General features: G+C 44.4%; 3 protein-coding genes and 1 non-coding gene across 5 annotated transcripts; all 4 read right to left on the bottom strand.

Moving 5' to 3' along the window:
- Positions 1 to 40,466: 40,466 nt before the first annotated feature.
- LOC131481843 (spermatogenesis-associated protein 31E1-like) lies at positions 40,467 to 58,663 on the bottom strand. The gene is made up of 5 exons (XM_058672265.1): positions 58,437 to 58,663; positions 57,016 to 57,073; positions 55,495 to 55,555; positions 53,201 to 55,194; positions 40,467 to 40,795 (listed from the first exon to the last, which is right to left on the bottom strand). The coding sequence occupies exons 1-5, from the start codon at positions 58,626 to 58,628 to the stop codon at positions 40,467 to 40,469; spliced, it is 2,634 nt and encodes an 877-aa protein (XP_058528248.1). The 5' UTR covers positions 58,629 to 58,663.
- On the bottom strand, positions 56,802 to 56,908 carry LOC131481989 (U6 spliceosomal RNA). Its single transcript, XR_009246691.1, has one exon. It is a non-coding gene; the product is annotated as a U6 spliceosomal RNA (small nuclear RNA).
- An 11,416-nt stretch (positions 58,664 to 70,079) lies between the features above and the next one.
- On the bottom strand, positions 70,080 to 116,160 carry LOC101520319 (spermatogenesis-associated protein 31E1-like). The gene is made up of 5 exons (XM_058672797.1): positions 116,057 to 116,160; positions 115,111 to 115,224; positions 74,806 to 74,863; positions 74,245 to 74,305; positions 70,080 to 73,989 (listed from the first exon to the last, which is right to left on the bottom strand). The coding sequence occupies exon 5, from the start codon at positions 73,755 to 73,757 to the stop codon at positions 70,164 to 70,166; it is 3,594 nt and encodes a 1,197-aa protein (XP_058528780.1). The 5' UTR covers positions 73,758 to 73,989; positions 74,245 to 74,305; positions 74,806 to 74,863; positions 115,111 to 115,224; positions 116,057 to 116,160; the 3' UTR covers positions 70,080 to 70,163.
- A 9,826-nt stretch (positions 116,161 to 125,986) lies between these two features.
- On the bottom strand, positions 125,987 to 133,207 carry SPATA31E1 (SPATA31 subfamily E member 1). Of its 2 annotated transcripts, XM_058672795.1 has the most exons (4): positions 132,947 to 133,207; positions 130,764 to 130,818; positions 130,147 to 130,207; positions 125,987 to 129,892 (listed from the first exon to the last, which is right to left on the bottom strand). In XM_058672795.1, exons 1-4 carry the CDS (start codon positions 133,085 to 133,087, stop codon positions 126,010 to 126,012), a joined length of 4,140 nt encoding a protein of 1,379 aa, XP_058528778.1. In that variant the 5' UTR covers positions 133,088 to 133,207; the 3' UTR covers positions 125,987 to 126,009. The 2 variants fall into 2 exon arrangements, with proteins under 2 accessions (XP_058528778.1, XP_058528779.1); XM_058672796.1 differs by lacking the exons at positions 130,147 to 130,207; positions 130,764 to 130,818; positions 132,947 to 133,207 and adding an exon at positions 129,999 to 130,049 and having other exon boundaries at positions 125,988 to 129,892.
- Between the last annotated feature and the right edge of the window lie 2,723 nt (positions 133,208 to 135,930).

Below are 135,930 nucleotides of genomic sequence, written 5' to 3'. Positions count from 1 at the left end.
TATATTTTCTAAGCAGTCTATAACATGTTGTTGTAGCAGCTTAAACTACACCAAGATGAGTGATTTGCACCATGTTGGGGTTTGTTTTCCAATACGGTAATCAAAAGCACATCACAAAAGTGATCATGTTTATCACTCTAAAGTGTAAATTATAGCACTGTTATCCAGATACACATTTTACACGATTCATGGTTTTCAGATTCCACACACACATGATATTATGCAGCGCTTCTGTCTCTGCTTGGTTTATTGCACTTAATGTGAATACCTTCAGTTGATTTCATGCTGTTGAAATTGATGGTATTTCAGTTGATTTAAAAAAAAAAATTATTTATTTGAAGGATCACACACACACACACCACACGGTGTCTCCAGCCTCTGGTTCACTTCCCAGATGGCCACCATGGCAGGACTGGGCTAGGCTGCAGCCAAGAGCCAGGAATCAGAATCCTGGTCTCCATCATGAGTAACAAGGGCTTAGGTAGCTGGACTAGCTTCCCCTCCCTTCCCAGGGGCATTTGCAGGGCAGGGCACTGGATCAGAATTGGAGCAGCCAGAACTTGAAGCAGTGTTCTGATGTGCAATGTCAGCTTCACCCCTGGCACCACAACAGTGACCTGGAGTCGATGAGTTTCTATGGCTAAGCAGTGCTCCATTGTCTTCATCAGTTGATAGACACTGAGGCTGTTCCCATGTCTTGCCTGTTGTGAAGACTACTGAAATCATCACGGAAGAGCAGTTGTCTTTTCAACAGAATGACTTCATTTTGCTTGGATATATACTCAGCAGTAGTTGATGGGTACAATGCTAGCTCTGTTTTCAGTGTTTTGAGGAAACACCATGCTGTTTCCCACAGTGGCTGTACTAATATTCATTCCCGCCAACAATGCATGCACCAGTTAGTTGCTTTCTCAAGTATTCTTTGAAAAAAAATATGTATTTGTTTATTCAAAATAGCGACACGCAGAGAGAAGGAGTGACACAAACAAAGATCTTGGCTGACTTCCCAACACTGGGTCAGGCTGAAGGCACTCCTGTTTCTATTACATAGGTGGCAGTGGTCCAAGCACTTGGCCTGTCATCTGCTGCCTTGTAAGGCACATCACAAGGGAACAGAGTAGCTGGGACTCAATGGGCACTCTGATGTGGGATGCCAGTGTCAGCCACAGCAGTGGTACCCTTGCAACTTGTTGTGTGCATCATCTGTTTTTAAACTCTCTTGAGTGTACCTAGGAGTGAAATTGCTGGGTTCCAACTAACCATAGATTTAACATTCTTGAAAAAATGCATGGCCCTTTTCAGAGCTACTGAACTCTTGTGCATTCCACTCACAGAGTAGGATGTGGACACATATTGAAGATGTCATGCATTTCATAAAACATACATCTGTAAATACCTTAGTATTGTATCCATTCAATTGAAATAATGCTCTTTACAACCAAACTTCTAGCTCACATGGTAAGAAATATGTTGATATTTGTATGTTTTTAATATTTCATTAAATAGTTTACTGTTTGGTTAAACGAAGGCACTGAGTTAACAGAGTACAATTTAAACCATGTGTCTCCAACATAGATAGCCATGTGTCCTTATATACATCCACCCCCTGTATTTTATATTCTTGTTTTTGAAAGATCTATTTATTTTTATAGGAAAGGCAGATTTACAGAGAGAAGGAGAGACAAACAGAAATATTTTCCATCTACTGGTTTACTCCCCACATGACCACAGTAGCCAGAACTGAGACAATCCAAAGCCAGGAGCATCTTTTGGGTCTCCCACACGGGTACAGGGTTCCAAAGCTTTGGGCCATCCTCTATTGCTTTCCCAGGCCACAAGCAGGGAGCTGGATGGGAAGTGGAACAGCCAGGACATGAACTGGTGCCCATATGGGATCCTGATTCCTGCAAGGTGAGGATGTAGCCACTGAAGCATTGTGCTTGGCTCTCCAATTTTTTAAGATTAGTTTTTAATTTTCTATTTTAAGGGCAGAGTTACAGAGAAAAGGAAAGGTTGGGAGGGAGGGAGAGAGAGAGAGAAATTTTCCATTTGCTGGCTTATTCCCCAAATGGCCCAATTGGCCAGGCTGAGCTGATCCAAAGCCAGGAGCCTTTTCCTTGTCTGCCATGTGGGTGCAGGTGTCCAAGACTTGAGCCCTTCTTAATGCTTTTCAATGTGGTAAATAGGGAGATAGATCAAAAGTGGATCAGCCAGGACAAGCAGACACCTATACAGGATGCTGGTGCTGCAGGTGACAAGGTTCCAGCCCCACTAACATTTGTTATTGTCTGTCTTACTGGGTGTCACCATTTAGTGCATGGTAAGTGGCTCCTAAGTGTGTTTCTGATTTGTATGCCTCTGATGACCAAAGATCTTTTCATGTTTTTATTGGCCATTTCTGTATTTTTTGTTTAAAATGTCTATTCAAATCCTTTGGCTGGGTTCAAATGATTGTTTCTATTTTTGTTACTATGATATATCTGCTTTGTATCTCCAATATGAGTAGCTATAAAACTTGCTTGGTTGTTATTATTATTATCTTTATTCTTGATATCTTTGCTTCATTTATACTTTATTTTCCTTGTTTTGAAACTACTGTATTAGAGATACCATATCTTATAAGCCAATCTTATATATTTCTTCAGTTTGTTTTTCTCCCCTTACTTCCTTTCTCTTTATTCTTTTGCTTCATAACCTTAATTTCCAGGTTGATCTTTCAGTTCAGTAGTTCATTTTAAGTCAAAGTATTATATTTCTAGATTCTCTATTCTTTTTTCTTTTTAATTGAGGCTTGGAAGGGAGGCTGGGTAATGGGTGGGTCCTTTCAAGCCAAACAATCTAGAAAGATTTCAGGTGTTTCTTAGACTATCTTTTCTATTGCAAAATCAATGTAGAAATTGTCGAAGTCTGAATGGAATTATTTGTATCAACTCTAACTAATTAAAGGAATAAATAAATAAAGCTGGAAGGTTATAAGGAAAGGATTCCTATTCTTCCATGATTGCCTAACAGTCATTCTCACAAAAAAAAACACTTGAACAATCAGAGGCTTTTATAAAAGCTGTCATCATCTTACACCAAAGGAACGTTTGCAAGGACATCTGCTCAAGCACCATTTGTTCAACCTCAGATTAATGTCACCCTCGTAGTAATCATTGTGGCCAAATGTTTTTGCTGCAAAAATGCATGAAGTCACTTCCTTTAAAGATTTTCCCTTGCCTCAATCTCTTTGCTTGGAGGTATATGGATAGTTCATGTGTGGGATGTAGATCCATAGTTTCCTATGCATTTGTATTCCCATTGTGATAGTCTGTCATTCCCAAACCAATATTGACATTCTCTGGACACTCCATCTACCTGGCTATTATTTGTGTTTGTTTTACTTGATACTACAAATGAAGTCTTTTCTCCGAATTTTCAATTGTTGCCCTTCTATGTTTAATTTTGGCTAAACTTCTGATGACAATAATCCAGTACATTGGTGTTTTTATCTTTAGTTGTGCCCGTTCACTCTGCCACACCACTGACTTAAGATTTCAGTTTAATTCATCTTCAGCTTGGTGTCACTTCATGCTATCCATTTTGTTAGTCAAACTGAATCACTTGTGCACTTTCTGACTGGTCACTGGAAAAGTGGGAGCAATGTGTTAGTGAACCAGTTAAAAGCTGTTTCTGGGTCTCTGGTCTGTCCCATCTTCACCAGACTAAGGGGTCTCCATCACTACTTGACACAAGTGGAAAGATGGTGAATTATACTTACCACCTTGTGTGCCATAACATCAGACAAAGCCCAATCCTTAGCTGTTGCTTGGTTCTGTGCTCCAGCCCCACAAACCTTCGCTTGCTTCGCGCATCATCTCATGGGCATTCTCCACGCCCGGGAGACACACCAGCTGACATTCTCACCTCTCAGCTCTCTGCTCAAAACTGGCTTTCCAGAGAGGAATCCCCTCTTGAGTTTTGTGCACTTGTTAGGACCCTACATTTTCTGGTTTCTTGTAATAAAACTCAAGCCTGTAATTGTGTTATGGGTGGATTAACATTTGCCTTCTCCACAGAACAGGGGTGGGAACTGTGACAGTATTTCTGTCTCTGTGTTCTCAAGTAATTAGTAGATAATAAGTAACCATCCAGTAAACTAATGACTGTCTTGTTGCCGATCAATGTCACCCACACTTCACTAGCTGACGTTGTATATACACAGAAATTCTTGTTAAATGTTCTCCTGAATCCTAAATATTAAAAAAAAATAACAAGACAGTGTCAGAATGTCCCAACAATAAATTCTATTTTGTTTAAATGAACATTCATTTTATGCTTGGAGAAATTTAAAAGCTTTCATTTAAGATACAACAAATGTTTTATGATACATAATGTTATTTGTTTTCCTTATTTGTTTTTAAATGTTGAATAACTGTGTCACATGTGAAGGCAAGCAAGTCCAGTTTCACATGATTAAGAAAGCCCTCCTTAAAAATGGACCAAATTGTTCAAAAAGCTAATGTATTTTAATGACCTACTCAGCTCACAGTACACATGGGTGACTCTATGATGTAATTGGTTGGGAAGTTAAATCTTCATATTAGAGGTGTTTGGGCCCAGCACGATAGTTCAATGGCTAAACCCTTACCTTACATACACAGGGATCCATAAAGGTACTTGTGCATGTCCTAGATCCTCCACTTCCCATCCAGCTCCCTGCTTGCGGCCTGGGAAAGCAGTAGAGGATGGCTCAAAATCTTGGCACCCATTTGGGGGACCCAGAAGATGCTTCTGGCTCCTGGCTTCAGATCAGCTCAGCTCCAGCTGTTGTGGCCACTTGGGGAGTGAACCAGTGGATGGGAGATCTTTCTATTCTTTCTCTTCTTCTCTTTGTAAATCTGCCTTTTCAACATAAAAAAAAATAAATCTTTAAAATATTAGAGGTGGTATTGAGAGGTATAATCTTAGATAATGGACAAACTCCTGGCTATTATTCTGCTAGGAAAGGTTAAAAGCAATGTTTTTGTATTTGGTTATTAAAAAGTGGAAACACTGTCCTATGTCATAGTTTCTTATTCATTCCTCCTATACTTGGAACCTCTGTGAACTTGGGCAAGTTGTTTAACTTGTCTGTGCCCAGTTTCTCTGAGGTCAAATAGTGTTAGGATTGTTGTGAGGACTAGGGAAGTTAGTACAAAGTGAGAACAGTGGCAAGCTCCTGGTCTGGGCTGTCTCCATGCTGTCTAGCCCAGCAGAATTTACAATCTTTAGAAATATCAGTGTTCAAATTTGAACTTGGACCCTGTCATTTAATTGGCTCTAAAACATTTGGTCAATTACTAGAACTTCTTGGGGGTATCAGTGCTCACCTGATGAAATGATTGTTAAATGAAATTCAAGGTGTGGCTGGAAGCACCTGACATACTGCATTGCTCTCCCACACATCTTCTGCATTATCTCAACCACCAAGAAGCCATTGTCCACCCACACTAAGCCAGGCCCCTGGGACTGTTGAGCAGGAAGAGCATTTGGAATCCATTCAATTCTAGTTCCATCATTTTTTCAAAGGAAGCAAGCTAGGCCTTGAGAAAGAGGGGATGAAGTGAATTATTCAGACACCTAGTTAGTTAGACAGCAAAATCCATGTTGTGAATGAAAAACAAGTATATGTCTCTATGATTTATGATAACATCTGTACAGTTGGCTGTCCAATCCAAAATATGAAAGAGAAAAGTCCATCTGTACTGAACATGTATAAGCTCTATTTTTTTCCCCTCAGAGCTTCTCCACAAAGCAGTACAACCATTTGCCTCGCATCTGCATTGTATTACATATTGCAAGTAATCTAGAGATGATTTAAAGTATAGAGGAGGATATGCCTAGGTTTTATGCAAATGTTATACATTTATAAAATAAAGTACAGCATGAATACATGTGTGAGAAAACCCCTGTTGACTCTGTTGTCTGTACTCTGTTGGTGGTGTGTTATTGCATGAAGATCAGAGACAGGCAGTGAGCTATTTTTGGAATGGCTAGTCTTTTGAGAGTACTTGAAATTTAGTGGAGCATAAAATTAAAAGATAAGTGTATTTTAGTACAAAAATTGACGTCAATGAATATTTTTTGGTGCTGTGCACTTTCCATGAACTTTTTAAAGACCCCCGTTTTTAGGCACAGATTTCAAAAGCAATGTTGGCACTAAAATGCGTTTGTCTTCCCATTCCATTTTCCACTTTGTTTTTTACATACAGCTGCTTCTTGTTTACAACTCTGTGGCCACACCAGATGCAGTAGTGAACTTAAAAAGGATCAATCCTTGGGTCTAGGTGGAAAAAGAAGTCATCTTAAAAGTGAGTTCAATGGGAAGCAAAGGTGAGGGGTACAGGAGTGTTGCAAGGGTGGATTTAATCCTGCACCCCTTATTCATCACTGAACTTGGAAACTTTTCACAACTCATCCACCTCCTGTCCTCCTTCAAACAGACAGTGGGAGAGCTCGGGCCCCATAACAACTACCTTGAATAAATGACATGGTCCTTCCGAAGTACTTAGGACCTTGCTGGCCATATGGCCATGCCATGTTCACTACACCGGGGAGAAAATCTGAATGCTAAAAGATGAAACATTTCTACAGAAAAATACCCATTTTTTTATGTTTATTTTGTGCTGGGGTCCGTGCAGTAGGTGTGGATGGCACAAAGGTGTGAAGAGAACAGCTCCCCTGCTTAGCAGGGCCCTGGGGAGCTTCCAGCTGTTTGGCAGGGCCCGGCAGATTTCTCTCTGACCACCTTGACGCAGTCTCACCACCTTTTTGCATGGACACTCAAGCACCCCACTAAGAATCCTGTAATCTTTTGAGGCATTGTTTGCCCCTGTGAGATGGCTTTTGCCACCAACGTGAGCTTGAGAGTTAATGTTATTGATAATGTCTTGGTGAGTGGGCCTTTAACTGCGCACAGGAGTACAATTAAACCCATGCCATTTCTGGACACCTTATTGTGTACCTACCCATTGTCCTGAAATCTGGCCCAGACATACAGCATGCCTTCTGGGAAATGGCGTAATAAGAATTTTACAAACTAACGGAATTGATGGGAGTATGAGTGGAAGCTGTTATGGCAAAAAATATAGTTATTGTGACTTTAAAGTTTAGCCTGTCCTTGCAACTTTTTAGAGCATAGAAAATGTGGCTGTTTTAGCCACTTTCATAATTTTTTAACTAGAGGAAATATAGGGCGATTCTATTAACATCACAGAGATAAACTTTTGATTATTGTTTGATTGTTTATGAGATTGTAGGGCCTGCAGTTATAGGGGGATTTAATATTTGAAACTTTTTGTCCTGGATCCTTATGTTTTTTTCTCTTTTGATGTATTTTTCCCATTATGTGATAGATAAGTTGTGAAAATAAAATGTGGTGGGAATGTACTACTAAGTAGCAGATAATCGCATATGCCTTGGCCTTGGAGTCCTGGCTGTGGCCCCATGGCTACTGTTGAAGAATGAATAATGGCTTGCTTTGAAGAATATGAATACAGTATTTTAAAGAATTATCTTTAGGGGTACCTGCTTAGCCTTGAAGTGCAGACGGAGTGACCAAATGTCTGTACATGCCCCCTTAGTCTTGAAGTAAAAATAGAATAATTAGTTGCTTGTGCAGAAGCTTGTGAGGTGTCTGAGTAAATAAAAAGGACAGTTTTTTCTTGGGCTGTTGTGAGAATGCACCAAGTGTCAGTGTCTGTGTCCTTCTTTATCGCTGACTCCACACACCCTTCCCGAGCTCCGAACTTGGCTGGAGCTGGACTCTGGCAATTTTGTTCCTTACTTTATATGATTTCCAACAGTTAAAATCATTTTCATTTTCTGAGTCCCTGTCATGTTTTAGGTGTAGAACTTTTACAGAACTTCTCTCAGTAACTTTTGTAACATCTTTAAAAATAGCACTAGAGAAGGTAAGTTTTGTTAGATTTAAACAAGTAGACTTGTGAAAAAAATGAAATTAAAAAATAAGGTTATTAAAGAATATTTAAATCTGTGCATCTGAGAGATCATCCAAAACCTTATGGGAAATACATATTTAAAAAACAAGAGCTGTGCGTGGGTTTAAAATGTCTTTGTGTCAAAACAGGCTTATTAAAGAAAAAGATTTATTTACTTTTACTGGAAAGGCAGATTTACAAGTGAAAGAGAAGCAGACAGTAAGATCTACTGGTTCACCCCCTAGGTGGCCACAATGGGCTGGAGCTGAGCTGATGTACAGCTAGGAGCCAGGAGCTTCTTCCAGGTCTCCCATGTGGGTGCAGGGTCTCAAGACTTTGGGCTGCCCTTGACTGCTTTCCCAGGCTACAGCAGGGAGCTGGATGGGAAGTGGACCTGCCGGGACATGAACTGGGGCCCATATGGGGTCCTGGTCCGTGCAAGATGAGTATTTAGTCACTGAGGTATCATGCCGGGCCCATAAATTTATGTTTTTAAAAGACTTTTATCTTATTTCCTGGAAAATACCCACACATGCAAAGATGGGAGTGAGAGAGAGAGAGAGAGAGAGAGAGAGAGAAAGAATATGAGATTTTTTTTTCTGTCAAATAAATTATTTGACAGAATGTCCACAATAGCCAGGGCTGGGCCAGGCTAAAGTCGTCCTAGAACTCAATCTGGGCTTTCCTCATGGTATCCACAGTCTGGGGCCATCATTTCCTGCCTCCTAGGTACACTAACAGGAACCTGGATCAGAGGTGGAGGCAGAACTCGGTCTCAGGCACTTCAGTACAGGATGTGAATAGCCCAAGTAATGATTTAATCCACTATACCACTATGTCCCTAAACTTACATTTCTATCCCATTTGTTATAAATGTTCTGAAATATCCTTTTATGTGTTTGATTGTGTATATATACACACACATACATGCAAAATATCTGTGCTCGTTTGGTTTTCTCATCTGCGTTGTGGGGGTGGAGGATCACGGAGATGAAACAATTCACAAACAGGAAGCCCCAGTGCCTGGCGGCTGCTGCTGTTGCCATTAGAGGAGCTTCAGGTTGTTGCCGACAGAAGGGCTGGGATCCCTAACCAGGCTGCCAAGGATGAGTGCAGACTGGTTCAGGGAGCAGCTCCCAGTGACCCAACAAGACCTCCAGCAGGGATGGGACCAGGCGTGTCTAGAATGGTTTCATCTGTGTTACCTGGATAGGGAAGCATTCACACCCGGTCAGAACAACAACAACAAAGTCAGTCCTGTAGCGATAAGACAAAAGCAACGCAGGATCTGCTTTTAATTTCACTTTTTCTCTTGCTCCCTCAGTGACAGCCAGTGTATAAAGGAAGGAGTTTTATAACTGGGCATGACCTACTTTAATGCGAAGAATGAATGTGTTCGTGGCTGGGCCCCACGACCCCTGTGTGCCTGATGCTCATTCCGTCAGTGTTGGCAAGTGAGTTGTCTACTTGTCAGTACACAAGGGAGGACTGACAGAGTGCTCCCTAAGTTTCCCCACCCCTCACCCACCTTCATGGCCCTCTCAGTGGCCTTGGTGTCTGTGGGTGTGGTTCAGAAGTGGCGGAAATGAACTGAATCTACCTGAGGAGACGAGATGGAGTCAGTCAATGTGTAGTAGGTAGAGGGCAATTTAAGAGTGCTGTGTGAGTTGAGCTCACAGATGGCTCAAAGAAGAGGTTGTGGGACCATGGTTTAGTGAACCTAGAGCCCAAGGAAGGCTCTAAATTCTTCACTGTCTTTGTCAACCTCTTTTTCCACTCCTTACCCAAAGTCCCACTTTGATCCCGAGTCTGGATGAGTTGGAATTAAGTAGGATTTTTAACATAAACTTCTGTCATGCTTTGTGTTTGGAACTTCAAGCACAACATGCTGTATTTCGTGCCAGAGACTGGAGGGAATGAATGCGGACTTCTTCCTTACATGTATGAGAATGCTCAATTGTGTGGCAATTTTGCTAGTCCAGAACCCAACGGTGTCTCATTTAGGTGGGAAAAAGGGAAGGAATTCAGGGAAGAATGTGTGCTATGCTGTGCTCTACTATCTCAAATATCTTGACTAGATGCACATGAAGAGCTTCGGAGGAAAAGCCTCTGGGATTCACAAGGACAACGAGTTTGACAACATCACCATCTTCTCTGCTGGATTCCCTTGAGCTGGATTTCCTAATAGCGGGTTTGCACAAGAGCAGCTAGCAGGTCACACATATCCTCATTATAACTCCGTGTTCCCCTTTCTTTCACGTAGCTAGATATCCATCTGAACTCTGATGCTTAATCTATGGACAGTAGGTGGCTCTCCCCAACGCAAACCATGGCTATGACACATAAACTCTTACGTCTCCCAGAATTCTCCAGGAAGTGAGCAAGTGATTAGAAATATGCTGACTAAAGAAAGCACCTGACTACTTTCTCATTCAGTATCAGGAAAATCAGCATGGTCACTATCATAAAAACAGTCACGAGGAAGATCGTTCATGTCTTGGCCTACTGTCATTACTATTTTATTTTATAGCTTTATTGCATGCATATGTGTTATAAAAGAACTCAAGGGATAATTAAGGCCACAGAGGTAGACACAAAAGTCCTTTTGTAGCCATACATCATTCTCACTTTCCCTCTTAGCAGAGGTATACATTTGTGATTTGGTGGGTGGTGTATTCTTTGGTCAAAGTGCTTAATCCATTTTCTGAATATTCAGTCTTTTACAAAAGCTTTAGTTTTGTCATACCAGATCTTGTAGTTTTTATTCATACATTTTAAAAATGTAATGTACAATGCTGAGAAAGACCAGACATAGTCTTCCCATAGTCATCTTGGGCAGGAGATGGACATGGATCACAAATCCCACAGGTTCAGTCAGGTCCTTAACTCTGGGGGCTGCTGCTCAAGAGCAGGGAGGAATGCTCCAAACAGGGCAGCAGAGCGGCCACAGTCAGTGGAAACGAAAGGAGACAAGCATGAGAGGGGCAGAGGGTACGACACAAGGAGAGGCAGAAGTATTTCGTGGCTTCCTTGCTGAAGAGCAAAATGTCTTGGAGACGTTTCCTTGTTAGCATTGGCATGCAAGAGCATCTGGATTACTTCCTGTCTCAGACAGAAGCTTTACATGGAGATTTTGCAAGAAATGAGTCACACCGAGAAACAGATGTTACAAGCATTGAAACGGACAGACAGACAGACACATACACACACACACACACACACAGGCCAGCAGGTCATGCAGGGTGATGCTGGATAGAGGGAGGGGTGCTTTCCTTCATTCAGGACATAGAGTATTTACTAAATACCCACTATGTGCTTGACTTAAAGTCCTGAGCATACAGAAGTGAGGGAAGCAGCCAAGCTCTGTGTCCCATAGGGGTGATATTTGTAAGTAGAGGACAGCCAGCCAAGGGATCAGGATGTGTTGCCAGTCTGGGAAGAATAAAGTGGTATTGGGGTTGATTGCTATTCCCATAGACTTTCTTAGTGTTTTTCTTTTGGTAACCCAAATCTGGGCTACAAAAAGAGGCAACTGGATATACTATAGGGAGTGGGAGAAACCAAAATCTGAGCAAGAACTTATGCATGAGCTCATTGTTTTGGGTTGTGTTGTGTCCCTCAAAATTCCAGTGTTGAGGTCCTAACTCCAGTTACCTAGGAATGTGACAGTAATTGGAGACAGGGTCTTGAAGAGTTAGTTAAATCAAAATGAGGTTGTTAGGGTGAGGCACTCACCGATCTCTTCAGTGCCATGACCAGAACAGGGAACTTGCTGGTGGGGTCTGTCTTCACAATGATGTATCATATTTGTGAAAGACAAGGAGGGCGGAGCTGGCAGGCTGTCAACACAGGAAAAGTCAGGAGATGAAAGGCTGTTTGTCTGGTTTGATTGGCTTACCCTGATGTTGATGCGTTGGAATATTGCTCCATACCGCATGGGATATATCATTGTTGCATGTTAATCAAAATTTTGATGAAAAAGGAAAACAACAATAACAAAAAAGACAAATAGACACACAGAGGGATGGACACAGGGGAGGGACACACTAAGGAGAGAGGCTGCCGAGAAAATAGCACTGCCAGCATTTCCATCTTGGGCTCTCTGCCTCTGGAGCTGTGAAGAAACACATTTCTGTTGTGGAAGTCACTCTGTCTGGGGTTATCTGCTGGCACAGTCTGAGCAAACTGACATGGCCATGAAAGCCATTTCCTTATACCACACTGCGGTGAGGTGGAACACTCAGGATAGGGTCAAACTCCTTAGCAGAAGAGACGGTGAAGTGGGCATTTAGTGTCGCAGTGAAGACACTTGCATCCCACGTCAGTGTGCCCGAGTTTAACACCTGCTTTGGGCTTCCAACTCCAGATCTCCACTAATGAAGACTGTACCCTGTGTGCTGTGGTTGGGGAAGCAGTGTTGTGCTGATGCTGAGCTAGGTTTTATCCTTGCTCTGTGCTTCTGCAGCAGATGACCTTGCTCTCAAATATTTAAGGAAAGAGGGGGCACACTGTGTGAAATTCATTTTCAAATTGTGAGGAAAAAATGTACGCATTACAGGATCCGGTGTGGTGGCCTGGTGGTTATAGTCCTGTCCTTGAATGTGCTGGGATCCCATATGGGTGCCGGTTCTAATCGCGGCAGCCCTGCTTCCCATCCAGCTCCCTGATTGTGGCCTGGAAAAGCAGTCAAGTAAGGCCCAAAGTCTTGGGATCCTGCACCCGCATGGGAGTCCTGGAAGAACTCCTGGCTCCTGGCTTCGGATCGTCGCAGCAACGGCCATTGTGGTCACTTGGGGAGTGAATCATCAGACAGAAGATCTTCCTCTCTGTCCCTTCTCTTCTCTGTATATCTGACTTTGTAATAAAAATAAAATAAATCTTTAAAAAATGTACATGTTACATATACAGGATGGAAGAGAAAATGATAACATAAATGAGATAAAATTCAGGAGTTCTCTGTACTATTCTATTTTCCACAAATTTGAAAGCATATCAAAATAAAATATTAGCAGAAGGAAATCTCTCGACAAAAGGAAAGTCAAAAAACTTCTAGCAACTTCTACTTGTCTTGTGTATACATAACACAAATACTTGTCTAATACATAATGTCTAAGTATATAAATACTTGTCTAATAATGTCATATAAGATATTTATAGGATATGTACTATATATACGATATATATATAGGATAATATATATTCTAATACATAATCTATAGTACATAATTTAATATATGTTGTCTACTTCCATGGAATATGTATGTTGAAAAAAAATGAGCTTGATGCATAAGAAAGCTCTTTAAAATTTGCAGGAATGTATATGATGAAAAAACTGTGCATGAATTTGAATACTTCTTCACCAGAACAAGATTATCACTTTTAGAAAGGGAGATTTATTTATCTTTCATTTGGAAGGCAGGGAGAGAGAGAGAAATGAAGAGTCAGCAAGGAGGAAGAGAGCAAGTCCGAGAGAGAGAGAGAGAGAGAGAGAGAGGGAGAGATTGAGATTCCATCCATTTCTTGATTTACTCCCCAAATGTCTGTAATAATTGAATTGGATGAGGCAGGGTAGAGGTAGACTGTTAAAGAATACGAAACATGCTAGAAGGCAATGAGTGTCCAGTTAATACCTATGGGCTGACTTTTTTAGGGCCTTTGAAAGAAATGGTTATAGGGAACTTTTACGAAGAAGAAACATGAGATACATTGCGATTCAGAATAGAAAATATTAAGGAGTGTTGAGATGGCTCTGGCCTCTGAAGTAAATGTTTCAGCAACTCAGCTGGAAGTAGAGGATTGTTCCCCACAGACTGCCCATAAATGGCAAAGTCCCAAATGTTGACTGAAGGTTGTACCAATGGGCTTGACATTTTCCAGAAGGAGCATAATAAAGACCATTAGCATAACACTTTATGAAGTTAAGATTTCAACCTAGTATCTTACTTTACCAAGATTTTTTTCTCTCTCAATACTATAGAGCAATAAATACTCTGTATCATGTAATATTTTGGAACACACTGTCATATTTAAACAATCGTAAGCCATTTAGAACTGAAAACCCGAAACTGCTGTCCATGCCAATTGCTAGAGGTATGCATGTTAGGTAAACAAATTTTTCCATTTTTTCTCTTCAAATATTTAAGTACAATTATAGTCCTACCTTAAAACTTCAGCTTGAGTCCCATATATTTGAAGTTGATACAATCACTGTAAGGCAAAGTATGGCATGTTGTTGAGATAGCCCTGGGGCCAGATGTGATGGTTCAGTGGCTAAGGTCTCACCTTGCATGTGCCAGGATCCCATATGGGTGCTGCTTAGTGTCTTGGCTGCTCCATTCCCATCCAGCTCCCTGCTTGTGTCCCGGGAAAGCAGAAGAGGATGGCTCACGTCCTTGGGACCCTGAACCTGCGTGGGAGATCTGGAAGAAGCTTCTGGCTTCTGGCTTTAGATCAGCTCAGCTCCATTGTGGCTGCTTGGGGAGTGAATCATCAGATGGAAGACCTTTGTCTCACCTTCTCTGTAAATCTGCCTTTCTAATAAAAATAAAATAAAATAAAAACATAGTTGTGAAAACAAAAATACTGGTGGATAGATGCATGACTCTGTCTTAAAGCGCAACTTGATATTATAGAAATTTCACATGTAATTAAGTACATGTTACTATTACAGGTAAGTTAAGGAATGCATGATGCATACTTGCAGGTGACAGCTTGAAATTTATACCCAGAATGAGACGATATTAGAAAAAAAGCCATCATTGACATGAGCAAATGTCTAACATCCTCTTGGGCTTTCTAAAACTATTGCAAATTATATTTAAGTGTGATGTTATTGGGAAAAAGAAAAATTATTTAACACACAGGAGTTAGTTCATGAATACTCATCTAATTCATTTACACACTTCCATGATAAGCATACTGTAAATTTGCTAAAACTTATTTCCTTTGTCATGTAGAATACTAACATATGTTAAGGTATGTTTTCCATTTACATACGTGAATGGAAGCCTAATTTGCCTAAATATGTATAGTTGATAAATAAAATTAGACAAAGCCTAATAAATAAATTTTAAAAATTAGGCAAAAAAATTAGGCAAAGCCTAATAAATAAATAAAATTAGGCAAAGCCTAATTTGCCTTAAATATGTATAGTTGATAAATAAAATTATTTCTTAGAAATATGACCTGAAAACAAGTTTAAATAAATTAAGAGTGAAATATATATTTTTTTCTAGCTTAGGAGACTCTTGCCCTTGCCACTCAGGTGTGCTGCTGCAGGACTTCAGTCCATCTTCCAGGGCACTTTGGGAAACAGCCTGCAACGCAGAGACTTAACAAGAAATAAGTATTACAGCTCCGATGACATTCTATAGCCACTTTAGGAACTGATCTGTTGTCCTCAAGATGAAATGGAAAATACTCAGGCAATTGAAAATTCAGCTACTGTATGGCCCCCGTAATCCCACTCCTGGGACTATATCCTAAGCTCTGATACATATATATGAGAAAGTATCTTACACTCCTGTGTTCATTGTAGCACAAACAACAATCGCAAAAACATGGAAACGACCTAGATGCTCATTGAAGGAGAAGTGGATAAAAGAAACTATGGTGCATCTACTCTATGGAATACTACTCAGTTATTAAAAAGAACGAAATGGTCCCAACTGGAGACCATTATGCTAAGTGAAATGAGCCCATCCTAAAAGGACAAATATCATATGTTCACTCTAATATAAGACAATCTCCATTAAAAAATACTAAACAAAAAACAAAGGTAAATAAACTTGAGCCTTTGATCCTTGAGTCAATCTTCTTACTAAGTTATGGGCCTATTTAAATATTTTTTCTGTTTGGAACTCAGCTGTGGTAAGTTGCATGTTTTGAGGAAGTTTTTTTTTCATCTAGGTTATCTGATTTGCTGATGCACATCTAATTGCTCACTGTACTCGAATCATTTCTCCTCTTCAAAATCATCAGTCCTGCCTTAGCTCCCATTTATTTGAATAACCTCACCCCCCTGTTTTGTTAACCTATCCAAACTTTTGCTGATCTTTGAATAATCAAATTCTGGTGTAGTTTTCTCAGATATTTTTCTAGTCTTTATCTTTGCTTAACTTCTCCTATTCTTTTCTATTATATTCAGTTTTAGGTATTTTGGAATTTGCTTAGCTTATAAATTTTACATTGTTGATTGAAATCTTTTTTTAAAATGTAAATGCAGGGCCTAGAAAGGTAGCCTTGCGGCTAAAGTCCTCGCCTTGCATGTGCTGGGATCTCATGTGGGTGCTGGTTCTAATCCCGGCAGCCCCGCTTTCCATCCAGCTCCCTGCTTGTGGCCTGGGAAAGCATCGAGGATGGCCCAAAGCCTTGGGACCCTGCACCCGTGTGGGAGACCTGGAAGAGACTCTGGCTCCTGGTTTCGGATTGGCTCAGCTCTGGTTGTTGAGGTCGCTTGGGGAGTGAATCATCAGATGGAAGATCTTCCTCTCTGCCTCTCCTCCTCTCTGTATATCTGACTTTCCAATAAAAATAAACAAAATCTTAAAAAATGTGAATGTTTGCAGATGTATAAATTTGTCAGTGCCGCTTTCACTGCATCCTGTTTGTTCTTATATAACATTTAAAATTAACATTTTCATTTTTCTTAATCTATTTTCTAATTTCTCTTGTGATTTCTTCTTTTAGAAGTCTATTAATCTCACTTGAGTGTTTTTGTTCCACATGCTATTTAGAAGTATGTTATTTAATACAGCTTTCTGGGATTTTTTTTTTTTTGTTACCAATTTTTAGCTTAATCATTTTGTGATCTGAAAACATATATTAAGTGATTATTTAAAATTTATGTATATGTGTTTATGGCTCCAGATGTGGTCTCTCTTGGTATTTTCTGTGTCCCTGAGACAGATTTTTGTTGTTGTTGGATGAGCCACTCTGATGTGAATGAAATCTAGATGACTGATGACATTACTGAATTCAGCTACGTTTTGATTGGTTGCTTGCTGGATGTGTGCATTTGTAATAGAATGGTGCTGACATTTCTAACTATGACAGCGAACTAATCTCTCCTTGTAATTCTATGGTTTTGTACCATGTATTTTGATCTTTGTTAGGTTTACACACATTAAATTGTGATGCCAGCTTGGATAACTGACCCCTTTCATTATTAAATAATCCCCTTTATCTCTGCTGACTTTCCTTGCTCTGAAGTAATTTATTTTTCTGAATTCATGTAGTTATTCTCACTTTCTTTTGGTTAATGTTAGTATGCTGTATCTTTCTTTCTACATCCCTTTATTCTATTTTTTTTTGATCAGTATTTCCTAATTTAATGTATGTTGTATGTTTTTGTGTTTAAAGTGAGTCATTTGTAGGCTACATATAGTTGAGTCTTTAAAATTTACTTCAATTAATTTATTGTTTATTTTAGTACACACACAATAATTCTACATGTTTGTGGAGTACAGTGTGATATTTTGATATCTTCATATATGCATAATAATCAAAACAGGGTGATTACTGTATCCAGCATCTCAAGCATCTACCTTTTTGTTGTTGCAAGAACACCCAAAATATTTGCTTCAGAATTTTTTTTAAATGTACATGTTGTTATCCTAGGAACTCACAAAAACACTATTGTAACATATACCTCCAAGAGTCTTTCTCTCTCTTTTCTTGTCTGAGAAAGTCTGTGTCTTCTTCACTTTTGAAAGGTTATTTTGTAGGTTACAGAATTCTATACTAATGTAATGGCTTAAGTATTTCATCCCATTCTCTCTCTCTCTCTCTCTCTCTCTCTCTCTCTCTCTCTCTCTCTCTCTCTCTGTTTTCTTGCATGGTATCTAGGGAAACATCAGTTTTAATTCTGATCTCTGCTTCTTAATAGGTAAGGTATTAATTTTCTTTCCAGATGATTGCAGGATTTTTGGCTTTATTTTCTGTGGTTTAAAAAGTTTATGTGCCAAGCTATAGGATATCGGCTGTGGCTTACATTTATCCTATTTGGCATCCTATAAACGTCCTGCGTTTGTGATTTGATATCTGACATTAGTGGGCATGAAATTCTCTGTTGTCATTGTCAAATACTTCTGTTCCTTTCTCACTTTTCCCCCTAATATTCCTATTATGTGTATGCTACACCTTTTTATCTCTAGGATATCCAGATTCTTGTTTTCACCTTTGCTTTTCAGTTTTGGGGATGGGGATGGAGAAATCCTGAAGCTCAGGAATTCGTTCCTCAACCGTCTTCGTCTTCTCAAAGCCCTGTAAAGATTTCATTTCGGCTACAAGGTTTCTGACATTTATCGTCTTCTGTTGTTTCATAAAGCAAAGCGTATGTATGATCAACATCCTCCTTTTAAGGACATGTGCATTCCTTATACATTACTTCTCCTATTATTTTGAATTAATTGTATTGAAATCAATTGTGAGAAATGTGCCACTACTTTTCTATAGAACTGAAAGTGTGTTTAATTCTATGCCACTTGATTTTAATGTGATTATTTTTCTCACTTGAGGCATCACTATGTCTGTAATTTTGGGAAAAATAGGTAACTTGCCTTTGTTTTTTATAGCCTTAATTTAGGTTATAGATTTGTCTCATCTCCTAGTTCACACACAAACAATAGACACAGGAATACTCTAGTAGACTCTAATACTCCTAAGGCACTTGATTTAGTTATAAGCTTCGTGAGCTCTTCAAAAACTGAGAGTGAATTGTTTTGCTTTGTTCTTGCCATGATATTTAGTGAAACATGTTTCAGAGCTGCATTTTTAAAAATTCAATTCAGATTAGGAAAAAAAAAACTACAGAAAATTACACACCAAAAAATCCTAAGTTTGAAATACACCAAAAGCAGGGGTGAAATATTCACTGAAATTTTCGGTAGAATTCTTCCTTCTCATTAGATTTAATTGTTTCTATCAAGCCCTATTAAGAATACGTTGATAGTGTTTCACTGGTTAATTTAAATATATTCCCCAAGTACAGATTACAACAATCCAGTATTAGACACCACAAAAAGATACCCTATACTTTTCTGCAATCATTCTTCCTGCTTGCCTACAGTGCCTGCCAATGGCTGATGTACCTTCTGTTGTCGCTATGTATCTGCCCCTTTGGAACCTTTCTTACAAATGGAAGCACCCAGTGTGTGGTGCTTGGTCTGTGTCTGGCCTCCATTAGCACGATGTCTTCAGGGTTCATCTGTGCAGCATGAATCAACACTCCATAATGTGACAACACTAATACTTGTGATTTCTTGAGAAGTCTATTTCATTTTTATCTGGATTTTGTGAAACACTTTTCTTTCTGGTGGAATGACTATATGAATATCTCCTTCTTTATTCTGTTAAGATTCACATTGCATCTCTTAGCTCCTGTATGTAGACAGAAGCTTGGATTCCTGGAAGAAATCCCACATGATCCTGGGTTGTAATTCCTTTCCCATGCTGCTGGGTTGGGGTTGTTACAGTTTACTAATGATTTTACTTTTACCTTCATGCAGAATATTGGTCTATGTTTTCTTTCCCTGTGTTTATATAGTTTTGTAATCATGGTAATAATACAAGTGCTTGCTCAGAACAAGTTGGAAAATACTGTTTTCCATTTTCTAGGAGAGTTTATGAAGGATTTATTTAATTATTGCTTAAGCTGTTGACAAAATTTGCTAGTGAAATCATCTGGCCCTCGGTTGCCCTTTATGGGAAGTTTTTTGATTAACAGTCCAATTTCCTTGTTCCACTCAGACTTTCCATATTTTTTTTGAGTCACTTTTGGCACTTGGGTCTTTCTGGGAGTGTTTCCATTTTGTTCACTTGTGTTGTATAAATATAAAATATCTTTGTTGGCATACACTTGATTTGTTTATGGTATTCCCTTATGCTATTTTTTTGTTTGTTTTGAAATAACTTTTATCTTCTCAAAGTTAATAAGTGCATTACAGGAAACTGAAAATAACAAGAAGCAAAAACCCAAGCTATCCACAATCACAAACAGTGGAGTCCAACATGTCCTTTTAGGTTCTCAGACATCAACAGTGACATGTGCGCTTTGATTTCTGAGTTTTCAGTGGTTTGAACCTCTTCTTACCTTTTTTCTTTTTGTTCATTTTAGATAGTGACTTTTTATTTTCTTGATTTTCTCTACTGTTTTTTTCCCCCATTCCAGTTCATCAATTTTTTTTTCCTTTCTCCCCTTCAACCTGCTCTGAGCTTAGTCTGCTCAGTTTCTAGTTTCTGGAACTCTAAGATACTGATTTGAAGAGCTTTCTTCTTTGTTAATATCAATCAGCAATCCTATAAATTGTCATCTAAACACTGTCTTTCCTGCGCCCCACGTTTTGTGTGTTGTTGTTGTTGTTGTTGTTTCAAAGTGTTTTCTGATTTCCATTTGATCCATGGATTGTTCAGGAGTGTGTTGCTTAATTTCCACATGTGATCAATGCTCTAGATTGCTTTCTGTTATGATTTTTTAAAATTTTATTCCATTGTAGTCATGGGCATAATTTTTGTAATTTCAGTTTTTAAAAATTCACTAAAATTTGTTTTTATTTGGGCTAAAATTGTTGTTGTCTGTGTGCACTTAACAATGCCATCTGCAGCTCTAGCGGGACTGTTCTGTGAAGATGTTGGTGGATCAGAGTGTAGTTCAAGTCAACTAACTTACTTAACTTACGGAACTTCTGCCTAGTTGTTCATTCTGTTATTGAAAGTCAGATGCTGAAATCCTCTACTATTATTATTGATTTATTTATCCCTTCAGTTCTTCAAGATTTTGCTCAAGAATCTTGGGGCTGTATTGTGGATATGCGCCATATGTTTTTGTGATATACTCTTGATGGATTGATCCCCTTTGACTTTATTGGAAAGGCAGTGAGAGAGACACTGAGAGACCTTCAATCTACCAGTTGAATTCACAGTTGCAGAAGCCAGGACCTTGTAAATCCACCCACTGCTCTCCAGGGTGCACATCAGCAGGAAGCTGGAATCAAAAGTGGAGCCACACATTGAGCGCAAGCCATTCAATATGGGACAAGGGCTTCCAAAGCCACTTTTTTTTTTTAAAGATTTATTATTATTGGAAAGTCGGATATACAGAGAGGAGGAGAGACAGAGAGGAAGATCTTCCATCCGATGATTCACTCCCCAAGTGAGCCGCAATGGGCCGGTGTGCACTGATCCAAAGCCAGGAACCTGGAACCTCTTCCAGGTCTCCCACACGGGTGCAGGGTCCCAATGCATTGGGCCGTCCTCAACTGCTTTCCCAGGCCACCAGCAGGGAGCTGGATGGGAAGTGGAGCTGCCAGGATAAGAACCGGCTTCCATGTGGGATCCCGGGGCGTTCAAGGTGAGGCCTTTAGCCGCTAAGCCACGCCGCCAGGCCCCAAAGCCACTTTTTAAATGCTGTAAAAATCCTCACCCTGGATTAGCTGTTTCATCAATCTAAAATACCTTTATCTCTAGTAGCATCTTTCTTTTTTTATCTAATATTGGTGTTCATTTCAGTTCTTTTTTACTATTTACACATTATATTCTTTCCTATCTCTTAACTTTCATCATATTTATGTCTTTGGACCTAATGTATATATTCATAGCATAAACTGGGATAATTTTTTCCATTTAGTCTCCGCTTTTTAAATGAAGAGCTTAACCCATTTTCATGTAAAATAAATCTGGATAAGACAAAATTTACCTGTTATTTTGTTGTATCATTCTTCTATACTATCATTATAATAGATTTATGTTTTTGTTTATTGTGTGTCCAGCAGCACAGATTTTAATTATTATAACTTGTCTTATTTTTTAGAAAGGATTCAGCTGAAGCCTAGAACTCCACCCATGGGTGGGGAGGTCTCCCGTGTGAATGGCAGGGATCCAAGCACTTGAAACACCTTCCACTGCTTTCCCAGGCACATTAACTGGGAGCTGAAACACAGGTATAGCAGCTATAGAATGTTGGCATTGCAGGTGGTGACCACAACACGAGCCAGAAAGATGACTTTAGAAGGATTATTTTGACAATAGTCGATTTTTAAAATAAGACAGTGAATGCGCGTGTGTGTGTGATGGAAAATTAGGATGTCCTGGAGTCAAGAAGTACTTCTTGTGATCAATAGTCTGTTCTTTGGATGTGTGAAGTCTCATACTTGGTGGTAGCTGTGGGAACTTAAAAACATAAGCATAAGAAATAGTATTAAGGTGATCTAATGGGGGGGGGGCATAGTGAGTGATGGAGAAAGGAAGATAGAGGAGCAACCGATGATCCTAATTTCTTTAATATTAATTTTTAAAAAAGTTCTTTTTGGAAGGCAATGCTACAGAGAGATAAGAAATAGATAGAACATGCTAGATCTGTTGATTCACTCCGCAGATGATCACAATGGCTGTAGTTGCGCAGATCTGAAGCCAGGAGCCATGATGGAGCAAGAGAGACTACATTTAACCTTGGCAATAAACAACAGCGCTGGATGGTAAGGTGCAAAGAAAGGGCAGTGATCCCTGGAAATCGAGAAGCAGTGAGCTCTCCATTTGCCCGGAGTGGCTGGATGAAAAAGTTTCCAGATCAAAAAGTAGGAAGTACAATTCCAGGCAGAGCCGGGTAAATACCCTAAATTGAAAGATGAGGTTGAAAGTCTGATGAGAGCATGGTAGCAAGAGTTTGTGTGAGATCACCATAGATCAGGAGAGAGCACCAGCACCCCGTGAGAGAGGTGTTCCTGAGAACCACAATCTCAAAGATCCAGCATGCGAGTGACCAGCTGTGTGTGTGAGAACACCTCCAGGGACCAGAGAGCAAACCACCTGAGTAACTTGGAGGAAATGGTGTCTGCTCCAGCCAGCCAAATCGGAAACCTCAGGGCTCTGTGGCATCCGAAGGGTTTGCCTCAACCGTGGAACATAATGAGCGCTTCCATGAGGGTAAGACCTGACAGGATCAACCCTTCCCAAGTTTCTGCATGCCTGAAACTACATAATTATTCAGCACCCCACAAGATAACATCTCCAGTGACAGGCATTCAGTTAGAAAAAAACATTTGCAAATAGGCCAAAAAATAAATACATACATAAATAAATAATAAAACCCCAGGAAAAAGTGACTAACGAGAAAAATCAATTGAAAGCTTATACAGAATCAGTTGACAAAATGGAACAGTTGTTATAATGATTCCATGTTTTCAAAAAGTGAAATACAAAGAACCAAATCAAATTTCTAGAGATAAAATTTTAACACCTAACATGAAAGGCGTGCTGGCTGTGGTGTGTGGCAGGTCAGACACTGCAGGAGAAAGCATTCGGCAGTGAAAATGATCCCAGATGAAGCAAGGGGAGAATATAGATTGAAAAAAAAACCAACAGAATATTAGTGAGCTATGGTAAAACTTCGAGTGTCCAATAACACCTGTGACTTAAGTACTGGAAAGGCCTGGAGAGAAGAGGGATGGAGAAAGGTTTGAATGAAACTATGGATTAAATGTTTCCAAATTCAATACAAGCTGTAAAGTTGGGTGCTAAGAAACTGAGCAAAGCTCAGGCACACGGAATGTGAAGAAACTACACAGTGGTACCTAGGCCATAGTGCTGGGTATCAGAAATACAAGCACGTGGAAGGGGGGCACACCTTTCGCAGGGATGGACAAACGTAGTAGGGGAAAATATTTAAACTACCAAGAGAAAATTTATGAACTTTGAATGTTGAACTCAGGAAAATGACCTTTCAAAAAATGAAGGCCACAAAAAGATATTTCCAAGCAATGTAATTGAAAAGATTTGTCTGCAATAGATTTATTATACAAGACATAGAAGTACGGCAGCAACTCCTTCAAAGAGAAGGAAAGTGATATCAGATGATGTGCTAAGGCCTAAAGAGCACTGCCATGGCAACTGGGTATATACTGCAGATCTATAAAACCATCCACCCCCATTAAAAAAATCTGTAAAATATTGTTGACTTGGGATTACCTTTGTGGCACAACATATTAGGTCACTGTTTGGGACACCCACATCCCATACTGGAGTGCTGGTTGAGTCTGACTACTTTGCTTCCAATCCAACTTTCTAATAATGCACATGGGAGGCAGCAGATGGTGACTCAAGTGGTTGGGTCTCTTGCCAACCCTGTGGGAGGCCTGGGTGAGTTCCTGGCCCAGCCTCGGGTGCTGTGGGAATTCGGAAGCAAACCAGTTAAACTATTGGGTCTGACCTACAGGTGCAGTGGGTTAAGCTGTTGGAGGAATCCCGGATCAAAGTACTGGTTCAAGTCCCAGCTGCTCTGCTTCCAGTCCATATCCTTGTTAATGCACTGGGAGGACAGAAGATGTCCCAATTCCTTGAGCTCCTACTACCCATGTAGGAGATTCAAGTGGAGTTTCGGGCTCCTGACTTCAGAGTGATCCAGCTCCAGCTGCCGCAGCCATTTGGTGAGTGAGCCAGCAGCCAGGAGATCTCTCCTCTCTCTCTGTGTCACTCTGTCTTTCAAGCAAAAACCAAATCTTTCTAAGAAACTCAACCGTCAACCAAGTTGGCCTCGTTGGTGTTTATAAACACACTACAAAGTAGTAGATTAATATACATTCTTACAAAGTGAATAAGGGATATTTATCAAGATAGAACATATTATGTTCCATAAATTTGATTTCAAAACATTTAAAAAGATTTATATCAACCAGAGTATGCTTTCTGATCTGGCTGGAAATATATTAGAAATTAAAAATAAAAACCTCTGGGAAAAAAAAGACTGGCACTAGGAAGGCACTAATAGCACACTTCTGCCTAATACAGGGGCTAAAAAGAATTCAAAAAGGAAATTAAAAAGTATTTTGAATGACGTGAAAGTGAAAGCACAGTTTTTCAAAAACACCGTGGAAATGATAAAAGCAGGATTTATGGGCAGATACAGAATCAAACATACAGTATGAGAAGAGAGAAAGGTTTTAAACAAAATACCTCAACTTTAGCTTCAAAAAAAAAAAAAAAAAGAAAAGAGCAGATATATTATAAAAACAGCAAAACGGGAACTGATGAGGATCAGAATGAAAGTTCATCAAAACAGAAAGAAGGATCGATGAAAGCTGTAGACTGATCCCCAAGGTGAGAGTGGGTGCCAGCTCCATCAACAGCGTTAGATCAGAGCTGGTGTTGTGTTGCAGGGAATAAAGCCAATGCCTGTGACTCCCAGCTGCTCCACTTCCGATCCAGCTCCCTGCTAGTGCCTCTGGGAGGGCAGTGCAGGATGGCCCACGACCTCGGGCCTCTGCACCCATGGAAGAAGCTCTTGGCTCCTGGCTCTGATTTGGGCTACCACTGGCTGTCATGGCCATTTGGGAACAAAAGATATGTTCCTCCCTTCTTCTCTGTAACTTTGCCTTCCAAAAAATTAAATAAGTCTTATATTAGGAAAGTGTGAATTCTATGAGAATTAAAAATAGAGAGTGGAAGTAGCATGAGCAACTTCATCTAATTTTATGGCTGAGATGAAATGAGCATTCCAGGGAACACTTGTCATTTTCCATAGCCCGCTCAAGAAGAAACAGCTGATTTGGTAACTAGGAATCTTGTGAAAGAAAGGGATTTTAGCAAAATACCACCTCCTACAGAGAAGTGCAGACTGAAATGGCTTTGCTCAGATTTTTCTTTCACACACGTATGGAAGGCATCCGGTAAGTCTGCTAGCAAATGAAACTGTAGGAATCTGTTGCCAGCTTATAGAATAAGATCAATCTTAACTTGAATCCAAAGCCAGACATAAGAAAAAGCAATAAAGCAATATTCTTTGTGAACTTAGGCACAGAAGTTCATCATAAAGTGCTAGATTGAGCCCATGTAGGTCAAAGTATATTGCATCATGATAAAGTGTGATGTAATTTGAGAATGTTTAACTATACCACCACCTATGATTAAACATACCAGCAACAGCGAATTTCACCTTATTAGCATGTGAGAAGAGAAAATCATGTACATTTCACAGAATGATGTGTTTATTCTTATGATTACAAGGGATCTTCCCTCACTTGATACTGGGCATCAGTGAAACTCCTGCAGCTACCGTCATAATTAGTGCCCAGACACTCAGTGCTTTCTGGTTTATTTTGTCAGGTATAATCCAAGGTGGTTTGCTTTCACCCCCCTTGCTCAACAAAATAAGGAAAATTCTAGCTGGCAAGAAAACATATGAAATATACTTAGAAAGAAGAAAAACTATTTATACACCAAACGAATACCTATGTAGAAAATTCAATGTAATATACAAAAGATGCTATTACAATTAATACATCAGCTTAGCATAGTTGCAAGATCCATAATCAATATGTACAAAAATAACTGTATTGCTTTACACCTCCAGTAGATAATTGCAAACTGGGATTGAAAAGGCAGCACCTAGAATCTTCTGATGCGTTATCAGATGCATTATCCATTGTGCCACTGGCCAGCTCAGTGTGGTAACTCAGCGGCCAAAGTCCTCGCCTTGCACGCTTCAGGATCCCGTATGGGCGCTGGTTCTGACACAGGTTCAGCCCCACTTCCCATCCAGCTCCCTGCTTGTGGTCTGAGAAAGCAGTTGAGGACAGCCCAAAGCCTTGGGACCCTGCACCCTGTGTGGGAGACCCAGAAGAGGCTCCTGGCTCCTTGCTTTGGATCAGCGCAGCTCCGGCCATTGTGGCCACTTGGGGAGTGAATCATTGGACAGAAGATCTCCTCTCTGTCTCTCTTCCTCTCTGTATATCTGACTTTGTAAAAAAATAAATTTTAAAAAGGTAGCACCATTTACATTAGCATCAACACGTTCTAAGGGAAGGATATTTGATGCAACAGTTGTGATGCTGCTTGGGAGATCTGCATCCCGTATCGCAGTGTCGGGTCCAGGCAGCCTCTGCTTCTGAGCCAGCTTCCTTGTCAGCAGACTTTAGTATACACAGTATTTCCAGCAGGTTTCTAGAGCTATCAACAAGCAGTGCTGCAAAATAACATACTCATATGCACAAATTCACGTGTGATCTTTATTTTTTGCCATCTATAAAATCAACTCAAAAGAAATCATAGGAATAAACAGGAATCTCACTCTATAAACTGTATAGAAGTGAACACAGGATACAATGGCCCTGTTCATGAGGTTGGGAAAGAATTACTAGGTGCAACACATAAGTATAACCCGTGAAAGAAAAAAAATAAAAATAAATATCAATTAAGATTGACAGCAATTTCTTTGAATGGATTGCTAGAAATAGACAAAAACCATAGACCCCAAAATATCTGAAAAGCAAATATTTGATGAAGAACTTACATCTACAGTGTACAAAGAAGAAGGAGAGGAACAATCCTTATTTCAAGAAATGGGCAAGAGATTTTAAGAGATGCTTTTCTAAAGAAGATAAGTGCATTCATATAGGCACATGAAAAGATGCTCAACTGTTCTGATATTAGGGGAAGTTAAATACAATGATCTTAAGCACCACTATACACTCATTAGTAAGAAAAGCATTGACTTGGGGCTGGTGTGATGGCGCAAGGAGCTAATCCTCCGCCTATGGCACCGGTATCCCATATGTATGTGTCCAATGGCTCCACTTCTGATCCAGCTCTCTGTTATTACCTGGGAAAGCAGCAAAGGATGGTTCAAGTCGTTGGGACCCTGCAACTGTGTGGGAGATCTGAAAGAAACTCCTGTTTCCTGGCTTATAGAATAAGAATAACTCTGACTGTTGTGGTCATTTGGGAAGTGAAACAGCAGATGGAAAATCTGTTTCTCCTTCTCTCTGTCAACTTGCCTGTGCAATAAAAATACATAAATCCTAAAAAAAAATACCTGACCGTTTCTGGTGTTCAGAGGAGGTAGCACCCTAGAACTCACCTGACAGATTCGTTACTCACACACCCACTTTGGAAAGTGGTTTGGCAGTTTCTCGAAAACGTAAACACATAGCTTTCACGGGATCCCTACCCATTGCAGTTCTAAGAATTTTTCTAAGATACATCATGGCTTGTGTTCACACGTGACAGTTTATCTGAGTTAGCCTCAGGGGCCAGATTTTGCTCTAGTGACCCAGACCTGCTGATGGTGCCCTGTTGTGTGTCAGATGGAGTAGCCGGATTCAGTGTGCAGCTCCAGCGCTTCACTCCAGCCTCTCACTCCAGGTTCTCACTAATGTAGACCCTAGGAGGCAGCAGAGATGACTCAAGCAATTTGGTCCTTAACCCCCTTCGGGGACATGTATCTTCAGTTTACAGCTCCCAATTTTAGCCCTGGTTAGGGACCACTGAGAGCGTTTGAGGAATCATTCAGTGGATAGAATATTTCTCTCTCTCTCTCTTTCTTTATCTTCTTCCTCCTCCTCTTGAATGGAAAAATAATAACATAGCTCAATCTTGGACCAAGTCAAATGCCTATTGCTGAATCAACAGATAAATTATGGGATATTCATGTACAGGGATATTACTGGCAGCATATGTAAAATAGTGACACTTGCAACAATATGATTGAATCTCAAGATAGTTATGCTAAGTAAAAGAGGTCAAGAAGAATACCCGTGAGTAGAGTGTTTCTAGGAAGTGCTAGAAAGTGCTGAAGGGACTCAGCTGAAGGGACATGAGGCAGATCAGTGGTTACTTGGGGGCTGTGTGTGTGGTGCGAGGGAGGAGGGCTTACAGTACAGCCCCGTGTTTCCTCATGAAGTTATCTATTAATGGCTTCCAGGCATATAAAGCCCTGGAGTTGCACACGTTTTTTAAAGATTTATTTATTTTTATTGGAAAGGCAGATATACAAAGAGGAGAAGAAACAGAGAGGAAGATCTTCTGTCTGATTATTCACTCCCTAAGCAGTCGCAACAGCTGGAGCTGAACCAATCCTAAGCCAGGAGCCAGGAATCAGGAGCCTCTTCTGGGTCTCCCATACCGGTGCAGGGTCTCAAAGCCTTGGGCAGTCCTCTACTGCTTTTCCAGGCCACAAGTAGGGAGCTGGATGGGAAGCTGGATGGGAAGCTGCCGGGATTACAACTGGCGCCCATATGGGATCCTGGTGCATTCAACGGGAGGACTGTAACTGTTATGGTATTGAACCGGACCCAAGTTGTACACTTTTAATAAGTGTGGTCTGCTATGCACACAAGTCAAGTACACCTTGGTAATTTTTTTTAAAAAAGTCTCAAACCAGTAGATTGAGAGTTTAGGAGCATTGCCTGTGGGGCTGGGTAGGCGTTCCCCTCTCAGAGCCCCCTGAACTGTTGTGGTTCCCCTCACTCTCAGGCCTCTGCTTTTCCTGCAGGGATGGCGCACTTTGGGTCATCGCCACTGTGTTATCCTCTGACCGCATCCCTGCCAATAGAAGGGAAATGGCTGGTACCTTCCAAGCAAGCAGGCATGCTGCCTCCTGTCCCTAACAATGCTTTGGTTTTCCTTTCGTGCCTGGCCCGCCTGAGGGATGGAAGCTTCCTCTCTCTCTGCCTGTTCCTTACTCCCCTCTCCTCCTTCAGAAGGACCTCAGAGCATGTTGCCCTGTGTCATAGTCTTGCCTCTTACGGGTAACTCTAGACTACCCACTCATTCTAAACAAGGCAGCAAGACACCTGTGTGCTCAGTAGCTGAACACACAGGGAGCCCACAGGGCAGAGGTGGAGGGATGGGCGATAAAATAAAGTACAGGGACAAGGAAAGGGGGCCAGTTCCTACGCCTTAGGAACTTGATACACCAATCAACAACACGGATCTTCCATACCAGGGGTGCTTGATGTCACCAGCTTACTCCCAGCCACTTTTTTTTTTGAAGTTGCAATTCAAGAGATTCCAAGGCTGCTGCATGGAAGAAGAGGAGCAGCCTGTGGTTTTGTAATCTCTTGGAAAAAGATTTTTTTTTTAAGAAGGCCCGTTGTTTAGAATTCATACAAAAAAAAGAAACCCGAAAATGAAATAAGGTGACAGAAGGCAAATGACTGCCATCCCTTCAGTTGGCCCTTGTGGTTACATCCAGCCAAACAAGGACCAGGCAGTATTTCTGGTCCCTTAGGCAATGACACTGCTCCCAGCCACCAAGAGACCCTCACGAAGCCTGGCCATTGGAAGTGTCCTGCCAAGTGAGAATTCTTCATATTATCACTGCTCTTTATACACAAATTATATTAGAGAGCTGCTAGCCCAATTACACATTTTTTTCTTATTCAAATCCCATTTCCCATTGATTAGTTAAGATCTGAGGAAACGGGCTTCTTGCAGGCAAGAAGTGTGGTATTTCTGAACATGCCTTAGTTAACACAAGCGCCCATAGGTTGCTTGCTATCATTCTCTTACTAGGATAACAATTGTAAGGTGCATTACTGCTTCAGAGGGGACAGCAGGTGTAAAGTTGTATTTCAAGACCGATGAAATGTTAGAGACGCTGGTTGGGTGGTCTGGGTGCTCTGCCCTTCTACGCCTCAGTGGCTTACCTGTGACCTGGGAACATGGTGAGTATCCACGAGGGTTCAATGAATCACCATGTGGGAAATTCTCAGGCCAGCTTGTGACACTCAGTTCTGAGCACTGAGTCAGCAGCATTCAGTAAGTGGAGTCTATTCTGCTCTGTTCAGTCACAAAACTCCATTGTTCTCATGAGGATGAAAACAGAAGGAACTCTTGACATTTTACAGGCTTGCCAACTTGGCTGGACTGAGTTCTAACGCCCATACTGCTAAGTCAACAAACCAGGAAGAGGGTAATCCTGTTAGAAATGTCATTTAGAGCCCGGCACGATAGCCTAGCAGCTAAAGTCCTGGCCTTGAATGTGCCAGGATCCCATATGGGTGCCGGTTCTAATCCCGGTTCAGCCTCACTTACCATCCAGCTCCCTGCTTGTGGCCTGGGAAAGCAGTTGAGGATGGCCCAAAGCCTTGGGACCCTGCACCCGTGTGGGACATTCAGAAGAGGCTTCTGGTTCCTGGCTTTGGATCAGCTCAGCATCAGCCATTGCAGCCACTTAGGGAGTAAATCAACGTATGGAAAGTCTTCCTCTCTGTCTCTCTTCCTCTCTCTATATATCTGACTTAATGACAAATGTTAGACAGGCTGGCCTCCAAGGTGCTACCCCTGATCAGAACGACGCAGGCCGTTGCAGCCATAGGTGTGGGCTTACGGCATTGACCCTGCTGCCACAGTCCCCACCTAGGATTCTAGAAATCTTATGTTTATTTACATCTCAATTGACAGCAGAATCTGAGCTGAACAGAGTCATGACGCTCCCAGTCTTCCCACTCCTTTAGCAGGTCTGTTCACCCGCAAACATGTTTCGTTGGGTGATGGTTTCCCAGGCCAAACATAATATGCTGGTTAAAATTTACAGTGCGGTGTATTACTTTCTCACATCTGGAAAAGTCTGTGTTGTAAAACATGCCCAAGAGCATTACGCAAAGGGCGTGACCCTGATAGCAACTGGGAACGCCCCATCTTGAGCACAAGGCTTGTCTTTGAATTCTGCATGCCCAGTGATCAGTATACGGAGTAAATGAATGGATCAACGAAGGAATCATGATCGGTATGAAAAATCGGTAGATTTTTAACTATTTTTTGGCACTAAAATAAACTTTCTTTTAACTTTCTTTCCCCCTGAACTTAATGGGGCACCTGCAGACTCAAATTGTTGAAAGGTCGTTTGTATGAGAGTCACCTAGCTGTTTCCTGCTTGTGCAGTTTGGGACATGTTGCTAAACTTCTGTGAGCAATACTGTGCTTGTGTGTCACATGCTGATTTCTATTGTTCACAGCTGGAAGAGTCTCAGAGGAGATGGTGCGTGTAAACGACTCTGCTCTAAATTCCAGCCCTTCACTCGAGGAACGTCATGTGCACGCCCAGCTCCTGTGTCGCCTGCACCTGTGCACTGTAAACCGCTCAGGCCAAGATCACTGACAAATCAGATTACTAAATCTGCTCATTCGTGGGAGAAAGAGTTATTAACAGCAAGTGTGAAAGGCTTATGAGCAGCAAACGTGCAAACATTTCTGGAATCATATACTTTGTTCAAGTATTCGTGCAAAATACTTCGCAACCATATATTTACTAAGAAAAGCCATGTTTCATGATGCCTTTTCAATCTTAAAGAAAAATAATAGCGTGAGTTACTTAGTATATTTATAAGCTCTTTATTTAATTTGGCTTTTAATTTATTAATTGGTTTGATTTTTCATCATGGATAGAGTAGTTTGGTAGCTTTCTGTGTTTTTTAAAAAGAGCTTGATGCTTGTGTGTCAATGTCAAATGTAGATCACAAAAGGATTGCTCTGAGAAATGAAGGATTATTTTGTACACATTGCCTTAGATGGTAAGCAGCACCTTCAACTGTAAACTTTGATAATCCTACTGGATTTATTCTCTTTCTTTCTATCAGTGGAACTTCCCCGAACTGGTTTCATGTATTGTCAAGTTCAATGATGCCTTCCCTATTTTCCATGCATGTGTCATTCCCCTGGGGTCTAAATATCTTCATGAGGGCACTGATAGTTCTGCCGTAAGTGCCTAGACTGCTATCTGCATAGTTGGTGCGTTACAAATAATGCAACTCTGCTTCCTACGCCGTCCCCTCCCAGCCCCCACTAATCCTGTTGGCACTCACACTACGTAATATTGGTGTTTCCCCATTGAGTACAGCAAAATTCTTTCTTTCTGGCTGTGTTTTGCTTTCACAGCTGTTTGAGAGAGTGGTGGATGGGATAAGAGGGACCCATGCTGGAGCAAGTGTTTGATGTAGCCACTTGAGACCCCCACATATCATACAGGGGCACCTTGGTTCAAATTCCAACTCTGTTTCCGTTTCAGCTGCCTGACAGCATGCACTGTGGGAAACAGTAGGTTGTGGATCTGGTCATTGGGTCCCTGCTACCTTGTGGGGGTTGGGAGGACTTGGATGGAGTCGCAGCTGCTAACTTCAGCTTATCCTAAATAGTAGTTGTTGCAGGCACTTAGAGGGTGTCATTTCAGGTGAATTAAATAAGTAACTAAATGTTTTTAAAAGGGGAGGAGCTATCCTAATACAACTGCCCTTTGCATGGTTGACATGTTCCGTTCTGATGTTAGGTTAGACAGAGTAGAACCCTGTATGAAGGGTGTTGCTGGGCCATCTATGGTGTGTGAGTGCACTAGTCAGCTGTTTGTCACTTTCACGAAAATACCCAAGAATGCTCACGAAATAAGCAAGTTCATTTCAGTTCGTGATTTTGGGCTTTCGCAGTCCAAGGCCAGGCAGCCTTATTTGTCTGGTGTTTTAAGAGGAGGCAGCAGCGATGGCTCAGGTGACTGTGTTCCTGCTACGTATGTGGGAGACTTGGGTTGAGTCTCTGGTTCCCAGAGCTGGGTGCCATGGGAGCCAGGAAGCAGAAGGGCATGGGGAGCACACTACTCCTTTACATCCATCTACCTCTGAGCCACTGTTCCCAGAAGATGTTGGGGTTTCAACATCTGCATGAGTTTGGGAGTGCAATCCTGACAGTGGGTGACTCGGTTCCAGTGAAGGGTAGAGGTAAAGTCCAGCCAGGGCACCTCTGTTGGTCACTTCCATGCCTCAGACACAGGAGTGCCTGGAACAGAGCAGACAGGCAGCAAGTCCTCGTGCAATAAAGGAATCCATTAGGTGGTAGAGGGAAGAATATACGGCTTCTTGAAGAAGTTCACCAGCTGTGACTTGGGAGACACTGTGGGGGCATCTGCCTCATGGCACGGAAGTTCAAAATCAAGTTTTGTGCTTTGTGATGAAATTTCTACCTGCAGTTATTAAGACTATTCTATATTTGTGGAACAGCTGTCTTTATTTCTATATTTATGATTTTGATCATATGTTATTTTCTCCCTAGTCTTCCCTGTCTGTGTTAAATAATTTGTTTATTTGAGAGGTATATAGAAAGTGGGAGGGAAAAAGAAGGAGAAAGAGATAATGTCATTTACTGGATCACTCTCCGAATGCCAGTGGCAGCAGCCAGCTAGGGTTGATAGTAACTCAATCCAGGTCTCCCTTGTACTTGAGGCATCACTGTACAGGTCTCAAGTACTTGAGGCATCACTGCTGGCAGGAAATTGGAGGGAGGAAGGACAGGTGCGTATCAAACTCGGCTACTCCGATACAGAACATAAGCATCTCAGCTGCGAGGCCAAATGCCTGCCTCTGCCTCTCACACACCTCAGATCTGCCCTGCCAGTTTGTGTTGCAGTTTTATGATTTTGTTAGAATTCGAATTACGCTCTCCTTCTGCTCCTCTATCTTGTCTACCTCCTATTCTTCTTTCTTTTAATGTTCATTTTTCGTTGTTTCAATTCAAGTATTTCTATTGGAACTATCAACAATCTCATGGATCTTCTATGACTCTCATGATTTCTACTGGGTTCAGAACGTGACTACTTAAATGACAGAGAATAGAAAAATAAGATAACATTTTCAATTGGAAAGTGATGACATTTTTATTTGAAATTACTCAAACTGGTGACACTAAGATGGCTTACCGGATCATAAAGATATTTTTAAATTTAATTTTATTTAATTGACAGAGAGACACACAGAGTGACAGATGAACAGAGAAAGAAAGACAGAGAGAAGAATCTGATGAAGCAAGTGTGGGGATGGAAGAGGCACACACAGAAGGTGGCTTGGTCATAAACTCCTGGAGCAGGAAGGCAGGCAAAGGAAATGCCTTTTCAGCTGTCAACACTTTTATGACGCTGTCCTGTTCATTGTCTTCTGTGTCCCATGGTGCCTGCTGAGTGATCAGCCACCACTGACCTCCTGAAGCTTTCCTATTGCACCCTTAAAATTTTCCTGACCTTTGGTTTCCAGGGCTTGGAAAGTGATGTGCTTTGGTGCGACTTTCCTTTTGTTTTCCCTGCTTGACGTTTGGCGAGTTCTTTAGGTCTGAGGGTTGATCTCATTCATTAGTTCTGGAGAAGCATTTAGGTGTTATCCTCTGGAAAACAATCTCAAATGGAAGTTTTTCAAAAACTTTTCTCACTCATTTTCTCTCTGCTCTCCTTGGTTCTCAGGAACCTGTGGGTTTGTGCAAGGATTGACCACTGGGTTTTGTGCATTTCAGGAAGATTCTAGGCTGCACGGTGAGACTAAAAGTAATGTTATGCAAGACTGGAGCCTGCCACCAAAAAAAAAAAAAAAAAAAAAAAAAAAAAAGGTGCATTTAAATTATCTGTGGGAGAAGCAGCTGGAATGAAAAGGGAGAATTGAGGAATGCTGAGGAAAAGTAACTGATAAAACCTCAAACTCGGTTAGACATGGAAATAAGGAATCAGGAATGATTCCCAAAGTTTCTCACCTGAGCAAATGTGTGGCTGAGCTCACGTCCATTGAGATACTGAGACCAAGCTGGACCAGATTTAGGAAAAGAGAAGCACACAGTTTACATGTTCTTTGCTGTTGAAGCTTTTAAAACTAATTCCAGACCTCACATCATTGCATCTCCACATCCTTTAGCATGCCTCCCTAACACTACTAGTATTTTCTCATGTAACCACATTGCTTCTCTCTTGAAGACTACCAGGAAGGCATTGTGATTATTGGGTGCAGCAAGTTGAGCTGCTGCCTGTGAAGCCAGATTCCCAAGTCAGAGTGCTAGTTTGAGTCTTGGTTCCTCCACTTCTCATACAGTTAATTCATCTGGAAAGGCAGTAATTTAAGATGGCCCAAGTACTTGGGGGGTCTGTCACCTACGTGAAAGACTGGGATGGGATTCTTGGCTTCTGGCTTCAGCGTGGCCCGGATCTGGCTGGCGCAGTCATTTGGGGAATGATCTAGTGGATGGCAGATTCTCGCTCTCTCTCATTCTTTCTCTTTCCTCCCCACCCCTATCTATGTATGTCCCTTTCTTTTTTGTTCTGCCTTTCAAATAAATCTTGAAATTTTTTCCTGAACTGAAAGAAAACGTTATCAAGGAATATGATTTTCATTCATTTGAACTAATTCCATGTTCTATGTATTTATATCACACATGGTGAATTATGCCCCACATTCAGTTTAAAGTTCTCTTATTTATTATGAATGGTCGCTTAGTGGTAAAATTTAGCCATCTGTGAAGGAAACATTTATAGACCAAAAAAATTGATAGCAACAAAGCCGTATTTTATATTCTTCATCAGGGTTTCACATATTCACAATAAAAATTCTTGCATCTTTACAAAAATGATTACTTTCATCTCCTTGAAAGGCAGAACAGTTGAGAGGAGTGGGGTTTTACAACTGCTGGTACTGCTCAAATGATTGCAGTAGCCAGGACTGGGCCTGACCAAAGTCAGAAGCCAGGAACTCTATCTGGGTCTCCCATGTGAGTGGAAGCCTTTCAAATACTTGACCGTTATCTGCCTCCCAGGTGCATCAGCAGAAAGCTGGATCAGAAGAAGAGTAGCTGGGAGTACATGGACACTCCAATATACTGTGTATATTACAAACATAACATATGGAACCCAGTAGATCAAAATGCTCACCCTCAAAAATTTTCTATCATTTAAAAATTTATTTGAAAGGTAGAGAGAAAGAGAGAGGGACGGAAAGAGAAAGAGCAAAAACATGCTTCCATCCACTGGCTTACTCCCAAGTTTTCTGCAACAGTTGCGTCTAGTCCAAGTGGAAGCAAGGAGCTTGGAATTCAGTCGCCTAAATGAGTGCAGGGGCCCAACGACTTGAGCCATCCACCTCTGCTTTCCCAGGCAATAAGGACAGAGCTGGATTAGAAAGCTGGATCAAAAGCGGAACAACCAGGACACTATCCAGTGTCTGTATGGGATGCCAGCATCAACAGGGTGAAGGGTTAGCCTGCTACATCATTGTAGCAGCATGTATGAGCTTTTTGATATGCACTATACATGGCATGAGTTATCAGAAATGAGTTCATACAGAATACTCACAATCTATGTGAGATGTTTCCTACTTTCAGCATTATCAGAAGTGGGAAAAGACTTTGTGAACATTGTTCCATTGCATACAATATTAATATAAACTTTTCCAGCATTCCAAGTGTGAACTGGCAGCAACTAGTGTTTGCTGGAAAGCAATTCACAAAAATGAGTCTCTCAGGATCAACTTCTGGTTACATTTGGATTTTTAGGATTTAATGTAAAAATTAAATGCTGTTCTACTTAAGTTGGTCATTCTATTTTAAAAAATATTTATTTTTATGAATAAGGCAGAATTACAGAGAGAAGGAGATATAGAGAGAAAGATCTTTCAAAGCTTATCCACATGGATGAATCTTTTTAAAAAATGTTTATTTTAAACTCAGAGTTAGAGAGGGAGAGAGAGAGAAAAAACTTCTACCAGTGGTCCACTCTTCAAATGGCTGCAATAGCTAAGGTTGGGCAAGAACAAACCAAGAGCCAGAAGTTTCCTCTGGGTCTCCCACCTGAGTGCCCACTCTCCACTGCATTTCCCATGTATAGGAAGTGGGCAAACACCAAACAGTGATCATGTAAGTTGCCGCTGTTACAGGTGGAGGCTTTCCTCACTATGCAACAATGCTGGCCTTGAGAACCACACAAGAAGAGGGATTCCTCTCTCCTTCCAGTCCGCTATGTGAGGCCTCAGCTCTTTCCAAAGCCTGGCTGTGGGACTTGCTTCCTGGTGGCTGGGCCACAGCACTGGGGAATAGCACCATCTTGTGGCCACTGGTGCCACAGCTGATGCAGGCATGTCTGGCTCCTCTAAAATGAGAATTTTTTTTTAAAGATTTATTTATTTTTATTGCAAAGTCAGATATACAGAGAGGAGAGACAGAGAGGAAGATCTTTCCTCCGATGATTCACTCCCCAAGTAACTGCAACGGCTGATGCTGCGCCGATCCGAAGCCAGGTGCCAGGTATCTCCTCCAGGTCTCACACGCAGGCTCAGGGTCCCAAGTATTTGAGCCATCCTCGACTGCTTTCCCAGGCCACAAGCAGGGAGCTGGATGGGAAGCAGGACTGCCGGGATAAGAACTGGTGCCCAAATGGGATCCTGGTGTGTTCAAGTAGAGTACTTTAGCTGCTAGGCCACCATGCCAGGCCCTGAGAAATGTTTTGATCAGTCATGATTGATGAGTAATAGTCAAGACTTGGAGAACCCATTTGTCTGTTGGTGTGCATTTCATAGACTGATTATTAGAAAGAGAAGGGTTTGAGATCTATATATGTTAATGCTCTTAAGTTTAAAAGATTGATTATGACAATGAACTTATTACGTTAAGTAAGACATTTAGAAAAGCATTTTGTTGTGAAAGCATGGTGATGCAGTTTGACGGCAAGAAGTGGCCCCGTCCACCTCGTCCCCTGCAGACACAGGAGAAGAAACAATGGAGACGCGTGTCCCACCCACCTTTTTCCATTCCTGACCCTCTACACGCCAATCAGAGACCCACAGGGCGTGTATCCCTTTCAATTAGGTAAACAGTACTAAAAAATAAAATAAAAATGGAAAAGACAAGATGTTTGTATTATTCACGTGCATTGCTGGTTATTTAGGGAACAGTTTAGTCATAAGACTAGTAACAGAACCTGGTTATTTAAAAATATTCTCATTTCTTGGAATATTAAGTTAAAATATTTATATTCTTTTTGTTTTTTTGTGTTTCTCTTTCTAAAAGATTTGTATTTGGTAGATATTTTTTAGTTGCTTATTGGATTTACTATGGAAATATTTTGTGTTAAATTTCTGGTGCAGTTTTGTTGGAATGAGATACATTCACTGTATCTGAGTCTTGACCAACACACACAGCCTACGTGACAGTGCTGGGTGCAGAAACGGAGCATTTCCGGTGCCTCCACAGTTCCTTGCTATGCCTCTTCCCTACTGGTCCCAGGCAACCACTAATCTTTTTCCCTTCCCTCCCTTCTTTCATTTCTTCTTTCCTCCTTTGTATATGAAAGACACACACACACACACACACACACACACACACACACACACACACAGAGAGAGAGAGAGAGAGAGAGAGATCATCCATCTACTGGCTCATTCCCATATGGCCATAATGGCAGGAATTGGGTGGATCCAAACTTAGGTTCCAGGATCCAGGAGCTTCTTCCAGGTCTGCCATGGGGGTGCAGGGGCCCAGGCACTTGGGTCATCTTCTGCTGCTTCCCCAGGTACTTTAGCAGGAGCTGGGTCAGAAATGGAACAGCCCACACTCAAACCAGTGACCAAGTGGGATGCTAGAGCTACGAGTGTCCATTGTGCCATTAGGCCACAATGCTGGCCTCTGGTCTTCACTGCTTATTCTGTTTTATGAGTGCACAAACGTTTGGTTTTCTTTTTACCTCTTCACACATATTGGAGTTGCTTTCAGTTTCTGGTTGTAAACATCAGCGGGCTAGCAGGCGATGGGAGGAGGTTGATCAGCGGAACCAAGCTCTAGTCTGAGGAGAGAAGCAGATTCTGGTGCTGGGTGTGACAGTGGGGGAACTGTGAATAATGACACGGTTGTGTTTGGTTCAAAGCAGGGAGAAATCATTCTAAATGTTGTCACCACCAAAGAATGGCAAGTATTTCAGGGGCTAGATCGGCTTCCAGTGACTGGAACTGCACACAGCATGTCCATATGCATCAAAACATGGTATTATGCACAATGTTTTTGTGTCAGTTAAAACATGAAAATTACTACAAAAAAAGGAACAAGCAATGAACACTCACACTGCAAGTATTTAGTAGACATGTGTTTCCATTTGTCTCGGGCAATTACTTATGAATAGAATTGCAGGTCATATGTTAAATATATGTTTATTTAATTATACAAGAAACTTCCAAATGACTACCAATTTACATTCCCATCAGGAATGTGTGATAGTGTCAATTAAAGACACATGCTTGCCAGTGTGTGGTATTTCCTGTGGGTTTCTTGTGGGATGTGTGTGTAGTGTTAGCTAGTTTAATGGGTATGCAGTGGCATCTCATCATGCTTTTATCTTACATTTAGAGAGGACTAGCTCTGGGGAGACTCTTCCAAGTGTTTTGGCTTTCTTCTTTTGTGAACTACCTGCTCAAGTCTGCTTGATTTTCAAAATGTCACTGAGAATTACAGATTGATTTGTGTTGTTGTTGTCACAATTTTCTTTATTGTTATTGTTTGAAAGAGAGAAAGAGAGAGACGCGCAAGAGAGAGAGGATTTTCCCAGCTACTGGTGAACTCCCCAAATGTCTGCACAGCTATGTCTGAGCCAGCCCGAAGTCAGAAGCCTGGAGCTCAACCTGTGTGTTGCATTGGCATGTGGCATGTGGCTGCCATGTGGCAGCAGGAACCCACATACTTGAGCCATCCGTGTAGCTAGGGTGTGCATTTGCAGAAGTGGTGCAGACCCTGGGCGCTGGGCACTTCAGTATGGGCTATAGGCATTTCAAGCTGTGTCTTGACTTTTGCATCAAATGCTCACCCTATTCAGTTTTAAGGGGCAGTACAGAAAGATCTCTTCAACTCTTGGTTCATCTCCTCATCTCCCACCATGGTAGTGTTGTGCAAAACTGCAGTAAACTATCCTAACACCCCAGTAGGGGACCCTTCTTTAGCCTGCGGTGTGGAGGAGGTGTGGTCACCTCAACTAGGCAAGGAGGCTGCGTGGTGTTGTGCCCGGACCTGCCGTGGCAGGGAGCGGCAGTGGCCACTCACTGCTAGCCTGCTGCGACCCACCGCTGCCTCTGTGCTACAGCTCAGTGTAGCTTGTAAAAGCGGCAAGCTGCTGCCGTTGAAACTGCTGGCCACGCAGTTGGGCTGCTGGGGCGTTGTCAGCCACCGTGACAGTGTTACAGCTCTATTCACAGCTTGGTGGTAGGTCTGGTGGTAGCTCAGCAGCATGCTCTGCAGGTCCGGTATCTCTGGTCTCAGCCTGGGTCCTTCCCCAGGAGTTGGAACCTGCAGGAGTCGGACTTCAATGCAAGCACACAAAGGCTGTTTATTCAAGCTCGGCATGTCCGAACTTGGGCTTCCAACCATTACCTGTCACTTTATGCAGCGGTTCTTGGTAGAGAACCCAGAGGTAGAAAATCTCAGGGTTCTTGTATAGTTCAGGGAGATTCCACACATTCAAGATTGGCTAACTGTATCTCAACCAATCAGAATTGCAACTATCAATGCCTCATTTACATAGAATCTTATCTCTAAAGGGGACCTTGCCTTGAAGTGTCCTGTCATCCTGACTCAGCACTTATGCAACTTCAGATAAGAGTGACAGAGTTTCTTAGAGTAAGCAAATGAAGTCACTTAAGCTAATTGGCATTCTGAGGTCTTTCATGGGCAGCAGGTCCTGCGTTTCCTTCCCTCCTCCTCCCTTGGGGCCTCCAGGCACTGGCAGCCTTGCTGATGGTGCCATTGACACATCCAGTGCTCCCACCACAGCCCACCCTGCGGTTCCCAGAGAACTCCAGATCCCAGCATTATCTCCTTTCCCATGAACATTTGCAGGATGCATTGTCCCAACCCTCCCCCTGCAGGGGACCCCGCCGCCTTAGGTAGACTTCGGAATAGTTGTAAATGCTGTTTTAGAAGTGTATATGGTAATATAATGATAGCTACACAAGTACACATTTGTCTAGAGCACAGGAATGTACCACATCAAGAATAAATCCTAATATAAATTCTAGTCCCTGGGCAGCACTGGTATGTCAGATTAAGCTCATGATATGTAACAAATATTCCATTCTGTTGCATAACTGAATAGTAGGAGAGTCTTCCTATGTCTGACTGGAGAAAATGGGGGTATTTGCATTGGTTTGGAGATAGATCTGACTTAGCAATTGCAATTACCAGTGTGTGCATTGGCTGATTTGGGTGACAAAATGAGCCAGACTCCGAACTGGCAGGCGCATACAGGAGTCAGGTCTGGGATCACCTCAGATGCGATTTCTTTGAGGATCCCTTCAACTGAGTTGCAGAAGACAGAACTCCAATCATGGGGAGAGTGGCAGGTCCTGTGATCTGACAGTGGAGTGCATGTGTTTGAAGGCAGTCTCCTCAGTCACTGCAGATGCTGCAACGGACAGCATACCCAGATGATACCCAGATGCACATGGAGAATTTGACAGTTCACTGGGGCCTGTGGAAGACATCTGGAAGGAGGACGGAACAAATTGGTCAACTACCCCAGCAAAACTAACAGCAAATTTCTGGGTGAATGGAGACTCGGGTGGATTGTGTGAGCCAATGGACCTGGGAAGGATTTGCTCATCCTTGGATTTACGGGATTGACGACATCCCAGAACTATCAAAACCACTTAAACAGAACCTCAGAACATACTCTATATCAGGGACCCTGGGATGACACTGAGTTGCAGTTCCCCAGCCTGAGTACTGAAATGGTTGGGAGGCTGGGTGTGTCTTATCCCCTGGTCTCCCTTCTTCCCCCAGATACAGAAACAATATAAGGAAGGTGTGGAAACAGTGGTCTCACCTGCTTTCCCATAGTCCTCCACCATTCCCACATGAATCAATTTTGTAAACATCATCAAAAATAAAACTAAACAAGCAAGACAATAAAAAAAAAAAGAAAATGGGGTGATTTGATCAATCTCTGTAACTTTGCTCAGATTTGCTAAGAGTCTAACACTGCTCTAAAAGCAGAAACAATTAAGGTCATGTCCTTATTATCTCATTTAACTCATTTCACTTGGGACCCTGCCTGACCTAAAGGCAGATATACAGAGAGAAAGAGATACAGAGAGAAAGATCTTCCATCTGCTGATTCACTTTTTCTTTTTTAAGATTTACTTTTATTTCTATTGCAAAGCCAGATACACAGAGAGGAGGAGAAACAGAGAGGAAGATCTTCCATCCAATGATTCACTCCCCAAGTGGCCACAATGGCCGAAACTGAGCCGATGTGAAGCCAGGAGCCTTTTCCAGGTCTCCCACACAGGTGCAGGGTCCCAAAGCCTTGGGCTGTCCTCGACTGCTTTCCCAGACCACAGGTGGGAGCTCGATGGAAAGCAGGAACATTGGGATTAGAACTGGCACCCATATGGGATCCTGGCGTAAGCAAAGCGAGGACTTTAGCTGCTCTGCTACCGTGCCAGGCTCTGATTCATACTTCAAGTAGCTATAACCACCAGAACTGAGCCCAGCCGAAGCCAGGAGCTAGGAGTTTCTTCCAGGTTTCCCACGTGGAGGCAAAGTCCCAAGGCTTTGGGACTATAACAGGGTGAAAAATCATAGAGTGATTATATCCCATGGTCACCAGTCAAGTCAGATTGACCCTCCTCCCCTAGGGAGAAACTAGGTGCTGGCAACAGAGCCCCATAAAAGGAAGAATCAGTTCCGGGGAACTGAGCCCCATGAAAAACAGAACCAATTTTCAAGAAGTTAAACTGTAACTGTAACTATAGAATTGCTTATCTTGGCTCTAACCTGACTGTTGTGGCTTCTGTACCCTTGGTTGCTTACCTGTCAGCATGAAGGCCACCAAGATGTATTTTTTTTTCCCTTTGAAAGCTCAGTGCAAACACAGCTCAGGGTTAGTTCCCTCAGATCTATTCTGAGTAGGGGCAGTCACCAGCTGGCTAATAAGGACTCCCCAAATTCTAAGTTGTCTTCAGTGGTCTTTTATATGGTGCACTCCATAACAAGACATTCTCTACTGCTTTCTCAGGGCACAAGAAGAGAGCTGGATGGGAACTGGAGCAGCCAAGACACAAACCAGAACCTGTATGGCATCCTGGCATGTGCAAGGCAAGGGTCTGGCCACTGAGCCATCACACTGGGTCCAAACTCATTTAGCTTTTTAAATATTCTTTTTTTTTTTTTTTTGGAAAATCAGATATATACAGTAGAGACAGGGAGGAAGATCGCCCATCCATTGATTCACTTCTCAGGCAGCTGCAATGGCTGGAGATGAGTCTATCTGAAGCCAGGAGCCAAGAGCCTCTTTCAGGTCTCTCACGTGAGTATGGGCTGTCCTTGACTGGGAGGTGGATGGGAAGCAGGGCCACCAGGACACAAACCAAAGCAGCCGTATGGGATCCTGGTGAGAGCAAGGTAAGGACTTTAGCTGCTAGGCTACCATGCCAGGCCCTAACTTTAATGATCTCTCTAAAGGTCTTCCAAATTTATTCATGTAGGAGTTATAGCTTCAAAGCATGATTTGAAGGGTGGTGTGATACAAAATTCAGCCCATAGCAATATCCTATCATCACACGTCTCTAGAATCTGTTTTCAAGAACTTTTAAAAGAACAGGGAATGTTGGGAAGACTTTGGGAATAAAGTTATGTTGGGTTCTCCAGAGAACTGACAGACATGGCACATTAATGGAGTTGTGCAATGCAGGCCTCATGCACCTGGGCATGCTGTTCAATGCACAGGCTGCAGCAATTGAGGAGGCCCAGCTCCGACATGTGCATGTGATCCAAGAGCAGACCCCAGATCCTCAGATCGTCCCTGTGGATGGAGGTTTGAGTCTGGTAGTCCAGCCGTGGAGTCCCTCAAGCAAGCTCACATGGGGTGACCCCAGATCTGACTGTTGTATGTGTAAGCTAGCTTAGGATCTTGTTTAGTCATCACCCGCACCAGCCTATGCACACTTGGGTGATTGTAGTTACCTGGTCAGTTCCATGACCCATGTAAACTGACTGGTGCTGTGGCCAAGCCCAATCGAGCCTGCCACAGACGTGGCCCTTACACACAGCAGTGGGAACTGTAGCTACTTGAGGAAACCTCCACTAACCCCCAGCAGGCCCACACCCATCCCAGTTTCCGCATACACCAGGAGGTATAGCAGATAAGTTCAGTTCATGCTGCACGCCATCGGGCTTTTATATATACTTATATGTGTTGCAGCTTAGCTCAGCCCATCTCATCCCATGACCCAGTCCACATGCCTGCGAACAAGTGCTGCCACCTTGTCCAGCCTGGCCCACCCCCAACCCTGGTTGTCATGCGCACAAGCGGGAGCTACAGCTCAGCAGAAGAGTGTCCACAGTTTCCCTGCTTAGGCCCACTCCCAGTTCTGATCTTGTACTTTCCAGGAAATATTGCAGTCCAGTCTGGCATTACTTGCTCCTCTCCCGGCACTTGTCAGCAGATACCGCAGCAAAGCCCAGCCAGTCAGTGTTTACCCTACCTTTTGCACGTGCCACCAGATGTTGTGGCCTGGTCTAACCCCACACCCAGCTCACATGCAGGTTGATGGTTGTTGTAGCCCTGCCCAACCTGGTGCACCTCCAGTCCTAGTTCTCATGCTCACCAGTGGGAGCAATGGAACAGTAGGGGAGCCTCAGTAACTCCCTCCCCCAACCAGGTTTGCTCCCAGTGTGGGGTTTTGTTTGTGCTGGTGGGTGCTACAACTCAGTCTGGCATGGCCTGGCTCACCTCAGCATTCACTAACAGATGCTACAACTTGGCTCCACTTGGTCTGTCCCAGTCCCAGCTCTTCTGTGGGGGTGTTATGGCCTATCTCAACCCAGTCAACCCCAGTCCTAGCCCTAATACGAACTGGTGGGTATTGCACCCCAACTCAGCTTGGCCTACACCCTGTCAAAACTCTTGCACCTTCCAGGGAATGTTGCAGACTGGCCCAGCCTGGTCTACCAAAGACATGACCCACAGGTCTGCTGCCCACAGGTACTGTAGCCCGGGTCGGCTGGGACTGTCCCCAGCCTCGGTTCTCCTGCTCACTAGCTGAGGCTGTCTCTTAACAGGATGGTTCCTCAAGCTGCCTATTAGACCAACTACCAATTGCAGATCTTTCACGCACCAGCAGATGTTTGACAGCCTGACTTGGCCCACCTCTAGTGGGCCATTCCCTGGCAGGTACTGTGGCATTGCCAGACTAGTCCATACCTGCTCTAGCTCTCTCCAGTGGTTGCTACTGCCCATTTGTTCCTGACATACCCCCAGATCTGGCTATCTTGTGGATTAGTGGGTGCTGCGATCTAGACCAACCTGACCTACACTCACTCTGGGTGGGTGCCAATGGGTGCTGAAGCCTAGCACAGTCTGGCATACCCCCAGTCCTAGCTCACACATGCTGTAGGATGCTGCAGTCATTTTTTTGCCCAGTTTCCTGGTCCCATTCCTGGTTCTTGAGCTCACCAATGGGAAACCACAGCTCAGCTGGTGTGTCCCCTTAGTTCCTCTACCATGTCCACTCCTAGCCACAGATCTTGTACATACTGGTGATTGCTCTAACACAGCCTCGCAAGGATGATATAGCTTGGCCTGGCCCGGCCTGTCCCTAATTTCAACTCATACTGGTGGACGTTACAGCCTAGTCCTTCCCAATCTGTCCCCATCCCTGGATTTTATGCAAACTGGTAGGTGTGCTAGCCTAGCCAGGCATGGCCCACACCCCATCCTGGCTCCTGTGTGTGCCAGTGTGCTATGATTTGGCCAGGTCTTGCCCATTCTGCTCCCCCAAGCCAGCTCACACATACTGGCCAATAAGTGGAGCTGCCTTGCTTAGGCTGACCAACACACAGCCCTGACTGGATGTGCTCACCAGTGGGAGCTATAGCCTAATAGAGCAGTTCTCCAGGTTCCCTCATCAGGCCCACTCCCAGTCCCAGATCTCATGTATGCCAGTGGTACCAGGCCCCTACCTGACATAGTATGCACCCGCCTCCCCCTGAGTCTTGGCCTTTGTGTGTGCTGGTAAATGTCACAGCCCAGCCCAGTCCACACCTAATTAGTGGGTGCACCTGTAGGCTCTGCAGCTTGGAGCCTGATCCTAACCCATTGCTACAGCCATGCAGGTACCATGATATCAGATAGCTCAACCAACACAAATGTGACTTAAGTAAACATCTACCTACATAAATTCACAATAGCATTGTGTTAGCAGAAGACAGGCTAAAAAAAAAAATGAATAAAGGAAGCCTCTTAAACTACTTCTTATCTACCCACAGATATCTCAAGATTCTGCTCCGATGTTTGCTCAATCTTGTATGAAGTGAATCAACAGATGTAGTTCTGAGTAAGTGGTGAACCTGGTTTCCTTAACATTGCTTAACTTGCCCCCAGCTATAGGCAATTGCCTAGGTTGTCTTGTACATAGGTAAGTGTTACACTGCTAGGAGAAAATCAGCCAATAGCTGGTGGACATTCTGGGCCTGGTTAATGCCAAACTTGTGTTAACTATACCTGTATGCCAGCAGAGTTGCTTATCCTTTTTAAAAGGTATGTGGGGAAGGTGGGGAACTCTGGGCAGGGACATGCCCAGGTCAGGGAGCTGTAGATTGCCCAGTGAAGGGGTCTGGGGACATATTGGAGTGGTAGGAGCTGAAGGCATGTTTGACAGGAAAGGAATGAATTCTGGGGTCTTCCACAGACTGTGCCACTGCACTGGTAGGCAGGTGAGGGAGCTGAGATAGAGTGGGTTAGAGGGGAGAAACTAGAGGGCATGTCTGGGTCATACCACAGCACCCACCCATGTTGGAGACCTGAGTTTGGCTAAATATCATTGCCTTCTGCCTACCAGTACATGCTAAAGCTGAGGCTGGGAGCATGACTGACTGGGCTAGGCCACAGTACTCACCCATGATTGTTGGAGCAGAATGTGGACCATATCAGGCTGGCCTGCAGCACCACCTACCAGAACATGAGAGCTGTATCTGGGGACATATTCTGTAAGGGACCTGTGGGTTCACCCCTGTGGGACTGAAGCACCTGCTGGTTTATGTGGAGAGCTAGGTAATGGGCTAAGCCAGGTTGGACCACGGAACTCATCTGACAGGAACCCATCTTACATTATCCAGCTCCCTGCTTGTGGCCTGGGAAAGCAGAGGAGGATGTCCCAAAGCCTTGGAACCCTGCACCATGTGTGTGGGGAGCGGGGTGCTAAAGCTGCTCCTGGGATTGGTAGGGGCCGTTACAAGATGGCAGCTGGCCCAGGGCCAGGAGGCAGAGTTGGTCTCGCCAGCAGGTAAACAGGAAGTCACAGGGATAGGCTAATGCCCTCGCTGTGATTACTGGCCTATCACGTAGCGCCAAGTGGACCCACGGGGAGAAGTGATTGATGGAGAATGATATAAAAGTAGCCAGTATAAGCTTGGCGGGGATGACAGATGAGGGACAGACGGACGGCAGACGGACAGATGGATGGCAGACGGACGACAGATGGAGGACGAAGGACAGACCAACAGATGGACGGATGGTGGATGGAGAAAGATGGGACAAGGGAGAAGGATGGGCGGGAAGAAGGGTGGCGGAGATAGGGCTGGAAAAGAGGGATACAGACAGAAGCGGTAAAAGCAGTACGGAGAGACGGGGACAAGAACGGAGAAATGCAGCAGAAAGTACGGGAAGAAGAATGGGAAGAAGGGTGGCGGAAAGAGGGCTGGAGAAGCAGCAGTGGAAAGCTTACACCAATGGGGACGGAGCAGTGGAGATAAGGATTTAAACGCAGCCACTTTTGGCAGTGAAAGGTCCGGTTGTGGTTCCGGCTTTTCCCAGACCCTCAAGACTGTTCCTCGTCGTTTTAGTGTTGCCTCTGCTGGGCAGCGGTGACAAATGTGGAAGACCCAGAGGAAGCTCCTGGCTCCTGGCTTCAGATCTGCTTAGCTTGGGCTGTTGCAGCAATTTGGGGAGTGTACCAGTGGATAGAAGATCTTTCTCTTTGTCTTTCCTTCTCTCTGTAAAATCTGCCTTTTCAATAAAAAATGAATAGCAATTTAAAAAATTGCCCTGTAGACCAGGGTCATCCTCAGGATTTCTTTTTGTTTGTTTTCTGGCCCAGGGGTACTTTGGTAAAATGCGATAATCTTCCTCGTGTAATGTAATTTAGTTCTGTACCTGCCCTTCCCAGCTCTCCCTTCTCAACTCGCATATGTTGTAGGAATCAGCATGCAGCCCATGTTGCCTCCCTACCCAGCTTTGTTCATCCCACGGAAGGGTTTTTCTCCCAGGGGAGCTCTTTTGAGCTCCTCTGAGCCTCCTCTGAGCCTCCCTCCTGGGAGTCTTGCTTGTCCTCCTACTCAGTTGAGAATACAGACATCCCTGATTTATGATGCTTTGATCCAACGATGGCACACAAGCAAACTCCTGGGTTTATCTGGGTGAACCCCACATTAAATCAGGACCGCCTGCACTTAGTTCCAGTACTTCAAAAGGCATTTACAAGGAAATTGTAAAGCCAGAGACCTCTCCTGCTGTCACATGTCAATTGACAGGAAACAGTGTGGAAACAGTGTGTTCCCTGCTCCTTAACCATGTCTGCCTCTTGTAATTTATTGTCAGTGCTTGCTAATGATGAAAATCTCATATTCCTCTCTGTTTTTGGAATAAGAAAATTAAGCGAAAATGAGAAACCACGTACCAGCTTGTGTCAGTAGCAAGGAACAGCATATACAGGCATTCAGTGCAGTTCTGTGATGGGACTGGAATCAGCTTGGCACTCTGCAAATCATAATTATGCCTGGGCAGGGATTACAGAGTGAACCCCTCTGATAGCATAGCCCACTTCTGGTTGCTGCAAGCACCTCTGTCACAGGTGTGTGGGTGGAGGAGTGTACATTATGGGACTTTATGGGGTCTCAGGAATAGGTCTCGGTCCAGTTTCCCGTGGTGGTCTCTGGGGCAGGTCTTGGTTTGGGGTCTCTGTGAGAGTTCTGTGTCAGAGGGTCCTGTGAAGATCTCTGTCATAGGTTTGAGGGCGTCTCTGTACAAGTTTCTCAGGGTGTCTTTAAGAGTTCTCTGTCAGAGGGTCCTGTCACAGGTCTCTGAGGAGGTCTCTGTGTAGGTTTCCCTGAGTCTCTGAAAGAGTTCTCTGTCAGAGGAGTTCCATGTGCAACTTTCTCAGGGTCTCTGTGGAGGGTTTGTATCTCTGTGGGGATCACAGAGGGTTCTGTGGCGCGTTCTGTGGAGACATCTGTTCTCTGACCTCTGTCTCTTGGTATTTGTCTTTAGGTCCATGTGAGGGTCTCTGTCAGAAGTCCCTTTTGGGTTTCTTGGAGGTCTCTATGGGGAGCTCAGGGAACTCCTTGGGGGTTCCCCATGCCTGCCCTTGCTGCATTTTACAGGACAGGACAGATGTAGCATAGGGTAAGGGAACGTGCTGCTTCCTGCTCCGTGAAGGTCCCTCGTTGTCACTATGTTTGCCTGAATGAGTCCTGGGATCCTCACTCAGATCCATTACACCCCAGATCCTCAGGATTCCAACACCACGCACCTTATTCCTGGAGGACAGGCTGGCTCTGCCTCACATCTCAGTGCCTTCCTGGTCCAAGCTCTGTGCTTTCTGCTGAACCCAGCCTGGAGGCTGCCTCTCAGTCATGCGGCCCAGGTAGGACCTGGTGCAGGAGAGTCCTATGGGTCTGTACCCAGTCCCTGTCTCTCAGCGGTCAGTGTACCCACAGCTCTGGGGACCTTTGCACTCTCACCTCTGCCCCAAGAGAAGTCCTTGTGCTGCAGGTGTGTATTAGCTGTCCCCAGAATATCAATCCCATAAGAATTCCCTAATCCTGGTTTTCCCTCTATTGTCAATTCATCTTTCTAAGGAATTCAGCAGGAGATTTTGAGCAAACTTATGAAATAGGCTGTTAGGAAATCCACCTTCCCTATGTGAAGGCTTTATGTCTTCTTGATTCTGACCCTTGATGTTAACCTAAAGGGGCTTCTCAAAGCCTGTGCCACATCTGTACGTGTGTTAGATGAACACATGTGTGTGTGAGATGAACACACACACCTACTTCTGGGAGGCAGAGCCAAGTGGCCCCGGATGGGGCTCTGGAGTTCAGCTACTTTGCCCTGAGATCTGGCCCCTCCAGGTCTGACACTGGCTCTGGGTGACAAAGGACTCCTGTGCATGGTGCCCTCATGTCTCTGCCTCCTTCCTTGGCTGTTATTGTCTCCATTCCTCTCCCACATCCCACCCTCAGCTGACCTTGAGATAATTACTACACAGGGAATCATGCCTAGAGGTGATGGCAGGTGGCTATGGGTTGGGACAACCTGGTTTGAGCAGCTGTCCCATGGCCTGACCACACAGAGAAGCTGTAGGTTCTGTTCTTGTCACTGCTGTAGCAAGTTGTGGAGGGTGGGGCAAAGGCTGGGTTGGGTGACCTGCCATGCCATCCAGGCTGAGCCCAGAGAGGCTGGAAAGACCCACATTTCTCATCATCTTTACCAGAACTAGAAGGGGCCCCCAAATCAATCATTGTCTATCCCCTAGCAAGAGATATCTGCCACCTCTGAACTCAAGCTCAATACATGACAACCCCCAAGTTACCCATGCCTACTCCATGATATAAGAAGCCTTTTAACCCCATGATGGCTCTGAAAACACCCTTTACAGGTGCACAAGGTTCAAGGCTGGGAAAGGCAGGAGAAAGAAGAGATGAGTAATTCTCTGGGTCAGAGTCCTAAGGTTGCTCCTCTTGGTAGGAGTTGCAGGCCTTCCTTTGTTTGGTGCATAATGATTGGACTGTGAAAACTGAAGGGACAGCGTGGGAAGATGGAGGCTGGTGTGAGAATGAATCTGTACTGCTACCATAAGCCCCTCTCTACGCCCTGTCCCTTCTAGAGGCTGCACTCGGGGAATAGCAGTTGACCACTTCCCTGTGACCCCCCCAAGCCCAGCCCAGCACAGACAGAAGCCACACCTGTGATGAGAAAACATGTGTATTGAGAAAGAGCACACGTCTTTGTAGCAAGGAGCCTTGTCATGTGAAGAATGTGCTGACACGAGACTGAGTGGGTTTCCTCTGCAGAAATGGACTCTTCTCTGGGGAAAAGCTTTTCCCACTGGGAAAGACATAGGAAGGATGATGTGTCTGAGCAGAGGAGACACCTTTCTGAACAGGATAGTTCCTTGGGCACTGGATGGGCCAGCCTGAGGCAACTGTCTCTTTTGGCTGGTGTTGGATTGGACTTGAGTGGTACACAAATTCCCTGGGCTGGGAGACCCAATTGTTACCTCTATCTCTGCTCCACTTGTTCTTGAGAGAATAGCCTATACCCTGGGGGTTGGCTTGGTGACCAAAGGCTATGCCTGTCCCTGTTTTCCTTTGTTCTGGGTAGGAGGGACTCCTATGGTGACAGAAATGCTCATGAGGTAGAGCCTTGTGTTCCCTTTTATACCAGATTATCTCTGAGCTACCACGTCCATAATATGGGAGCCCCAGCTGGTCTGCCATGATCTTTCCCACAACTGTTATGAGTGTCCGGGCCTCAGTGTCTCTCTTCTCCCTGAACATCTTGCTCATGTGGGATCCCTCATTCCAGGGGGTGGCTGACACGGGCCTACCTTCTGGCAGGGAGTCCTTCCTCCCTGTGCCTTTCTTGATGGGGTAAGGACCCTGCACAAAGGTCCTTATGTTTCTTCTGTTGTGGCCTTCTGGGGATGTCTGTCCTTTGTTTGATGGGATTGGTGAGGACTTGTTCTCCGGGGTGTCTCTTGTGGTCCTTTCCCAGGCAGGGTGAATCATCTTATGGGCAGAGGAGGCCACTTGTCCTTTAGGTCTTTCTTCTTGATCCACTAATTTGGGCCTCCTACACTCCTCTCTCTTGTCAGAAGGACTGATTTTGTTCTCACCCTTTTTAGCCTCTCCCTTGATTTGGGAGATTCTGGGCTGCTGCTCCTGTCTCTGCTTGCTCTTTTCATTAGATACAGGAACCTGAAGCCCCTGGGAAGCTGAAATGTTGCTACTGGACAGGCTCTTGGAAGTGGCCCTGGAGGCCAGAGAAGGCACAACATGTGTGGTGGGGAGCAGCTCAGGGATGCAGTGTCGAGACTTGACAACACTCCCCTGGCCTTGAGGCTGCTTCTCAGCATCTAGCTGCATTTTAACCTCCACTTCATTTACTGTCTGTGTTTCCAGGCCTTTTTGCCCTGCATGGTGGCCAATGGAATTTCTCATGGGTTGGGGGCATTTACCTGCCCCCTGAGATTTAAAACTGAGACTCACATCAATGACTTGGGAGAATGTCTTCACACTGGCTCCCATGGTCACTTCCCAAGCCGATTGCTTCTGGTCCTCTGATGCCTCCCTGGTTTCTTTAGTCCTTGTAGACTGGACTCCTTTGTTGACTTGTATTTTGCAGGGATCTGGTAAGGTTGGGACCCTGCTCTCATGCTGGGGCTCCTTCCTAGCCATTGCTGAACTTGACCTTCCCTCTGAATCACCTTTCTCAGTTACTTGAGCAGTCTTTCTCTCTTGGAATCTGCCAAGCTGGTCAGAAGTGTGAGGTTTTGTAAGTAGCTTGGCCTCCTGCCTTGTCCTAGAAATCTCTGAGAAAACACTACTGCCCCTAGATGGAGTGGCACCCAGAGTCCTCTGGATGTCTTTGTACACAGGTGAGGGAGCAAACAAAGGCTTCTCCAGGAGAGGAACCATCTTCTCTCCTGCACCTTTTTGAGGGTCTCCCAGGGACCTAGCTATGTTGGTTGTCACGTTGGCCACTGACTTATTGGCAAGCAAGGAGGGGAAGGTACACTGCGGATGGTGTAAAGTTTGAGCTGCAGCTGAGTTGATACGAAGGCCCTGGCTGTAGTCAAGGTCCCACCCATGCTTCTCCCTACACTTTTTAATATGTGCTTCCAGCATGCGTCGAGTAAGGGAATCAAGAAAGTAAAGCTCCTGGGAAGTGTTCACGCCAGGATGCTGATGTTTCAAGGATAACAGCTTTCTGGATTTTGAGTGGGTGTCAGACTTGGGAAATGCATGGCTTACTGTGATCCAGGACTGACTCACTCTCACAGGAATCCTGTTCTCCTTGATTTGCCACAATTTCTTGACCAAATGGGCTTTCAGGATTTGTTTCATCTGTTTCTGGTCTGGGCTCTTAGGTTTGTAGTCTTCATAGTCCCTCCTCCTGGGTCTGGTCAAGTCACTTTCTGACCCCATAATATCTTCCGGAATGCTCACATGGGAGGATAAATGGTCTTGCTCGTGTCTGTCTTGCTCTAGATCCTTTCTTGGTTTACCTAGATGGGATCTCTTTGCATTCTTCCTAAAGTGTCTTCCTGGGAGCACAAATCTCATCTGGAAATCCTTGTCTCTTTCATCTGCAGTATCAAAGGGCTGGGAGGATTTTGAGGACTCAAGTATATTTTTTGCATTGCACTGGCAGATTCGGGAAGCCCAGCTGTCCTGGGGAAGGTTGGGGCTGGGTTGGCCAGCAACATCCTGGTTTTTTTGAAGAGAACTACGGGCAGCCCACAGCCGGTGAAGAGGCATCTGCAGAGGCCAATCCATTTCTTCGTTGTAAGTTGGGATGATAGAGCGAGCCTTATCCTGAGATGTGGGACAGGTCATTCTACAGGTCCTACCCTTGACTAAAGAGGAACTTTGTTGGTTTGGGAAAGAGCAAGGGGGCTGGGGCTGGGTATGGATCTGACCTAGATTAAAAGGAGAGTTTGTAGTCAAAGATTGGGATTGTGTCGATTGGTAGGGGGGCAAAGGCTGGGCTTGGGAGACCTGTGGAGCATCTGCAGACTGAGTCTGAGTAGTAACATTGGTATTGAACCTAACTGTGGGAGTTCGTGAAACAGGTTTTTTGTTAGAGACCCAGGCTGCAGCCACTAGTGACTCGCTGTGCAGGGAGGGGAGGCCCCAAAAGAGCTGGCTGTATTTCTGTTCTAGGTCATCCCCAAAGACCTCTGAATAAGAGAGATGCTGAGGATCTGGCAGCTGTTTTGGTTTGTTTTCCAGGTTCCAGAAGGGTTGTGGCATGGTGGCGGCCTGCTTGTTACTCAGGGACCTCAACAAAGTTCCCAAAGACTTCAGGATGTAGCTTGGGCGCCTTTGGTTCAGGAGTGACCCAGTCTTTTCTTCTGCTTTCAGCATCAGTTCTACTCTCTTGGAGATGGACATTTCTAGCAGCTCCTGCACAGCAGGGCTGATGAAAGAGGGGCCACCAGCCTCTACCTGCCTGTGTGTGGCATCTCCCCAGAGAGAGGCCTCTGGTGGGTGGTAGGAAAGATGCTCTTGCTGGCACCTGCCATGTGGTGAGGTGAGGAGCAACAAGGCCTTGGCAGTTGGCCACCACCAGAAGAAGAGTGAAATAGAGCTGCTTAAGCGGTCAAAGCCTGGGATGGCCGTGCCAAGAGATGCCAAGTAGGAGTTCCGTGGAGGAGAGTTCTCTGAGACAGGCCCTGTGGGGATTCTCTTCATGTCAGACTGGACTTCCTGAGGTTCTTCTGGCAGGAAGGGGGCCAGGGGAGGAGGAGGCTGGGATGGAGGAGCCAGGGAAGCCAATGTGGACAAGGTGTCAGGAGAAACATCTTCCTCAGTCTCCTGGTGAGGTTGCTTGTTTCCAGCAGGTGCTGGATTGCATTCATCTCCCGGGAGATGCCAGTGTGAAAGGTGAGAAATGCTGTCATCGTGGAGCTTCCCCACATAGCTGTGAGAGACAAGAGGCACAGGCTGCAGCCAGCAGCAGACAAGGCCATAAAATCTTATCAGCTAGGGAAGGGTGGGCAGTTGTGGCCCCTGGGCAATCATGGGCACCCATGAGTTTTTCTCTTCTGCTCTCCTATGTTTTGATTCACAGAGCTCTCCACCCTTACTCTAGGGCTTACTCGTATATGGTCCCCATCCTGTGTTTCTCCCCTCCTAGGGCAGGCAATCCCTGGATGGACTTGGGTGGAATGTCATAGGTTCTAGTAGGATGAAGGAGATTGACTAAGGTGTGATTCCTCACCTTTTCAGAAGGGAAATGATACTTTGAGCCTCCTTCAGGTTCTCCAGGCAATTTCTGTAGACTAGAAATCAGGAGGCTGGGTTATGATCGAGAAGAGAGGTATCTGCCTTCCTTCCAGAAGGCTGAGTCAAATGTTCTTTAGAGGAGCCCTGAGAGATTAGACTTGGAGCCCAAGCACCAGTGTCCAAACCAAATGACCTGACAGTGCCAGGAAGGCACATGGACAGTATTCAAGCGTTACAAAGTGCTTCCACACCCATCACCCCTGCCATTGTACTGTGGAGCAAAGAGAAGGGACTCACTTCAAAGAGAAACTGGCCTTATGGGAGTGAAGCCCTTTTGTCAATGGCTGGACTCTAGATACAGGCAATGTGAGTCCACTGCAGCCTGTAGTGGGCTGGGCAAATGCCAATTCCCTGGTTGGTTCTGACTTCCTTAGGAGCAGGAACTGAGGAGTCCTGTCTACTGTTCTGATTTTCTTCCCATGGAACTTACCCTTGCGCTTCTTCTTTTTTTTTTTTTTTTTTTATTGTTAATTATTTTGCATTATGTGACAGTTTCATAGGCTCTGGGAATCCCCCCCCTCCCTCCCCCTCCCCTCCCCCTGGTGGATTCCTCCACCTTGATGCAGTATTACAGTTCAAATTCAATCAAGATTCTTTCATTGCAAACATATACCAAGCATAGAGTCCAGCTACTTATTGTCCAGATGGGTTGAACAGTTTCTTGGGGAGACCTTTTCTGGTCTGAAGTTTGAGCTGGCAGAATATCATCACAGTCAATTAAGAGTCCCAATATAACATCAACAGCAATTTGCAATGTTATGGAATTGACATGGTTTTGAGTAACCAGTGTATTAAAAAGAAAAAAAAAAAAAAGGAAGGAAAACAAGTCCTAGCCACCACCTATGATTAGCTCATTGACATTTCAATTTTAGTTCATATACAGGACCGGCTGCTCTATACCTTAAAATGGCCATAAGGCACCATTCAGCTGTTTCGTGTCCATTTCATCTTAGTATTTAGCCAGTTGTTGTGTTGAAGTAAAATTTTGCTGATCTTGGCAGATTTTAGGATAATCCAGACTGGCTTGTAACTCTAACAAGATATATGTCAACATTTTAGGTGCAGAACATTTTTTTTTGGGGGGGGGGGGTGTGCAGGAAAATCCTCAACACCATGGTGAGGAGTAACTAATCTTTGTGACCCACCCAGCGAGGCATGAGCCAATCCATGCCAGCTCTTTCCTGTCAGATTTCAAGTTCTACTTTCTGTTGTTTATTTATTTTCGTTTTTTTTTTTTTTTTTTTAAATATGGAACGCTTCACGAATTTGCGTGTCATCCTTGCGCAGGGGCCATGCTAATCTTCTCTGTATCGTTCCAATTTTAGTATATGTGCTGCCGAAGCGAGCACACCCTTGCGCTTCTGCCACAGACCCTCAAAATGAGGCTCTGGTCCCACATGGGACTACAGTGACTGTACCACCTATGAGGGTTCCTGGTGGACAGGCAGAGCCTTACCTTTCAGAGTTTTGCTCTTTGTCTTGCTCCTCGTCCTCCTCCTCATCTGCACTTGACCCTGAAAGACAAGAAGAAAGAGGAGGGGGGACCCACTCTGTCTCCTCTTTCCAGACACTCTGCAGACAGATAGTGTTAATGAATAACGTGACTTCCTCTGTTTAGCTAAGGATTCTCTGTGTTCTTTACTTGGCCTGCACTGGTTCTAAAGCATGCTTATTTGAAAGGCAGAATTCAAAGACAGAGGCAACCAGGCAGAGTGCCCTTCTGATGGTTCACCTTCCCAAGGGCCTGGAATTGTCCACATCTGGACAAAGCTAGGAACTGGGCACTAAATCCAAATCTATTCCCTGGGGGTAAGAACATAGCATATTATGCCAAACCTGCTGCCTTCATTAATAGGAATCTATAATTAAGAGTAGATCCAGGACTCAAATCTAGATACTCTGACATGGGGTGTAGGCATCCCAACTGGCCACTAAACCATATACCCCATCAGTTATTCATTTTTAGAGTAAGTAAAATATTTTGATCTTTGTAAAGCACACAGAGGGATGAATGTTCCACGTGGGAGCCACCATGAATCCCTTCATTCACTGTTCCTGCGCTGAGGAAATAGACTAAATTCTACAGTGCATCTGAGCTGCCAGGGAGCTTCTTGCTGCCTGAGGTGAGGGGCGACTCCAGGCTCTGAGTGCAGAGCTTTAGCTCTCAGCACAACTCTTGAGGTCGGCTCAGCCTGGGCTGAAAAGCTGAGGAAAAGCAGGCTCTTGAAGCACTAGCCCCAAGGAGGCCATGGATGAGCCAGGATTTAGAACCTGCTGCTTTCCCTAGGAAATCTCAATTTTGTGAGTCGTGGGGACATCAGTTCCTGAGGTCCATCAAGGTCTGGTTGTGTCCTCATACTCTCCAGCACCTGCTCCCACCCTTAGCTCAATATTATCAATGGATCAACTAGTTTAGTCCTCTGCCTTCTAGTACTTGCATTCCATATGGGTGTCAGTTTGTGCCCACTTTTGCTTCTGATTCAGATACCTGCTTATGGCCTGAGAAAAGTAGTAGCAGATGGCCCAAGGCCTTGGGACCCTGCACCTATGTGGGGAATCCAGAGGAGGCTCCTGGCTCTTGGCTTAGGATCAGCTCAGCTCTGGCTGTTGCAGCAATTTGGGGGAGTGAACCACAGGATGGAAAATCTGTGTCTCTCTGTCTCCCCTTTCTCTATAAATCTGTCTTTTCAATAAAAATAAGCAAATATTTTTTTAAAAAAAATTTTAAAAAGAAATCCTGTTTCCTCCCTAGCTCCTGGCATGAAGGAAGTTGTTCTTTCATAAGATTTCCCATCTCAGAAGTCCCTCTGGCTGATGATAAACATAAAAATAAGAGTGGAAGAAAGGGAAAAGCTTGGTCTGACTAGGGCTCCATACCTTCCTGGTGACCCTCCTTGTTTTACAAGGTGGTGAGGATGGAGTTCTCGGGATGAGTAGCAGCAGGAGGAGCCCCAGTCCACATAGGAGGACGAGGATGATACCTGTTCCCCAGGAGGTGCGGCTGGGGCTCTGCCATAACACAGGTAGGCTTTTCTGAGGAAGGAGTTGATTTTCCATCTTCTGAATCATTCGTTCAAGAAGCCCTGGGCATTCCCTTCAGAAGGAAGTAGGCCCAGCCCGCATCACAGAGCTGTAGCCTCCCCATCACAAAGGGCCCCTGTGGCCAAGGCAGAGACAAGGAGAGAAAGAGATTGGCCACAGCCCCTCCCCCAACTCCCACCCACTGAATCCCTCCACCTTCATGAGCCTTCTAGATTCCACCTGCTCAGTCTGTTAGAGATAAACCATAGTAGATTTTCCTATTCTTTTCCCTACGGAGTCCTCCTTCTTTTATCATCAAACATTTTCACTTGAACACACCAGTTTCATATTCTTTGAATTTTCGTAGCTTTACAGACTTTTTTGTTGTTGTTGTCCTCTGTCCTTTAAATCTCTTCATTTTTATTTCTATCAAAAGTAGCTTATATTTTACTCCATTTTAAATTATTTAGTTATTATTTACGTTAACTACTGTTAAATTCACTCATAACAACCAGGCACAAAATGGAAACTAGTCATTTGGACTTAAAATTCCCCAAAGTTAAGTAGATGGTGAAAACAAAAAATTAAAAATGAAAGTAGCCAAGAGTCCAGTACTGGTTTGGATTTGGGAGAGGCCCTCACTGTGTTTCATTACCTGGAGTCGAGCCCACTTGGCACTAGAGCCCATGCTCACTGTGCCCTTAGGTACTCAGCCTCCTCCACAGTCTGCTCAATGCAAGCCTCCAGTGTAGCTAGCTAAGGAGGACTGGATTTCTCTACAACTTCAGCTGACTTCTGGAATTCACAAGTAGGTATCATTTATCTGTCTGAACAGACATTTTAGTTTGTCACAAGCTTAGCATTCTGCTTTTGTTTATATAAAAAGAAAAATGTATCTGGTCTGGTTACGAATTCCTCACTGTCCATCTTTCATGCCTTAGCTATGGAAGAGGGGTGTTGACTCTATTCTGACTAGTCCTAGCTGACTACTCCCAGCTGATGTAGAGGCCATTTAAGAGGTACCTGTGTTTGCGAGGACTCCAGCTGAGTTTCTAATGCTTTGCAATATGTTTACATAGGATGGGAATGCAAGAGAGGTGGTCACAGAAGGTGGCTGGGAACTCGCATTTACTTTTAACATATTGGTTACTCATTACTATGTCAATTAATTCCATAATGATGTAAATTTTTGCTGATGGTATGTTGGAGCTTTCAATTGACTGGGATGATACTCTGCTGGCTCTGTCTTCAGACCAGAGAGGGTATACCTAAGAAGCCGTTGAACTTGACTGGACAATAAGATGCTGGACTCTATGTTTGGTATACGCTTGCAATGGGGGAATCTCAACTGAACTTGAGCTGTGGTTATGCAACAAGGTGGAGGAATCCACCATGGTGGGAGGGTTTGGGGAGGGGTGGGAGAACCCAAGTATCTATATAACTGTGTCACATAATACAATGTAATTAATGAAGTTAAATAATAAATAATTAAAAAAAAAAAGAGATTACTAATCAGTGCAGGGCATAACTCTTCCATTTTCACCACGGGAGTGGGGATGGAGAATACTGGATAAGGACCTCAATCTGTTAGGAATCTAAGAGAAACAAACCAACAAAAGAAGCAATTACTTGATTTTATGCCCATATTATTTAGTAATGGGGTGTCATGTTGCTCTTAAGAAGCACAAGCTTTCTATGTGTCCAAATTCTACCAAGGTAGTATGGAGACCCAGCACCTTTCATCCAGGAGTGACTTCCAGGCCCTCTCCTCGATACTTTTTACTTACAGGATAGATCATGGTCATTGGGATGAACATTGGTAGTTTGTCTTCTTCAAGTGATGAGATCACGGCATAGTAATGAAGTTCCAAAGTTGGTTTCCTTTTGCAACGTCAATGTCCACTTTTTGGTGACTACAGCAATGCATTATTGACTCCATTGCCTGCAGTAGGAGTCAGGAACCCAGCGGCATACTCAACACCTTTATTCCCTATTGTCAGGAACCCATTTTTCTTCCAACTAGAATACTGAAGACAGTCGAAGTCTGCAATGTTTACCTTCTTTGGAATAGCCTGAGAGCTCTTCTCAGAGCAATCAATTTTGCCATTGGGGCTGAAGCCCTGGATGGCAACGCCATCACTTCCAGAACCTGCCATTCTCTGACTACTGCACACCTGGCCCTTCATTGTCTGTTTAATAAAGATTTATTTATTTTTATTACAAAGTCAGATATACAGAGAGGAGAGACAGAGAGGAAGATCTTCCATCCGATGATTCACTCCCCAAGTGAGTGCAACAGTCACTGCTGTGCCGATCCGATGCCGGGAACCTGGAACCTCTTCCGGGTCTCCCACGCGGGTGCAGGGTCCCAAAGCTTTGGGCCGTCCTCAACTGCTTTCCCAGGCCACAAGCAGGGAGCTGGATGGGAAGTGGGGCTGCCAGGATTAGAACCGGCGCCCATATGGGATCCCGGGGCGTTGAAGGTGAGGACTTTAGCCACTAGGCCACGCCGCCGGGCCCTAAAACAACATTCTTAATTCCCCTATCTATGTAGGTATTTCTAACATTTCCCAAGTTTTAAGTATTTAATCAGCAGCATAAACTTTTGTTTTATGATGATTGAACTCAGAGATTCCCAATTATCTTTCAATACTAACCAAATGGGAGAAAATCTTGTTAACTTTCAAAATAGTGTAATTCCCAAGGTATTTTTACTTACTTTGGAGAAGATTGCAATGTTGAAAATGCACTCATGTTAGTTGGTTTTATTAGTAGTAATTGAACACATTAGTTCATGTTGCTGTTATTGGCTGCTTTATTATAAATGATTTAATGATCATTTATACCTCTTCTTCTGGGAAACACACTGTAAGTAACACATGGAGAATGTGTTTATTGCATCAAGAAGTCTTTCTCTTTCCTTCAGGTTATAACTCAGTCTAGAGTCATTGGGCAAACCAATACAGGAGTTAAAGTCCGTACATTATCTCTGAGGTGTTAAATGTACAGAAAAGCAAACATCAACCTGCACAGTGTGTGGTTCAAACACTACAAAAATGGCCGGTATTCTTCGTACACCTTCCTGACTTGGAACCCTCAGAGTTCTGTTCACCACATTTCCCTTCTCACACGTCTTCTTCCTTCTCCATTTCCTGCCCTCTCAGACACGAAAGTGCTGAGCTGGGCAAAAAACTGCTCACAGCACTTTCAAGACTACGCTTAGAACACCACCTCATTTTAAAATTAGGTTTCTAATCTCAAACTCCTCATTTCACACTGCCTGTGCTGCCTCAGGGATGTCACTGTGGACCATGCTGCATGGTGCTTGAACTCCGTGTGTTGTGGGAGGTCATCCATCTTGGTCCTCCTCAGGCTGGTAGGTAAACCTCCCGGGACCTGTTTCTCTTTTGCTGCAGAGAATACCAGATGCTGAAGCAGAGACCATGTGCCCCAGCATCTACCATTTCCTGTAAGTTGTTAGTTTGTTTCCTTTCCTGTTAGCCAACCCTAACAAACTGGAGGGACTGTCAACTAGGGCCTCTGGATAACTTGCCTGGATTCCACTGTAATGGCATTTGATTTTTACTTATTAGAGCACACATAAGAATCGACAGTACTAGATTCAATGAATGTATGCATTCACTTGAAATTGTGCGTTTTGGTCTCTATAGAATACTGAAGGGGAACTTCACCTTGCTACTGTGTCTACACTGTGGGACACAGAGCCACATCGGGCCAGAGCAACATCAGGGGCTTGAGTGGACACCTACTTTTTATGTTTTTCTCATAAACAAAACCTTATTCATATTCAATTTAAAAGGGAGAAAAATATGATTAATAGAGAGAGCAAGGTTAGGGAAAAATCCAAATTGTCTTTCTCTGGGGATCAATATCTCTACATGTATGTATGTATGTATGTATCTATGTATATGGATATAATTATTTGTGTAGACATCACAAATAACACATAATAATTGTGTGTGTAAATACAGCCAAGCTTAAACATACTGCATGGCTTATGAGAAAGGGTTCTAGTCCTCCAGTTGTTTTCTTTTCTGTAAACAGGCCAGATCTTTTGAGTTAATAATCCTTTGAGCCGATAAACTTTCAAAATGCTATGGATACACTTCAATAGTGGAATGATGGACTTGGATTGTGAAGGAATACACTATTGTAATGATATGGGAGAAACAGGGCGGGGAAAGGAATTTTGAGAGGGAAAAAGGGAAATCCTGAGCCTAAGGAATTGTGTTATGGAATATTAACATGTTAATTAACATAATATATTAATATTCAACATTAATATTAAATTAATATAATTTTAAAATGCTATGGAAAGCAGTACATCCCTGGGATACAAGGGAGGTAAAAGGTGAATTTAATGAGCTTAGAGTTATCAAACTTGCCCATTCCCCTGAAAGTAGGAGCCCTTGACTGGCTCCTGGAAGGAAACCTTTAAGTCCCTGGAGTATTGTGCTTAATAACAGCCTGCTGATATGGGATCTGACTAAATCCTCACATTGAATCTGCCAGGAGCCCATATGTGCTCCAGTTTGTAACCCGGCTGCTCCACTTCTCATCTGGCTTCCTGCTTGTGGCCTGGGTAAGCAGTGAAGGATGATGGCCCAAGACCTTAGCACCCTGCACCCATGTGGGAGACCCAGAAGCAGCTGCTGGCTCCTAGTTTAGGATTGACTCAGGTCTGACCATTGCGGCCATTTGGGGAGGGAAATAGTGGCCGGAAGATCTTCTGCCCCTCTCTCTTTAAATCCGCTCCTTTTTTTTTCTTTCTTTGAGAGAGAGAGAGGGAAAGTGAGCGAGAGACACAGATACACACACTCGTGAGGCTTGGGCCAGGCCAGCTAGATCACCTAGGATGTGCATTGTGGAGAACAGCTGGGTTCTGACTGCCTGGGGGCCTGGACAGTGTTTATCAGTTTGGTCTCAGGGAGGAGACTCTGGATTCTGAGCAGTTAAGGTCAGTCCCATACAGCCCTCCCACACTACCCCACGCCCATGTGGGACTGACCCAATAACAACTCAGGACGCTGAGACCTGGGCTGGCTGTGGAGGATTAGCATTTCTTACCTGGATTCTTGGTGTCCCAAAAGGTTAAAGGTTGAAGGCTATGGACATCAGATTTGGGGAATTTTACATATAGTAAGATATTTGGAGATGGGATCCAAATAAAATAGGGCAAGTACTTATGTTTTGTATGCACCTTATACACATAGCCTGAAAATCATCTCCCTGTTATCTGTGATTTGACTGCCACCTGTTACATGAGAGTGTGTAATTGTAAATCTTCATCAGTGGGGTCATGTTGAAACTGAAAGCGTTTTGTGCTTTGGAGAATTTTTGTATAATTTAGGCCAGATGTATCCATAGTTTATGTGTAAAATGTGTTAATTCTCCTTTTGTAATGCAGACTAGTTCAGGTTCCAGCTCTGTTCTAGGACCCCCTTACTGACCCCCACCCCTCAGTGTGTTCACACACACACAGACACACACAAACACACACACACAATGCTGCTGGTACCCAGTGTGTGTGTCTGTCTCTCTCGCTCACTTTCCCTCATTTTTTCATCCTAATCCAGGGATTTTCTCCCAGTGTCCCCCACCCCTCAGCGTGCACACACACACACGCAGTGAATGTTGTTGGTGCCCAGCTTTGTTCATCCCACACCAGGTTTTTTCTCCCAGCACTGCTCCTCTGAGCCTCCTACCTTGGCGTGGAGTCTTCCTTGTCCTCCTACTCAGTTGAGAATACAAACATCCTGATTTACAATTCTTTGATCTAACAATGGCACACAAGCAAACTCATGCAACAGTCCTGCCTGTCACTTCCAGTGCAATATCCAAAACATGACATGAGGCATTTAGCTCTTTATCATAATCTAGAAATTTGTCATTTTGTCCATTGTTAGGGTGATGTAAGTGTTCAGGTGATATTGAAGATAAGCTATAGTGTAGGTAAATTAGTTGTATTAAGTCCATTTTCATTGTAGGATATGAAGACACTTCAGAGAGTTCATGGAAAAAATGGAATTAAGTTGGCTTCTGAACAAATTTGAAAATCTGGAAATCGTTTCTTTTCTCTTACAATGTACATTTTCATCCACTTTGTGAAATACCCTTTATATATCTGTCTTTAAAAATATTTTGTACCAAAATAAACTTACCTTTCAGTTCTTTCCACGAACTTTCAAAAAATAAGTATCCTTATATTTTCAACTTTGTGTAGGTTTATTGAGATGTGACCCATGGAAAGCAATGAGTGTCTGCACTTAGTTCCAAAGTTAGAAGGAAATCATTGGTGATAATTTTGTAGAGGCAGAGACCTCTCCCTCTACTCAAATCACAGGAACTTTCACAGTGTGTCTCTGGCTCCTTGAGCATCTATGTCTGCTTTATTTTATAGGCAGACATGTTATTAACCAAATTCACATTTTTTTATTTGAAAAAAAAAATTGAACCTAAATGAGAAAATACTTCCCGTTTACCAAAGTGGGTCACTAACAAGGAATCACTGTGGTGTGATTAAAGCCTGGTCCTCTGGAAACTGTCAAAACCAGATGGAATTACAGTGTGAATGCCTATGATAAATATCTCACTCCTACTCCCTGTCTCAGGTCTCTGTGGAAGTATTTGTGGAAGACTTAGTAGAGGTACCTGAATTCTATAGAAACCAGTGTGAAGGTTTATGTCACAGGTACCTGTGGAGATGTCTTCCAGGGCTCTCTGTGGGGGGTGTCCACGAAGGATTCTCCATGTGTGTCCTTGTTGCATGTCATGGAGGGCAGGGCAGATACAGCAGAAAGCATGGGGACTTGCAGGACCTGAAGGTCACTGATATTACCCAACCAAGCTCCAGGATACTCATCCAGCTCTACCACATCCCAGAACCTGCCTCTCAGGGTCCTGAGCGGCTGCTACTGGGGTCCCTAACTCCATGTACCCAACTGTCAATAGACAGGAGACTGGCCTAATGGCCAGCTTCTCCCATGGCCTGGTTCTGTTCTGCATGCTGAGTCCAGCCTGGAGTCGGACACTCAGTCGTGAGGCCCAGACAGGACATGGTGGGTCTGTGCTTACTCCCCTTTCTCAGGGGTCACTGTGTCCTACAGCCCTGGATGCTTGTATGTTTCCACTTCTGCCCTATTACAGGGTGAGTAAATACCCCAATTGAGTGGTGTTGTGTGTGAATAAAAAGGTCCCTAGTACATGAGTCACATCAGAGTTCTGTAGTCCTGGTTTTCAACTCATCCTTCTAAGAAATTCAGCAGGAGATTTTGAGCAAACTTATGAAATAGGCTGTTAGGAAATCTACCTTCCCTATGTGAAGGCTTTATGTCTTCTTGATTCTGACCCTGGTGTTAACCTAAAGGGGCTTCTCAAAGCCTGTGCCACATCTGTACGTGTGTTAGATGAATACATGTGTGTGTTAGATGAACACACACACCTACTTCTGGGAGGCAGAGCCAAGTGGCCCCGGATGGGGCTCTGGAGTTCAGCTACTTTGCCCTGAGATCTGGCCCCTCCAGGTCTGACACTGGCTCTGGGTGACAAAGGACTCCTGTGCATGGTGCCCTCATGTCTCTGCCTCCTTCCTTGGCTGTTATTGTCTCCATTCCTCTCCCACATCCCACCCTCAGCTGACCTTGAGATAATTACTACACAGGGAGTCATGCCTAGAGGTGATGGCAGGTGGCTATGGGTTGGGACAACCTGGTTTGAGCAGCTGTCCCATGGCCTGACCACACAGAGAAGCTGTAGGTTCTGTTCTTGTCACTGCTGTAGCAAGTTGTGGAGGGTGGGGCAAAGGCTGGGTTGGGTGACCTGCCATGCCATCCAGGCTGAGCCCAGAGGGGCTGGAAAGACCCACATTTCTCATCATCTTTACCAGAACTAGAAGGGGCCCCCAAATCAATCATTGTCTATCCCCTAGCAAGAGATATCTGCCACCTCTGAACTCAAGCTCAATACATGACATTCCCTACACCACCCCCAAGTTACCCATGCCATCTCTGTGATGTGTGACACTTCCTGACTCCATGATTTTTTTTAAACTTTATTTTCTTTTGAATATTGTTTACATAATTAAAAGAGATACACACCCATGTTAGAGTGTGCCTGTAATTAGGGTGAGTAGGGTCAGGTATGGAGGAAGGCGGGTGGGGCTCCTGTGTCCACAGGGGAGGAGGTATCCGGGACTGCTGACTGCATCAGCACTCACGGATGGGGGATGGTCCTTTGATACCTTAGAAACCCCAATATGGGAAAGAGTGTTCCGAGCAGGTTGCTTGAATGCTCTGAGAAGTTATTGTTTTGTTGCTCCAGGGTTGAGAACATCTTTCCAAGATTATTGATTGACAGTGTCCAACTTAGCGTATCCATACGCTAGTTTGACCAGGAAAATTGTCCAACTGTTCTGCCTTCCATCCTTTGATGAGACAGTTTATGTATCTGTTGGCCTGGATGAGCTGCCAGTCACGTTGCCTGTGAGCATCTTCGTCCACTGAACCGACATCAGAAACTGAGGAGGCCCAATCCCAATATATTTACTCCAAGATCAAACCACACATTTTCTGTGGTGGCTGTAATTTTTGGGGGTGGCTGTAATTTTCCTGAGGGACTGGGGTCTAAGTCCAGCAATCTAGTTGGGGAGTCTCCCAAGAAACCTCGCATGGGGTGACCTCAGTCTTGGCTTGTTTAAGCCAGCCATAGCAGGGTCATGTTCAGTCTGTCTCCTGCACCAGCCAATGTGTATATAGGTAGATGCAACTGCTTGGTTAATTCAGCCCCAGACTCATATCTCCTGCAAGCCAATGGGTGCTGTGGTCTAGTCCAGCCAACCCATCACAGACATGGTCCTCTTGCATACCAGTGGATGCTATGGCCTAGTCAGGGAAACCCCCATTAACCTCCAACAGGCCAACCCCCAGCAAGATTTTGCATGTGCCAGCCTCTGCTGTGGCTTAGCCAGACAGGGCCCACATCCTATCTAGCTCTTGGGCACATCCATGGGTGCTGTGGTTTAGATTAGCTTGACCCATTCCAGACCTGTCCCAAAGGCATGCCAGCAGTTGCCTCCACCTTGTCTAGTCTGGCCTGTTCCTACCCCTGGTTTTCTTGTTCACCAGTGGTAGGTACAGCCTAGTAGGAGAGTGCCCGTGGTTCCCCTGCCAGGCATGCTCCCTGCTCTAGATCCTGCACCTGCCAGGGAGTACTGCAGTTCAGCCTGACATGAGTCGTACCACTTATCAACTGGTGCCACAGCCTAGCCTAGTTGGCTCACATCCATTCTAACTCTCATGTGTGCCAGTGGGTACAGCAGCCTGGCCCAGTCTAGCCCAGCCTAGCCCACCCTCCATGTCAGCTCTCAAACTCACAAGTGGAAACAGTGACCCAACTAGGGAGTCCCCAAAGTTCCCCTAACAGGCCCACTCCCATTCCTGGCTCTAGCGTGTGCCAGTGGGTGCTGCAGCCCAGTCTGATAGGGCCTGCCCCAGCCTCCGCATTTGTCAGCAGGTGCAGTAGCCCAGACCAGCCTGGCCTACCCCCAACCCTCATGTGAGCTGGCAGGTGCTGCAGTCCAACCCACCCTGGCTTGCAACCCATCCTGGCTCTTGCTTGCAACAGTGTGTGCTGTGGACTATCCTAGCCTGCCCTAACCACAAACCCAACTACACATATGTTGATTGGCGCTGCAGCCCTGTCTGGCCTTCCTATAGCGCTGACTTTCCTACTTGCCAGCAGGAGCTGCGGTCTGGCAGGGGAGCTCCCCTTGTTCCCCTATCAAGCATGTTCCCAACCCTGGATCTCAGGAGTACTGTGGCCAAGCTCAACTGGCTCACACCCATTCTGATTCTTACCGGTGGGTGCTACAGCCTAGCCCAGCCTGGCTCACCCGCATACCCAGCACCCAGCCTGCATGTAACTTGGTGGGTTCCACAGCCTAACCTAGTCTGGCCCACAAGTATTCTGGCTGTTGTGAGCTCTGGTGAGTGCTGAAGCCTAGCCAAGTCTGGTCCACCCCCAACCCAGCCCACAGGCATGCTGATGGATGCTGTAGCCTTGCCCAGCCTGGTCTACTGACAGTCCCAGCTCTCATTCTCACCAGCAGGAGCTGCAGCCCAGTAATTCTGCTCCCAGGCCCATTCCCAGCCCAGAGTCTGGCACTTGCTGGTGGGTGCTTCAAACCAACCCAGTATGGCCCACCTCTAGACTCAGCTCTTGCTAGTGGGTGTCGCATCTAGCATAGCCAGGCATGACCCATATATCCTATCCCAGCTCTCGTGTGTATCAGCAGGTGCTGCAGCCGAGGCCAGCCTGGCCTGTCCCTAGACCTGGCCAGCCCATACTAATACTGAATAGTGCTACAACCTGACCTGGCCTGCCTCCAGCCATGCTCTTGTGCTCCCCAGTGGGTGCTACAGCATAGTAAAGGAATTTCTCGAGTTTCCCTACCAGACCTGCTTCCAGCCCTGCATCTCACACTTGCCAGTGGGTAGAGTGGCCCTGCTTGGCATGGTCTGCCCTCAGTCTTGGCCTTTGCATGTGCCAGTGGATGCTGTAGCCTGGACCAACCTGGCCTCCCCCCAGCCCCAACCCCATCTCCCGTGAGTGTCAGGTGGGTTCCTGTCTGGTGAGTTCTGTGGTCTAGTCTGGCTTGGCTTATCACTACTCTCAGCTCTTTGTGCAAACTTTCAAGTGCTGCAGTCCCACAGAGGCGAATCTACAAATCCTTTACTGAATTGACTCCCAGATTCAGTTCTCTCGCTTTCTGGTGGGTGCTGTGGCCCAGCCTTGTATGTCCCACCCCCTGCTCTGACACTCACAGTTGGGTACTACAGTCTAGGCCAGGTAGGCATGCCTTCCACCCCCAGCTTTTGCATGCACCACCAAGCAGAAGGCAATGCTATTTAATCCAGCCTAAGTCTCCCATGTGGCTGGGTGCCTTGGCCTGAATCAGACATGCGCTCTGGGTACCTCTGCCCCTCTAACCCACAAATTGTGCAGTGACACAATTTGTGGAAGCTCTTGGAAATCATTCCTTCCCTGTCAAACATGCCCTCAGCTGCTCCACTCCAACACATCCCCAGGTAATCTACAGCCCTTTCTACCTCTCCTCCTTGCCGGAGAACCAGGGTGCATGCCTTGGCCCATGTTTCCCGCCTTCCCCATATAGCTTTTAAAAAAGGGAATAAGTAATTATGCTGGCATACTACTATAGTTGATACATTAACCAGGTTAATAATGCCCGCCAGCTACTGGCTGCTTTTCTCCCAGTAGAGTAACACTTGCTTCTTGCTCAGGTACAAGACAACCTACACAGTTACTTGCAGTTGGGGCCCATGGTGTCTCTGTAGGCACCTCCCACAGGTACACAACGTTCAAGGTCAGGAATAGGAGAGATAAGCAGTTACATTCAGGGAGAGCAGCCGACCGCTTCCCTGTGCACACCCACCAGCCCAGCACAGACAGAAGCCACACCCATGATGAGAAGACATGTGTATTAGGAAGGAATACATGTCTTTGTAGGAAGGAGACTTACGATATGAAGGACATGTTGACATGAGACTAAGTGGATTTCCTCTGCAGAAATGGACCCTTCTCTGGGGTAAAACTTTTCCCACTAAGAAAGGCACTGGAAGCATGATGTGTTTGACCAAATGAGACATCCTGCTGAAGGAGGCAGTTGCTGGGGCAATGCACATGCCAGCTTGAGATACGTGTTACTGTCAGCCTGTGCTGGCTGGGGCTGGCTGGGGACACCAGCTCCCTGGGTGAAGAGACCAGCTTGTTTTCCTTCTCTATCCACCTGCTCTTGACGGAACGGCTGAGGCCTTTAGGGGTGGTCAGCTTTATAAAGGCTGGATCTATCACCACCCTCTTTTTCTCTGGGTAGGATGAACCGCTGCGGAGACAAGACCTCCCCAACAGCATGGCCTGAGGTTCCTTTTTCTGCTGGTGTAACTGTGCAGGACCAGGTTGCTGCTGAAGCCCCAGCTTGTTTATCAAGACCTTTGCCACAGCAGTTATGATTGCCTGGGCCTCCGCCTCTTTTCTCTCTGTGACCATTTTCTCTAGGCACGGTGTGTGGCTCTGAGCAGCGGCCGATGCAGGCGTGCCACGTTCTAGGGTATCTTTCCACTCTGTGCCTTTTGGGGTGGGGCTAAACCACTGCAGGGAAGGCCTCATTGTTTGTTGAACATGGATGTCTGGGGGTGTTAGCACCTTCTGAGGCAGAAATGGCATGACTTCCGGTTTCTGGTCCCGAGTGGGGTGGCTCATCCCACCAGCAATGGTGACTCTTTTTTTGGCAGCCCTTTCTTTCAGCTCTCCTGGTTTGGACCTCTTGTCAGGAGAAATGAACATTTTGCTCTCACTCTTCCGTGGGCCTAAATTGTTTGGGATCCTGGCCTCTTGTTGTCCCTGGTCACTCATTGCATTTGAAAGGCGATCATTAAGCCCCTGAGGAGCAGATGTCTTGCCACTAGACAGACTCTGGGAAGCTACCCAAGAGGCCTGAGAAGCCAGAATGTCTGTGGTGGGGAAAGTTAGAGCAGTGCCTTTTTGCTGGGTGATGCCAGCAACTTGACGTAGAGGCGGTTTCTCTGAGTCTACTTCTGTTTGGCCCTCCAGTTCATTGCTACCCTGTGCCCTCTGGCCCAGCTGTCCAGCACTGCAAACAGCAGAAGTTCTCGGGGGGTGAGAATGTTTTCTGCTCCCCTGAGGTTTTAAGCTGAGACTCATATCAATGGCTTGCATATCTGTCATCACGCTGGCTCCCACGGTGGCACCCCAAGTATGCGACTTCCCTTTAGCCTTCCCTCTCTGACTTATGTCTTCAGCCATTGTAGGCTGTGATCCCCTTTTGGTCTTGTGCCTCTCTAGGCTGTAGCAAGGGTTGGCTAAGGCTGCTCTGCAACTCTTATCCTGGGGCTCACTCCTGGCTATCATTGGACGAGGCCTCCACTCTGGGCTCCCGGCTCTTTGATCAGTCCTGCCCAGTTGGCTTCTGCCCAAAGGAGTGGAAGTGACAAGCTCCGTAGCAGGCAGCCTAGGCTCCTGTCTGGTTGCAGGGGCCACTGAGAATCCACAGGTACAAGCAGTTGGCCTCATTGTCAGGACCCTTTGGACTTTGATAGGCTCGGGTGATGCAGGACAGAAAAGTCGTTCTGTGATCTGTCCTGACTGTTCCACCCTCTGTTCTCTTGTCTCATTTTCAGGACGACCCCCCAGATAACTGGCAATTTTGGTTCTTACGTTAGCTTCAGCTGCACAGACAGCAGAGAGGGGAAGTGTGCACTGTGAGAGAGATGAAGCTTGCTTTGCTTCTGCGTTGAGATTTGTGCCCTCATGCGCCTTCTCCAGCAGAAACCACCCATACCGCGCATCAAACCTTTTTAGGTGTGTTTCCAGCAAAAACCGAGTGAGGGGATTGAGGAAGGAAAGCTTTCTGGATGTGTTCACACTGAGGGGTCGACTCTTTAAGAATATTAGCTTTCTGTGTTTTGAGGGGATGTTGGGCTTGGGCAAGGAATGATTTGCAACAAACCAGGACCGGCGCACTCTCACAGGGATCCTGCCTTCCTTGATCTGCCCCAATGTTTTGTTCAAATGGACATTCAGGGCTTTTTTGAGATGCTTCTTATCTGGACTCTTAGGTTTGTAATTTACACAGTCACATTCCCAAGGGCTGGTGACGCCACATTTTGACTCTTCCTCGTGATCCTCTAGAACTTTCACTGAGGCTCCTTGTGAATCCCAGGGTAGGTATTCCTGGTCATCCGCATCTAAATCCTTTTTGGCTGTGACTTGATGGACCTTTCCTGCAGCCTTGCTCAAGGGTCTCTTAGAACACACAAACCCTGACTCCTGCACTTTGGGGTCACCTGTATATGCCCAGGGCCGGGTGGGCTTGGAGAAGTCATGTTTTTCCATAGCCTGACAGTGGCAGATCTGTGGGCATTTCCCCTGAGGCTTTGTCTCTTCCTGGGAATCCTCAAATTTGCATGGGGGACCATCCTGTTCATCAGTAAGAAGCCTCACTTGACTCTGTTGTTCCAGCTGCTCCTGCTGAGAGCTGATGGAATCCCCAGGAAGAGTGGAGGCAGTCTTGTCAATCCGGGAGGCCTGGATGCCTTGTGGAAAGTGAGGAGTGGATTGGACAGCAACTTCCTTTGGGTTTTTGAATAAAGAAATTAAAGCCTTCCTTTGCTTCAGTCTCTTCTGCAAAGGCCATTCCATTTGTTGGTTCTTAATTGGGAGGGAAGAATCTGTCATCGTCTTCTCTTGAGATGGAGAGCAGGGCATTTTATTGACCCCAATCTGGGGTGAAGATGGAGTTGGTTCTTTTGGTACATGGGCCTGGGTATGGAACTGACCCAGAGGTAGGGACAAGTTTTGAGTCAAAGGTTGGCATTGGGCCTCATGAGAGGAGGGCAAGAGCTGGGCTTGGGAAAGCTGCGGAGCTGCATTGGCATGGGTTTGTACTGGACAGAAGCTAGAGCCACCATTGAACAAGACTGAGGGTACTTGTGCAGAAGAAGGCTTTCTAGGAGTCCAGGCTGCAGCCACTAGTGACTCGCTGTGCAGGGAGGGGAGGCCCCAGAAGAGCTGGCTGTATTTCTGTTCTAGGTCATCCCCAAAGACCTCTGAATAAGAGAGATGTTGAGGACCCAGCAACTGTGTTGGTTTGTTTCCCAGGTTCCAGAAGGGTTGTGGCATGGTGACAGCCTGCTTGTTACTCAGGGACCTCAACAAAGTTCCCAAAGACCTCAGGATGTAGCTTGGGTACCTTTGGTTCAGGAGTGACCCAGTCTTTTCTTCTGCTTTCAGCATCAGTTCTACTCTCTTGGAGATGGACATTTCTAGCAGCTCCTGCACAGCAGGGCTGATGAAAGAGGGGCCACCAGCCTCTACCTGCCTGTGTGTGGCATCTCCCCAGAGAGAGGCCTCTGGTGGGTGGTAGGAAAGATGCTCTTGCTGGCACCTGCCATGTGGTGAGGTGAGGAGCAACAAGGTCTTGGCAGTTGGCCACCACCAGAAGAAGAGTGAAATAGAGCTGCTTAAGCGGTCAAAGCCTGGGATGGCCGTGCCAAGAGATGCCAAGTAGGAGTTCCGTGGAGGAGAATTCTCTGGGACAGGCCCTGTGGGGATTCTCTTCATGTCAGACTGGACTTCCTGAGGTTCTTCTGGAAGGAAGGGGGCCAGGGGAGGAGGAGGAGGCTGGGATGGAGGAGCCAGGGAAGCCAATGGGGACAAGGTGTCAGGAGAAACATCTTCCTCAGTCTCCTGGTGAGGTTGCTTGTTTCCAGCAGGTGCTGGATTGCATTCATCTCCCGGGAGATGCCAGTGTGAAAGGTGAGAAATGCTGTCATCGTGGAGCTTCCCCACGTAGCTGTGAGAGACAAGAGGCACAGGCTGCAGTCTGGAATACATGGGGCCAGGAGTCCTGACCTGCTGGGCAGGGTTGGGTTCATGCAGTTCATGGTCCCTCTATTGTCTGCACCTTGCTTTATAGGTCTTGCTATCCTTCACCCAGGGCTTTGGTCACATTCCATTCCATTTTATCACCCCCTCCCAGAGTCATCTCCAGGCCCTGGGTAACTTCTAGTAGCAGGAAAGGACATTGACTAAAGCAAAACGTCCTCACCTTTGCAGAAGCAAAACAAGGCCTCGAGCCTCCTTCAGTTTCTCCAGGCAATCTCTGCAGGCTGGAAATCAGGAGATTAGGTTATGAGGGAGACGGGAGGAGTATGGGTTCCCTCTAGGAGGTCAAGTGGACTGTCCCTTTAAGTGTGATACTGGGGGACTAGACTTCAGAGCCCAAGCATCAATGTCCAACCCACACAACCCCTGACAGTGACAAGGCCCAGGGGGAAAGCTTTCAGCGTGTACAAGTGCTTCTACATCCATCACCACTGCTTTCCTCAAAACTCTTGGTGAAGGAGGAAGGTCCGATGGGGTTATCTCAAAGAGGATTTGGCCTTTCTGGGATGAAACACTTTCTCAACAGCTGGACTCCGAAATGTAGGCAGTGCTTGGCGCACTCCATGGTTCATCACAGTTTCATCAGAGCCCAAAATGTATCCTGGTTCTGATCTACTTCTCAGAGGCCTCCCCACAGACATGTTCAGAATATGGGTCTATTTTCCCATGGACTGGAGAGCTCAAAGCACCTGTGAGGGCTCCAAGTCAAAGGGAACAACCTTACCTTTCAGAGCTCTGCTCTTCTCCTTGTTTGTGGTCCTTCTCCTTGTCTGCACTTGACCCTGAGAGATAAGCAAGAGAGACTGGGACACAGCTCTCTCTCCTTCCCCTGGACCAGCCACAGACATTCAGTGCTCTTGAATAACATGACTTACTCCATGCTGCTAAGGATGCTCTGTGCTCTTTTGTTTTGCTCACTTTTGTCAAAAAATGTTTGATAGGCAAAGACTAAGGTCCCATCCACTGTTTCATTCCCTGAATTGCTGCAATAATCCAGACTGAACAAAAGCTCTGCTTGAACCATCATCACTTGAACTAGGCACTCCCATGTGTAATTTGGGTATCCCAAATGGCCAAATTCTTGCCTACCTTATTATTTTTTAAATTCAACAAAAGATATTTCTTATTCCTCTAAAAGCCCAGAGATGTATTCTATGTAAGATCCATCGTAGGTGTCCTTGCTCACTGGTCCCTTCTTGAGTAAACAGACTCAGTTCTGGAGCACATCTGAGCTGTCAGGGAGGATTCCTGCTGCCTGAGGTAATAGATGACTCCAGGCCTTGAATGGAAGCTCTCATCTCCCAGCACAGCCCTGAGATCAGCCCAGCTTGGGTAAAGAGCATGCTTTTGTGCCACTTGTCCCAGGGAGGCAACTGATGAGCCATGGCTCAGAACCTGTCGCTCTCCCACTGCCCTAAGAGATCTCAAATTCTGTGAGTCGTGTGAACATTGGTTGCTGAGTCAGAGTCCAGCTGTGGCCCACTGCTCTCCAGTGCCCTCAGGGGGACAGCCTGAGAGCCTCACATAGAAATCTTATCCCCCACTGCCAACTGCTACAGGATGTTTCCCGGGATTTCCCATCTACAGAGTCTCTCAGGTTGACTGGGAACTTGAAAATAAGAGGGGAAGAAAGCAAAAAACATCATTTGTCGGATTCTGGCCAAGGGTTCCTTACTTTCCTGCTGTTCCTCCTTATCTTGTGAGGTGGTGAGGATGGAGGTCTGAGGATGAGAAATAGGAGGAAGAGCCCCAGTCCACACAGGAAGATGACCACAATGTCAGTGCCGCGGGAAATGCAGCTGGATCGCTGCCGCTGCACACGGACACTTTTTGGAGGAAAGAGTTGATGCTCCATCCATTGACTCCCACTTTCACCCTTAGCAGCTGAACCTTTTAGTAGAACAGAGTAAGAACCCCATGCCCGCATCACAGAGCTATGGCCTCCTCATCACAAAGGGGCTCTGAAGCTTGGGAGGGGCAAGGAGAAGAAGGGGCTGACCATGACCCTTCCCCCGTTATCCTGCCCTGTCGATCTCTCCACTCTCCTGGGCCTTTCTACAAACCTCCATCCAAATCCACCTGCTCAATATGTCATGGAAAATATGCAACACCACTCCGCAGCTCAAAGACAGAGAAGAATGAACTGTGGGACCTGATGGGCTCTACTGGGCATGTCCCTGGGCTCTCTGATCTATTTCTCCATCCCGTATGCCAAGAATCATATATTATTTCTCAGGAAATTACAACAGTGCATACATATCCTGTCAGTGAATATCCTGTCAATGATATTTGATAAAAAAAAATCCATGGAGATCCAAAGGCAAGATCTTTTCTAACATCACTAGTTTCACTCAATTTTTTGTTTTTATTTTTAAAGATGTACTTATTTTTTATTTGAAAGGCAGGCATTACAGAGAGAGAAGGAGAAATAGAGAAAGAGGTCTTCCACGTTCACTAGTCAGTTGACTGCAACCCCACATCTCCCATATGACTACAGAGGCCCAATGGCTGGAGCCATCTGCTGCTGCTTCTCCAGTTCATAAGCAGCGAGCTGGATCGGAAGTGGAGCAGCCAGGACACAGATCAGTGCACATATGGGATGCCAGCACCACAAGTGGAGGATTAGCCTGTGTGAGCCACTGTGCCAGTCCCTCAAGTTTGCGCTTTCTAATTAGAATATCAGCTGTGTTTTTGGCAACCACAGTTAATGCCTAGGAGGAGGAAAAACAAGGATAATCTTGGACCTTAGCTCCCCCTTTAGACCAGCTTCCAGTCATGGATCTCATACATACTTCTGGTGTTTGGCTCAGCTTGACTTGGCCCATATCCAGTCCCTATCTGTGGCCTTGCCAGACCAGCTCACACTCATTCTGGCTCTTGCTGGTGGGTGGTACAGCTCAGCCCTGCCTGGTCTATTCCAAGACCCAGCTCTCATGTGGATCAGCAGGTGCAATGACCTAACCCAACCTGCTCCATACTCACACTGACTTTTGCAAGTACCAGTGAGTGCTGAAGGCTAGCCCAGTCTGTCACACCCCCAGACTCAGCCCACACACATGTCAAAGGATGTTTTAGTCATGTTCAACCAGGTCCATCTCCATTCTTGGCTCCTGCACTCATCAGTGGAAACTACAGCTTAGCAGTGGTGTCCCCTCAGCTCCCCTACCAGGCCACATATCTTGCATGTTCCAATGGTTGTTCCAACCCAGCCTGGCATGGCCTAACTACAGTCTTATCTCTTGCCATTGGATGTTGAAGCCTGCCCTGGCTTGGCCTGCTCGCAGTCCCAACTTTCACTGGGGGGTGGGTGGGGGAGGGGTGCTAAAGTCTAATCCTGCTCAGCAGATCCCCATCCCTGGCTGTCATGCAAACTGGTAGATGTGATAGCCTAGCTCTGCATCACCAGTACCTGTTACTGGCTCCTGCGATGCCAGTGTGCTGTGGTTTGGCTCAGCCCTGCCTGATTTACCTACCTGAGCCAACTCATATTTGACAACAATTGTGTGGCCTGACCAGCACCCAGCACTGACTCATGTGCTCACCAGTGGGAGCTACAATCTACCAGAGGAGTTCCCCAATTCCCCCACCAGGCCCACTTCCAAACCCAGATCTTATATGTGCCAGCAGGTGTTAGGCCCTAACCTAGCGCCGTCTGCTTCTCAGTCTCAGCCTTTGCGTGTGCTGATAGATTTTGTGGCACAGCCCGCCTTCACACCCCATTCTTGGGGAGCCTGCTAGAGCTTCAGCCTGGAGCAGTCTGACCTGTTCCCCACTCCAGTTCCAATGATTGTCAGTGAGTTCATTGGTTATGCCTAGTGTAGACCATCACCACCCACAGCTCTTGAGCAAACTCACAGACATTGCTGAGACACAGGGGTGAGCCCACAGAAGCTGCTACCAGACCCAGTTCTCTCACATACCCCTATTGTCATGGCCCAACCTAATATGATACATCCTGTGTTCTGACACTCACTGGTAGGTTTCATGATCTAGCCCTGCCATGCAGGACCCCCGTCCTAGCTTTCATGTGTTGTAGTGGGTGATTGTTACAAATGAGTGATACTAACTAGCTCAGGTCTCAGGGAGAGTGCATTGATTTGACCCAGAAAGATCTTCCAGCCTTTCTCCCTGAAACCACTCCATCTCATCACCCTTGCGTACATGTAGGGCCTGGCAGGTGAAAGTCCCCTAGAAGTCATTCCTCATCTGTAACATTCTCATTCAGCAGTATCCCCTCCCACATGTTGCCATACCCCCTTCCTTGAGCAATCCACATCCCCAGTGTCCATGAGCATGTGGGTTTCATGTTGCCATACCCCCTTCCTTGAGCAATCCACATCCCCAGTGTCCATGAGCATGTGGGTTTCCTGGTCTTCCTGAGCTTGTTCTTCTGGTGGGGTGGTGTGTTGGCCTGCACCCTGTCCGCCTGGGAGGGACCAAAGCACATGAACAGATCCCTAGCACACCACACCACACCAGCGTGATGGTCTGCGGCCCTCCCACCAGGCCCCAAGCATGTATGTGAGTCTCCAGGTACACTCCCGTCATGGCAGAAACTGGCACTACATATGAGTTTTAGGTTTACTTGCTAGTAGTTACAATAAGGTTATTTGGGTTTTTATAATGACTTGTGTTGAATATATAGATCAATTTGGAGAGTCTCACTATCTTAGCAAGATGAGTCTTCCAGTCCATGAATATAGGATGTCTTCCCATTTAACTACATTTTTCATGATTCCTTTAAACAAAATTTTATAGTTTTCAATATTGGTATTTTGTCTTTCTTGTACTTCTTTTGGCAAAAGTTATTCCTGGGCTAACATTGTGGTGTAGCAGGTAAAGCCATCACGTTGCAATTTAAGAATCCAATAATGGCACAGGTTCATGTCCAGGGGCTCCACTTGTGATCCAGCTCTCTACTCATCATCAGGAAAAAGTAACAGAAGATGACCCAGGTACTTGGGCCCCTTACACCGAGAGGAAGCCCTGGCTCCTGGCTTTGGCCTGACCCAGCTCCAGCAGTTGTACCCATCTAGGGAGTAAACCAGTGAATAGATCTCTCTTTCTATTTCTGTTTTTCTGCAACTTTTTCAAATAAAGAAAAAACAATGTAAAAAGTTATTCCTAAACACATTTTTAGATATTAATGTAGGTGCAATTATTTATATTTTATTCTCCTTGCTAGTTTTTCATTTTCAATGCTAGTACATTGGGATACAACAACTTTCTTAATATTGATCTCATGTACTGAAATTTAGCTGAAACTGTGTATTAGCTATAGTAGTTATTCTTATGAATTCATTATAAAATCACTTCATTTAGACATAATTTTACACCTGTCTTTTCAATGTAGATACTTTTTAGTATTTTTATCTATATAAAATGAGCAGATGTCACATATTTCACAGTATAGATTTAGGAGCATAGTGGTACCTTCTGCTCTACTTTCCTTTTGCCTGCATTTCCCACCCACATTGAATCTGTAAATTGCTTTAAGTAGGATGCACTTTTTGAGAATACACTGTTATTTATGTGCTTATGTATTGATTGATGTTGTGTAACAGCCCTGGAAAAGTCTGCACTATATCTTGAAAAGAAGCTATGAGATCAGACACTCTCATGATGAATCTGACTTTAGGGGCAGATATTAGCTTGTTGGTCCTTGTTCTTATTGATGTCTTCTATCATGACAGCAAGTTCCATTCCATTGATTTGGTATTTTTACTATGAAAATATGCTGAATTTTCTCACGTGATTTTCCTCTGTTTATTGAAATTAGCTAGAAAAGTAATTAGGATACTTCTGTGTTAAAAAAAAACAATTCATGTAGGAGGGAATTTGGAAAGAAGGTAAGCAGCCTATGGAATTATATCATAAAGTAAAAAAGAAAAAAAGAAGAATTTTTGTATAGAAGGCTTGGATTGTGGTTCAGCGAGCTGAGCTACTGCCTGAGATGCTGGCATCTTATGAGGGCATTGGTTTGAATCCTGGCTGCTCCATTTTCCACTCTACTCCTATGAATGTGGCTGTGAAAAGCACAGGTGATTGCCCCACTTCAATCACAAGCAGACCTGAAAGAAGCTTTTGGCTTCCTACCCCTGTGCTGGCCTGGAGGTGAACTTGTTGATGGAAAAATAGTTTGTGGAACTCTGAATTTCAATAGAATAAATTATTCAAGTGTAGAAAAACCTTTTGTATACTACAAGCCTCAAAGGGTGTTGGAGACGGAAATCCCATTCTGTTCTCATAATACTCTGGAAGGGAAATTTAATGACCAGAGGGTTAAAACCAATTTTGTAATATGTGAATTATCACTACTACAACTAAAGTCTTAACTTCAAAAACAAGTTAAACTAAAAATACTGCTGAGTCTTGGTTCTGAAAGTATTGCAAACTGTGAGGGAGAAAACTCCACAAGAGAGAAAAAACACTCCAATGAAGTAAACCAAAGAATCAAGATTTAATGTTCGGGCCTTGTGGTTGGGGGCAAAAGCAGCTCCCGACAGTGTGGCAGCTGTGGGGGTGCCCCTGCTTGGCCGGACCCAATGCTGGGGATTCAGGCCAAAGCCACTGCCGAAAGGCAGTGACCCAGTCCTTGGCTTTCTCCAGGCCCAAGAGAGCTCTTCCCTCAGGGTGAGTACATCTTGAGGGAAGAGCTCTCTTGGGGACTGGATTAAAGTCCTAGCTCTGCCCTGCTGCTTACATCTTATGGCATGACAAATTTGGGAGGGATTCGGGCCTTGGGGTTGGGGGCAAAAGCAGCTCCCAACAGTGTGGCAGCTGTGGAGAGTACCCCTGCTGGGCCAGACCCAATGCTGGGGATTCAGGCCAAAGCCACTGCTTTGGGTGGCAAGTGCACCAAATGGTGCCAGGCTCTGTCTGCTGGCCTCGTGGTGGTGAACTCTGGGGTTTTTAAGATATGTAATTGCTGCCTAGGGACACCCATGAATAAGGACAGTGAGAGATGGATTCTAGGTGATTCCCAGTAATGGGGTTATGAAACTTTCGGGCAAGTATGGGGACTAAGACCTGATGATTTGGAAGGGAGTGTCCATAAGATCTATTTGAGCCAGACTGATTCACCAACCCAAACGGGAATCCTGAGATGGGCTGTTAGTGTAGAGCATCACTGACTGCCACATACCAGTCCACACCAAAGCTATGGATGGGGGGCCTGTCTGACAGGCTAGGTACCAATACCTGACTGGGTGGTAGAATAGTGAACTGGTCACACTTGGCAGGTCAAGACACTAACCAGCACGTGAAAGAACTCGGACCAGGGGTAAACTCTGTGGGGGAAGTGTGGACCCAACCCTGTGGAAATATAAGTCCTGCAGGTTAGCTCATGAGCTGGGTGGTGATAGGCTGAGCTAGGTGTGACCATGGCGCCTTCCATCACTTAAACGTAAAGGAACCAATAGCAGTCTGGCAGGTCAAGGCAGCAGCACCCAAAGGTGCATCCTAAAATAGGAAGCGGGGTGGGCCAGGCTGCAACGGGAAGGGGTTGTGCTGGGCAGGGCCAAGCAAACCCCAACTCACAAGAGAAAATAGAAATCAGGATGGAGCACATGTCATACCAAACTAGGCTTTGGTTTTTGTGGTGGGCACCAACTCATTCCTATCAATCCTTTTAAAACTTATCCTGTTCTCTTCCTTCAGGAGCTGAAGACCCAGCACCTCAACAGCTGTGCGTATGTATGTGATGTGTTTGTATGTGATTAGGGTGTATATGTGTGTGCTGGAGGGCATGAGGCAGATGAATATAGTGAGAATCACACTAGATGTGAAGTCTAACTCTATGAAACAGCAAAGACAGCTACCTGTGTCAGTCATGCCCTGTCCCACTTCATTGACCACTTGGAGGACCCCAGCTCTGAACTGGTGCTTCTCCTCAGAACTGTGAGGTTGCCGCTGCTACTCACAAGTGCTCCCTGTACCTTTATGCCATTGCCTCTGTGGGCCCCCCGTCTTTTCCAAAGCAAGTATTTAACGAGAAACTTTGATCTTTTTTCTCCATTTCTGCTCATGGGCTTCTGGTTCTGCGGAGAATTCACTTGGATGAGTGGTGATGCAGCAAACCAGGCTTTGTGCTGATATGTTATGCCCTCAGCACCAAGATGTCGCTGTATGATTTCTCACACTGAGTCCGTAAGTCCTTGAGCTTGAATATCAAGGAGGATAGTGCGGAGGAAGTGGGGGATCCACACTTGCTTCTTCCCTTTGGGTTTCTCCTCTTTTAGCTGCATGAAGTCACTAAAAGCTGTTACAATTTTTAATGAATTAAAAAAAATTGTCTCCTGTTGTATATTTTTCTTTAGATGTAAACCAGACTGCCCATGCATCCACACTTCCCATTGAGAATTATCTGGAGCCATCAACAAAGCAAGAGCTTATATTTGCTCTGTAATTATTATAAATTTAAATCCAATTAGTTTTACCCTATTAAAAATGTCAGAAAATATGTTTAATAAATGGTCTTCCTTTATAGCCTCAAAGTACCAAATCATGAGAGTGGTGCTCAGTCACCCAAGAGTCCTGTTTGATCTTGGGAACATAATCTTTTTAAAGGCTAATCCAGGAAAAGCACTTTAAAATGAGAAAAGAAAAAAGTACAAGAATTAAACATTTTCTGAAATGGTTTTGTCTAGATTGCCTCTCACTGCTTAAAGCACTGCATCCAGGGCCAAAGGCATGGCCTCCCTCGCAGACAACAGTGTCAGCCCTCCTATTCCAGAGAGGAAGAGGAAAGCAATTCAGAGTGCATACATGATATCAGGGTAACTTTTTAAACAACTTGCTTAAAAAGGACAAATGTCATGTGTTTCACAATATAGATTTAGTAACATAATGATACTTCCCACCTTACAGTCTTGCTGGCCTACACTCCCCATTTTACAAAAGCATGCTTTCATTTCACTTTGCCCACATTCAAGCCTGCATTTCCCATGATGCCTGCACCTGCCCCTTAGGATAACTGTACTTGTTGGACAGTGGGACTGGTGTGTTTTCTTTCCTGCCTGTGTTCTGTCAGAATCCTGCCAATGTCACGAATTAACGTAGATGATACCCAATGCTCTAGATGGTCCTTGATCGATTTTTGACTGAGAAAGTGGTTATTTCAAATGTTGGAGACATTTTGTGGATTTTGAGGATGATTTTCAGAATTAGAAGTGTTAAGTGACTCTTGTTAAATGTGAAATTATTTGGAACCTTGTAGGAAGATACATTAATTTTGAAAAGCAATAATTAACATTGAAATTATGTTTTTCGAATAAATTTGGTTTCACAAGAAAATTTGTTTGTTCTTTTGTTTTTTAAACTTTGTATTAATATAAAGAAAGGCACTGTATGGGCCCAAGGCATGCGGGCAGCACACCAGCCTTGCACATACTGCTGCCAAAAGCCCAGCGCCAGGGCCACATTGCCAGAAGCAGATGTGGGAGTTGCAGATTGCCCAGGGAAAGCGGTTTGGGGATGTGTGGAAGGGGAAGCTGCTGCAGAAGAACTTTATAGGTGAGGAATGGCTTCTGGGGAAATTCTGTAGACTGGCCCACTGCAGTCTCAGGTAGAGGCTGAGACCAGGTGGTTTGCAAGGGTAAGCTAGAGGAAGGACACTTCTGGGTCAAACCAGGTCACCTGCCCATGGAAGACCTGGGCTGGGCTAGCTGGTTTTGATCAGACCCAACTAGGACCTATGAAAGTTAGAGCTGGGGAGTCTGCCTGGCAGGACTAGGCCACAGACCATCAGTGAGAGATGAAGCAAGGGGTGGGACATATTAGGCTCTGCAATAGCACTAACTGGTACATGAAAGAAGCAGGTCTAGGGGGCAGATTCTGTGGAGAATATGTAGGCTCATCCCTATGAGCTGCAGTAACTGCTGGTTTATACCAGAAATGGGGGTGGTGATGGACCAAGCTAGGTATGACCATGAAACTCACCAATACTCATGGGAAGTGGGGTTGCAAGTAGGCTTGGGTCCCCCAGGGCTGTAGTAGCTGCAGGTGCACCTAGAAAGTGGATGTGGGGTTGGGCTAGGATGTAGTATCCACAAGCTATCTCAAAGGCCAAAAATAGGGAGTGGGCTATGCTGGACAGGGGTCTAGCACTCACTGATATGCTTGAGATCTGATCCCTTGGCCAGGTAGCATTTCTGGTGGGAGAACTTGGGGAATCCCCTACTAGGCTGTAGCTCCCACTGGTGAGCACAGGAAAGGCTACTCTCCCTGTTAGCAGGTGTGTGAGCTGGCTCAGCAAGGGGGTGGCCCAGCAAGATGAGGTCATGTTACATCATACATTGACAAACGTGGGAGCCAGGATGGGATGTGGGACATACTGGGCTAGGCTGCCATACACACTTTTTTGCACTAGAGCTGGGGATAGGAGCAGGCTAGAGAGGGCTAGGTTGCAGCACCCACCATCAAAAGTTGGGACTTGAGTGTGCTGGGCCAGACCAGTCTGCTCCATCCAATGGCAAGGGCCAAGATGAGTTTGGGGCCATGCCAGGCTGGGTCAAAAAAGCTCCAGCATACACAATATCAGTGACTAGAAGTGGGTCTGGCTGTGGTTCCCACTGGTGAGCATGAGAGCCAGAATGAGGGTTTGGACTGAACTGGACATGGCAGCAGTAACCCTTGGCATGTGTGTGGACTGGATGTGGGGGTGTGCCGGATTGGTCTAGGCTCCAGCAGCTGCTGCTGGTTGTGAGAGCTAGAGCAGATGTGGGATGGGCTAGGTAAGGTCATAGCACCACTGAACCCCATGAGATCTGAGTCTGGGGATGGCCAGGAGAGTCTATACTTTAGCATCATCAGTAAGAGCTAAAATGGCTGTGGACTGCTCAAGCAAGGATGTTGTATTTGATGGTGAATGCTGGGACAAGTGGACCAAGCCAAGTTAGACCAAGCACCCACCAGAGGAGACCTGATAGAGAAACTTGGGGAACTGCTCTAACAGTACGCAGTCCCAGCTGATAAGCACAACAGCTGAGGCTAGGCTAGGAGCAGCCCAGACCAGGCCGGATCACAGTACCCACCGGCATATGTTTGGGTCGGTTCTGGGGGTGGGCTGGGCTGGGACAGTTTACAACATCCACTGGCACATGTGAGAGCCAGGATGCTGTGTGGAACAGGCTGGGTTGGGCTGCAACACCCTCTGGTTATAGAGGATATCCAGTGCATGTCAAGGGCTGGAATTGGGGACTGACCTGGTAGATCCAGGCTGCACCACCTGCTGGTGAATGCCAAGGAAAGGCAAACCATGCCAGACTGGGCCTCAGCACCCACTGGCACATACAAAATCCTGGTTGGTAGGAGGGCTACGGGAGCTCCCCTGCTGGGACACTGCTCCCACTGGTGAGCATGAGAGCTGGGAATAGGGGTGGATCAGGTGGGCAGGGCTAAAATACCTCTTGGACTTCAAGTGAGATGGCTTTGGAGGAGAGTCAGGCTGGGCTAGGACACCACATCCACTGGTGCATACAAGAGCCAGAATACATGCAGACTGGTGGGGCTTTGTCATAGTATCAGCTGGCAAGTGCCAGGTCTGGGTGCATTTACCACCCAGAAAATGCATAAGTCCAAGGCTGGGACTAAGCCTAGAAGGGAAACTGTAGACATCCCTTTGATGGGCTGTAGCTCCCACTGGTGACCATGAGAACCAGAGCTGGAGGCTGGCTTGGCTGGACAGGCAGTGCCACCCACTGGCATAAGTGTGGGCTGAAAAGTAGGATTGGTCAGATTGAGCTAGGATGCAGCATCCATGGGTGTGTATGAGAGCCAAAGGTGATGCTGGATGGACTGAACCAGTCTGCTGCACATATTGTCATGTGCAGGAACCATGGGTGGGGGTATGCCTGGTGGAGGTTATTGGGGGTTGTTCTGACCAGGCTCAGTTCTTGCTGGTGTGTGTGAGGGCCAAGTGTGTAGTGGGCAAGGTTAGGCTGGGCTGCAGCAGCTGTTGGTTTTCATATGAGACGGCACTGGAGACAGAACCACCAGTGGCAACCACCAGTGTGTGCATAGGCTGATGCCAATGATGGACTGAGCCAGATCCCACACAGGAGTCAGGTCTGGGGCCACATTTGGAGGGGTTTCTTGGGGAACCCCCACAGTTGGATGTTAGACTCAAAACTCCAACCATGGGCCTGGTGCAGTAGCCTAGCACCTAGGCCTCACCTTACATACACCAGAATCCCATATGTATGTCGGTTCATATCCTGGCGGCCCCACTTCCCATTCACCTCCCTGCTTGTGGCCTGTGAAAGCAGTCGAGGATGGTCCAAAGCCTTGGGACCCTGCACCCACGTGGGAGACCTGGAAGAGGCTCCAGGCTCCTGGCTTCGGATCAGTGCAGCTCCAGCCACTGCGGCCGCTTGGAGAGTGAATCATTGGCTGGAAGATCTTTCTGTCTCTCCTTCTCTGTATATCTGAATTTCCAATAAACATAATGTAAATCTTAAAAAAAACTCCAACCCCAGAGAAAATCACAGAATTGTGGCCCAACTTTGGAGTGCATATATTGGGACTGAGGCTGCTGGGTTGCTGATGCCTGTGCAGTGGATGGCATGTCAGTATGCACATGGGAACATGACAGGCAGCTCCTTGAGGCTTGCAGAGGATGTTGAGCACCATATCAGAGGATAGAGGACAGAACAAATTGGACAACGCTCTGGTCAACCTTTGACAGCAAGTATCTGGGTAAGTGGATGTACTAAGGTGGACTATGTCATCTACCTTGCACAACAAAATCAACAGCATCTCAGAACTATCCAAACCACTTAAGCAATACCCTAAGAACATTCTTCCTCACTTTGTGGATCCTTGGATGATTATCATATGGCCATCCCTCAATGCCAGGCACTGATGCGGTTTGAGTGCTGGGAGCAGCCACCTCCTTTTCCTCCTTTCTCTGCCAATAAAAGAAAAGAAAAATGGAAGCAGTTGTCTTACCCACCTCAACTCTCCTGACCCTAATCAGTAGTTCACATGGGCATGCCTCTTTCTCAAGTATGTAAACATCAAAACTAAAACAATTTTTAAAAACACAAAAGGGAGAAATAGCAACACTAGAATAGCAGAGTAGTTCAGTACTCCAATTAAAAGAATAGGATGAGTATAGATTCAATGTATTTCACTGGAACAGTTCTCAGAAAATGAGCGTTCTTCCCTCCCTTCCTGTTTCCAAGAAAAAAACAGACAAAATACAGGAAAAAATTGCTTAATCATAGATCAAATATCTACTTTTCTATATTCTAGTTTGTTGTGAGAAGCAGAGCAAGGCAAAAAATATTTCTTCCACTGTGTGATTTTTCAACTCAAAGCCACAAAATCAAGAAAGCATAAAACTATTTTTAGGACAAAAATTGTGAAATCTAAATAAATGGAACCTGAAGCATACCCATATGATAAAATATTAATTTTCCCAAAGAAATGAAATGGAGAAAGAAGAAGATGAGCGAACATACTTTTCAAACAATAGGCAATACCTGAAGGAAATGCACAAATGATCAGCTAAATGATCAGGAAGATATAAATCTTGTACCTTCCTGTTACAACTTGGGTTAAAATTTGGGAAGCTGAAGAATATTTGAAAAAAATAATAGCTTTCTAAATGAGAGGACTAAACATTCTTTGATGAAATCCTATTCAGAATACCAAAAACGTGAAGTATGTTTGTCTTATTTCTTTTACTATTTTAATATTTTGTTCAAGTAATGTTCTAAATGATAATTTTTATGCTAATGACTAGAAATGTGTCAAAAGTTATCATCTAGTGAATCATTGTACTGGTAGGAGACAAATGCAGATGCAGAGTAACACGACTTTGAATTTTAAAGAACACAGTGTTATGTCCAACAGTGGGGAAGAATGGAACATTCTGTGGTGCTTCTGAAAACTTGGTGTTGACTTTCTGGAATCAAACTAAGATTGTGTCGAGACAGCCAAAGTTAAAAATTGTTAACTTTTGTGGAATCAAAATATGATCATTTCAAATAAAACTGCTAAAATTTGTTAAAGAAACATTCATCTTCCTAGTTACATTAGTATAAGAAACCCTCAGATTCTTTCCCAGACAACTTTCTTTTTTTAAAAAAAGATTTATTTATTTTTATTGGAAAGGCAGATATGCAGATAGGAGGAGAGATAGAGATGAAGATCTTCCATCCGATGACTCACTCCTTAAGTGACCATAACGACTGGTGCTGTGCCGATCCGAGGCCAGGAGCCAGGAACCTCTTCCAGGTCTCCTACATGAGTGCAGGGTCCCAAGGCTTTGGACTATCCTTGACTGCTTTCCCAGGCCACAAGCAGGGAGTTGGATGGGAAGTGGAGCTGAACCTGGATTGGAACCGGCACCCATGTGGGATCCTGGCTCATTCAAGTTGAGGACTTTAGCCGCTAGGCCATTGTGCCAGACCTTCCCAGGCAACTTTCGTCTCCCATGGCCTGCCTGGACATAGACTCTGATTCTCATTATCCAGAGAATCTATCAACTCCTTGATATTTCTGGTTATGTAACAAGATTGAGATTTTGTGTAGTGAGATTTAACAGTCATATTTTTCACCTTTGGGACTTACGTTTTGGCAGTCTGTCTCAACTAGATTTTCTACAAGCAATTCATGTTTTTATATTTAAGCTTTTGAATGCCTCTGTTTTGAAAGGAAACTTCAAACAGATGCAAATTTCCTCTCACAATTACCTATGATCCATGACATGGTGTAATTAACTTGGAAATCTTACATATATTATAGTTAAAAATATAAGATGTGCCAAGACCACTTGTGGATTATTCTGCAACCTTGATCTGTCTCTACATAATCACAACATGTACCTCAATGTGGTAATTACTATTGCTTTATTGTGACTTTGAATACATCAAATACAAATTCACAATGAAGTCTCCCATTATTAATGGTTTTGAGCGTTTTCCTACTATTCTTATATACTAGTCAACCAAATAAACCTTGGCACAAAGTTTTTACAGCTCAGTATCCAAAAAAATAAAACTTATTTGAGATTTTAATTACACTGATAATAAATTTACTGTGTAGCAGTTTTTTGTTTTATTTTTAGTCTAATGACATTTACATAAACTCAACTTGGAGCTGGCTTTGTGACATGACAGGTTAAGCCACCATGTAAGACACATTCCATGAGTACCAGTTTGAGTCACAGCACTTTCCCTTCTACTCCAGTTCCCTGCTAATGTTCTTGCAAAAGCATCGGAACATGGCCCAAGTAACTGGACCTCTGAGACCCACATGAGAGACCTGGGTGGCAACCCAGGCTCCTGACTTCAGCCTAGTCCAGTCATGGCCATCGTGGCCATTTGGAGGAGTCAATCAACAGATGGAAGATCTCTCTTTCTCTCTCCGTCTTTTTCTGTATTTTGCTCTTTCTCTCTGTAACTCTTTCAAATACTTATTTATCTTCATTTTACTTAGTTGGGCAACTTCTTTTCATTCTATATAGTCTTTATATTTAAGTCATTTAAATAAGTTCATAAATTTACATGTGTACAGGTAAACATTTGCAATAATGTTTATTTTGTTTAATTTGATTTTTCTTATAGTAAATGGAAGCATTTAAAATATTTTCTAACAAGCACTGAATTGTGTTTATAAAAACTACTGTAGACCTTAACATTGTGACTGGCAGAATCCTAATATTTCGATCCATTTTCTATTCATTATCTTTGATTTCCAAGCACCTAATGACAAACAGACCTGCTTTATTGAGCATTTGTAATTATTTCTCATCCTTTAATGAACCGAAAACCTGACTGGTGAAATTGCATTGAATTAATGGTAGTAGACAGCATACAGATTACTAATTGAGACTATGTGTGCATGCGTGTGTGTGCGTGTGTGTGTTTGTGTGCATAATTCTGTGCAGTTTTTTTTTTGAAAGTTGCTGTAGGAAGCATGCCATTCTAATACATCTAGGAACCAACATGGAATTATAGAGAAAACCATTTCCACAGCCATGAATTTATGGTTATAGTTGGTGAGAGAGTTCTATTTGTTGGGATTTTGGCCACACAAAAAAGTGTTGCCCTTAAATAAAATGATTAAGGGAAATATGGAAAATACAGTCTTCAGAAAGCACATACAGGAGTCAGATTGAAGTCAAGGATCTGGAGCTTCTACCATACTGCTGTATGGTATAAACAGCTGGGAACTGGCAAGCAAGAAAAACTACCAGAGTTGGGGAGACATATGCTCTTGTTATTCCAGATGGATCCTCTACAGAAGGATGGGTTCCTCTTTGGTGCATCTGACCCCAGGAGGGTGCAGATACCAGGAGGACCTCCAGTAGAAGAGGTGATGGAGAAAATGGCAGCGCTAAATCTCCCAAGGAAGAAACCAAAGAGATTGGGTCATATCAACATAAAGGTGACCTTCCTACTTGAGGTCCTCGTCAACACTGGAGTTCGAAGACAGCAGAAAATCTTCTGTTGGCCATGGTAACAGTGCTTACTTGTATTAGTACAGTGAGTGGTGAACATGTTTATTGGTCCTACATCTCCCATTCACCTCTGCTACAGTTGATGGATTGGACCAACATTGGATCTGTGATGTATGCTAATGATAGTGTATATATGTCTGGTCCCTGACATTCCTCTGGAACTACCTTTCCTGTGGAAGAAGGCAAGACTACTAACATATCCTTAGAATTTGAGATCTTGCCCCTATGTGTCAGACGCCATGAACTATGCCTAAAGCCCAAGTCTCAGTTATGGGGATATAACATCTGTTAAAGGCTACATCTAGGAATGTTTGGGGCTCTAACATTTATCTTTCCAAAAGATCTGGAACATAAGCATTCTATAGGGAGTCAGACATATATTAATGGATGTCCCAATGAGTCAGTCTGTGAAACAGTCACCTGGAAATACTGTAATGTCTCTGCTATATATTGGTCCACTTGCAGCGGACGAATGGGAAGAGTTTCCATTCACGCAGGATATCAATTTGTTGATTGAGGACCTTGTGGTTTCTTTGTTACAAACTGCACTGAAGACTTTCAACTGTCACACTGTAATAATGATATTGTCTCATTTAACATCTCTAATTTGAATTTTTGGAAGCAGGATACTGAACTTCTTACACGGCGTGATGGGGTGGGGGGCTTGCCCCACGTAGGCCATGAATAGTCTTACCTAGCAGACTTCTTGGACCTGAACAATGACATCTGTGGAAACTGCCTGCGGCTACAAGCTCCATCTCTACCTGGACAGGAGCAATGTCAGTGTGAAAGCTGGCAAATCACACTTTTCACCAAAATATTACCAGATATTTACAAGCTTCTGTGAAACTTTGCCATGTTATAGCTGTTGGTCAAGTAAGTTAAACTTTACTCTTAATAGTCTGGATTGTTACAAAGGTCATCTTTTTACATGTTGTAATGCTTCTGTACCTATTGATTTCACTTCTGATACACTTACTCTCCTAAAACCAAGACTTGGGATTTGGCTACCAACAGACCTTACCAGGCCTTGGGAGAAAGGTCCCGTGGCAGGACTCATGCAACAAGGGTTACAGCATCTTTTGCATTGGAGTAAATACTTTATTGACTGGATTGTTGTGGAGCTAATTGGACTTAGTGCTATAATGGTGACTGTTGCGGTCTCGGGACTGGCACTTCATTTGTCGATCCAGACATATCAATTTGTGGGACAATGGTGCCGTGAGGACTTAAACCACTATGCTATCGCGCTGGGCCCAATGAAATACTTTTTAAAGCCTATCTTTTTGGGTCCCAGCTGCTGGGCCTGGCGGCCAAAGTCCTTGCCTTGAATGCGACTGCCCAATGCTTTAGAATCCTGCACCCGTGTGGGAGACCTGGAAGAGGTTCCTGGCTCCTGGCTTTGGATCAGCACAGCACCGGTCGTTGCGCTCACTAGGTGAGTGAATCATCGGATGGAAGGTCTTTCTCTCTATCTCTCTTCCTCTCTGTATATATGCCTTTCCAATAAAAATAAATAAATCTTTACCAAAAAAAAAGCCTATCTTTTTGTATCACCCGAATTCCTTAACTGCCATGAGAAAACTCTGACAGGTATGTGTGTATGTATGTATGCATACATGTAAATATATACATATATATATAAACTATATATATTAGTTTAATCAATATGGCAACAATGTAGTTCTGTGCTTATGAAAAGATAGAAATATTTGATGGACTCCTTTTCCTTGTCGGTGCTTGGAAGGCTCCTTGTGGTTGCTAAAATGGAACTTGTTCCAACAAAAAATGATAGAGAAATGGAGAAGTATTTGGGAACAGAGAAGATGAAATGCATAAAATGCTTTGTTTCTTGATAGCCCTAGCTACTCTGAAGTGATGGGGTGTGCACACTTTGAAAAGAGATGTGAACACATGTTGGATGCCCCTTGAGTGGAAAACATTCTGAGAGCTGATGCTCACATTCAGAAAGCCTTGAAGTTTGGAACACTTCCGATTGTGGAACTTCAGGTGAGGGTTACTGAGTCATTGTGGGTTCACTTGTGCATACGTAGTATCAGGAAGGGAGACACTAGAGCTGCCAACTTCTGCTAAGTTCATTTATAATGAGGCATCCAAATAGAACACTGCTCAAATTTGAACCCCCCGATTTTGTTTTATGTCATTTTTATTAAAGATCTATTTTTTTTATTGGAAAGTCAGATATACAGAGAGCAGGCAAGACAGAAAAGAAGATCTTCCATCGGATGATTCACTCCCCAAGCAACTACAATGGCTGGAGTTGCACCAATGAGAAGCCAGGAGCTTCTTCCTGGTCTCCTACACGGGTGCACGGTCCCAAGGCTTTGGGTCGTCTCCAACTGCTTTTCCAGGCCAGAGGCAGGGAGCTGGATGGCAAGTGGGGCCGCCGGGATTAGAACCGGTGCCCATATGGGATCCCGGGACATCTAAGGTGAAGACTAGGCCACCACCCCGGGTCCCTAGACAGATTTTGTGTGAGAATTATCTTAGGCAGAGGCGTAGGTTGGCAATGAGGGATGGGAGTTGACTGCTAAGCCATGAGAAAGTTCCTCATCTTTCTATCAAATGCATGTAAACAACACAACGCTTTGTATGTTGTGTGTTCAAAAAAATCATGGTCTTAGCATATATGGCGATTTTTCTCTTAGAACCTTATAAAATGACGCATCTGTCATTAGTACTTAGCTCTGTTTGAAATCGCATAAAATGGGCAGATTTTGACAGCATGGGATTTTAGAGATGGGTAGTTTGTTTATCCTGAAAACTTGATGAAGACTTGCAGGAATTGGGCTCCAGAAAGGAAATAAAGCAGCAAAGAGGTACCTGGCTCACTCTGGCCCATAGGGACTGTGCGAATGGCACAATATTTGCGAAGAGCAGTGGCTCAGCTTTGCAGGGTTGGTTCCTTTTCATTGAAACCATCTAACAGGCATGCAAAAGCTTTCTACAAATACAAACATATCTGGCAAAATTTCTATTTTGTCTTCTGGGAAAAATGTACTATTCCGGAATGGTGGCACTTGTTTGTTCCTTAAAACGCAGTCATTCCTTCAAGTGGTAATATATATATTTCCAGAATCTGACAATGTCTTAATGTTCAGCTAACACAGCTTAAGCAAACTACTCGGAATGGTGTGGTTTTAAAAGCTTTGTAAGAAATCCGAGAACTCTGAGGTCGTCCATTCCCTATCAGATCTCCCACACGGGATGGAAGCAGCCCGGCTCCTTCCTCACAGGATCTCAAGACATCAGAGTAACAGTTGGGAGTCCTGAGCAGTCCTCAGAAACAGAAGAAACCTCCTTCAAATCCCAGGAGGGTAGCTTTCTCTGGTCCTTACTTAGTTCCAAATTTGGATCCCCACCCTCTCTTGCAATGACCATCAGAGTTGCCATCAGGCCCCCTCTCCTCTCCCCACCCCCCAAAAATCAGATTAGGTAGACAGAGATCAATAAAGTAAGCTTAGAGCAGACAAGAATAGGTCAGCTTGGACTCACATATACCTAACTAGGCAGGTCACAAAGATTAGTCACCCCTCACTGGGGAGGTGAAGATTTCTCTGCACACTCCACCTAAAACTATTCTGCATCTTTATTGTTAACAATTGACTTGTTAGAGTTATTAGCCTGTTTGGGCTACCCTAAAACACACCAAATTCAGTTAAATCATGCTTCAGTACTACAAACTGTTAAATATAAAATGAAAACAGGCCCGAGACAGCTGAAACAGTACGCTATAGCAGCTGTATGTGTATAAACTAAAAATTGAACTGTCAATGAAGTAGTCACAGGTTGTGGTTAAGAACTTGCATTGCCTAACGTATCAGTCACTCAAAACCATGGCAATTAACCCCTTAATGATGTAAATCATTGTTAACGCTATGTTGTAGTTTTACATTGCATGGGATAATATTCTGCCAGTTCCGCTTACAGACCAGAGACGGTCACCCCAAGAATCTGCTGAATCTATCTGGACAATGGGAGGCTGTACTCTATGCATGGTACATGCTTGCAATGGAAGAATCATGACTTGATTTGAACTGTAACACTGCAACTAGGTGGAGGATTCCACCATGGGGGGAAGGCAGGGGGAGGGATTGGGGGAACCCCAGAGCCTATGAAACTATGTCATAAAAGGTAATAAACAAACAAACAAAAATCTGCACTGCATCAGGCTCAAACTGCTGGCTTGTTCATTACAGAGCTACAGAAACACTGTTTCCACTAGTTTGAAGTTTACAGAAATATACCACTGGAATTGCAACCACCAGCTGATCGGGGTGATGGACTGTGCCGAGCCCCATGCTTGCTAGAACACACAAGAATCTGGTCTGGGAATACCTCAGACAAAGTTTCTTTGGGTATCTCCCCAATCGAAATGCTGGACTCAGAACCCTAGCCAAGAAAGGACAGAAGACAGAACAAGTCAATCAACCACCTCAGGTATATGTTGGCAGCAAAATACTGGGCAAATGGAGACTCTATGATGGACTATGTCAATCAGTGGATTCTTCCACGACCTCATTGTGCTTGGAGTGGCGAGACTGGCAGCGATTCATAACTGGTGAACTATCAAAACCACTTGAGCAAGTATCTCAGAGCATGCCCCACATCCAGGACTTGGGGTGGGTGGAAAACTGGGTGGGGCTTCTCTCTCAATATCCCCCTTTACCTCAGATATATGAAGGAAACAATATGGAAATAATAGTCTTACCCACTTCCCTATAGCTCTTGAATCTTTTTACCCTAATTAGCTATGTAAAGATTGTCAAAAATATAATAAAAATAAATTTTAAAAGTGTTCACATATAGCTCTTGCACTTGTCCCTGGGTTTCAAAGCTTAGTTCTGACTAAGCAGCTCGGCCATCCAGCCTCCACAGATGTTGTTGAGTTCCTCTCTGTCTAGCCATCCCAGCCCTAGCCAAGAAAAGACAGAGGACAGAACAGGTCAATCAACCATCTCAGATATATGTTGGCAGTGAAAACCAGGCGAATGAAGACTATGATGGACAGTGTCAACCAGTGAACTCTACAACGACCTTATCAAAATGGGAGTGGCGAGACTGGCAGTGATTCATATCTAGAGAAATATTAAAACCACTAGGGGTTGATAGCAGCTAGTCTCCCCAAGAAGCTGTACATTCCATCTGGACAATGAGCAGCTGGACTATGTGCTTAGCATCTGTTTGCAAGGGAAGAATCTTGATTGAATTTGAACTGCAATGCTGCAACGGGGTGGGGGGGGTCCACCGTGGGGGAGGGGCATGGGGGGGGGAACCCCAGAGCCTATGAAACTGTCACATAATGCAAAATAATTAATAATAAAAAAAGAAAGTTCACTAAAACCATAATTTAAAATACATTTATTTACTAATTTCAATTTCCCTAGAAAAATGATTTTGCAATTTTTTATGGCATAAAATTAAAAAAAAGTTCACATATAAAAAAAAGAAATATACCACTGGATCTGTGGTTGAGACATTATACAGTCAAGTAAAGTTACTGGATGAAAAGAACCTATTATTTGACTTAAAAAGGGAATCACAAAAGGAAAAAGAAAATTCACATTTAGAGAAATTTGTATTGGAAAAACTAAAGGCCTCATTTGACATACCCATAATATTCACTTCAGGGAAATAACAGATTTCATGTGACATCTAGGTAACCCTTGGTCCTCACTTTGCTGAAATCCTTGTTCATGACATCTGTCAATCATGGGCTATTGATGGTATCACATTCCCTTCTCTTAGAAAAAATAAAAATAGGGCCCTGCGTGGTAGCCTAGCGGCTAAAATCCTTACCTCGCTCATTCCAGAGTCCCATATAGGCTCCAGTTCTAATCCCAGCAGCCCCACTTCCCATCTAGCTCCCTGCCTGTGGCCTGGGAAAGCAGTCGAGGACAGTCCAAGGCCTTGGGACCCTACACCTATATGGGAGACCTGAAAGACAAATCCTGGCTCCTGGCTTCGGCTCGGTGCAGCTCCAGCCATTGTGGTCAATTGGGCAGAGAATCATCAGATGGAAGATCTTTCTCTCTGTCTCTCCTCTCTGTATGTCTGACTTTCCAATAAAAGCAAATAAATATTTGAAAATAAATAAAATTAAAATGACAGAGAAAGGAGCAAAGCCAACATGATGATTCTCACTTATTCCCACAGCCTGTTCCCTTTTCGTCACTCTGAATGTACATCCCTTTGGTATTCTCATTTCCTCCCATAAGACAGCAGTGTATCACCAAACAGTAGAACATGATCTTGAACGCCCATCAGTGTACTCTCTTGGATTCTATTTTAAAATTCCTCATGCGACATGTTGCCAGACAAACTTGTTTTTTTTTTTTTTTCAGCAGAGTTAAGTGATATTTCTCTGGTTCTTTGAACTCAAGTATTTCAGGGTAGCTGCAAGATTTGAGAACACACCGACGTGCATAACAAACCTTCTGCTGTAAGAACATGTTGAGGGAGTTGTCCCTCAGTAACATGCACAGGTCACTCATCTGTACAAAACCATAGGGAGCCACGGACCCTCCAGCAGTTCCCATCAGTCGCCCACACATCTGCAAGCGCATCTGCCGTGGGTTGCCTCGGGACATTGGCATGTCCAGCTCCCACAGCATGAATGTGTGCCTTTACCCAGGAGATAATCAAGGGTACAGTCTTCTACAAAAGCATCATCAGTGCTTCCAGGCTGATGATATACATACATTCACCCATAATATTATACACATTTGGCATTACAAGTAAATGTGTATGTGTGTGTATATGTATGTATAAAGAAGACGTAGATTCAGTAAGCGAGAAAATAAAATATCTCCTTTTCTAAATATTGTGCTGCAGATCAGGTGACTATTTACTCTAACATACAAGGCTCCTTAAATTACTTTCAGGATCTATTACAAATTTGCTGAAGAAATAGATTTCTTGTTTAGAACAGCAGCTGGGACTTGAACTGGCACTCACATAAATGCTAGCATCCCCAGCAGTAGTTTAACCCACAATGCTGTAACACCCAACCGAGTATGTGATGATTTCCCTCCTTTTTAAAAGAGTCATTTCTTATTTGAAAGGCAGAGTTACAGAGAGAAAGAGAGAAATAGAGAAAGAGAGTGAGAGAGAGAGAGAGAGAGATCCTCCATCCACTGGTTCACTCCCCAGATGGTCACAAGGACAAAGATGAGTCCATTCAAAGCCACAAATCAGGAGCTTCTTCTGGGTCTCCCACATGGGTGCAGGGGCCCAAGTCCTTGTGCCATCCCCCACTGCTTTCTCAGGCTGTAGCAGGTAGCTGGATCAGGAATGCAGCAGCTGGCAAACAAATCAGCACCCACGTGGGATGCCAGCCTTATAAGTGGAAACTTAGCCTACAACACCTGAAACTTAGCCAAAAACCCCTGACGATTTCTTAACACTCAAAAGACACTTCCAAATAAAGGCAAAAAGAGAAGTCATTCTATTGTGTCATCCCTGAGAGCAATTTCTATACGTAGACTACGACACTACTATAGATTTCATGCATTTTTACTTTATAAAATACTCTCACAGGAGGAAATTTCTGACTTTTCCAGATGTACAATTACTACATTTTTCATTGTGCTTGTGTTAACGTGGTGTGGCACACCCAAACACACCAATCTAAACATTAGGCATGTTGTGGTTGATCCTGCACAGATACTCTGAGTCCCTGTAACCCACCAGCCATAACTGTGCACAAAGCCAGGGGGACTACTGTGTTTCCCAAACAGTACAAGTCTTCTGGGCCACTCCAGGTTGCAGCGGGACCCCTCCCTTAGTCCTGTGATCACAACTGGAACAGCACATATCCCTAGGAATAGGCACCCCATGCTCTTCACAGCCACTGTACTGCTTGTACCTTCTAAACGCTACTTTTAAAAGCCTGCTGAACCAGACACACTAGCTAAGGACTCAAAAAGCTAGTGTCTCCTCTGGGAAGTCTCTGGTCAGAGCTCTCAGCATGGCTTGCCTCAGTGTTCACAACCCGTTCCGTGTGAATGATGTTTGTTGCTTTTCCTTCCTTGTGAATCAGGAATTGACACCACCTGCCCACGGGTGTTTCTGTAATCTCTACTGCTTGTTGCCAAAGACCACCAAGATGACAGCACATCTTTCAGCTCAGGAACACGCATACACACTTACATCACTGCTTAAGCTTCAGAAGCAATTCTACAGTAATTCCCATTCCTTTTACTGCTGCCATAGCTGCATGCCAGAAGTCCTTTGCAAACCTGCTTCCGAAGCCAAGAAAGACTTTATAAAAGGTGTAAACTTATTTTGTAACCTGTGGCCTCTGGAGTGAAATAAACTTTCCACCTACTGAGTCACCCTGTGACTTGAGTCTCCACTTTTCATTCTCCTGACCTGGAAAATGGTGCTAAACGTAAATAATATTGGAATGAAAGGGAAATAGGCAACATTAATACACTTTGCACCATTTCTGTGGATGATTTTCATATTGTGGGCTAGGAGGGGTCTAGAACCACTATTCCAGGCTCTTGCCTCTTACTTAAGGGAGCACCCTTAAGCACAGGCAGAAAATAACATATAAAGTTGTAAAGTCTATTTAAATTGTGAGAATACACACACACACCATATTCAGAAAAAAACTGGGAAAAGTGTTTCTACCTAATTCCTGGGTGACTGTATGGGAAGACAGAGAGACCCTTCCAATTTCCCGGTATATTAGGAGCTTGGAAAGGGGAGTGGTTACACGATCCACCCCCAGATCCCAGGTCCCAGGTGACAGGAAGTACCTCCTAGGAAGCCATTGTTTGACTGACAGGTGAGAGGAGAGCATTACATAGGGTGGAAGAAATATGGCTTCCTGCTCCTGACCTTAACCTGGCTGCCTGCTCACCCCATACCACTGAGAGTAAAACCATTGCTTATGTCTAACACGTTGGAGTCATCTTTATCCTTCATTCTGTTCCTCAGTCCAAATCACATGACTTAATATTGTCATAGTCTCAGGTGCCTAGGCAGCCAACAGCAGTCACGTGTCTCTGCATTTCTAAAACAGCATCTAGAACTATTCCGACGTTCACCTAAGGCTGCTGGGTCCCCTGCAGGGGGAGGGGTGGGACAATTCATCCTGCAAATGTTCATGGGAAAGGAGATGATGCTGGGATCTGGAGTTCTCTGGGAACCGCAGGGTGGGCTGTGGTGGGAGCACTGGATGTGTCAATGGCACCATCAGCAAGGCTGCCAGTGCCTGGAGGCCCCAAGGGAGGAGGAGGGAAGGAAACGCAGGACCTGCTGCCCATGCTGCCAGGTTGAAGTGACCACACCCCCTCCACACCGCAGGCTAAGGAAGGGTCCCTGTCCTCGGGTATCAAGTGACTGAGCTGACCCCTGCCATGTGCCTTTTGCTGGCCAGGCTCTGAGGACACACATCATTCTGCTCATTCTGGTCAAACCTTTTTTTTTTTAAAGATTTTATTTTTTATTTTTATGGCAAAGCCAGATATACAGAGAGGAGGAGAGACAGAGAGGAAGATCTTCCATCCGATAATTCACTCCCCAAGCGACTACAACGGCTGGTGCTGTGCTGATCAGAAGCCAGGATCCAGAAACTTTTTCCAGGTATCCCACACAGGTGCAGGGTCCCAAGGCTTTGGACCATCTTTTATTGCTTTCCCAGGCCACAAGCAGGGAGCTAGATGGGAAGTGGAGCTGCCGGGATTTGAATCGGCGCGCATATGGGATCCCAGTGTTCAAGGTGAGTATTTGAGACTCTAGGCCACCACGCCAGGCCCTCTAGTCAAACTTTTATAGTAAATTAAAATCAGCACAATAGACAACTGAAAGTTGTGGTGTTTTACAGGAAGCAGTAGGTGTTCAAGTAAAAATGAAATGGCCAGAGAGATAGAAAAGCCTTAGGAATCTAAGAGTAAGAAAAAACTGGCATATTGTTATCAAGAGAGCAGGACACAAGACTGAACTGCAAACCCGAACCTTTATCCCTACACACAGAGAGCAAGGAATAGGAAAAGGAAATTTAAAAACTTCAGTGCATCAATAATAGTATGGAACTTCATGTCAACCCTATAAATAACCAAATGTGTGTGGAAACAACAAACTGCTGCAGAAACAGAAAACACTCAAAAAGAAACGGGGAGATAGACCATGTTCATGGATTTGAAGCCTCAATCTATCAAGAACCCTCTTCAAGTTAATCTATATATGGAATGCAATGCCACAATGCCAGCCAGGGTTAGTTTGTTTTACAGAAAAAAAAAGAAAACAGCAAGAAAAATAAATAGAGAATGTGGAAGTGTTTTGGGAAATGCCAAGGACCTAGGGCACTGTAGTTACTTTGGAGATGGATGAAAGCAAGCTGACGTCATGACTCTCTTCTAGGGATCGGCTTGATCAATGGGACAGAATAAATTGGCAAATAATAGAGTCAGGTACTTCTGAAAAGAAATAACACCTTACAGAAATTGGATATAGGAAAACCATATCATCTCTTGTGTCTTAGCACACACAAAATTTAACTCAAGATGAATCAAAGGCTTAAATATAAAAGTCGAAGCTCTGAAATATCTAGAACCAAACCTTTGAGATTTGGGGTTCTGCCAAGATGTCTTAGGTGGGTCACAAGAAAGAAAAACTGCTCATGAAATGGACCTAATTGTCACTTTAAAACTTCTCCTTTAAAGTCACCTCAGAGAATAAATAAGTATATGTATGTGTGTGTGTGCATGTGTGTGTGTTACACACTATAATGATGCAGCTGAGAAAAAAATTATTCTTAGTAGAAAACCTAATTAACCACTGGACAAAAGACCCCTGATCTGAGCAAGGTACCACAGATGTATTTTTCTCTGCTCTACTGCATGTAACAGAACTGTAAGGCATGGAAATAGCATGAGAGAGAGAGAGCGAGAGAGTGAGAGAGCGAGAGCGAGAGAGAGAGAGAGAGGGAGAGGTGTTGTACAAGACAAAATGTTTAAATTGGAAGACAGATTACTGGTTTCTAGTTATAGGCAGAGGTAGGAGGCATGGGAGGCGGGACAGGCGAGTGTGATTATAAAAGGGCAACCCAGGTCTCCTGTGGTAATGGAACTACTTTGAATCTTCACTGTGGTGGTAAACACAGGAACCTGCTCAGGTAATAAACTGTGTGTAGCTTAGAACACACATACACAAGTGCAGATGAACCTGGAAAGGCTCAAACCTCCAGTTGTCAGTTGTACCAATGCCGGCATCCTAGTTAGGATAGTTTACTGCAGTTTTGCACAACATTACCATGGTGGGAGATGAGGAGATGAACCAACAGTTGCTCCTTAAAACTGAATATTAGGGTGAGCATTTGATGCAAAAGTCAAGACACAGCTTGAAATGCCTATAGCCCATACTGAAGTGCCCAGCGCCCAGGGTCTGCACCACTTCTGCAACTGCACACCCTAGCTACACGGATGGCTCAAGTATGTGGGTTCCTGCTGCCACATGGCAGCCACATGCCACATGCCAATGCAACACACAGGTTGAGCTCCAGGCTTCTGACTTCGGGCTGGCTCAGACATAGCTATGCAGACATTTGGGGAGTTCACCAGTAGCTGGGAAAATCCTCTCTCTCATGCGCGTCTCTTTCTCTCTTTCAAACAATAATAAAGAAAATTGTAACAACAACAGCACAAATCAATCTGTAATTCTCAGTGACATTTTGAAAATCAAGCAGAAGACTTGAGCAGGTAGTTCACAAAAGAAGAAAGCCAAAACACTTGGAAGAGTCTCCCCAGAGCTAGTCCTCTCTAAATGTAAGATAAAAGCATGATGAGATGCCACTGCATACCCATTAAACTAGCTAACACTACACACACACCCCACAAGAAACCCACAGGAAATACCACACACTGGCAAGCATGTGTCTTTAATTGACACTATCACACATTCCTGATGGGAATGTAAATTGGTAGTCATTTGGAAGTTTCTTGTATAATTAAATAAACATATATTTAACATATGACCTGCAATTCTATTCATAAGTAATTGCCCGAGACAAATGGAAACACATGTCTACTAAATACTTGCAGTGTGAGTGTTCATTGCTTGTTCCTTTTTTTGTAGTAATTTTCATGTTTTAACTGACACAAAAACATTGTGCATAATACCATGTTTTGATGCATATGGACATGCTGTGTGCAGTTCCAGTCACTGGAAGCCGATCTAGCCCCTGAAATACTTGCCATTCTTTGGTGGTGACAACATTTAGAATGATTTCTCCCTGCTTTGAACCAAACACAACCGTGTCATTATTCACAGTTCCCCCACTGTCACACCCAGCACCAGAATCTGCTTCTCTCCTCAGACTAGAGCTTGGTTCCGCTGATCAACCTCCTCCCATCGCCTGCTAGCCCCCTGATGTTTACAACCAGAAACTGAAAGCAACTCCAATATGTGTGAAGAGGTAAAAAGAAAACCAAACGTTTGTGCACTCGTAAAACAGAATAAGCAGTGAAGACCAGAGGCCAGCATTGTGGCCTAATGGCACAATGGACACTCGTAGCTCTAGCATCCCACTTGGTCACTGGTTTGAGTGTGGGCTGTTCCATTTCTGACCCAGCTCCTGCTAAAGTACCTGGGGAAGCAGCAGAAGATGGCCCAAGTGCCTGGGCCCCTGCACCCCCATGGCAGACCTGGAAGAAGCTCCTGGATCCTGGAACCTAAGTTTGGATCCACCCAATTCCTGCCATTATGGCCATATGGGAATGAGCCAGTAGATGGATGATCTCTCTCTCTCTCTCTCTCTCTCTCTGTGTGTGTGTGTGTGTGTGTGTCTTTCATATACAAAGGAGGAAAGAAGAAATGAAAGAAGGGAGGGAAGGGAAAAAGATTAGTGGTTGCCTGGGACCAGTAGGGAAGAAGGCATAGCAAGGAACTGTGGAGGCACCGGAAATGCTCCGTTTCTGCACCCAGCACTGTCACATAGGCTGTGTGTGTTGGTCAAGACTCAGATACATTGAGTGTATTTCATTCAAACAAAACTGCACCAGAAATTTAACACAAAATATTTCCATAGTAAACCCAAAAAACAGATTAATAATATCTACCTAATATGAATCCTTCAAGTTAATATTCCAAGAAATGAGAATATTTTTAAATAACCAGGTTCTGTTACTAGTCTTATGACTAAACTGTTCCCTAAATAACCAGCAGTGCACATAAATAATACAAACATTTTGTCTTTTCTGTTTTCCATTTTATTTTAATTTTTAGTACTGTTTACCTAATTGAAAGGGATACATGCCCTTGTGGGTCTCTGATTGGCGTGTAGAGGGTCAGGAATGGAAAAAGGTGGGTGGGACACGCGTCTCCATTGTTTCTTCTCCTGTGTCTGCAGGGGACGAGGTGGACGGGGCCACTTCTTGCCGTCAAACTGCATCACCATGCTTTCACAACAAAATGCTTTTCTAGATGTCTTAATGTAATAGGTTCATTGTCATAATCAATCTTTTAAACTTAAGAGAAGAGCATTAACATATATAGATTTCAAAATCTTCTCTTTCTAATAATCAGTTTATGAAATGCACACCAAAAGACAAATGGGTTCTCCAAGTCTTGACTATTATTCATCAATTATGACTGATCAAAACATTTCTCATTTTAGAGGCACCTGCGTCAGCTATGGCACCAGTGGCCACAAGGTGGTGCTAATTCCAAATGCTGTGGCCCAGCCGAGGGCAAGCAAGCCCCACAGCCAGGCTTTGGGAAGAGCTGAGGCCTCACGTGGGGGCTGGAAGGAGACAGGGGTCTCTCTTGTGTGTTTCCTGAGTCCAGCATTGTGGCATAGCAAGGAAAACCTCCACCTGCAACACCAGCAACTGTTTGGTGTGTGCCTATGCACCTCCCATTAATGACCTGGGAAAAGCAGTGGAGGGTGGCCACTCAGATGGGAGACCCAGATGAAATTTCTGGATCTTGGCTTTGGTCTTGCCCAATGTTGGACACTACAGCCATCTGGAAAGTAGACCACTGGTGGACACAGGTGCAAGATCTCTCTCTTTCTCGATCTCTATTCCGACTTTTACATAAATGTACACTTTTTTTTTTTTTAAATTAATCCTGGGCCTGATATGGTAGTCTAGTGGCTAAGGTCTTCATCTTGTACATGCTGGGATCCCACATGGGCACCATTTCATGTCCTGGTGGCCCCACTTCCCATCCAGCTCTTTGCTTGTGGCCTGGGAAAGCAGTCAAGGACAGCCCAAAGCCTTGGGACCCTGCACCCACAGGGGAGATCCGGAAGAAGCTTCTGGCTCCTGGCTTCTAATCAACTCAGCCCTGGCTGTCATGGGTATTTGGGGAGTAAATCAGCAGATGGCAGTTCTTCCTCTCTGACTCTCCTCCTCTCTGTATATATCACTTTCCAATAAAAATAAATTAATCTTAAGAAAAAATTCATCCTTGTGGATAAGCTTTGAAATATCCCAAAATCCTGTCCACAGACCAAGATAAAAATTACTACCAAGGAAACCTGTCAAGTCAGTCCTAGGCCTACTTCCCTTAAGTAAGACCCAATTCACCCCATATAGCACCTGATGAGGTCTAGGTCTTGCTAGGTGCACATTGTTTTGGGCCTCATTAACGCTGGCCTTTTGGACATGGCATTCTTCAGTCTCTCTGGGCTTGGGGCCCTGTCTTGTGCATTCCCCTCCTGCAAACTGTGACAATCAAACATGCCTACAGTCCTTGCGCATGACTCAGTGGGCAAAAATCCCCCAACTTCCGCTAAGAACCGCATTTAAGCCTAGAGTTACTAGAAGCACCTATATTATACTCAACATCCACTAACCTAGATCAATAAACTCACAAACCAGAAGCCGATTCTGAAGCCCTCTGCAGGAAGCAGGCCATTGGCTTCCCCCAGACATATGACTTGTACTTCAAATGCACACCCAGGTGACACAGGTGTTGCTGGTAGAGATGGGAAGATCTTCCTTCTGTTGATTCACTCCCCAAATAGCCACAACGGCTGGAGCTGTGCCAATCTGAAGTCAGGAGCCTCTTCCGGGTCTCCCACACAGGTGCGCAGGGTTCCAAGGCTTTGGGCCACCCTCGACTGCACTCCAAGGCCACAGGCGGAGAGCTGGATGAGAAATGGACTAGCTGGATGAGAACTGAGAGCTGGATGAGAACTGGCACCCATATGGGATCCTGAAGCGTTCAAGGAGAGGACTGCATTCAAGGATAGTTGCTATGTTATCGTGCCTGGCCCAATGGAAAATCTTTTCCCACTTCTGATAATGCTGAAAGTAGGAAACATCTCACATAGATTGTGAGTATTCTGTATGAACTCGTTTCTGATAACTCATGCCATGTATAGTGCATATCAAAAAGCTCATATGTGCTGCTACAATGATGTAGCAGGCTAACCCTTCACCCTGTTGATGCTGGCATCCCATACAGACACTGGATAGTGTCCTGGTTGTTCCACTTTTGATCCAGCTCTTAATCCAGTTTCATGGTTAAGGCCTGGGAATGCAGAGAGGAGTAAGACCTTTAGAGAGGTAACTGAAGTGAGTTGAGGTGGGACCCCAAGCGATGACTCAGTGGCTAAATCCTTGCCTCGTTGCAACATCACATGTTGCGAAGGTTATCTTTTCTCCACTTAATTGCCTTTGTAGCTTTGTCATGGTCACTGTATATGGGAGTCTAATTTGGGGATTTCTATTCTGTTTCATTGATTCAAATATCTATTTTTTTCTGTTTTTACTTTATAGGTAATTTATGTATTTTTTTCTCTGAAAGATAAAATTTCCCAGGGATGAGTGCAGTATCCTAAACTTTAGAAAGTGTTTAGGTATTATTCACCTTCTATTACATTGATAGACCTATTCAATTTGTGTTTTTTCTTTTTGTGTAGTTTTAGTACATTGTGTCGTTTAAAGAAATGATCTGGGCTTCCACTGAGGGAGGCTTTCACCGGGACCAGCAGAGCAAGTGTGGGGATGTGTACATGTTTGGGTCCAGGGCAGGTGGGGGATAGGGCTCCAGGCTGGCACACTGGCATGCTGGTATGGCTTGCTGTCAAAGCTTTACCAGGGAGTTGTCCATTTTTTTCTGCGCTCCAGTCTACCATGGAACTAGATATCCTCTGTAGACCTCAATGAGCTGGTTTTCATGCCCCCCATGTACATCTGGGCCTGCCGTCCACTGCGTAGGCCTCAGAAACTGAGGAGGCCCTGTTCATTATTATTATTATTATTATTATTATTGTTTTATGATGCAGTTCCATAAGTTCTGGGATTTGCTTTAGCCCTTCCCTAAATACCTCCCCACCCCCACTGATTTACCCTATAGTATTACAATAACATACAGTTTTAAGTCCAAATATTCATAAACAATTGTAAGTCCAAACCTTGGAGCAGTGAGATTAACAGCATCTCAGAACTATCCGAACTACTTAATTGGAACACTGGAACCTGCTCCACATCAGGGATCTTAGGATGACATCAAGTGGCTGTTTCCATCTCTCTTTTCTGATGTGATTAGGCTGCTTCCCTTCTCTCCCCCACATCCCCCAGATGCAGGGAAAAAAACTGGAAGCAATTGCCTAATACACTTTTCCCCCATACCTCAATCCTTCCCACCTTAAGCAGTGGTCCACATGGGCATACATCCTTCTCAACTATGTAAACACCCTCAAAGATAAAATACATTTATATAGAAAAAGGCCAATCATCAATTCCTGGGGTAGTCAGGGATATTTGTCACCCTGTGGCCTGATGTGTATATATATATATATATATACACATATATATGTATATATACATATATATGTGTATATATATATATTTTGCAAATTAATATCTGTGACGTAGATTCACTGATATCAGCAGGAATTGACTATTATATATACACTCTCTTTGTCCTGATGGAATATCATATGGGAAGTACAGTTATCTAACACAATATTTGCTAAAGAATCAACTTTTTTTGAGCTGGACTATGATAGCTGAAGCAACCTCACTGTGTGATAGATAAGTTTCTAATTATTTTCCCATAAGGCACATGCCTTGCACCAGAGTGATAATGTTCCTGAACATGTGTATCAGAACAAAATGCTTGAAATGCAAGTAAATCATCAGTTTGCTTAGTTCCATTGAATAATTTTGGAGAGATGACATGATTTTGGGTCTCACCACAGTCAGTGCAGAGAAAGGGATGATTAGTTGGCTTAGTAGACAAATATCTTACATGGCACCTATCAATGCATTCATATGCCCAAGGCTAGATCATGACCACATGGACCACATGTACCCATTAGCTTCATACCAGATTGCTTACAGAATATAAAAATGGAGCTCCACGTGCTGATAACAGACATGATAAGACGTTATTTACTATTATTGGAGTGTGAATTATTGTGTAAGAAATTTACAATTTTAGAAATTGAGAAATTTCTAAGTCATAAGAGAGTCTCAAATGCTTTTCTATTAAGGATTTCACATAAGTGTATATTCCCCTTCAACGTTCTTAATGTTAGATGATTCTAGACAATCGTGAAACAAGGAAAGTAGCACAAAAATCATCCTATAATAGCTGTTAAGAGCACTAGAAATGTCAGTGGGCACTTTAGTGCACCCTTATTTGCTATTGTATGGTCCATTGATTATGAGGGGAGAGAGAGAGAGACGGGATAGAGAGAGAATAACCACTGAAATCAAGATTATGTCCTAGTGTAATGTTCTAGGTGATATACTGAAGTTGTCTGTCAAAGGTAGGTTGGGGTGAGGAAGACCTGTGAAATTATGTAGGGATATAATCTTACAGTCTCTATAGGCAAGTGCATAGCATTAATCTGAAGACAAAACCAATATTTAATAAAATTCCCAGAATTGATCAAGTTAAAGGAAAGCATATTTTACTTTTTTGATAAAGCAGAATATAATAGAAAAAACAATTAGTTTCCAGTAATATCTATATCTCTATTCAGAATTAAGTCTTCCACAGACATGTTACCTGGAAATAAAAGCCTGTTACAATAAGCAAAGCTTCAACCAGAGCGGCTACTTTTCGTGCCAGGAAAAAGTTAACCCCTATAGGAGGAATGCTGTGCTATGTAAAATGACTGTGAAGCCACAGCCTTGAGGGCATTGTCAGTATATTATCCTATTCCACATTAAGTAATTCGGTGAACTACAAACATCAGTTTATCTGCAACCATACTGGCAACTTTCAACTTTCAATCAGGTAAAAAATAAATTAAGAAATCCCTTAACTGATGTTTCTTGATTCATAACATTAATGGGTACACAGTTCATTGACATGTAATCCAGCTTTGGAATTACATTTGAGGCTTCTTCCTCAGAATTTGGCTAGCAGTAATCATCTTTCAGAAGTTCAAGTTCTACTCAAGGGAGTGTTCTACAAGGGAAAAAACAGGGCCCAGCGTGGTAGCCTAGTGGCTAAAGTCCCCACCTTGCACATGCCAGGATCCCAGATGGGCGCCGGTTCTAATCCCGGCAGCTCCACTTCCCATTCAGCTCCCTGCTTGTGGCCTGGGAAAGCAGTTGAGGACGGCCCAAAGCCTTGGAACCCTGGGGAGGGGGGGCGGGGTAGGTGCACCAAAGCAACCCTGACGGTCATTATAAAAGAGGGTGGGGATCCAAGGTTGGAACTAAGTAAGGACCAGAGCAGGGCTGCTGGCTGTTGTTTCAATGACATTAGATCCTGTGAGGAAGGATCTGGGCATCTTCCATCCCATGTGGAAGATTTGATATGGAGTGGATGACCCCAGTGTTCTTGAGCTATGAGGGCACTCCAATTCCCAGTGGTCTCCTTGGCAGTTGGGATATAGCCCTTGGTGCCCGTACTGATAGTCTTAGACGAGGATCCGGGAGTCTCCAGGGTGGGGATACAAGCCTCCTCCTGTCCTCCTGCTCCACTCTGGGGTCCCCCCTGCTCTGTGCATATGACCTCCTGTTAAGAGGTTGTCAGGATCACTCTTCATCCCCCCTGTATGTCTTTGTGATTTTACTATTGTCTAATGCTGATTCGAGTCTGTTGTCTATAAGATACCTGTTATATTCTTCATAGGTTATACTTAACGTCTTCCTCACACATTCTAAGAAGGTGGGAGATTTCTCTGTTTTTCCGACCCATTACGGAATAACATAGGGTATTATGTATATTATGTGTATTGTGTATTATGTATATTAGGTTTTACAGTTCTTTGATGTAGATTATAAGCAATCTGACTCACATTGATTGTTGGTTCATTGGTTACACAGGATGTGGATAAGAACTTGCAGTTTCTAACATATTGGTCACTCAATACCATTGTCAATTAACTCCATAATGTTGTAAATTGTTGTTGACGTCATGTTGTGGCTTTTCATTGGAGGGGATGATATTCCACTAACTCTGCATTCAGACCAGAGATGGTCTCCCCAAGAAACTGTAGAATTTATCTGACAATAAGATGCTGGACTCTATGCATAGTATAGGCTTGCAATGTAGGAACTATGAATTTGAACTGTGCTACTGCAGCAAGGTGGAAGAATTCATCATGGGGGGAGGGCATAAGGAAGGGTTGGGGGAATCGCAGAGCCTATGAAATGGTGTCACAAAATGAAATTAAATAAATTTTAAAAAGCCAATCAGAAAAACAAACAAACAAAAACCATTGGAACCCTGTACCTGCGTGGGAGACTGGAAGAGGCTCCAGGTTCCGGGCTTCGGATTGGCTCAGCTCCGGCCATTGTGGCAACTTGGGGAGTGAATCAATAGACAGAAGATCTTCCTTTTTCTCTGTCTCTCCTCCTCTATACATATCTTACTTTACAATAAATTTAAAGAAATCTTAAAGAAATGTAAGGGAGAAGGAATAGTTAGCTATATGTGTATCAGACAAAATAGATTTTGAGACAAAAACTGTTCCAACAAGAATGATTGAAATGTATCATTACTGAATCAATTCTGTGAGACCCAAATATATATTCACTCAATGTTTCAGTTCTCAATCTTATAAAACAAAGGTTAATGTATCTAAATGGCTACATAAACTTTCAGAAAACAATACCTGGATATTTCAATGCCCCACTTTTATCAATGGAAAAATTAAACCAAGAGAAAAACAATAGAAATAATCTACACTACAGATCAAATGAATAGATATCTACAAAAATTCCATCCCAAACCTGCAAAACATACACTTTTCTCAACAATACATGAAACATTCTCTAGAGGGAAATACAAGATGGGCAAATAGTGCAAGGACTGGTTTAAAGGGATGAAGAAGGATTAGCTAAGGAGAAGTAGGGAGGGCACAACCCAGGAAATAGGAGAGGACAGGCCAATGGCAGAGGGATACCTGGAGACCGTGGACACAGGGAAACAGCAGACATCAGAGTGGCACGGCAGTGAACAGACGCCCCTGCAGTGATGAGAGCTCTGCAAGGGGCTGGATAGGAAGGTAAGTTCTCTGGGAACTCAGGAAGGGAAACCAGCCAGAGAACTGCCTGTCCTCTGATCTATTTTTTTGGCCTAATCATGAGCAGAAGCAGAGTGGCAGGTTCTAAGTGGTCAGGTGTAGGAACATGGTGGTTTTCGTGGCCCAGACAACTAGTGCCACACCGAGTGCCATTTTGTGTTCTGTGGCAAAGCCTTTTTGGGAGGGAAAACAGTGAGCTGCACATGCACTAAGCCAGGGGACAACTCACTTCCAGCTCATTGTATTGCACTGGTCCCACAGAGGAAAAACAATACCAATTTGGCATCCCGTGAATTCCATCCTAAATAAGTTCAGGTTGTCCCCACACCTAACTGCCTACAGGTTCTGGCAAAAGGAGAAGAGGGTTGGGGGGGAATCCATACAACAGGAAACACCAACAATCCTGTTATCTAGATTAAAAACAGCTGGTATCTCACTAATACCAGGTACTGCCAGAACCAAGAGCAGGAGAAAGGCTGAGAAGGTAACAATGTGGCCACTACAAAGACCACAGTAGGTGGAGAGTGGTGAACATGATAAATGAACAAAATGCTCCTGAATGAATAGTGGAAAATAAATGAAAAGGGGAATTAAAAAAAATCCCTCAAATGCATTAACATGATATCAAAATGCATGGGATACAATAAAACACAAAAAAGTGAACTTCATTGCAGTAAATGCCTGCATAGGAATGATCAAAGGATTTGTGATCCGACCTTGGACCGCATGCGTGTGCTGGGACTGGGCCGCCTTGATGCCTATGCGCTGGATGGCATGCTCAGATGCATATGGAGGACAAGACAGCCAGATCATATCGGCCTACAGAAGATGTCGAGTGTCCTGTAAGAAGATGGAGAATGAATGGGTTGGACAACTGACTGAGCTTTGTTAGCAAATGTCTGGTTGAGTGGATACACTGTGATGAACTCTACCAATGGACCTTGAAGAATGCTCTCAACTTTGGAGCAGCGAAACCTACAGCATCTCAGAACTATCAAAACTACCTAAGCAGTACACCCAGTACACTCTTCTCTACATCAGCATTTCAAAGATGACATCAAGTGGACATCCCATCGCCGGGTATTGATGTAGTTTGGCAGTTGGCAACAACCCCCTCTTCCATATTGTTCTACACCTCCCACTGTTCTACACCTCCTCCCAATACACACCTCACAGAAAAGGGAAAAAAAGGAAAATTGGAAGCATTTGTCCCACCTGCTTTACCCCACGACTTGACCCTCCCCATCCTAATCAGTGGTGCTCATGGGTATGTATCCTTGCTAATGATGTAAACAACATTAAAAATAAAATTATTTTATCAAGTTGGAAAGGTATCAAATAAATAATCTAACTACATATTCTGAGGACCTACACAAACATGAGCAAACCAATCCCCAAATTAGAAGTGAAGACATCATGAAAAAGTGAAGAATAAGCAACATACAAATTTAAAAACTATACAAAATATGAGTAAAATTAAGAGCTCTTTTTGAAAAAAAATAACAAAACTGACAAACCATTGGCTCAGCTAAGTAAAAATGGGGAGACCAAAATCAATAAAATCAGAGATGAAAAAGGAGATATTATATCTGATAACATAGGAATATAAGAGTTAATACAAAATATTACAAATCACTATACGCAAACAAATGCAAAATCTAAAAGTAATTGATAGTTTTCTAGACACACATAATTTCCCAAACCTAATCATAAAGATAGAAAGCTTTCATAGATCAACAACAAAGGCCAAGGTGGGACCAATAATAAAGAGCCTTTGGACAAAGCGAAACCCAGGACTGGATGGCTTTACAGCTAAATTCATAATGTTTCATAAGCTTTTCAGAACATTTAAAGGGTGTGGACCCTTCCAAACTAATTCAGTAAGGCCAAAATTATCTTAATTCCAAAACCAGAAAAAGTTATAATCAAAGCAAGAACTGCAAATAACTCTGATGAACATATATGCAGATCTCCTCAAAAATAGTATCAAATAGAATCCAACAATACATCAGAATGATGATCCACTTGACCAAATGGGATTGTTGATATTATTTTGAACTAAAAAAAAACCCAGTGAGCGAGATTCAAATATGGCACTGAGGGAGTGGCTAATCCTTTGCCTCCAAGCACTGGCATCCCATATGGGTGCTTGTTTGTGCCCAGGCTGTTCTACTTCCCATCCAACTTTCTGACTGTGACCTGGGAAAGCAGTCTTAGATGGCCCAAATCCTTGAAACCCTGTACCCACTGGGAGACCCAGAAGAGGCTCCTGGCTCTTGACTTTGGATCAGCTCCAACATCCATCATCCCCTCTTCCTTTCCAGAAAGATACTGAGCTGAGAACCCAGCAAGGGTTTTGAATGCTGCTCCCAGGGAGCTGGATGGGAAGTGCAACATAACAGACATGAACATGGGATGTTGGCACTTGTAGGTAGAAGGTTAGCCAATTGAACCATCATTTTGACCCTCAGCACTGGGTTCTTCACTGTGTCTGAGGCTGTCAGACAACCTCTCCAGCTGGTGGGCTTGCTTGGTCCTTATGCTGTTGCTGTAACATTAGGGTGGTTCACGATTCCTCAGAAGGACTAGTTAGTACCCTGGAGACAGCTCTGCTCCTGAGAGTTCAAGAAGATGTTATTTCACTGCTGCTCATTTTGGCAACCCTAATCTGTTCTCTCAGAACTCAGAGTTCTCCTCTGGAGGTTCCTGGGCTTACAAAGAAACAGCACTTTCATTTACTAACAGTAAGGATGGGCATCCTTGAAGCTAGGCATCCTGTACATGTTTTCAATTATGTAAATGTTTCTAATAATTGTTTTAATATAAAAATTTATCTTTAACCTTTGCCATAAAGTATAGATATCTTAAGAAAGAAGTATTCCACATTTATATAATGAAAATAATCAAGTACAAAGCCAGCAGTAAATAAATACATTGAATACATTACCACCATAGACTCTTTATGTGCATTGAACCTCGCATGATTAATTCATATTCTTCATGATCTTCATTGGAAGCTTCATGAATCTACCAGTTTATTCATTAGAGATCTGGATATTTTTATTTAATGCATTGATCTGAAAATTATCAGGAAACTGTATTCATGAATGCATGAATCTGAGTACAAAGGTTTTACAGAAGTATCACTTCTGTAGATAACAAAACAGTAACTATGTTACAATGATGTTTCAGCTATTACCAAGGACATTTAGTCAGTTCCACTGGGTTGAGCATTTTAAAGACAATCAGAATTGAAAGCATCATACTAGAAACATCATATTTTTGCAAACTTCATGGAATCTTTAGAGCATTGAAATCAATAATATATTCATGCAAATGTAACTCAAACAGGATTTTTCATCTCTTTATTATTGCACTTGATTTTAGCCAAAAGGCCAAGAAGCAATTCATCTCTTTATGATTGGGTAGCACTTCCTAAACAATCCACCATACTAAATAGACCTAATTAAAATCTCTACAGTATGAAATATGCCTTCTTTCTCTGGGGGCCCAATTGGAAAAATCCTAATGTCAAAAATTCTTATTTGAGGAAAAATATGTGCTAACACCTGTGATTTTTTTTAACCAATAAATTTAAACCCGGAATACTTACCAAACATGTCTTAAATCATGCAATTGTTGGATTCAGAGGTCATTGAGAGTGAGGCTTTTAGTTCAGACAACAGATTATAGCAGTCATGGGAGAGAGTCTGACAAGCTGTTCCCTCCTGGGAGACAGTAAGGGACCGCTTCCACATGGTGGGGTGACCCCGCGAGTGAGTGGCTGCCCAGGATGTATAGCCCTGGGCTTTTACACTGCTTGGGTGTGGAGGATGGCAGAAGGCAACAGCTCCTCAATTTGCACATTAGAGTGACCTGTAGCATGTGGTACTCATCATGCTGGGTGTTGACCTTTTTGTACAGATACAAGATGTGGGAGATTCGATATTCTAGTGTTTTAATTTATGTAAGCACTCCTTTATCTGACAGTCAATTCGAACAGAATTCCTTAAAGGATTTTACTTGTAGCTACAACATGTACATATAAGTAACATACGTACATACATACGTATTTATACACACCATACCTGTGCTCTTGCTCTTCTTGCTGTGTGATGTTCCTTTTTGCAGGGTTCATGTTGGGAAAGCAGGGAGCCTTCAAAGTAGGAAGAGCAGGTGCGATTTCTCCAGAATTTCCTGTTCTTTGGGTGCATGCAGGACAACCGTCACCAGCCTCCTATGGCTTTGATCCGCACTAGGCAGGGGCTTGGAGCTGGGCCCACCCTCCGTGTCCCTAGGAACCTGCACACAGGAAGGAGGGGGATGGGCACAGGCCCCACAGCTGCACCAGGTCCTACCTGTGTGGGCACACCGGGGAGCCTGGAAAGACAGGTCCTGTAAGGTGGGGTGGGAGGGGACTCCAGGTTCCGAGCAGACGAGCAGACAACATCTAAAGACTTGAAAACTGGCTGACCAGAAAGGGAGCCAAAGTCCCTATCAATACGATGTGTGAGAAGACGGCGACAGAAACGGCCTTTGAGACCCCATGGCGAATTCCAGAAAATCCCCACTAAAAATCCTGCAAAGGTCTCCTCTTAGATCCCATGGATACTGTTACTCCTATAGAGACCTCTTTTGAGATTTACACAGAGATTTACCCACACAAATTCTCCCGGCACACCTCAGGCCCAGAGAACCCTGCAAGACTTCCAGGGACACGCCCCCATCCTCCCAGCCACAACCCCCGAGGCCCTATGGGCGGCGCCATGACAGGCGCTTCGACCCTCAGCCAGGGGATGTGCTGTGTGACGTGGGGCAGGCCGCAGCTTGTGCCCTGTGGGCCCAGAGCCCCCTCGGTGGCCCCGGGTATGGCCTGGCCTTGAGGCAGTGCACACCTCATGCTGTCCTCGCCCTCTGGGCTTCAGGCCCGAGGGCTCCACAGGGAGAGCGGAATGGCGGCCGCAGAGAGGAAGACTCAGTTCAGCTGTCTCTTCAGGCCCCGGAGCCCCGCAGTCCAGGCCCTGGGGTGCCCACCTTGACCTTGAAGGAGAGGATCTCACCGCTGACCAGGTGGCATACGGAAGGCCTCCGTAAGGTAAGCGGAGCCCCGTCGGTACTGGACAGTAACGGCCAGCGGCCATCGGGTGGGTGCGTTCTCCTCAGACCCTGGGTCCCTGTCGGTTTCCCGATGACACCACAGCGTGTGCTTTTTATTGCCTACCACAGCCCGGATTGCTGACAAGACCAAGCACTGTCTGCTGCGCGCTCTTTCTACCTGCCGTTTAGGACCTGATCCAGGAAAGACGTGAAGAGCTGCTTGCTGGGCTCTCTGCCTCATGGAGCTTGATTGGGTCCTCACGACTGTCTCTCTCTCTCTCTCTCTCTCTCTCTCTCTCTCTCTCTTCTCTCTCAACAGTGTTAAGGAATCGGGATGGACGTCATCCATTCTTCTGGATGTTTGAGAGATTGGGAATGCGTGAGAAATGGAGTGTTAGCAGGAGCGCATGTTTGCGCAATTTATGTTCCAATTCCTATGAAAAACTGACTTCTGTAATGGCAAGCAGCAGGCTTTTAGGAAAGTCGTCAGGTTCTGTTTGGGTTTGTGATTGCTGTGTGCTGACAACGTCAAGACTGTTCCTTATTTCAATTGTCTGTGAAATGTGCTGCGTGTGTTAATTATAGAGGTAAGGAACCAACACTTCGTTTCTTTTTGGGGAAAATCGTGTGTCCTGTCATTTTGGTGCAGGGAGTTGTGAGACAGGCCCGTAAGAGGGGAAGTCCCGTCTGCACTTCTTCCCTGGTTGGAAGCTGAGAGGGAAGGAATTGCAGGAGAGCAAAAGCTAGAGTCTTCCTAACTGGACACTTTGGGACACCACTTTTCTATCTGTTTTGTGCATTTTTGCTTTACTGTCTACACACGAGTGTGTAGCATGGAAAATGAATTTTAATTTTACAACAACTAGTCTGCGAATGTTAAAGAGATTTTCATCATGTGCGTTCTGTGCACTATGTTGAAATTTATGGAAAGCTGGTCCTCTGTAACTGCCTTTTGGATATGCGTTGTTCAGCCACCCCTAACAATTACGTGTGAGAAGGGAATATTTTGAAGCCAAACGGTATTAGTTAGAACATATCGAAGAGTGTGACTATTGCTACATATGTGTAGTTTTTTTCTAATTGTCGCATATTCTTATATGAAATCTCTGATCTTTCTAGATATGTGAAAATGTTTGATGCATTCAAAAGTACTTGCAAAAGTGGTAGAGAAACCACTTAGATGTGATGTTACAATTTTACCTGGGAGAATGGTAGAAGAAAGGTAAATTGCCTTTAAAAGCTGATGGGATTGGGGCCAGTGTGGTGGCCTAGTGGCTAAAGCCCTTGCCATGAACATGCCAGGATCCCATATGGGCGCCGGTTCTAACCCCGGCAGCCCCAGTTTCCATCCAACTCCCTGCTTGTGGCCTGGGAGAGCAGTCAAGGACAGCCCAAAGCCTTGGGACTCTGCACCCGCATGGGAGACCTGGAGGAAGTTCCTGGCTCCTGGCTTCGGATCAGTGAAGCACCGGCCATTGTAGTCACTTGGGGAGTTAATCATCGGACGGAAGATCTTCCTCTCTGTCCCTCCTCCTCTCTGTATATCTGACTTTGCAATAAAAGTTAATAAATCTTAAAAAAAAAGCTGATGGGATTGTGTTTGGAAATTGAATTGCTAAGCCACTTCTCTAAGTAATATACTGTTTACACTTGTTCAATGTGTCGAGGGAAGTAGAAAAAAGCAAATTGCAAAAGGGATTTTACTTGAATAAGCCAGAATATTTTGACTTACCTATTGCCCTGTAGCATTTTATTGAACTTTGCTGCAATGCATGTGTTGTGCATATAGTACACAGATGGGTCCTAATTTTGTAATATCCAGGCTGATGAAAATATGGAGATGACCAGTGTAGGATGAAAGTAGTAAACTAGTGCATTGTGTGTACTTTGTATGAAAATTTGTGGAAACATTATCTTAGAAAAAAGACTTTTGGAGCCCAGCATGATGGTTCAATTAGCTATTCCTGCTGTTGCAAGTACCAGGATCCCATATGGACACTGTTTCATGTCCTGGATGCTCTACTTCCCATCTAAACTCCCTGCTTGTGGTCTGGGAAAGCAATGGAGGATGGTCCAAAGCCTTGGGAGCCTGCACTTGCATGAGAGACCTAGAAGAGGCTCCTGGCACCTGGCTTCTGATCAGCTCAGCTCCAGCCATTATGGTCACCTGGGGAGAGAACAAGTGGATGAAAGATCTTTCTCTTTCCCTCTGCTTCTCTCTGTAAACCTTCCTTTCCAATAAAAAAAAATTTTTTTAAGGACTTCTGGAGGTAAACATGTGACATCATATCTAAGTGACACACTGCGTAGGTGGTAGGAAGGAGTTGCAAAGTGAAGGTTTGCTGGCCTCCCTGAGTGTTCCTAGTGAACCTGATGGATTTGAGGCGAGGCAAGACTGGCCTTTGCCCCTTATGTCTGTCCATTTTCTTTTACTTTGCAGTGTACTGTGTGTGGAAAGGACATGCACTTCCTCATTTCCAACCTCTGCAATCTTTCCAGATGTTGGTGAGGGAGTTGCCAGTGTGTGACAGAAGCAGATGTGCTAAAGTGTTGACTAAACTTTGTGCTAAACTTCATAGAAAAGATTGTTCTTAAAATCACTTGTGGAAGTGATCTTGTTAATATCTTCCCTGAGCATTTCAGGTGCATTAGTGCCTGTTGTCTGCAATGGGAGAGATGGTAAGGTGAATGAATGGAGACCAGAGTGTTCCCACTCAGAAGACATTTTCTTTCTTTTTTATGATTTATTTATTGTTAATTGGAAAGTCTGAGAGAAGGAGAGACAGAGAAAGATCTTCCATCCGCTGGTTCACTCTCCAAGTAAAATCAATGGCCAGAGCTAAGCCTATCCGAAACTAGGAGCCAGGAGCTTCCTCAGGGCCTCCCCCGTGGATGCAGAGTATCAAGGCCCTGGGCCGTCTTGCACTACTTTCCCATGCCATAAGCAGGGAGCTGAGTCAGCGCCCATATGGGATCCCAGCACATGCAGGCTAAGGATTTTTAGCCAGTATGTTACTGCACTGGGCCCCAGAAGACATTTGCAAATGACAGTATTTGTCATATGTGTACAGTTTACTTGGTACTGTTCCATGTGAAGTGGGAAGCATAAATGTTATTGAAATGTTTAGTCTTCCTAGATGTCTCCCAGTATGTATTAAACCAAGGACTAAAGTTAACATTCTTTGTGTTTCCATTTTGTTATTTTACAGGAGGAATTGTCAAATTTGATGACTCAGAGGGTAGACTGACAATTCTCTAGGGTATGAGAGGGAGGAGGAGTTAAGAAGAGGGAAATATTGTATGCCATGAATTAGATAGTTCAGTGTCTAAACAGTATTTGGCGTGTACATTTTAGTTAATATTGCTGTGAATTAAAGGACAAACCAGTCCTAATGAACGCACTATACTAAAAGTAGATATAGTAAAAGAATGAGCACACATGGCCCACTGTGGTAGCCTAAAGGCTGAAGTTCTCGCCTTGCATGGCCAGGATCCTATATAGACACTGGTTTGTATCCTGGCTGCTCCACTTCCCATCCAGCTCCCTGCTTGTGGCCTGGGAAAGCAGGAGAGCACTGCCCAAAGCTTTGGGACCCTGCACCCACGTAGGAGACCCAGAACAAGCTCCTGGCTCTTGGCTTCGGATCAGTGCAGCTCTGGCTGTTGCAGCCTGTTGGAAAGTGAACCATTGGAAGGGAGATCTTTCTCTGGCTTTCCTTCTCTCTGTAAAATCTGACATTCTGATAAAAATAAATATTTATAAAAAAAGAATGTGTATGCAAATGTCCTTTTGCTAGTTATTAGAAGGGATAGTCTTCTATAGGTTGGCCTGTACATTAATCGATGGAGAGGCAGAAAAAGAAGATTGAAGGGAAAGATGCTGTGCTATTATCTCCTAATTTAGGAGATGATTTTAGATGGTAAAAATAAGTGTGCGTTTTTGATAAAGTATTTGAGTTTTTTTTATTGTATGTGGACAAAGTTCCTTATTTACTTCATAACATCTAAACTTTGCAGATGTCCTGAGGTGATAATATGTGCTAATTAAGGTAGACTTAGTGAACTACACAATTTGTAAATCAACTATGTCTGTTCCAATTGACAGAAAAGGTGCATCTTGGAGCTGGAGTTAGAGAGTCACCTTTGAGCAGGGTCCATGTTCATGAGAGCTACAGCAGAGGGGCAAAAGAATGTATACAAATTTTTTAATATATTTTTTGCGTTTATGTTTTGGTAACTGCCATTTGTGTCCATGAATCATTCTTGACTTGATCCCCCTTCCCCAACACGTTAATTAAATGGAAATCTACTCCTTGCTAATATTCTGATTGTCCAGTTCTGGTAAGAAATTAGAAATACTATCCTACTGCTTAGATTGTATTTTTGCTTGATATCTTTTAAATTGAGCATTGAAAAAAAAAGAAATTTACGGTACTAAAAAATATTTTCATTATAATCCTTCTTGATTTTTCTTTTTCATTTCTTCAACGACAGATTAGTCATTCGGTAGCATGTTATTTAACTTCATGGTGTTTTAGTTTCTTTTTTTCTTTGTTGTTGATTTTGTTTTGTGGCTTTTCATTTAATGGGATGTATAGTAACTATGTAATGAAAACTGTCATATCCAGTTGTGAGGATACAATGCAATATGTATCTCTACTCCCAGATCAAAGATGGACTCTCAATGAAATTGTTAATTTTATCTGGACAATAGGGTGCTGTACCCTCTGCCATTGTCCATGCCCGCAATGATGAACAAATGACTGTTTATGAAGAGCTATAGAACAGTAATAATATAGGGAAACTTAGTGGGGGCAGAGAGAAGAGTCTAGGGGAGGAGGTAAGGGAAACCTCAGAGCCTTTGGAACTGTATCATAAAATGATAATAATAATAAATTAAAAAAAATCAAGTGACCACCTGAGTATCCATCTTGAGCTGGTTTCTGCTTGGCTGGCACCCATGGAGCAGGGGACAGAGGAGGAAGCAGAAGTTGAGAAATGTTCCTATCCCACCCTCACCCTGAACAAGGGTCACAAAGCACCAGCAAGACGCAATCCCTCGGGAGCTCCAGCCTCCTGAAAACCAGATGCAGGGGTCTGTCCTCTGCGCAGACATGCAGCACACTGAAATCAGGTCCTTGTGTATATACCTAGTGATGGGATGACTGACTACACAGTAGTTCTAGTTTTAGTCTTAAAGGAACATTTATACTATTCTGCCTGATAGCTTTACTAATTACTATTCCAACCAGCAACATAGGAGTACTCCCTTTTCATCCATGCCAGCATTTTTTTTTTTTTTTGGTGATAATTGCCATTCTGAGTTTTTATCTGTAGTTTTTATTTGCATAACCCTGATAACTGGTAATGCTAAACATTCTTTCATAGAGTTGTTGGCAATTGCACTTCCTCTTTGTGAGGAATGTACGTTCAGGTCTTCTGTTTTTGAGACAGATTCTCTGAGTGGTTTGTGTTCCTTATATATTCTGTACATTAATTCCTTGATCTCTTCACTCTGTTAACTGCTGCCTTGTGCTTTTGAGGTTACATATTTCAGTGGAAGGCCTAAACTCAGCCCTGGCAGCAGTATGCTATAGTGGTATGATACACTTACATTCATAAGACAAGGAAGATTCATCTTGTGCTCCTCTGTGCTGAACAGACCCTCAGGACTCATCAAAAGTAAACATTTCAGGCAGGGAAAGAACAGATGATTCTTACATCCAGAAATAATGAATTTCTTTGGAAAACAGACTCGAAGCCAAGGAGGGCAATAGGGAACCTCACAATAGAGGCCAGGAGGTACTCTAACTTGGGCTAAGCTAAACAAATTGTTTGCTTGCAACCTCAACTATTTCATTCGAAAGAGCAACTTTTTAAAGAGTTTTCAGGCAAATGGACGTATAGCTTCACTTTTTTTTTCTAAACGTTGAGACTATCATGCAGTTAAACCATGTTCATACTTCTTCGATTTGTGTGTGTATTTACTCTCTGTCCTAGGGTAGTATATTTGTAAAATGTGGCAACTCTCCTGATGTAATAGAAATTAACTCAGCCTCCCTCACAATATACGTGGTGGGAGCACTTTTCATCCCCTAGCAGGATTTCTTTCTTCCAGGGCTAGTTGCCTGAGTCTGTCACTCTGATGGAAGGTCTTCCTCGCCCTTCTCAGTTGAGAATACAGGCACCGCTTATTTTCAATATTTTGACCTACTGAAGGCACCAAAGCAAACCCATACAACCATTCTGCTTGTCATTTCCAGTACAGTATTCAGTACATTAGAGGAAGCAGCTAAAACTTTATCATAAAATAGCGTTTGTGTTAGACCATTCTACCCAACTGTAGGCTGATATAAATTTCTTATGCTGAAGGTAGGCATGGGTAAATCATGATGTTTGCAGTTTAGTTGCATTTGTTTTATTTCTAAAAAAGACTTAGTTATTTTTATTGGAAAGTCAGATTTTACAGAGAGAAGGAGATACAGAAAGAAAGATATTCAATCTGGTTCACTCTTCAAGTGGTTGCAACAGCCAGAGCTTAGCTGATCTGAAGCCAGGAGCCAGGAGCTTCTTCTGGGTCTCCCATGTGGGTGAAGAGTTCCAAGGCTTCGGCCCATCTTCTTCTGCTTTCCCAGGGCACAAGCAGGTTGTTGGGTGGGAAGTGGAGCAGCCAGGGTATGAACTGATGCCCATATGGGATTTCAGGGCATGCAGGACGAGGACTTTGACTACTAGACTACTGTGCTGGGCCCCTCAATTCATTATAGCCAGATATACACAGAGGAGGAGAGACAGAGAGGAAGATCTTCCGTCCGATGATTCACTCCCCAAGTGAGCCGCAACGGGCCGATGCGCGCCGATCCAAAGCTGGGAACCTGGAACCTCTTCCGGGTCTACCACGCGGGTGCAGGGTCCCAATGCATTGGGCCGTCCTCGACTGTCTTCCCAGGCCACAAGCAGGGAGCTGGATGGGAAGTGGAGCTGCCAGGATTAGAACCGGCGCCCATATGGAATCCCGGGGCTTTCAAGGCGAGGACTTTAGCCGCTAGGCCACGCCGCCGGGCCCCCCCTCAATTCATTTGTAATGAATGGTACCAGGTTACATCAAAATTTTTGTGAAAAAAGAAATTAAATTTATTTGGGTGCCAAAAATTTAAAGATCTTTGCATAGTTTTTTTATAAGATACATTTTCATAAACTATTTGATTACCTCTTGTTTGTGTGAATTTTAAAATGTTTCAAACCAGAGTTATTTTTCCATTATACTTTTAAGATGTAGTTTTATATTTTCAGCATTATAGGAGTTTATTGGGAGGAAACTCACTGTAAGGAGCATTGGAATTTAGGTCTATCATCGAAAGAAAATCATTTGCAAGGAAATTGTAGAGCCAGAGGCCCTACCTTCTGCAACAGTACAGCCATGCTCCTTAATCACCTCTGCCTGTTTCATTTTACTGATACGCTCGGCATACCAGTTCCTCAATAAAATATCACTTTCTGTCTTTTTGGAATATAGAAATCAAACTAAAACTAGGGGTTACTTCTCACTTCCCAACACATCTCAGCAGTGAAGAATGACAAGAACAGACATTCCTGGCAGTTCTGTTGTGGGGTTGGGTCAGTCCCTCACTCCGGACATCCGAGTCATGACAGGAACTGGAGGTGAAATCCCTGTTGTCTCTGTCGTAGTTCTTGGCCGGGATCTCAATCAGAGGGCTCTGCAGAGCATTTTGGAGACTGGGCAGGGGGTAGGGGGAGTGTTCCTGCTGGACTTCTATGGAGTTCTCTGTCACAAGCCTGTGGAGGTATCTCTGCCATCTCTCACAGAGGGCCCTGTCTTGATACGGGTTTGTGTCACAAGTCTGTGGAGTCCTCTGGATGTTTCTGTGGGCTCTTGGTTGGGGTGTTGGTGGGAGTCTATGGATCTCTTTGGGCATCTCAGAGCATATCTGCAGAGGTATGGGACCTTTCTGTAGGTCTCTGTGAGGGTCCTTGTGGAAGGTATTTCTCAGATGTTTCTAGGCTCTGCATGGAAAATATCTATGGAGGGCTTCCCATGTTTGCCCTTGCTACATATCATGGAGGGCAGGGAAGATGCAACAGAGGGTGCAAGGATTTGTTGCTTCCTATTTCTTGCAGGTCCCTCAGTTGCCTGTGTTTGTCTAAATAAATCCTGGAATGAATCCACATACCAGAACCTACCTCTTGGATCTCAAGAAACCTTGCATTCTACTCCGAAGGGACAAGCTAGCTCTGCTCCAGGTCCCAGCCCCTCTCAGGTCCTGGCTCCAACTCTGACTGCTAAGACTGTCCTGGAAGCAGCCACCAGTCATGTGACCCAAGAGTCACCAAGAGTCACCTATTGGAGCTGTGCCTACTCCCGCTCCTTCCAGGGGCCACTATTTCCCACATGCTGGGTGGAGAGAGGTATACAGAAAAGGACCTGTTTTGATTAATTTCTGACCCACCAACACCTCTCGCTTCAGTATTTTCCAACAGAGATGAGATTTTTGGATTTATGTTAGATCCATTATGTGGTACAGCACGGAAAACTGGAGAAATGGCCCCCTTCGTTCCAATTTTGTGGCCTTTCTGCTTTCTCACCTACTTGAAATAGAGAAATCCATATAAAGAATAGTGGGAAAGGCACCCTGAGACCACTCCTGGGTTGTTCCTATACTCAGGCTTTAAATTTTGGACAGATCACCCTAATCCCTCTTGTATGTACAGATACTGTCCAATTATATCTTCCCTGCCTGTCCCTGGGGAAAGCAAGACTGGGGCACAGGTAGAGCTTGCTGTGTGACCTCAGATTTGCCTTGGGAATTCTGATGTCCCCACCCCTGCTCCAGGAGAAGTCCTGGTGCCACATGTATGTGTTAAGTTTCTCAAAACACAAGTCACATCAGAGATTGCCAGTCCTTCCTTTTCCTCTTGTTGTTCCTTCACCTCAACGATGAGCAAGCTTATGAAACAGGCAGTTAGAAAATTCACCTTCCCTGTGTGAAGGCTTTGCCTCTCTTCGAGTGTGACCTTCTGTGTTGATCTAAAGGGGCTTTTCTAGACACAGGGTACAGGGTGGCCCTAGGCTGAGCCACTTAGTCCTGAGATCTACTCCTTCTAATCCTGTGATTGGTTCTGGGATGGAAGAAGTTTCTTATCTTTGGAATCCATTATGCTGCCACCTTATCCCTCTGATGCCCTTTGGCTCAGCTGAGCTTTTGTTTGTTTGTTTTAACAGAGGCAGTTGTGCACCGAAGAAAGGCAGGGGTAATGTGTTCCAGCAGCCATCCTGGCTTGCACCCACCTGTGGAACTTCAAGCCTGTCCCTGCTGTTGTAGAAAGTAAAGCAGAGACCAGGGCCTGCAACAGCGCTGTTATCAAAGCTGGGCCAAGAGGGAATAGCAAGGCCTATATCATTCCTAGTCTTTATCTTGGAGGGGAGAGGTTCATTTGCCACCAAGAGATCCACGGCCGGGTGTGAGATTCTTCCACATCTGAACTCAGGAGTTCAATTTCCTGTGCCATTCTGTATGACATGCGTGGTTGTTTGACCTCTTGATGCCTCTGCTGGCCTTTCCCATAATTATATGAAGTTCAAGTCTAGGAAAGTGGATGGAGCTTTCACAGGGATTACTCACCATGACAAGTCCTGAAGACTTCTTCAGTATTTATCTGTGAAAACCTAAGAGACAGTTGACAGAATCTGGAATGACTATCACCCTGTCCCTTTTAGAAGCCACACTTGGGAAGAGAAGACCCTGCCCATTTTCCTATATTCTAACCCAGTACAGGCATAAGCCATTAAATCTGATGAAAAAAAAAATCCGCATTTTATAGAGTAGAATCAGTATATTTTATGTAGAAGCCATTAGCACATAAAGGGTGTACTAACATTTGATTGAACAGGTTTCCTTGGTAAAAAAATGATGTTTTCTAGGGAGAAAACTTTTCTCAGTGGACAAGATGTGAGGGACATGATATGTCTGACTAGAAGAGACACCTGTCTGACGAAGACTATTCCTGGGGCATGAGCCAGGGTAGTCCATGGCACCTGCCAGCCTTGCCCTGCGTTGGCTGGAGCTAGATAGGGATACAGGCTCCCTGGATGGGAAGAACCTATTGCTGCCCCTATCCTTGGTCCACATGCTCTTGATAGGACGGTTAAAGTGCTGAGGGACTACATGACGATGTAATATCCATTCTCTCCTTGGAGCTGGGTGGGAGGACCCTCGGGAGTAGTAGGAACACTTACCCGGTGTGACCCAGGGGTCCTCTTTGTACCACTTGAGCTCTGAGGGAACAGAAGTATATTGAAGCCCCAGCTGTTCCACCACAATCTTTCCCACCACTGTTGTGAGAGCCTGAGCCTGGGCCTCTCTCTTTTCCTTGAACAACCTGCCTATGTGTGATCCCTGGCTCTGGGTGGTTGCTGATGCAGGCCTATCTTTTGATAGGGTATCTTCCCAGCCTGAGACTCTTTTGATGTTGTTAGGATGCTGTAGATAGGTCCTTGCCCTGGTTTTGTTGTGACCTTCTGAGGATTCATGTTCCTTCTTCGGCAAGAATGGCAAGGACTTTTTACCCACCGTGTCTCCTGTTTCCCTGTTCCAGGCAGGGTGGCTAACCCCACGGACATGGGTAGCTCTTTGTCCTATGGCTCTTTCTTCCTGCTCTCCTGGTCTGAGCCTCCTAGGGGCCTCTCTCTTGTCAGAAGGACTGACCATCTTGTCCTCACTCTTCCATGGGGACCTCTCTTTTGGGCTCCTGGGCTCCTGTGGCCTCTGGCTCCATCCTGCCTTTAATAGATGGTCCTGAAACCCCTGAGAAGACGATGCGTCACTACTGCTCGTGCTCTTGGAAGGAGCCAAAGAAGCCTGAGCAGCCAAGCTATCGGTGATGGGGAGCCTCTCAGGGGTGCAGTCTTGATAGACTACTTCCATGTCCTGGTCCTGAGGATCCTTCTCTGTCTCTATCTCAACTTGGACCTCCACTTCATTGAAAACATTTTCTTCCAGGCTGTGTTCACCTGCTTGGTAGTCAGCAAACATTCCTGAGGCTTGGGGGTACTCACTGCCTCCACAAGGTTCTAAACTCAGATTCACACTGATGATTTGAGAGAATAGCACATTGGCTCCCATGGTGTTGTCCACTGTAGAGGCCCTCTCTAGGACCTGCAATGCATCTCTGTCCTCTTTAGCCTTTGTAGATGGGGCTATTCCACTGATTTGCACTTCCAGGTTGTAAGAGTCTGATAAGACCAGGTGCTCAAAGTCCTCATGAGGTTCTTTTACTGCTATTGTTGGAATTTCCTTGTACTCTGAGCTGCATCTGCCAGCTCCACCAGCCTTGCTCTTCTGAAATTTGCCTGGAAGACTGCTCTTTAGGGGTTCTGTAGGAAAGCTGACCTCCTGTCTGTTTTGGGGAGACACCGAGAGCCTAGAGGTGCCACCAGATGGGATCACTGTCAAGGCCTTCTGGACTTCCTCATGCACAGATGGGGGGCCACTGAGGGGCCTGTCGAGGGGTGAAATTGACTTTGTTGCCATCTTCTTCTCTCCTGGACTTTTTTGAGGCTCTCCCAGGAGAGGGGTAGCCTTAACTCTCACATCAGCTCCCAACTCCTGGGCAGTTGCAGACAGAAGGTTGGACTGTGGGTACTTTGAAACTTGAGCTGCCCCCGCATTGAGACTTATAGGCTTGAGACTGTGTGAGTATGGATTCTTCCCTTGCTTCACTAGAAACCTTTTTATGTGTGTTTCCAGCATGTTTCGAGTGAAAGGATTGACAAAGTAAGTCTTCTGGGTGGTGTTCACACGAGAGCTCTGCCCTTTTGGGTATACTGCATTTCTGGGAATTATAGGGGTGCTGTAACTGGAAAAGGCATAGTTGGCAGCAAGCCAGGATCGACGCACTCTCACAGGAATTCTGCCCTTCTTGATCTGTACCAACTTCCTGTCCAAATGGGTTTTCAGATCTTTTTTCAGATCCCTTTTTTCTGGGACCCTGGGTTTATAACTTCTAACTTCAGGCTTCCTAGGCTTGAAAAAATCAGATTCTGCTTCTTCCTTATCATCTTCCAGAACCTTTACTGAGGTGCATCCTGGATTCGAGGACAGAGCCTTTTGGTCATCCTCATCTTGCCCTAGATCCTTGCTTTGTCTGCGTGTTTTGAACCCTCCTGTACCCTTTCTAATGAGTCTTCTGGAGCGCATGGCATCCATTGCATTCACATCCTTGTTACTTTTACCTGCAAGTGCAGAGGACATGGATGCCTGCGAGTGGCTGTACTTGTCTTTTCCCTGGAATGGGCAGATCTGTGAGAATCTTCCATGAGAATGTGTCAAGAGTCTCTGAGAAGGTTTGATTCTGTAGAGGAAGCTACCCTGGTGATTGTCTTTGGGAAGCCTTGTGTGACTCTGTTGTCCCAACTGCTCTTGAAGCTCAGGGCTGATAGATTCCCCAGGAATGTCAGACATAGCTTTGCTGGGCTGAGAGCCCTGACTCCCCCCAGGAATGCTGGAACTGGCTTGGCTGGTAATTTTCTGATGTTTTGGAAGACAAGAGCCTGATACCCACCTCCTGTGAAGAGGCATCTGCAGAGGCCAATCCATTTCTTCGTTGTGAGTTGGGATGACAGAGCGAGCCTTATCCTGAGATGTGGGACAGGACGTTCTACAGGTCCTACTTTTGCGTAGAGACAAACTTGGTTGGTTTGGGAAAGTGCAAGGGATAGGGGCTGGGATCTGTACCTTAGCTGCATCTAAAGGCAAGATTTGAATCAAAGGTTGGGATTGGGATAAATGTTGGGGGTGTGAAGGCTGGGCTTGGGAAAGCTCTGAAGGGTCTGAGGACTGAGCATGAGATGGAGAGGAACCAGTCCTGGCATTGAACCTAACTGTGGGAGTTCGTGAAACAGAAGAATTCTTATCAGAGACCCAGGCAGCAGCCACTAGTGACTCACTGTGCAGGGAGGGGAGGCCCCAAAAGAGCTGGCTGTATTTCTGTTCTAGGTCATTCCCAAAGACCTCTGAATAAGAGAGATGCTGAGGATCTGGCAGCTGTTTTGGTTTGTTTCCCAGGTTCCAGAAGGGTTGTGGCATGGTGGCGGCCTGCTTGTTACTCAGGGACCTCAACAAAGTTCCCAAAGATCTCAGGATGTAGCTTGGGCGCCTTTGGTTCAGGAGTGACCCAGTCTTTTCTTCTGCTTTCAGCATCAGTTCTACTCTCTTGGAGATGGACATTTCTAGCAGCTCCTGTACAGCAGGGCTGATGAAAGAGGGGCCACCAGCCTCTACCTGCCTGTGTGTGGCATCTCCCCAGAGAGGAGCCTCTGGTGGGTGGTAGGAAAGATGCTCTTGCTGGCACCTGCCATGTGGTGAGGTGAGGAGCAACAAGGCCTTGGCAGTTGGCCACCACCAGAAGAAGAGTGAAATAGAGCTGCTTAAGCGGTCAAAGCCTGGGATGGCCGTGCCAAGAGATGCCAAGTAGGAGTTCCGTGGAGGAGAATTCTCTGGGACAGGCCCTGCGGGGATTCTCTTCATGTCAGACTGGACTTCCTGAGGTTCTTTTGGCAGGTGGGGGGCCAGGGGAGGAGGAGGCTGGGATGGAGGAGCCAGGGAAGCCAATGTGGACAAGGTGTCAGGAGAAACATCTTCCTCAGTCTGCCGGTGAGGCTGCTTGTTTCCAGCAGGTGCTGGTTTCTGCTCATCTCCCAGGAGGTCCTGATGTAAAAGGTGAGCAATGTCATTGTCTGGTAGCTTTTCCACATGGCTGTAGGAGACAGAAAATTCAAGTTGCACCCAGTAACAGATGAGGCCAGGAAATTCACTGCCCTGGGCATGAGTGGATACTTTTATCCCATGGAACCTCCACTCACCCTTACCATGATGCCTCAGAACTCTTGCTCTTCCTCACCCCAGGGATCTAGTCACATGCTACCACTATCTTGTAGTCTCCCTTCTCAGGATCAGATTCAGGCCCCAAGTTCATATCAGTGAAATAGAGAGGAACAGAAAGTTTGTTACCTTTGTAGAATTGAAACTAGGCCTCGAGCTTCCCTCAGTTTTTCCAGGCAGTCTCTGCAGGCTGTAAATTCGGAGACTGGGTTATGGTGGGAAAGAGAGAGATCTATTTCTTCTGGGAGGCTGCATGGCACACCACCCTCCACCCTTGACGGAGAATGCCAAGGGCTTAAGCTTGGAGCCTAAGCATCAGTGTTCAACCCACATGACAGTTCCAACAAGGCACAGGGGACAGTGCTCTAGCCTTTACAAAGTGCTTCCACACCCATCATCCTTGCCATCCTCACCACTGAACTATCAGGGAGGAAAGAGAGGCTCAATTCAAAGAGGAATTGGCTTTAGGAAAGTGAACCTCATTATCTCCAGCTGGACTCTGGATGCAGGCAATATTGGTCCAGTGTTATCGTCAGCACCCCCTATAGAACAAGTGATTTCCTGTCCTACCATGGCTTTTTTTTTTTTTCCAGCAGAAACTTGAGGATTCATCATTCTGGTTTCCTTTCCAGGATCTTTCCCGTGGGTTTCTGCCTCTGACATCCATCAGATATAGCTCTGTTCCCTTGAGGAGTGACAGGGTCTAATCACTTGTGGCTACATCAAGTAGAAGGTCATAGACTTACCTTTCAGAGTTCTGTTCTTCCTATTTCTGATTGTTTTCCTGGTATGCAGTTGGCGCTGAGAGACAAGGAACAGAGCAGCTTAAACCAATTTTTCTCTCCTTTCCTTAGACAAGCTGTTGATATTCAGTCCTCATGACTATCATGGCTTGCCCCTTTTCACTAAAGGATCTCTATGTTTTTCCTTTTACTCATTGAAGATTAATTTGAGAGGTAGAGAGAGGTCAACAGAGCTCTCATTAACTGGTTAACTCCCCAAGAAACTGTAGTGACCCAGTCTGGGAGAAAGATGGAAACCGGAAGCTGAACTTCATTCTCCTGTGCTTGCAGGGACCCAACTGTTTAGAATATGACTGGTGCCTTCCCATGATGCGCATTAGTAGAAGTTACAAATGAAGCTGGGACTTTAACCCAGTCACTCTGATAAGGGATGCTGTTGTCCCAACTGGGGCCTTAAGCACTAAATTAAGTGTTCTGCCTGAGAGGAGCAACTGGAATGCTGGCCCTGAAGATCCCACCATTTTGGATTCAGAACTATTTTAAATGTCTGCTTCTCCCAGGTCTTGGCTTCCTTAAGAGTTGCATGCCCTTTAGGTTCACGTTTTGTTGCCTTTCAATCAGCTGTAACTTTGTAACCCTGTTCCCACCAAGCTGCTATAACCTGAGGTTGCATCTGTTAGAGTCCGGGCCAAATCCCCCGGACGTCAGGGTGCTAGCCAGTCAACCCCCAGAGAACGACAAAGTCTCGCTGGTAATTAATGCAAATAGCAAACAGAGTTGATTGTGCCAGCATGCTGGGGCCAGACCGCACTTGGGGCATGCAGGCCAGCCAAGCCAGGCGGTCGGACCCCTAACAAGCCCAAGACAGAAGCTTATATAGGCCCTTTTGGGCTAGGAAATACATCAGAAGTAGCAACCTTAGACATATGGCCTTCAGGCACAGGCAGCCTGTTCTGTTCCCATACCCATTATCTGTATGGCTCATCCCATTCGCACACCCTTATCTTCCTCCTGGTTCCTGGGACCAGAGAAGAATTGCACCCTTGCCTTCACAAAGTTGCAAGGCAGCAAACAACAGATTTATCGCTAAAGCGGAATCCTCCCAAAGTCCAAGCACCTCCTGGCCTAGCAAAGTAGCAGTTTTTCAATACAAAGGAATCTCACACTGCGCAACAATAATATTTTACCCACACTCTAACACATCATACCCTAAGGTCCTATACATCAACCCCTTGTGGCTCCTCCCCCTAGTCTTTGCCCACCGCTGCACCTACCAACCCCATGCAGCCCTAACCTATCCACCAATCTCTTGTGGCCTACTGATGGCCATATCCATCAATCCTTCATGGCCTGTGATGCCCCGGCCACAAAAAAGCACACTCCCATGTGTCTGCGCCCTCCTTCATCTTGCTTCCGCACCCCGCCCTTCCTTTGGAGACTCCTCCTTCCACTATGGCAGGAGACATCTCTCTCCCTCTCTCTGCCTCTGCTTCCGCCCCTTGGACTTCATTCCCTGCTGCATTAAAACCTCCTGCCTTGCTGGCTGTGTCTGCTATTTTGGCTATTTAGGCAGCAACCTGGAAAGAGCTTATTCTGAGAAGAGCTAACACTCCCCTTAACTCATTTCTAGAGTAGAGGAAACATTTCCTGTTTCTCTTCTTGAAAAGCGGAGAACAGTGTTCCATGTGGCTCGTGCTGGGGGTGTCTTTAGCTGTTGTTCCTCTCCTGAGGAAACAGACTCAGTTCCAGAGCACATCTGAGCTACCAGGAAGGATCTTGCTGCGTCTAGGTCATGGGTGACTCCAGGCTTTGAGCCAAGACTCTCAAGACTCAGCAAAGCCCTCAGGTCACCTAATACAGAGAACAGACTTGACTGCAAGGCACCAGTCACCAGGTAGGCCACTGATGGAAAAGCACCTTGGGTATGTCCTCCCCAAGACATCTGTATTTGAGTCAGCCAAACTTGACAGTTGAGTCAGTGTTTGATTTTTCCCTGGGGCCTTCCAGCACACACCCAGGGATGGTCTGAGAGCATCACATAGACACTCTTATACCACCTGAAACCTTGCATAAAGGGTGATGTTCTTTCCTGAGATTTCTCATCTCAGAAGTCTCTCTGGTTGATTATAAACATGAAAATAAGAGTGGAAAAAAGGGAAAAGCATTGTTGGCCAAGGGTTCCCTACCTTCCTGATGACCCTCCTTTTCTTATGAGGTGGTGAGGATGGAGTTCTCTGGATGAGTAGCAGCAAGAGGAGCCCCAATCCACCCAGGAAAACAAGGATGATGCCAGTTCCCCAGGAGGTGCAGCTGGGGCTCTGCCACATTGCCAGGCGGCTTTCTTGAGGAAGGAGTTAATTTAACATCCTCTGAATCACTTAGGCAGCTAAGTTCTTAGTTCCTTTTGGCAGAAGGAAGTAGGCTCCATCTGCATCACAAGAGCTGTAGCCTTCTCATCACAAAGGGTTCCTTGGGGTGGGGGAGGGGCGATAAGAAGGGGCTAGCTGCAGCCCCTCCCCCACTATGTAGCCAAATAGGTCATACTTCTTTCTGAGCTTTTTAGATTTTTCCATCCAAATCCACCTGCTTAATGACAGAAATTTCAGTCCATTTTCTATTCTTTTCCTCTGGATCTCTGTAACCCAGATATCATGTTCCTTTTTCTTCTAGAAAATCTTGCTTTGAACTCACCAGAGTGTTTTTGCAGTTTAATTATCATTTGGCTCTTCTGAGAATACACTTTAATGGTGTTTTATCAGACAGAGTGATCCTTTTCTGTGTTTCTTCCTAAGCATACATCAGATGCATCAGGCCATTGATTTTTTTTCTTAAATAATTCCTTAAGCCTAGCGTGTAACCTAGCAGCTAAAGTTCTTCCCCTACATGGATCAGTATCCCATATGAGCCCTGGTTCTAATCCTGGCTAGTTCACTTCTCATCCTGGGAAAGCAGTCAAAGACGGCCGAAAGCCTTGGGACCCTGAATTTGCGTGGGAGACCTGGAAGTGGCTCTTGGCTTCTGGTTTCAGATTGACTCAGCTCTGGCCGTTGTGGCCACTGGTAGTAAAATCAACAAACTGAAGATCTTCCTCTCTGTTTCTCCTCCTCTCTGTATATCTAACTTTCCAATAAAAAAAAAAAAGAAATCATTAAAAAACCCAAAAACCAAATAATCCCTTAAGTGCTTAATTATGGCACTCTAACTAGGTATTTTTATTCTGTTGCCTTTTTATTCTGTTACCCTTTGAGTCCTGAATGTATGCTGCACCTTTTTTTTTTTTGACCTTAGAACCTGGGACGTATGTTTACTTCTAAAATTTTTGTTTTTCATTGCTGTTGATACTTAGCATTGTATCTCAGTGTGAGTTCCAAGAGGTCTTGTGTGAACATTTTCTTTGTTTCTATTTGTACTCTATTTTGTGAAGTTAGCATGAGTGTTCCATTTAGATGATGTGATGTGCTCAGCAGCTGAGGACAAACCATAAGCTGTACATGTTACTGCAAAGCAGGCTAAAAAAGCGTTATTCAGTGGGTGTAATGTCTGTTGCCACTACAAGGATGAGGAAAGCTTTCCAAGGTCCACTGGTCAACATAGTCCAACTAAGAAATCACCTATTTTTAATTTATTTAATGACACAAGCATGGCTCAAACAACACCAGAATAGGTAGAACCAGTGCATCAGAAATTACATAATAATTAACCTCTGCTGTAGGCAACAGCCTAAGTTGCTTTGTACCTAGCCAAGTGTTAACACATCTGGGAGAAAAGCAGCGAATAGTTGGCAGGCATCTTGGCTTCATTAAAGCCAAATTTGCATTAACTATACCAGTGTGCCAGCATAGTCACCTATTCTATTTTTTAAATTTTATTTTATTTCTTTTAAAAGATATGTAGGGGGATTTGGTGTGACAGGTCCAAGCTCAGACCACTATCTGACACCAGGTGCCACATGGGCCGTGGATTGAGGATAAACCAAGGGAAAGGAGCAAGAGGATGTGTGGGAGGGAGCATCACTGAGAGGGTATGTTGCAGAATAGGAATGACCTCTGAGGGACTTCCACCAACAAGGCCACTGTACTTGCTGACCGCAGAGTACACATGTCAGAACTGGACCTCCTCAGTGGCCCAGTTGGAGCAGTGGATGGCATGCCCAGATGCACATGGAGGATGTTGCAGTCCACTGGGACTTTCAGAGGATAGGAAGCAGAGGAAGGAGGGCAGAATAAATTGGCCAACTAACCCAGCTAGGCATTGACAGCAAATATCTGGGAAATTGGAGACTCCTGGTGGATTATGTTGACCAATGGACCTTGGAAGGTTTTCCTCATCCTTGTGGTGGCGAGATCAATGGCATTTCAGAACTATGAGAACCACTTTAGCAGAACCGTCAGAGCATGCTCCACATCGGGGGGACCTTGGGTTGATATCAAGTAGCCGTTCCTCATCCCAAGGCCGTTGGGAGTACCAAGGCTGTTGGGAGGCTGGGTGCAGCTTTTCCCTTTCTCTTTCTTCCCCACAGATATAGGAAGAAGAAAAAGAAAATTTGGAAACAAAGGTCTCATTCACCTTTCTGTAACCCTGGACCCTGATCCACCCTAACCAACTACATAAACATCATAAAAAAAATCAAATTCTGTAGTATTAAAAAAGATAATAATTAAATATTTGTTAGTCTTATGTGATCTCTTAGATCATTTTGCCATGTTTTTCTGAGATAAATGGCAATGTGCTTCTGACAGATACAGTTTAGCAGTTGACTTCAGAGTTGCAGAATGTTGGAAAAATACTTTTCTGGCAATGAATGACTTTTCTTGAATTTACCAGGTAAATGAGGTCACAGACCAACCAACCAAACTGAAATACAGAGAACAACAGGCTCCCCTAGTTGTCCACTGGAGGGTTCTGTGTAACATCTGACTTAAAATGAAGTTTTTAAAGGAGTTTCAAATGTTAAGGTGTGCCTATACTTCACCTCAATTATTTGATATGGTTACTAAAAGATGATTTGTCTTCAAGTAAGTAAGCTCAATATTTTGTTGGTGCCTTCAAGGACACATCGACTTAAGAATGAGCTGAAATTATGATTATGACTGTGGCAGAAAATCTAAGGGTACATTTAATTTGGAAAAATTTCACTGTTTACTAAGTTCCTTGGTGGCCACAGGTTTTT

The sequence above is a fragment of the Ochotona princeps genome, chromosome 14, assembly GCF_030435755.1.
Source record: "Ochotona princeps isolate mOchPri1 chromosome 14, mOchPri1.hap1, whole genome shotgun sequence".
Lineage (NCBI taxonomy): Eukaryota > Metazoa > Chordata > Mammalia > Lagomorpha > Ochotonidae > Ochotona > Ochotona princeps.
The sequence above is the reverse complement of the archived record's forward strand: the minus strand, read 5'-3'. Positions and strand labels throughout refer to the sequence as shown.

Coding starts and splice junctions, on each gene's coding strand:
- LOC131481843 (XM_058672265.1), bottom strand. CDS start 58,628: ATGATTCAGAAGATGGAAAATCAACTCCTTCCTCAGAAAAGCCTACCT. Junction 55,556..57,015: donor AAAGAGCAAAACTCTGAAAG/GTAAGGCTCTGC, acceptor CCTGATTTCTAG/TCTACAGAAATTGCCTGGAG. Junction 40,796..53,200: donor CCTGGGAGACCCTCAAAAAG/GTGCAGGAGAGA, acceptor CTTGCATTGAAG/TCCGACTCCTGCAGGTTCCA.
- LOC101520319 (XM_058672797.1), bottom strand. CDS start 73,757: ATGAAGAGAATCCCCACAGGGCCTGTCCCAGAGAATTCTCCTCCACGG.
- SPATA31E1 (XM_058672795.1), bottom strand. CDS start 133,087: ATGTGGCAGAGCCCCAGCTGCACCTCCTGGGGAACTGGCATCATCCTT. Junction 130,208..130,763: donor GAAGAACAGAACTCTGAAAG/GTAAGTCTATGA, acceptor CCGAATTTACAG/CCTGCAGAGACTGCCTGGAA. Junction 129,893..130,146: donor CTAGTTTCAATTCTACAAAG/GTAACAAACTTT, acceptor TGTCTCCTACAG/CCATGTGGAAAAGCTACCAG.